Raw genomic sequence first — 144179 nt, 5'->3', positions numbered from 1 at the left:
CGTCTGTATTTTGACCGTCGGTTGATGGTTGTCGGGATTTTGACTGTCGGGATTTTGATTGTATGTAAATTGACTGTATCTCGGTTTTCCACCACTTGCTGTACAACATGGTTTAACATGGTCTAATTAACTGCAGATTCTCTGTGCACTAGTTGCACCTAAAGCTATTATTCAGCCTCATAGTAGATTTTTTACATCTTTAGGACACTTACAGTAGGGCAGTTGGTACTTATGTATTATCTGGACTCCCATGTTAAATGCACCCCATTTTTTTTATACCCCTACTATCCAACTACGCATGGAGTTGATTTTATATAGTGTGGCGAGCGCAGCGAGCCACCGTGCCCGAAGCGTGGCGAGCGCAGCGAGGCCCGCGAGGGGACACGGTCTCATAAGAAAACCGGGAGCCCAGATATTACATAAGTACCGGGCAGTTTATTTTCACATAGGCTAAGCATGTCATCATGACATCACATTTATGGAAGCAGGGTTATCACCAGGACAGCAAGTGCCCTGTTACTATATTAGGTCTAGGGATGGCCATCGTTGCCTTTGCCATCGATGGTTGCCATCAATGGCAAAAGTGCAACTGGCCATCGATGGTGTATAACTATAAAATGGATGACCATCAATGTTTTTTTTTTTTAACAACTTTTTTATTAAGTCAAAGCATCAAGTCAAAACATATAACATTGCTGTGCATTCAAGCATGTAAGTCAAGAATCACATATTTATATACATGGGGTAAGGTTACATAGCAATCATGGGTTTCCTTAACATTATTACATATCGATAGACAGTATATTTCCATGCTAAAAACACAACCAGCAATATGCTGTGCAACCATTGGTCAGTCACACTGTAATAACTTGCAACATGGGGTTGTGCAGCTATAATGTGAATTAGACTAGTTTATTCAACATGACCTCCAAAGGAAATGAATAGGCTCGCAAAGAAACATGGGAGCAACCCTTATGGGAAATCAGACCTATACAGATTGGCACTGGGGCATTGAGGGTTCTGCTAACATCATAATGTCAGTAAATAATTAGATTACACAATAATGAGTTTACACAGTATATGTTGCCCACAGTCATTAACTACGTAGACATGTCTCCACATGTAGAACTACAAATGCCAGGATACTCATGAGGGTCAGGGGTCAACCGAACACTAATACAGTCATTCACACACTGAACTAATAGTTAATAAGCATGTCATAGGACATCCCGGTCAGGCTGATACCGGATGATACTGCGCGTGTGCTGGACCCAGGAAATTCAATACACTTCTATGGGCTGCGTTGGGTGCAGTCCATAGAAGTGTAATGATTTTCCTGGGGGCCAGCGCATGCCCAGGAATCAGTGCCGTAACAATAGCCCCGCAGACCCCACAGTAGCGGGGAGGCGCTGAGTTAAGGGTGGGTGCCGGGGGTCTGCGAGGCTATTGTTATTCTGCACTGCTCAGAAGCAGCAGCCTGCCTTACCCCTCAAATGTGATGCCGCCGCCGGGACACACAAATCTTCTTGTCTGTAGTCTGGTTCCCAGCGCGCCTCCTGGCTGCTGCTTGACACATCAAAACTGTCTGCTGTTAGGGGGCAACCATTCTGTTATGGTCATTTTCAAGCAACAGCCAAGAGGAGCGCCAACTGGACTGCAGACAAGGAGATTTGCGGGTCCCGGTGGCGGTATCACATTTGAGAGGTAAAGCAGGGTTGGGGAGGATATTTATTTTACCGGGGGGGGGGGGACGACACAATGACACGCTTCTGTAATTTCCGGCGTATTTTAGTTACGCCACTGCCAGGAATGAGCATGATTTAATCCTTGAATCCCAGGAATTAAAAAAATGCCCCAGGATTGGCATCCTTAATTACACCCAAACTCTCCCCTTAGTCTATTCTTTGATTCTTTGCCACTTTTGTACTCCTCTGCATAATTGCCACCGAATTGGGGCTGTTAGGGAGTCCAAAGCTGGTTTTGTACAGTGAAAGTGAATGGAAATTTTATTTTTGGAACATAAGCCTTAAAAGGGAAACAAAATCCTACTGCATCAGTATAAATCCTTTTATTACGTTGGAACTTTGACATGCGTATTTCAAAATAATGTTATACATTTGAAATCTAATCTCAGATACCAATTGAATCAATCAATAAATCACTGAGGCATGCCTAGATAACTGGAAAGTGCTGACTACTAGTACTTTTGAATAGCTACCTTAATTAATTAAGACTTTTCCTATTTTATGTTAAAATGCTGCTCTTAGATTTATGATACAGTATTAATATGCCATCCTTATAAGAAGATATGGGGCCGTCACTATTGCTAGAATTGTAATGTTAAATACATCAAAATTAGCGTAACCTGATTTAGGGTTTTGTAATATTACGTAAACTCAACAAACAAGTTTATAGATTTAAAGTAGAATATTTTAAAAGGCAAAACCAGGTGAGTTTCATGGAACCCACACAACTTACTATAAACACCCATAGATTATAATAATATTATTATTATTATTATTACTATTATTATTATTATTATTATTATTATTATTATTATTATTATTATTACTACAGGTCGAGTATCTGTTATTCAGATATCTGAAAACTAAAATATTCCGGAAACCAGAGGTTTTCAGAATATTTTAGGGTTATTGTTTTGCGCCTCCCTCCCGCACTGCTTTTTATACACACCGGGTCCCCCGACAACCATGGAATCTACGGCAGACATTGGGTCATCTTTAGAGGCATCTCCGGTCCCAAGGATGCATTGTGCGGCTGCACCATGGTGACATCATTATGTACTTGTGAACGGGGATACCTCTGAAGACGAACACGATGGCCGCCGTGGATGCTGTGGACATTGGGGGACCGCCGGGGGACTGCCGGGGGACCCGTGAATATGTAAAAAAAAAAAAAAATATTCCAAAATCTGGAATAATCCCTTATACAAAATGCCTGAACCTTTATTATGAACTGGCATATACAGATTGAGCAGCTCTCAATGTCCTGGCGATAGAATCGGCAACCGCTGCTGTGCGTCATTCGAGAGAAGAGGCACGTGCACAAGAGATGCTTGCGCACCCCGTTCTGTCAAGCCCGATTCCCAGGACTAACTCAGCAGCTGTGACAGATACAGGCAGTTCACGGCCCGAGCTGCCATCACACAACATCCCTTCATATGCCGTATATTGAGCCAATTGAGCATTCACATATTCTCTCGTTGTAATCACAGAGAAGCTGCATCAGTTAAGATGCAGAAGTCCATTTAACTATTAGAAAAAGCTATTGTCCATTACCAAACTGCACCACATTAAAACTACAATTTTATGTATGCAACAGATGGAACACCTCTCAGCCAGCGCCGGTGCTCGCCAGAATGCCTTAGCTGGCGATCGCCGGCTGCTCAGGCGCTCCATTTGACTGGGAGACACGTGTTCAGTTTTCTGGCGGAGGGGGACAGGAACCCTGCCCATCTCTCTGAAGTGGAGAGGGGAGGGGATGTGGGGAGGCGGCGGGCACCGGCGCACAGAACGGGGAGGCGGTGGGGACCGACGGGGAGCTCCGTCGGAAGGGGACACGCAAGCATCTCGTGAGCGTCCTCTTCTGGCTACTGGTGGGGGCTGGCGGTTGGCGATCCGACAGCCAGAGACCCGCTGAATGACATCGGCTCCATCTTTTTGATCATTATATTCGTCATACAGTTACAGTCTCCCTGGACTCATATTCTTATCTTATACTTCTCTCCCTGTAATAAATCTACTTGATTACTTTATTTATCAAGGCTTTCAAATGATGTCATCTTGGAGTCATTGGTAGAGAAGAAGGAAGATCTGCTAGAGATGCCATTTGCCACAACCTACAGTACCTGTGCCCACACCAACACTCGAGGTGCCACGAAACAGAGCTGTAACTAGACATTTTAATGCTCTGCTCCAGGGGCATCTTAAGAGAAGAGGAGGCCCATGTGTAGTCTCTACAGCCGGGCCCCTACTCTCTGCCGGAAGCGGTACCGGGAGCAGTAGGGTCTGAGCGCTAGAGCGAACCTCCGCTGCATTGTGGGATCTGAGCACTAGAGCCCTCAGATTATACTGCGCGTGTGCTGATTGCTGGAAGAATGGCCACCACTCCATTTTTCCGGAGATTTCTCCAGCACTCTTATCACTGCACACTGTACCCATTATAGATATGCCACTGCTTGGGACAGAAAAACATTAGCGCCCCCTCTACTCCCATATATTTCTCTTGCCGAATCTTTCAGCATCTCCCCGTGTGTAGGCCCCATTAGTGTCACAACCTTCATTATTTAAACCACATTTTAAAATACTGTCAAGATTCGAGCCCATGATCCTTCCATATTGCGGTCAGACACCTTACTCATGTAGCTATTTTTTCCTGTATGGGAAGTGTGAGATCATTTTGAAATGTGTGCTGTAAATAAAGGAATGTATGACTGAAGGTGCTTAGGGACCCCATGCCATGCGGTGCCCTCTGTAGTCTAGTGGTCCTGCCACAAAATGTGCCCCATTAATTGTCAGAATTAGCCAAATAATTGGTTTTATACGTCCAAAGGGCTCTGTGGTGGCAGAAGTGTCATATCTATAATGGGTGCAGTGTGCTCGGTGTACATGCGAAAATGCCGCAGCAGCAGTGGAGTCTAAGTGCTCTAGTGCTCAGACGCAGCGGAGGTCCGCACATGCGCAGTAGGGTCTGAGCACTAGAGCGATTCTTCCCTAATGCTCCCAGCGCCACTTCTGGCAGAGAGGAGGGGGCCCGGACCATGAGGCTGAACACAGGCCTCCTCCTCTCTTAAAACGCCTCTGAGAAGACTACAGTATATTTCGTTTATAACTCTGCAACTTTCAGTATTTTAAAATAACTTCTTTCACCCAATGCACAGTGATTCGTTATAGATCTAAGGCGGGATGATGTAACATCCGCTCCCCTGGTCTGCCACACATTGCCGGCTACCACGGAGATAATTATCGCATACTGTATGCTGTAACATATGCGATAATTATGGCAAAGGACAGATCTTGCGTTAAGAGCTGTCTTTTGCGATCCAGCCGGTGATGTGCAGAGGGTCCCGGCGGCTCCCACCTCTTTACCTTACCTGGCCTGGATGCTGCTGCTGCCAGGCGGCCTCTCCTCCTCGTCCCTGCACCCAGAAGAGGATTACAGTGCAGGGAGGAGGAGGTCACAGGTCCGGGCAGCACAGCTCTGTGCTGCCCGGACACAGGTGAGGGGGGGGGGGGTTGTGCAGGGCGGCGGTGGGTCACGGTAGAAGCCCATAGGCTTCCATGGGGCACAATGCCCCCCGTTGCGGTAACCCGGCGGGGGGGGGGGGGGGGGGTTAGAGAATCCCACAACGCGGTAAAAGCCCAGATAACTGGGTTTTTACAGCATTTTTCCTTTAGAGAATCCCCCCCCTAGACTGAGCTAATGAGAATGGGTTAAGAAGAAATAAAATGTTTTCGCAATACAAATAAACTTGATAAGGATTGGCAAACTACGTAAATAAGAAAATGACTCGGCAACCTTCTTGATAGGAGCAATTAGGTTTATTTATGATGGAGAAACAAATATGTTGACTTACACTCCGAAACAAAAACAAAAAAAGTCTTCGAGATGCTCACTGACTGTGGACTTTGCAGGAAACATACTGTTTAAGAGTCCACTTGAGACAGTTTTAGGAGAGATAAATACTCTCATTACTTATTGTGTACAATATAACTCTGCCGATGACAGCTGTGTTAGAGAAGCATTTAGACACAAACCTTCTTCTGGGAGAGCCGGACAATAACCGCGTGAAGAAAAAGAACGCTCCGATTTTGGAAACTAATGATTTTGCTGCAAAGAGCTGATGTCACCTAAAGGGGTTTATTTACTAAGATGAGAGTTCTTTTGAGGATGGAATGTTGCTATAGGCAACCAGTCAGAATCTACTTATTATTTATTTAGTACCTTCTAGAGCAGGCATATCCAAACTGTGGCCCTACGACTGTTGTGAAACTACACATCCCAGCATGCCTTGCCATAGTTTTAGCATTCCCTAATAGCAAAACTGTGGCAAGGCATGATGTGACTTGTAGTTTTTTACAACAGCTGGAGGGCCAAAGTTTGGATATGCCTGTTCTAGAAGATAATAGCAGCTGATTGGTTGCCCACATCCTATCTGAAATAAAACTCCCATCTTAGCAAACAAACCCCAAAGATTCTTAAAATTGGACTATTCATTTTCATTATAACGGAAAGAAATTGTATCCGGAGTTTCTACAATTTCTACGGTAGTTTCGTCAATGAATCGGTCAAAACCAAAAGGTCGACTTGCAACATGTCGGCACACACAAGCTGAAGCTCTACATTCATTGATTGTGCACAGGTGTTGACATTGACATCACTTAACTGAAAAACGCAGGTCGACATTTTCACGTGTCGACATTTTGGTCATGTTCATCTTCTATCAATGCTGACCTATTGCATAATGCATTTTATTAAAGTCGATCAAGTGCCAAGTCAACCTTTGGGTGTCAACCAATTGAGTGTTGGTCTCAATAGGTCAATAGGTTGACACTATCAACTCTTTGATCCACTCTGGAAGGAAATACTGATCTGCAGTCTAGTAATGTGGATAGGGCCCTGAGTAAGGCTGACGCGAAGGGGCGCTCTTGTCCTAGAATCTGCGCTTTGACCAATTCTGGAAAATGTTCCAAATCTATAGGTGTAGGGTGCATGGTGCACCGGGGATTCCATCCACTGGCATTCTGCGGGCAGGGAAATGGTTTCCAACCCAACCTGGGGCCAAAGGTAATAGGGTATGAGAATCAGAAAGTGAGAAATGTTAGAAGAGTTTTCCTTTTTTTTTTTTTAAAGCAGCAATCATTTACACTGAAAACCAGGTTGATTTTGCCATGCAATTGATTGTCACTTTAAATAAATGGGAAGACTCTTCTAAAATCTCTCACTTTCTGATTCTCACACCCTATTATTTTTGGCCCCTGAGGTTTTGTACTTGAATAGACTACTGATATGTATTTTGCATAGGAGCACATGTTATCAGCAGTGTGACCGCTAGGAAGTTGTGACCAGTGGTGGCTGCTACTTATATTTGGCAGTGGGCTGCCACTTACCCCCTTCCTAAAAAGGAGTAAGCCAAAATCCTTGGATTTCAGCGGAATAAATCCAACAGGTGCCGTGACCGCAGCTGCCACTGCTGTGTGACTGGGCATGCACAGACCCCCAGCTTCTATGGACTGCAGCCCATAGAAGATGGTTAGGGCTGCACAATAAGGCAGGGAGTGGCTTTGTACAGGAAGCCAGCTCACTGCCTATTGCAGCCCGAACTGGCAGTCCCGGAAGGAGAGAAGTCCTCCCAATGATACTGCCTGTCCTGCGATTGAGTCACTGCCAGTCACAGTAAAGCCAGTGAAGTCTCACAAACTGCATCTGGCTTCACTGGCACTGAGCAGATCTAAGGGGATACGGTCATTGGGTAACCAGCATGTTAGTCGACAGTCATTAGGTCGACACCATTAGGTCAACATGCATTTATTGACATCAGTCTAGGTTGACATGCAGGAAGGTCAATATGAGTCTATGACGACATGAGTTAGGTCGACAGGGTCATTAGGTCAACATGGGTTAGGTCGACAGTCAAAAGGTCAACATGGGGTTTTTTACAATTTTTTTGAGGCGACATGTGCCGACAGGCAATATTTCATGCCCTAGTATCCACTAGGGCGTGGTGGGAGAATAAAATAGGGTGCCGAGCATAGTGAGGCACGGTGCCCAAAGCATGGGATGCGACACTACACTTCAGCGTCCATGTCGGCTGTGTCCACATTCAGGACAACATTTTTTGAAAAACCCAATGTCGACCTTTTGACTGTCGACTTACCCCCATGTCGATCGAATGACCCTGTCGACCTAATGACCCTGTTGACCTAGACTTATGTCGACTTTCCTGCATGTCAACCTAGACTCATGTCGACCTAAATGCATGTTGACCTAATGACATGCTTTTACCAGGTAGGGTGGGGGGATATCTGCAGTCCTGCAGCCCATAGATAATAATCACCACTGGCCATTTATTAAATAACTTCATGTCTTCATTCCAATAAGATGTTATGTACAAAACCCAGCATTTTGGCAATCATTGAGATATTTTGCATACAAAAATGGTTTGTGGTTGGTGTATTCAGTTTCTTCTCATTAATTCGCTTGTTAATCAAGCAGTACAATATATTCTCTCCTCCTCAAATCAGGTTTTATTATTACAACAGCTGTGATCAGAAGATTTAAGTTACACTTTATTGCCGCTGTCTGCGGTTTCTCCCATTTTTAGTGCGCATATAAATTAGATATGATTTGTAAACACCAATAGCCAATTTAATATCATTTTAAATATTTACAATTCTTTAATAAATTGACTGCTGTATTACTTTCATATTCTGTGTGAATCACCTCACGTAGAAAGAAATCAAAATAATAGCTCACCGTATCTAAAAGAGACTAGATTAACTCAATATACTCAGTGAGGCGGAGGATAGTAGAGGTGAGATCCGGAAAAGAAATAAAAGGTACAAATTAACGTTAAAAGACCTGATTTGGAATTTTGGGAATTATTCAGATCTGATCGTAGTGCGAAATTGTTCTCAAAATGGGCAAAATCGTGTGCACTGCAGGTGGGGCGGATGTAACATGTGCAGAGAGAGTTAGATTTGTGAGAGTTATTTTGTTTCTGTGCAGGGTAAATACTGGCTGCATTATTTTTAGACTGCAATTTAGATTTCAGTTTCAACACACCCCACCCAAATTTAGCTCTCTCTGCACATGTTACATTTGCCCCACCTGCAGTGCATATGGTTTTGCCCATTTTGAGAAAAAAATGAGGTACTTGTTTCCTCGCACGGCCACACCGATTTGCATCGGGGTGGTCGTGTCGGAAAAATTGCGTCGGTCGCATCGCATGTGACCAAATCGCATGCGATGCGACCGACGCGATTGACGCGATTTTTACATTGAATGAAATAAAACTAGGGTCCCTGGGACCCTATTTTACATTGGCTGCAATGTAAAATATTCCCCAGACCCCCAATTTTACCCCCTCAACGCCACCCCACGATTGACGCCAACCCAAAGCGTGGCGAGCGCAGGGAGCCCGTGAGGGGCGGCGGTGCGCGTTCTCCGACCTTTTCATACCCCTACTATCCACGTCGGCGTGGAGTTGAGAATATAAAGTGTGGCGAGCGCAGCGAGCCACCGAGCCCGAAGCGTGGCGAGCGCAGCGAGCCCCGCGAGGTATACGCGTCCCCTCGCGGGGCTCGCTGCGCTCGCCACGCTTCGGGCACGGTGGCTCGCTGCGCTCGCCACACTTTATATTCTCAACTCCACGCCGACGTGGATAGTAGGGGTATGAAAAGGTCGGAGGACACGCACCGTCGTCCCTCGCGGGCTCGCCACGCTTCGGGTTGGCGTCAATCGTGGGGTGACGACGGGGCCATATACAATGTGAAATGGGTCATATTTCACATTGTTTCCTATGTGAGATGGACTTAATCAAGTCCATCTCATCTTGTGCCATTATAATGGCACAAGACCGACGCGATGCTCCCGATTTCAATGTTAAAAAATATTTTAACATTGAAGCCTATGGCAAAATCGCGGGCATCGCGTCGGTCGCGTCCGGGGCAATGTTAATGGCCACGACCGACGCGATGCCCCCGATTTTGCCTTTGCCGGCAAAATGGACCTGATTTCAAAGGAAATCGGGTCCATCGCGGGCATCGTGTACCTTAACTTAAAGGTACACGATGCCTGCGATTGTGGCCGTGCCAGGAAACAAGTACCAAAAATTGTACTGCGACCAGGATTGAATTAGGCCCCATGAGGCCAATACAGACCTGTTCGTACGGGTCATAATTCATCCCCTGCCCAATATTTTGGCGACTGCGCATGCACCTTTTCCGCAATACACATGTGCAGGGCTCAGCTGTGAGCACCTTCGGCAAATAAGGTGGTCTCAGCCTCAGTGACAGGCCGTAGGCGTGCAGGGGTGGATCCCCAGCATTTCATGGGCATGCCCCTATAAAAATGGTGAGCGAGCCTAATGAAACAATGGGAGTGCCTGGCAAAACGCAGGTTTAAGTATATGTCTTGGTGTTGCAATCCCTGTAAAGGTGAAGCCGGTGGGAGGGAAAATTCTGTGCAGGGTAAATACCGTGACTTGTACAAATTAGCACAAAGGCGGGGCTAAAATCATGTGACCCGATCATGAGGCCCCTGCCCCTCCATCAGACTACAGTATAGCTTCCCATTTTGCCCACTTCACCAGGAAGTGGGCAGAATGCTGGAGTGGTGATTGCTCTTCCGGGGTTGGGGTGAGACTACCCCAAAAACTGGGAGGCCCTCTGCAGGATCCGGGAGAGTAAAGGTGCCCATACACTGATGCAATTTGGTCTGATTTCGGCTGATTGCGACCAATCAGCCCGTTAAATCAGACCAAAACATCCCTCCCTGACATGCCGTCGGGTCCGATGCGCGGTCCCGTGCGCATCGGACCCGACCAGGTGGTCGGACCGGCAGGCCCTCCGACCACCCGTTCTGGGACCTTCCTCCTGGCGGCGAAGCGGGCGGGAAGCAGGGACTCATGCGAACGGATCTCATGTGGTCGGGTGTCTGTACACTGCTGAAAGACATTGCAGCAGTGTATGGGCACCTTAAGCAAGTGTGAAACAACATGCAATTAACCTCAATAACCAGCTGATGAAATGATTCAAATAGGCAAGCCACACAAAGTGCCACCAACTGCCATTCCAAGCTGACTCACTGGCAGTTGGTGTTTCTCCTCTATTTGAATCTTTAATTGTGCTGCAGCCCACCCACCTCAATGCCCCCCACCTTGCAGCTGCCACTGGTAGTATTTGAGATAATTATTTTCAAGGATCGCAATCAGGACTGGCTGGCCTGCATTTGTACCACAGTCATAGTAGTTGAGGTTGAAAATAATAATTTTGTTTATCAAGTTCGACCTGTTGTCATTGGTGAGGTAACCCTAACATGGAAGATTTTCTGTTCTTTCTATTAAGTAAAGTAATGGTTATAGGTAATACCCCTGAATGTTTGTTTCCGATAAATACTTGTCCAACCTTATTTTACATGCATTCATTGGGTCTGCCAACACCACCTCCTCTGGCAGAGTGTAAGTACAGATGGAGCGCCTCTCATTTTTGCTGGCGATGCGCCAGAATCTGGCGGAGAGGCGACCCATCTGACTGAGACACGCGTGCGTCTCACACGCATGCGCGTCTCAGTTTCCCGTTGGCGGGGGGACAGGAACCCTGTCCGTCTCCACTTCAGGGAGACGGACAGGGTTAGGATGGGGTGCGACGAGGCGGCGGGGACCCAGGGCGACCGTCGGCGAGGCGGCGGGGACCCGGGGGGAGCCCCGTTGTAAGGCGACGCGCGCGCATCTCATGTGCGCGCGTCCCCTAACGGCGTCTGTATGATGATGAATCTTCCGCCATCCCCTGCAAGAGCGAGACCCGCTCTATCTGTAGCCTATAGTCTACAATGGGTAGTGCCATCTAAGCTGCTATTTCTGAGGTTTCCCAAGCGTCTGTGAAAACTACATTCCAAGGAAGTCATTCCAAGTATGCAGGGTTATAATTATAATTCTATTAAATTCTTCCTCACTCATGGATACCGTCTGTCACCTTGGTTATTATTTTGATGTCTCCATGTACTTCAGACACTGGTTTTCGGGGGCAGTCTTGTTCCGCATCCTACAGAGTACAGTACTTCATTATTTTTAGCTTTTTTGTTAACTTTACCATAGTTTTTATAGTGCTTCAGTAACCTATGTAGCCTAATTGGCTGCCCTTTCACGGGTAAATCGGTTTACATTACCGAAATGGCTGCTCCGTCTGGTACCTTTCATTGGTGGGTTATGTAAACTGTGGATTTTTTTACCAAAATGGCTGCACCAACCCTGTATTAAGTTTATTGTGTTCATTGTTATCAGTTTGTTTTCCTGTTGCTGTAATATTAAACCTCTGTGCTATGTTTTTGTTGCTTTTATAGTGACTTTGAGTGCTGCTGGAGAAAAGCGCTATACAGATGGAGTGCGACTCGTTTAGCGGGGGTCTGGCGGTCAGATCGCCAACCGCCAGCTGCCGGAAGGGGACGCGTGCACCTCTTCTTCCGACAGAGCTCCCCGTTGGCCCCCGCCTTCTCCTCGCCATTCCTTGATGGTCCCCGCTGCCTCCCCCCACCTCCCCCTAACCCTGCCCATCTCCCTGAAGCGGAGACGGGCCGGATTCCCGTTCTCTGCCGCCATGAAACTGGGACGTACATGCGTATGAGATGCTCTCGCGCCCCAGTCAGATGGAGCGCCTCTCCGCCGGCGATCGCCAGCGGGGACATTCTGGTGATCCCCAGCGCTGAACGGGAGGTGCTTCATCTGTATAAATAAAATTATTATTATTGTAGGTGTGTGGTGCCCATGTGAAGGCTCCATACGGGCTTCTCCTCTCTCTCAACGGAGGATCGTTCAGCAGACTCTGTCACATGGTCTGGTCATTCCTGGTGATATCTGTGGCTCCAACATAGTGTAAATGGGTGCAGGACCCCCTGGATCAAGGTGCCCATGTGCTCCACATACTCTGCACACCATTCTACATTTGCCCCGTTATCAGTCATATCTTAGACTGGATTGCAGATGCAGAGAGGTACAGTACATGATCCATCCAAGATGGTGCTCAGATCCATAGGGCGGAATGTACTACATTGTAAATGTGCAAAAAACTTGCAAACGTTGGCCACATTGTCCATATGTTCAAAGCTCTGCAACTGAACTTTGGCATTACACTATAGAAGGCTGTGTTCTTTTTTCCACATTATGCCGTGAGAGGGATCCAAACAGAACCGTACACATCCTCCTGCACATGGTGGAGATAGTGGTATCCATTAACATTAAGCCTAAGGGCAGCTTGTCCCCCTAAAACCCCTAATGAAAGAGGTAGGCATTTTTGACTATGGCTCTTCTAGCTCCATCCTGTGGTTGAGTCATAAGCACCCAACAATTAAATCATTAGTTTATCCTGTGGACATAATTACAAAACAGGATAGATGAGCACTTATAGCATAGCACTGCAGCTTGTACCTTAAACCACCCCTTGCAATATTTCTCCTAAATTCTGTTTGAAAATCCACTTTAAAATAATGTTGTGATGGATGAACATAAAGGGACAATCTCTAAATAACAATGAAAGTAAATAATACAGAAATACAATTGCTTTCAAGAGTAATGCGGAGAGATCAAAAGAATTGGTTGACAAGCCAAGTGAAAATCTAAAGGAACAGGCGGATTACCATTGAAATCAAAGAAAGATAAGAGTGTTAGCATTTTAATATTACATTCAGGGAGTTCAGCGAGCATCCAGCACTATGTGGAATTACTGTCTTCTCAGTCTATGCAGGATTTTAAAATAAGAGTGGTATAAAATTAGGGAGCATATGACAGTAAACTCTTATGTACATGTGTTACTGCATAGAACATTTTGAATAACTAACTGCAGAGTTAACAATTCAAGGCAGTTTATTGCAGAGAATAAGAGACTCTAGAACAGCGGTTCCCAACTTTTTTTCCTCTCCCATACCCCTTGTTAAGGCTTTTCATTTATGAGTACCACCTCCTCTCAATTTAAAATATCACAGTACTTATGACTGGAGTGGAAGTGAGCGCCGGTATGCGTGTCCTTAGATGTGTCCTTATATAAAGGAGTAATGGAGGTGTAGTGTGCGGTCAGGAATCAGGTCCCTCTGTGGTTGGCAGCTGGCATTGTTCTGTCTCTGGGGTTCCTGTTAACGCCTGTAGGATTAAAGCCACTGCTTCCTCCACCCAAGCCAGTGCGGGGCATATGAATGATGATGTCTGAGGGCAGCGCGGGTAGCTTCCAGTGGAGTGCTGATTGGGCAAATAGTTGAGGAGACGCTGATTACGCTGCAGACTGAACCGGAACTGACACAACATGGTTCATCTCCATGGCAATGGGAGACTTCTTCCGCCATCAGGATACTTCTTCCGCCATTACGAATTTTATTTATTATTATTATTTGAGTACCGTCACCTGGTCTGCAGAGTACCCCAGATTGGGAACCACTGGTCTAGAAAATACTGTACATCACCCATAGAAGCCAACTTACAAATTAAGCAGGGAAATCAATGCAACCCACTCACATTGATGTGTGAGGTGAACGTCGGCTACGAAGGTGCATGAGTGCCAACCAAAAAGTTACAGTGGAGTTGCTCATCAAAACTAACCTGGAGGCTGCAGGCGCGTGTCTAAAACAACAGTTCAGCGAACCCTGTTGCATATGGGGCTCTGAAGTAAACAGATCACATGGTCACTGCACCTATGTTCACGAAGGTTCAGCGGAAAAGCCTTAAATTTGCAGGGCAGTAACAGAATTGGACCTCTGTGGATTGGCAAAGGGTTCCCTTCCCCGATGAGTCATATTTCTACTTCATCAAATGGATAGCTATTAGCATGTCAGATGATAAACATAAAAAAAAACACGCTGCAACCATTTCTGGGAGAACACAAGATGGAGGTGGCCCCCGTTATGGCCTGGGGAATGTTTTTGTAGCATTCCCTGGGCGCATTTGGGGGGGGGGGGGTGTGCTGCTGGGGGTCCGTGCTGAAAGTCATTCCCGGGCCCCAACATTACTAGAGGCGGCCCTGATCCTGGTTTGCACATGTGAACAGCTTCAGTGATTTTCACACTTGCTGAACCGTTTCCTCAGTAAGGGGAGGGAAGGAGGAGGCCAGAGGGCAGAAGGAGGGGAACTCAAGCATGGCGATGCCTTCTTCGGACGGGCATCTAACGTCATATGATATCAGCTCCCAAATTCAGAGGACATCGGCCACCTGAAAATGATGTATAGACTTACATTTCAGACCGAAGGCTGGAAAAATCATTCAATGGTGAGCGACCATCAAATTTGTTCTTGCGTCCGCATGCGAGGGGATGGTACCATACACATCCACTGGCATTTTTTCCTTTGCAACAATTTATATCAACTTTAATCATTTTCTCTGTTTTCACTAGACACAAAATAAAAATGTATAAAAAAAGGTGACATGTAGAGAGCGAGCGAAAGACAGAGAAAGAGAGAGGGAGAGAGAGCGAGCGAAAGACAGAAAGAGAGAGGGAGAGAGAGAGAGAGAGAACGTTGGCTTGTCTACGTTGTCATGAATAATGGCATGACATTTTTATGCTTTGGGTTGTGATTATGTGAATCTTCCTAAAACAGCTGTCACAGTGACCCCCGCAGAGTCAGCCTTTGCAATGTCTCCTGTAGGTTACACAAAAAGGTTCAGTCGTATACTAAACAGTTCCGTGTTAGATACGTTAAATGTGACTAAACGATTCAACCTCATGTCACATCCAGTAGGTGTTACGGAAAGGCACAGGGGATTTAAGCATACCTGACAACCCTTTTAACCATGGAAGGGTGATTCCAAACCATGTGCACACCTACAAATGATTGCCTGTAACAGGAGAGGGATTATTAGCGCATGCCCTATAAATTCACAGTGATATTTAATAGCCACAGTTTATGACAAGCTTAATTGCTTAAGACACTTAATAATGTTACGAAGTTATACTCAGGATATAAAAATTGCAGACTGTGTATTTATGTCATGCTGAACCAGTAAACACCCCCTTCAAATCATGCATTAGCCCTTCTTCCATCTGTTTTTTTTTTTCCTGGTTTTATTTTTGCAGTCATAAGAAGAATAATGAAATCCTGGTTCTAGCAGGTTTATGGATTCTGACAAAATGCAGAGGATGCAGAAAAGAAGACCATGAATAATGTTTGAATGCTAGCTAGTCTACCATGCCCAACCTGGGAATACATGCAGCACTGGCAGTTTGCATTCTGCCAGCTACAGTAAGAAGAACAGAGTAATTAAGGTAATTGGAAGTGATGGATTCACGCCCATCACTTAGTTAGTCACGGAAAGAAAAAAAAACACAAAAACACACAAATAAGCTCATGGCATGGCTTGTGCAAAGGAAAAACACACTAAAGAATAATTGTGCATCAGAAGACACAGTGAGCAACTGGTCAGCGAAATCGAATGGAAATTTCTCTACGTTGTATGCTTTCCCCGTCCTGTTGTGTATAGAACTTTACAACTAACCCTGTCACTGGTGAGCTGTAGGGATCGAGGTGTGAAGAACAGCTGGTGGCCTTCAAGAGTTGACTGCTGCCTTGCTGAATTATTAATGCCGCACCAAATTAAATGGAATAATTTATTTGCTTTGGCTTCAAAAGGTCTTCAACAAAACTTTAAATAAAAGATTGTACCTCACAAAGTATCCGGTGTATCTTTTAAAATCAGTTGGGGATTATATACCTGGGATGACTATGCCGGGTGAGCAAAGGGAGTAGGCTTGAGATCTGACAGTGTTGTGCGTCTGAAAGTAGAAAGATGTTTAAAAACTGGAGAGGGTTTTTTTTTTCCCTGAATGCTCAGATTTTTTTCTCTTACCACCCACTGGCTCAAAAAAATATATTATACTGTATATATATACCATGCGAGGGCCTGCGGTGTCCATGTTGACTCACGGCACAATTCGGGACAAAAAAAACCCCCATGAAATACTCCTTCTCAACCTTCTCGCTGTCGACCTTTAGTGGTCAACCTAATGCATATTGCCCTTCATACAGTCGACCCAATGACCTATACCTGGTTTAAGTACTAGGGCCCTTATTCTGGTTCATTCGCAGTGGCCGGGCGAATTCGCACGGAGACCAATGTTTTGCGTATGCTGTATACGCTGGGTGCCTATGAAGGATTCGGTACTAAATGCCGGCGTTCAGAATCCCAACAGTCGAAATACAGACGCCGGAATCCAGACCGCCGAAATATCGACAAGGAGGGGCCATGGATCGCCCCCCCCCCCCCTTGCCGGCTCCCTGCACTCGCCACACAGCGGGCCTGGTGCTTTGCTACGCTCGGCACACTAATCTCCCTCTATGGGTGTTGTGGACACCCATAGAGGGACAAAGTGCCGGCATTGCGGCGGTCGGGATTCCAGCATCGGTATTTCGATGTCGGGATTCTGGCCACCAGCATATTGACCGCATCCACGTGTGAACTTGGCAAACAGTCTGTTCGCCGAGTGCACGCACCCAGCCTTGTGAGCGGGGGCTGGAGAGGGGCATGGGGTGCCGGCCTGGGCCATTGGCATATGTGAATGCCCAGCAGTTCATAGGCATTCCCGTAAAAACGATGTGCGTACACCCGCTAATTTGTCTGTCACATGCGGGGGGCAGCCAGCTGCCCGCCCAATTCCTTGCAATTCTAAACGCATATGTACGGGTGGTCTGGACCACTCATACATATGCGTGCGCCTTCACGATCATTAAATGGTCGGCGACCATCAAAACATGGGGGATGTTCCCACTGTTATGCGAATGGTTATTTATGTAAAACATCCGTTCGCAAGCCTTGCGAATGCATCCTGCGTGTGAATGGGTGGCGCCGGCTAACCATTCGCAAGGCGGGGTTAGAGTGACTTCCAAGGATGCAAATTCGCATCCGAGCGAGTCAACCAGAATAAGGACCTAGGAGGGGGGACGAAGGATAGAGTCGGGTTGCTGGGAAGGAGGGATAGGCACTTTAAAGGGGGTTAGGGTTAGACTGCGGGATGGTTTTGTTAGATTTAGGTGGTGTTGGATGGGAGTTAGAGTTGGGCACTAGTGAGGAGGGTTAGGCTGTGATAGATAGATAGATAGATAGATAGATAGATAGATAGATAGATAGATAGATAGTCAGTTGCAAAATAGGTTTTGGGAAATTTAAACACTGCTCACATTACCCTCCACTGGAAAAAAAAGGAGGCCTGACAGGAGCTGACCATGGTCCTGAAACAATCCAGCGATAAAGAATTGCATTCAGTGATAACAAATCTCTTGCTATCCAAGCCAGCGACTTGCTTTTTGTTCCATGTAATATGTTAGCTTACAATATTTCAGTTGGAAAATAGCATTCTGTTGAAAACACAGGAGCAGAGTCTGTTGCCAGCGCTGAATTAATTAATTGACGGGAGCAGAGAATTTTTTTGTTTTTACGTGGCGGAAGAGGTCATGTCCAATGATCTGGAAACATGCAGTGCAAAAATAGAACAATTCACATTGCAAAACACTCCTCTAAATGAAAAACAATACAGAACACACTCATGCCAAACACGTTTTTACGTGTCAAGCATTGTACATACACTCACCTTTCACTGTTGGAGAAGCAGCACCAGTCTCTTTCTCCCTCTCTCTCTTTTTATTTTGTAATGGGTAATTCATTCATTCGCTGCCCGTGTACGCCAAAATAACAGCCTGTACTGAGGATGTAGCATACCTGCAGACTCTTACTGGATAAAGTGCTATATTGCAAATCACAGCACTACTCATACCAGTGAAGGGACACTCTGCTAAATATTTTAGTATAAACCAAAAGTTTGACAATAAAGGGTGTTCAGATGAACAGTTTCAAAGGATTTGCTCATATTGAATTCCATATGTACTAAGGCACAGGGTGAGCACTTAAAATTCTGCAGACACAGGGACAACAGATTCCTATTACTGCAGCTGCTGCTGTTGACACCAGCTGTAGTGTAAAGTGTGGTTCTCACCACTCCCCCCAAAACTCCGGCGTGGAGTTGATTTTATATAGTGTGGTGAGCGCAGCGAGCTGCCGAGCCCGAAGCGTGGCGAGCATTACTTTACAGGTATACGCATAGGCGTGCGCACGGGGGGTGCCGGGGGTGCACAGGCACCTCCTAATGACTTTCACCCCCCCCCCCCCCGTGCTTGCACGCAGTGGAGTGCTGTTTTTACCAGCGAGCTGATCGCATGATCGCACCCGCCTGCTCGGGGCGTTTGATCAGCGAGGACATCGGCGGCTCTGCTCATCATGCCACTGAGCCAAGCCGCCTGCACGCAGTGGTATTGGCGGGAGCAAGTTTGAGCGGTGCTGCGGCACTGCCTCCCACACCTCTGGCCGCCCACACACTTTCTTCCTGTGTGGCGCACAGTTCTTGTCCCTACCGCGCTGTTATGACACAAGCACAGCACCGGTACCATTCATATGTAGCTTGTGCAGTCAGTGCGGCTTCACCACGGACAGCAGACCCTGGGAAGCAGCAGGACAAGACTGGGGCTGTGGAGGTTTAGCTGGAAGATGCCTGACTATACTCTTCTCACAGAGGTTAGTTTAACAAAAGCATGGGGGGTGGGGATATGCATATTAAATATATTTTCTAAGGTGGGGAAAAGTGAATTTGATATATATATATATATATATATATATATATATATATATATATATATATATATAGTGTGCAGAGCTCGGCAAATCCTGGGGGTTAGGTCGCCCAGATTTTTTTTACAGGGAATGAGGAAGCAGAATCAGGTTGTAGGCAGATCAATGGTGTCCCCCTCTCCCCCTACTGTCAGACCAGCGGCAGCACGGACAGCGGTGCCCAACCCTCCCTCAGTGATCGCAAAATACTGGCAGTGAGTGACCCCATTTTTTAAATTGAGTGGGTCCTGAAACAACCAATAAAAATCCGCAGTGCCACCCCAACCAATCACCGCAGGCAGTGACTTGTTCATTTATTCGCCGCCTGAGACCTCTGCCCTTCCTTCCCTGGCTGCAACATGCTGATGCAGATGCCATACACCAAGTCCCCGATGGACTGCCGCTCCTCCTGGCTCTCTGGATAGGACCGGAGTCTGTACAGCGGCTACCTACTTCTTATACAGGGGCTTAGCAAGCGCTCCCACCACCCCTTGCCAGAAGTGCCCCATCGGGATGGGGGCATCATGGTGTGAGGTGTAATGGGCATAACGGTCTAAGGTGTAACATGTAATCGGCATCACAGTGTGTGGCGTAATGTGCAGTATGGTGTAATGGGCATTACAGTGTGTGGCATAATGTGTAATGGGCATTACTGTATGTGGTATTATGTGTAATGGGCATTACTGTACATGGCATGTGTAATGGGCATTACTGTAGGTGGTATTATGTGTAATAGGCATTACTGTATGTGGCATTATGTGTAATGGGCTTTTACCGTGTACATTTTTGCAGCGCTTTCACCGCGCACTGTTCCTGTTTCTAGTATGTGCGTGGAGGGGAATGATTCATTCTGAAGCCCAAATACATAAATAAGTCACCTTCTATTTAGTTTGCATTGACGCCCAGTAGGCGGTGATGGACATGCCCCTCCAATGGTGCACCCCCTAAGAAAATGGGCTGCGCACGCCTATGGGTATACGCGTCCCCTCACGGGGCACGCTGCGCTCACCACGCTTCGGGCTCGGTGGCTCGCTGCGCTCGCCATACTATATAAAATCTACTCCACGCTGACGTGGATAGTGGGGGTATGAAAAGTTTGGAGGACGCGTACCGCCACCCCACGCGGGCTCGCTGCGCTCGCCACGCTTCGGGTTGGCGTTGGGGGCCATTAACCATACTTAATACCCATGAGGGGGCATATACAATGAGAATTTGGCCATATTGGCCCTTTACCCATTGTTCCCTATGTAAAATCGGGTTGATCGCGTCGATCGCATCGGATGCCATTATAATGGCATGCGCCCGACGCGATCAAGGCAATTTTAACTTTAAAACTAATTTAACATTGTTCTCGATGGGAAAATCGCGTTGATCGCGTCGGTCGCATCGCGGCCCTTTATAATGGGCCGCGATGGACGCGATCATCGCAATTTTGTGTTTACTGGCAAATAAAGCTGGTAATTGAAAGAAAATCGGGTCCCAGTCTGTAACATGGCAGATAGGAGCTGATTGGCTGGCTGTTTATCACTCTCCATTTTATCACTTTTTAAAGCTTGATACATCTGGCCCTTAGACTTTTGAATGTACTCCTCTAAATAATCTATAAGAAGGGAAGGTACCCCAGTAAAATTTATGATCTTCCTAATGGGATATGGTCCCTCGGTCGACGCTATGAAGGTTTCGGTTGACACCAGAAATGGGTTGACAAGGCTAAGGTGGACAGGGTCAGAAGGTCGACGCGACCTTTAGGACAAAAACAAGCGTTTTTTACTTACCCTGCCATCCACTAGTGCGTGATGAGCGCAGAATGTCATGCGAGGGGACATGGATACTGTGACCATGTCGACATACATCGAAATTCGGGACAAAACAATGTGAAAAATTCATGTTGACCTTTCGACTATGGACCTTCCCATTGTTGACCTAATGCTTGTATCAATCTTCCGTCCCTGCCCACCTTAGCCATGTGGACCTTTTTTCTGTGTTGACATAACTCCTGTCGACCTTTAGTGGTCAACCTAATGTGCCTCGACCTTCATAGTGTGGACCCTCTAACCCATACCCTTCCTAATATATTTTAGATTTCTAAAATATAAATGAGGAGGTGCAGGGTTAATCCAATAAGATGCACGTTACATGGCTGCAAATAATAACACTCCCTGGGAATTTAATTTAAGAATATTTTAAAGCTCGGCAAGGAGAAAACAACGGATGTGTTAATTCTCCGTGAGAACAAGCGGGATTCTGATGAAGAAGAATCTAAACCATCTGTGCAAGGTTGGTAGCGGAATACTCAGCATAAAGGAACAAAAGGGCGGAGAGCCGAGAGGAGACAGCTGCGAATCTCTAGGTCTGATAACCTTAAGCTGTCCTATACACAGATAAAAGCTCACAAAAGCTTAAATCCCATTCAAACTCCATTCAGATGTAAGTGACTCAAACATCCTTACATAAAAAGCCGTAAATGACCAACCTTTGGAAAATAGGTACTCGAAATACCATATTTTATCTAGTAATGTACGTCTGTAGATCTGTACTTATACAGTAAATGTTCCTTTGTAGTGTAGCGGGGATCAATGTAGTGCGGGTAAACTATAGACTATTAGAACACTTTGCAAACATAATAATGTATGGCAATGACTGAACAAACTCTTCTGTGGGTTTTTTGTTGCACGAGTTGAATTGAAATCTTAAAAATGTTCATCTAGTTGAAATAAACATGATTATATTGCACCAGCCTACAATTTACCAAAATGTTGGGAAAATGAGCAACAACAATTTATATTGAACATTTTTTGTATGTATCTGTTTTAAATGACAAATTGTAGTCAGGCCGACAAAGGAAGAGACGCTATCAGACTAATCGCTGATAACAGTGCGTTCAATGTACTCTGAAAACCAATGCTCAGATAATACAACATTTCAGCTTTAAACGTCTTCTCCAGGTTTCTTCTTAATGTTTCAGGTGTTCCATCGTACTGCATTATTACTTATCTACTGGTCCATTCCGAGTATGGGTCATAGGCTTGCCTCAATGATGGTCAACATACTTTACGACATCTGAAATAGGTCGACATGGATAAGGTCGGTAGGGTTGGAGGATCAACACAAGCCTTAGGTCGACAAAGGCATGGTTGACAGTCAAAAGGTAGACATGAGTGTTTCTAATTTTTTGACCATAACGTTGACATAGACACCATCTAAGTGCACCGTGTCCCCTAGCATGGCTCGCTGTGCTCAACATGCTTTGGTCATGATGCTTCGCTGTGCTTGGTACACTATTATATCCAACCTCCACGCCCTAGTGGATGGTAGGGTATGAAAATCCGCCTGTTGGCACAAGTCGGCTATTTTTTTTGTAATTTCATGTAGACCTTTTGACTGTTGACCCACTGTGGAACTAATGCTTGAGTTGAACTTCCGACCCTGTTGACTATGTTGACTTATTTCAGGTGTTGACCTAAGCTCTGTGGACCTTCGGTGGTTCACCTAATGTACAGATGGAGCAGCTGACAGCCAGCCTGCCCCATCGCCAGATCTCCTGAGCTGGAGCAGACTGACTGGCGGCAACTCCATCTGATGGGGACGCGCAAGCGTCTCACTCACTCGCACATCTCTGTCAGCAAGCGGTGGGAGCGGCTTCCCTGCCCATCTCCGCTTAAGGGAGACGGGCAGGGGATTGGTGGTAGCTGGGTCAGAGCGGGCGGAGGGTTAGAGTGGGTCGGAGGGCTGCTACAGCCTCCGATAGAACAGGGCGCTTGCGCGTCTCATGCGCATGCGCCCCATTCTGTCGGCTGATGGTGATCACCAAATGGTGATAGAGTCGCCAGGAGCAGCTCAAATGAGAGATGCTCAATATGATCAACCTTATGGCAGCGTCCCTCCATGCATACTTATCTATTGGTCCAAGGCCCAGATATAGACCTGGATGGTTTTGCACAGCAGAAGTTCTTTGTACGCAGAAGGCATCTGATCTGGGGGCTGCATCCCAAGATGCAGCATCGGGTCACCATTTAAGACCATCGGTCATGATGTTTACAGCTTCAGTCATCCGACTAACCCTAGAATGGTTCCTCCAGACAGCTTGCTAGGCCAGTAAATCTGCCGCAGAAGATGCAGAAACCAATGCTCCCATTTTCTGGGGGCAGCTTTTCCCCAAAACAGCAGCAGCAAGTCAATCATGCTGGGGCTTCTGGGCACTGAATGCGATCATACAGGACGCATTCTGTATATGTGCCCCTTATTAGCCATTGGAACTCGGGCACCGATCAGTGGCCTGATTATAACACTAGTTACAATTGCCATCAAACCATTGTGCAAACCCTGGGAGCAGATGGCTTTGGCAAGTAATCACACTCGCCAGGCTGTTCGATCCAGAGGAGGTGGCCGGGGGCGGACAGGGGGAAGGCCCAGAGTTTTATTGGAGTCCCTACAAAAACACTGGGAGTTCCCCTTTTAACGCATGCTTGGGACGGGAGGCGGACGTCATGTGTTTAGACTGACTTTTATTACTGATTTGGACCTTGTAGGGTGAATATGAACCCTGGTGCTTCAAGGGTGCAAAGCTGGGCATACAATTGTGCAACTTTTCTACAATCCCCCCTTTGAGCCACCCAAGTAGGAATGGCCATCCACCATCAATGATTCGAAATCATTGATGGTTTATGGCCGATGTCAAATACTTTTGCCATCGATGAGGGAGAACAAGGCGGTTTCCCTCCTTCGATGGCACAGCAAAACCAATGTTTTGATGTTCTTTTCTTTTCAAAGTGCTGGGACACTGAGCATAGCTCCGCCCCCTGACACCCGCAAAGTTTCTCCCATGTGTTTTGATTGGCCCACAGGCCAATCACTCAAACATAATGGAGGACTATCGATATGTAAAACTATCGCTGGTCATCCATTACATAGTATTACACTTTTGCCATCGATAGCAACCAACGATGGCAAAGGCAACAATGGCCATCGCTACACCCAAGAAGGTCCTGATACAATGCATGAGATCCCAGCCAAGCCCTGCTCGGAAGCAACCAAAGAGTTTGCTTGTGCAGCTGGTGCAACTCGCAGGCTCAGGTCCCATACGCACAGGACCGCACATCGCATCAGAGCTGCTGTCAATCACATGCAACGTGAAGGCTTTGATTGCAAGTGAATCGCCCTAGTGTATTAAGAAAGGAGGGAGCAAAGCAATGTATTCATGTTGTAGACAAATAGCCCCAATTATAACGCCACCAGTCCCTAGACAGTTACCAGAGCTGATTTATACTATAAGAAACAAACCTTCTGCAGTCCTCATGTGAGTTATGGAGGAGGGATCCCTGTCCCACCGCATTACAGGAGGAGGTACAGAGAAATGAGGAAATGTTTTGTTATTAATAATGACCTCCTTGCTGTATACTCATAATGTCACTGAGCAAAGCGTGTAGCTGCTGGTACATTACAGAGCCATCTGCGCACATTACTGCTGCACTAAGTGGTTATTTAGCCGAGGGGCGGCCCACCGGCACACATTCCGCAGCGGAACTCCTGGGGTTCACTGAATTGCTGTTTTCTAACAGCATTAAATAAACTGTACAACACTGGAAAAGGAGATACCCACATTGGGCCTGATTCAGGTCTGTGCGCTAGGCCGTGTATGTTCACAGCTAGAGAACAGGTAAATGCCGAAAGCCCTTTGGTTCCATGCGAGGGGATATGTACGGTAACCCATCCCCTCCTATGCGATCACAAGGTGGAGAAATCATTCGATGGTCCCTCACCATTCAATCATTTTTGTAGCCTTTGGTCTGAAAAGTAAGTCGATATTTACTTTTCAGATGGCCACTATGGTCCGATGCCAGGGCGGGTGCTGGCGTCATATGATGCCGGCCGTCCGTCCAAAGTAGGTATTGCGACACCTGCGTTAGCAGGGGGAACGCCAAGCATTTTTATGGACACACCCATAAAACACTGGGCCTGCCCCTACTGCTGCCCCCCCCCCCCACTTCCCTCCCCATACCATGCCGACAGTGATGAAATATCGACATGTTAGAATGTCGACTTTACATCATGATGGCTTATCTTCTGCTGGTAGCTTCAGCGCCGACATTTGGGTCTCAGAAGTCATGTCAAAGTCATTTGTAGATCCCAGCACTGAACCTCTGGTGCTCCAATAAGTATCTCACCACTATCCCTACTACTATTACCTACCTCTACTGTCCCTCTAGTGGCTAACTCCAACCCCGCCCCCAGAAACATAACGCTAGGCCTGCCCACAGCCTAGCCCCCCCCCCCCCTCCTGCAAGCTTAATCGTGACTTTCATCCCACATCCGAAACCTGATGCTGGCATTCTGACGTCGACTTTTTACGAGGGGATTTGTAGGTCAGCAAACGGATGTGTACGGGTACACACCCAATTGCAATCGCCCGCACACAGAACAAATCCTTCTATGTTTACTTACCAGCAAATGATTTTTTCCTCCTGTCCCTGCCTCTTGCAGCCATCAAGTAGCCCAGGAGTCAGCTGCGAGGAAAACAGGGACATCATGCGCCCGTCCCTCGCCGGCATAACCACACCTGCGTTTTGCCAGGCACTCCCATTGTTTCATTAGGCGCGTCCACCATTTTTGAAGGCACGCCCATGAAATGCTGGGGTTCCACCCCTCCATGCCTGCGACCTGTCACTCAGGCTGCGAGCACCTTGCAAACACTGAAATTTGCCGAAGACACTCACAGCCGGGACCTGCACATGTGCATTGTGGAAAAGGCCCAGGGAATAAATTCGGGCCTGTACAAACAGGTCTGAATCGGTCTCATAGGGCCTAATTCAATCCTGGTCGCAGGACAAATTTGTTCTCAAAATGGGCAAAACCATGCTGCACTGCAGGTGGGGCAGATGTAACAGGTGCAGAGACAGTTCAATTTGGGTGGGGTGCGTTGAAACTGAAATCCAAATTGCAGTGTAAAAATAGTGCAGACAGTGCTTACCCTGCACAGTAACAAAATAACTCAACCCAAATCTAAAGCTCTCTGCACATGTTACATCTGCCCTACCTGCAGTGCAGCATGGTTTTGCCCATTTTGAGAACAAATTTGTCCTGCTGCTGCGATCAGATCTGAATTAGGCCCATTATGACTGTTGACCTTGTTATTGTTGAGCTTTTGACTACACCTGTGCCACCAGAAATCAGGTCAAAAGGAGGATTTTTGAAATGTTACTATACAATGTTGGATGCCTGTCCGTCAGCAGCCAAGTGTCTTATACTGATGTCCTGAGCATACTGTACCTCAGTGGCGGATTCAGGGGGGGGGGCACCCAGGCACGTGCCCCCCCTGTCATTTATTTTGTAGTTGAGGACCAGGGCTTTCCAACGAGCCCAGCCCCGTGTCTCTAGCCCCCCGGGAACCGGAGATATCGCCTGGCAAACCTGTAACGTTTTTTCCCCATAGGATAATATGGGACCCGTCAATTCCGACCCCCACCCGGTTCCAACGGCTGCCAGTTTCTGCCCTGGCATCACAGAAGCTTGTGGTTGATATAATTCAATTCCAAATCGCTGGGCCTTCAATAGGATACCAGGCTGGTCCAAATCGGTCAACCGGTTCCAGAGATATTGCGTGTAAACCGATTTTTTTTATTTTTGAAATGTAATTTCATGGCTGTTTATGATTTTGAGGGCAGATTACTCTGGAACCAAATGTTCCAGTTTCACTGGACCAAAATCATTCAAAGCCCACTCAAAAGTTCTTCAATATAATACTTGTCTCATGTAAATGGGTCAGTTGGTTCCGAAGATATAGCCGGTTAAATGAGATAACTGGTTAAAGGGGGGTAGGGTGGTTTTCTCTCCCCCTCACACCAGAAAATGCAGGGACTAGGCTGGTGTAAAAGGGGCCAACCTGGGAATGCATTTTCAGGTGTGAAAGGGGTATTATTTCAAATAGCCGGGACCTGTAGTGCTCTGAATACAGCCAGGCTCTGCCACTGTCAGTGGCTATCACTTCTGCCTGGCGGCGGCTGTCCCCCATTTCCCACGAGCATGTATTCCCCCTTGGCAATGAGCATGTAATCCCACATGGCAACGAGCATGGAACCTCTGGCAATGAGCATGGAACCCTTGGCAATGAGCATGTAGAGAAGCAGCACTTATGTAGCATAATTTTTAATAGGCATTATGGTGTTTGGCATAACACATAATGGACATAATGGCGTGTAACTTAACGTGTAATGGACATTATGGTGTAAATGTTTAATGCGCGCCTTTGGTGGACAATGTCCCTGTCTATGAAGTGTATTGTGAATTTTGGCTTAATCTGTGTGGCATTATGTGAATTCTGGCTCAATCCATCTGGCATTATGTGAATTTTGTCTCAATCCGTGTGGCATTATGTGAATTTTGGCTCAATCCATGTGGCATTATGAGAATTTTGGCTCAATCCGTGTGGCATTATGTGAATTTTTTCCCAATCCGTGTAGCATTATGTCAATTTTGGCTCAATCCGTGTGGCATTATGTGAATTTTGGCTCAATCCATGTGGCATTATGTGAATTTTGGCTCAATCCGTATGGCATTTTATGCATTTGGCTCAATCCGTGTGGCATTATGTGAATTTTGACACAATCCATTTGGCATTATGTGAATTTTGGCTCAATCCGTGTGTGTTATTATGTAAATTTTGGCTCAATCCATGTGGCATTATGGGAATTTTGACACAATCCATGTGGCATTATTTGAATTTTGGCTCAATCCATGTGGCATTATGTCAATTTTGGCTCATTCCATTTGGCATCATGTGTAAGGGGCAAGTATAATGGGGTCTAGTATTTTGTTGCATAATGTGTAGAAGTTGTATATGGTGTTGACACGCCCCCTGTTGAGTGGTCACACACCCTTTTCTGGAGCGCGCCTTTGGCGCGCGCACAACTACATCCTTCACTTTTGTCGTCATGGTGGGCCTGCGTACTTTAAATGCCAGGGCCTATTTTTAATTCCATTCCCACCCTCTCCTGCCGCTCTCTTAGCATGTACACTGGCACCACTAACACCGCCCCTCCCCCACCCAAACCCTTTTTTATCATGGTGCCCCCCCTGTCATTTTATCCTGGATCCGCCCCTGCTGTACCTGCAGCCTGGGTGTCAAAGGTCCAGCATTTCCACCCAATACATGCAGCTGCAGTAGCACACGCAGGGGGGGGGGTTCTGAGTACCCAGAAACCCCCCAAGGAGTCTATGGACTCTAGGCTGAAAGCTGAGGGTCCCCTCTTTCCATGGGTACAATAATGTTAAAAATTGGCCTATGGGAACCGGAGATATCTGACTTCAAAACAGTGGTCCCCATCCAAGCCTGTTAATTGCTATTCCCAGTCAGATATTTCAGGTTCTGTCTGACTTGGTTTTGCTGAGGTTTTGCTGATGGTATATTCCAAAAGCTGGGACTCTCCCCCTTTGATGGACACTAGCAGCTTGTCTTTACTGTTCCCAGAACCAGAGATATCAGCCTTCCAGCAGCTGGTTACTGCTCCAGCTCCACACACCTGGAATGTAGTTTTATATACTCGTTGGCAGATTGCTCTGCCTCCTGAATCTGATCCCCTAGTGCCCAATACCATTTGGTAGGTGGGATTCTCTAGTTTTATTTCCATTAAAATCTAAGAAATCTATTTCTGGGAACTGGAGATATCTGCAGCCAAGCAAGCTATCCTCCCACCAGAAAATTATGAATAATAAGTCCACTCCACTATACACCCCTCCTCTGCATAATAAACATCCTGTACAACCCTGGAAGTTATGTATCAGGGCCCCTTCATTCAGCCCAATGCCCCCTTCTCCCACCTCATCTCCCACCTCATCTCCCACCCCATCTCCCACCATCTGTACAGTAAAGGGGTAATTAGTGGAAATTACTGATCCAGGCCCTACATGCTGAGCGGTTGATATAGTACCCCCTACCACCCGCGGGACATCAAAGATTCCCCCACCCCTACCGCTGGAGGATCGGTAGGGGCCCCAATACATTGCTATGCCCAGGGGTCTACACTGCTGTTATATTTATATATATATATATATATATATATATATATATATATATATATATATAATTTTATATATATATATATATATATATATATATATATATATATATATATATAAAATTAGGTGTCTGTGTGTGTGTGTGTGTGTGTGTGTGTGTGTATATATAATTATTATTATTATTTTTATACATTTGGTCTATCTATAATACTTTCACTGACCCGGCATATACTGGGTCACCTAAGTGTCCATCTCCGTGCTTTGCTCCGCCCCTCTGGAAACCCCCTTCTGAAAATCCTGCGTTTGCCCCTGAGCTGGTGAGGGAGGGTTACTCCCTGCACTTATCCATAAAAGTTGGTCATCGTGCTACACAACAGCTCTTCCTTATAATAAATGACAGGAATTACCAGCTTGCATCATGCCAATGTCCCTTATGTTCAGCTCCTTGCAGAAATGTAATTCATGGCATTCCTTTACAGCCACTGAAACCATATGTAAACATTTGCTGCAGGGGTAATAAGTAACTATTGCTACAGATGGTTTCTCTATTAAAAAAATGCGAACAGGCAGCTTATACAATGGGAAGCCGATCAATACATTTGAAGTAATGGGACAGAAGACATAAGCAATTGTCTTGAAACTGTAATTGATTTCCCTAGTTAACTGCTAAGAAGAATAACACTCCAGTTTGACATATCAATTTCATGTTTGTACCAGATTACATTTTCTTAACCTAGTCAACATGGCTCTTATGTCGAGAATTGATCAGATTGATGCTGTGCTCGCACAGACATTTTTCAGGAGTGACTGTATGGCCGCATGAAGACGAAATATAGTGGAGCTGTAAGTAAATGAATTATTTTCGAGAAACATGTAACATGCAGAATTACAATACAGCATGTGCATACCTCCCAACTTTGATGGACAAGGAGGCGGGACAATGTTGATGCGCGCCCCGGGTGCGCCGAAATTTTCGGGGGCTTGACCTAATTTAGGGGGCATGGCCTATACTCGCAGCCACGCCCCCATTTTGACGCTATGGGGGCATGACCCAGAGGCTCTGTGAGCCTCTAGCCTTGCCCCCAGCCCCCTGGCTGCGGGAATAGACGCTGTGCGCATGCACACACTGTTTATGGGTGGGACAGCGGGACAGGCCCTGATAATCGGGACTGTCCCGCTAAAATCGGGACTGTTGGGTGGTATGCATGAGCCATACACATACCTCCCAACTGTCCCAATTTTCGTGTCCCTCACGGAGCCAGCACTGTCCTGCGGTGGGGGGAGGGGGGGCAGTTGGGAGTACCTCCCGCTACCCGCTGCTCTCCTGGGCCATGCCACCCAAGGTGGTGAAAATGGGGGCGTGGCCTTGTGGGAGTACCAAGGTCATAGGACACTCCCCCTGACCACGCCCCCCCCCCCCAAAAAAAGGCATATCCCCCCCCTCCCCCCCAAAAAAAGGCATATCTCTTCGGCAGCCTCTAAATATGGGAGGTATGGCCATATCTGGTAGCATGCGAGTTTCAGGCATGGGTGCCATACTGGCGAGATTCTGTAGCCTGTACAGTGAGGTGAGCCAGCTATCCGGAGAATCGCACTGTCAGAGAGGTACAGAAGCTACTGATTGGCTGTAGGCATCTCCATGGAGAGTCCAAGGGGGCCCATTACTGCCCTGTATGCTGGGACTTGTGGTTCGCTAAGTCCCAGCATGCGGGGAGGCCTGCTGGGACTTGTAGTTCACCTGTATAAAGCTATATATTTTTTACACTTTAACATGTATCAGCCCGGCATCCACCACCCACAGACGCTGGGGACAGCCCCTGGCTTCTGGCCCACTCCCCCAGGTACCCTGTGGCTGACCAGCCACGGTGAGCATGATACAGATAGGGGACCTTATGTAAAATGTGTCCCCCAGCTGTGGCATGACACCGCAGGCTGTTAAAGCTTGGTGCTGGTTCCAAAATATGGGGGACCCCAGTTTATTTGTCCCCCATAATTTTGGAAACAGGTCCTGCTCAATGAGCCCGGGGCTGGTTATGCTCAGGAAGAGTGACCCCATGCCATTTAAAAAAAAAATAATTTAACACAAAATTGCACATGTCCTCAAATTCACACATTTTCATGACTAAAAATTGCTACATTTCGCACGATATTGCACCTTTTTTGCTGCAAATTCACATATCATTAAGGGCAGGATGTTCTAACCTCCACAGCCCCCCTCCACCGGGCTTCGCATACTTAATGATCGCATATGCTCTAACATGCAGTATGCGTTCATTCCTTCAAGGGACAGCTCATGCGATAAGAGCTGTCCCTTGCGATGCAGCCAAGGCGCTGGACTTCCGGGTCTGAGACCCCAGAGTCCGTCTGAGCATGCTGGGAGGGATCTGTGACGGATCCCTCACACAGCGCTGCGGTAAGAAGCCCATAGGCTACTGCAGGGAATTGCCAGCTTTTGCTGGCGATTCCCTCTGCAGAGCTGACACTGCGGAGAGGGGCTAGAGAGTATAGAAATGTGGTTAAAACACTGATAACAGGGTTTTTACCGCATTTCTTTGTTAGAGCATCCGGCCCTAAATATGCAAAAATCGGTCAAAAAATGCAATTAAAAAGTGCAATGTGGTGTGATTTAGGGAAATGCAATAAAATCGCATCCTATTAAATCTCGCACCTTTTTTCTCTTTTAAATTATGGCCACTTTTATCCCTCAATCTATAACATAAGAAAGTGAGGGCAGGATTGACTAAAGGAAAAATGTGGGCAAAAACAAGAAAAAATCTATTTTGTACTGTACCAAGCTCCATTTTGTTCCAAGTAGAATGCTATGCATTCTGGGGCTTGGATGTGGTGAGATTTGACAATTGAATTCTATGGGCTTCTCGTCGCTTTTTCCACTGGGAGGGAGCCAGTCAGATCCCTTTCAGCAACCCGGCAGTTGTCACATCGCTCTGCCCATGACTCCCACAGCCGAAGACCGGAAGTGGTGTCTTCCCAAAGGATAGCTCTTTGCTTTTATATTTGGTACTTGTTTCCTAGCACGGCGCCCGTTGGGGTTGATCGCATGCCTTAAGTTAAGGTACTTAAGGTATTCGATCGACACGATGGACGCGATTTTCTGTCAATTACCAGCTTTAATTGCCGGTAAAGAGAAAATCACGTTGATCGCGTCCCATTATAATGCACGCGATGCGACCGACGCGATCAACACGATTTTCCCATAGAGAACAATGTTAAATGAGTTTTAAAGTTAAAATCGCGTCGATCGCATGCCATTATAATGGCATGTGATGCGGTCGACGCGATCAACGCAATTTTACATAGGGAACAATGGGAAATGGGCCAATCTGGCCAATTTCTCATTGTATATGCCCCCTCATGGGTATTAAGTATGCTTAATGCCCCCCCATTGTTAACGCCACCCCACTATTGACGCCAACCTGAAGCGTAGCGAGCGCAGCGAGCCTGCGAGGGGCGGCGGTACGCGTCCTCCGATCTTTTCATACCCCCACTATCCACGTCGGCGTGAAGTTGATTTTATAAAGTGTTGGCGAGCGCAGCAAGCCACCGAGCCCGAAGCGTGGCGAGCGCAGCAAGCCACCGAGCCCGAAGCGTGGCGAGCGGACGCGTATACCTGTGAAGTTATGCGCGTCCCCTCGCGGGGCTCGCTGCGCTCGCCACACTTTATTAAATCAACTCCACGCCGACGTGGATAGTGGGGGTATGAAAAGATCGGAGGATGCGTACCGCCGCCCCTCGCGGGCTCTCTGCGCTTGCCACGCTTCGGGTTGGCGTCAATAGCGGGGTGGCGTTAACAATGGAGGTCCATTTCACCCATGAGGGGGGGTTTGCAATGAAAATGGGGGGTTTGGGGGCTTTTTACATTGAAATCAATGTAAAATTAGGTCTCAGGGACCATTTTACATTGATTCCAATGCAAAAATCGCATCAATCGCGTCGATGGCATCGCATGCGATTCGGTTGGCATGCTATGCGATCGACGCGATTTTTGCGGCAGCGATCAATACAATCAAAATCGCGGGCACCGTGCTAGGAAACAAGTACCAAATATTTATATTTATTTATAATTTTTATTTTTTACGCTTTTATTTTTTTTTACAGACTTTTTTTATTCAAAATAATTTCTGATTTTCTTATATAACAGCAATTTATATGAACAACAAATGATTTTAGTGTAATTTAGCAAAAAAAAAACTATTTTAGTATTTAAAAAAAAAAGCATAACAGTATAATTGATTTAAATGCACCAAAAGAACTAAAATGAGGAAGGAACAGAAGCTTTTACTGGGGTGAAGTGAACTACAGTTTTTTTTTAATGTCATTTTTTTAATTTGGATTATATTTAAGCATATATGCGATTAATATGTAGGCAGCGTAATGAACCACAGTGCGGATGCGATGCTTAAAACATCCCACCCCCACATGTACAGAAAAGGCCTACATGATTAATAACAATTAATATGCTAAGGCAAACACATTTTTCGAAAATACAGGTTGAGTATCCCTTATCCGAAATGCTCGGGACCACAAGCATTTTGGATAAGGGATTTTTTCTGATTTTGGAATATTTTTCTTTTCATAATTACCTGGTCTCCTGGTGGTGCCCTGATGGTTCCCCGACTTCCGCGGTGTCCCCTGGCATCCACGGCGGCCTTCAGTTTCCTCTACAGCAGCATCTCCGGTCCCAGGGGTGCATTGCGTGAGTGCGTGCCTCCGTTCATCTCCGGTACATTCGCGCAATGCACCCCTGGGACCGGAGATGCCGCTGAAAAGGATCCTGGAGGCCTCCGTGGATATCGGGGGATGAGGTAAGTGTGAAAGTCAGTGATGTCCCCGAGGCGCCCGCGCAATGCACCCCTGGGACCGGAGATGCCACTGAAGAGGATCCTGGAGGCGGACGTGGACATCGGGGGATGAGGTAAGTATGAAAGTCAGTGACGTCCCCGACGTGCCCGTGCAATGCACTCCTGGGACCGGAGATGCCACTGAAGAGGATCCTGGAGGCGGCCATGGACATTGGGGGACGAGGTATGTTTGAAAGTCAGTGATGGTCCCGACGCGCCCGCGCAATGTACCCCTGGGATCGGAGTTGCCACTGAAGAGGAAAAAAACAAAACAAAATAAAAACGAAATATCATGAAAAACCACGTTTTTCGAAATATTTCGGTTTTTGGAATACACGGATATAAGGGAGACCCGACATGTACAACTTTGTCATAAATGAGCTTAGTAAGTTATAAAACTCTTTGTGCAAGATAAACGGTTTTGCAGCCAATCAAGTCTTAAGCGTTATCATTCACAAATTGTATTGCTAGTAATGTAATGCTCCCCGATATACTGTGAGAACCATTCCATAACCACTGTCAAATATCACGTCAACATACTGTATATCAGACAGCAGATATGCCTAAATTATTATATAGCAATCAATAGCTAACATAATACAGGTTGAGTATCCCTTATCCAAAATACTCAGGACCACGAGCATTTTGCATAAGGGATTTTTCAGAATTTTGGAATATTTATTTTTTCTATACTTACCTGGTCCCCCCGACGTACATGGTTTCCCACGGTGGCCTTCAGGATCCTCTTCAGCGCCATCTCCGGTCCCAGGGGTGCATTGCGCGAGTGAGCGGGTGCGCCGGTGGTGTCACCGGTGCACGCGCGCAATGCACCCCTGGAACCGGAGATGCAGCTGAAAAGGATCCTGAATGCCGCCGTGGGCATCGGGATGAGAATGGTATAAAAAAAAGAAGAAAAACAAAAAAGCCCCATGCACACAGTTCAATATGGTCTACTCACAGGCAGGGCTGCCGAGAGGGGGGGTGAGCGTGTACTAATTACCCGTGCCCGGTCTTGCTGGAGGGGCCTAGCGGGGGCCCTGGTCCGACCCCCCCCCTTCGACCTCCATCCCTCCTGGGCAGCAGCACACACACCTACAGCTGTGGGCGTGTGCTGCTGCTGAGGGAGGAGGGACAATAACACTCCCCCCTCGACTTTAGAATGTTTTTTTCACACACACCCCAAACATGTTGGGGGTGTGGCCTAACTGTGGGAGGTGGCAACGCCCCCATAATTACCAGGGCCCGACATACCTCTTGGCTGCCCCGCTCACAGGCTAGGTATTAAATTTAGCCCCTGATATTTCACTAAGAATTTTTTTTTTACATTTGGTTCAGATACAGTCGCAACTTTGGTGGCATCACAACTGAGCAAATATCGTCCACTTGTGCATGCCTTGCAGTGACACCCACACCAAAGTGCCTTTACGATGTTGGCCATAGTAAGGAATCAGTTGCAGATTGACATGGTATCAGAGGAAACGGGGAGTGTTTAGCATTAAACGCAGGTGTGTTGTGCCCACTTTTGGGGCGGCCATTTTTGGAGCAGATTACAGGGGCAAACGCAGGATTTTCAGATGGGGGTTTCCAGACGGGCGGAGCAAAGCACAGAGATGGACACTTAGGTGACCCAGTATATGCCGGGTCAGTGAAAGTATTATAGATAGACGAAATTTATAAGAATAATAATAATAATTATACACATAGTTATATATATATATATATATATATATATATCAGCAGTGTAGACCCCTGGGCATAGCAATGTATTGGGGCCCCTACCGATCCTCCAGTGGTAGGGGTGGGGGAATCTTTGATGTCCCGCGGGTGGTATGGGGTACTATATCAACCGCTCAGCATGTAGGGCCTGGATCAGTAATTTCCACTAATTACCCCTTTACTGTACAGATGGTGGGAAATGAGGTGGGAGAAGGGGGCATTGGGCTGAATAAAGGGGCCCTGATACATAACTTCCAGGGTTGTACAGGATGTTTAATATGCAGAGGAGGGGTGTATAGTGGAGTGGACTTATTATTCATAATTTTCTGGTGGGAGGACAGCTTGCTTGACTGCAGATATCTCCAGTTCCCAGAAATAGATTTCTTAGATTTTAATGGAAATAAAACTAGAAAATCCCACCTACCAAATGGTATTGGGGACTAGGGGATCAGAGTTCAGAAGGCAGAGCAATCTGCCAACGAGTATATAAAACTACATACCAGGTGTGTGGAGCTGGAGCAGTAACCAGCTGCTGGTAGGCTGATATCTCTGGTTCTGGGCACAGTAAAGACAAGCTTCTAGTGTCCATCAAAGAGGGAGAGTCCCAGCTTTTGGAATATACCCTCAGCAAAACTCCAAGTTAGACAGAACCTGAAATATCTGACTGGGAATAGCAATTAAAAGGCTTGGATGGGGACCATTGCTTTGAAGTCAGATATCTCCGGTTCCCAAGGGCCGATTTTAAAAATTCTTGTACCCATGGAAAGAGGGGACCCTCAGCTTTCAGCCTAGAGTCCATAGACTCCTTGGGGGGTTTCTGGGTACTCCGAAACCCCCCCTGCGTGCGCTACTGGATTAGCAACTCCCACAGTTTTCTGCACAGCCTTGGAGGAGTCTATGTTCTACACATAGCAGTTGCTGAGTATGTTATTATAGATTCAGTGGGCGCCTGCAGTTCCATTGCTAAAAAATGTTTGCATCTGTGTCCGCATTGCAACATTATCTGAAACATGTCCATTGTGCTCAGTTTAATAAAGTGTGAAAAGATAAGCTGGCTTTCACTACTTGTGAGATAATGTATAAAAGCTTGGAGAGAGACAGAGGGGGTATTCAATGTGAGGGTCACGGCAGTCGAGCTTACTCGACCGCCGTGACCCACTCCCTATCTCGATCAGCTTGACCGAGAACATGCAGGCGGGATTCAATGTCCTGCCTGCCGGGGAGCGAGAAGGGGGTGTGACCGCGAGTTGCGGCCGGGAAGAGGCGAGCTGCAGCCGAAAGCTCATCACTTCCTGCCCGTTCTCGGCAGAACAAGCCCGACAGCTTGTGATGTCGGGCTCATTCTGCCGGAAAACCCTACTCAATGCTGTCGGGGAAGACAGTATTGAATAGGGCCCGGCGGCCATCTCCACGACGGGAGATGCTCGCCGGTGATTGATTGAATATCCCCACAGGTCTTGTGTGTCCCCTATCTTCAAGAAGAGGTACTACGTGCATTCACGCCATGTTTCTGATCAAGGCTATTAAATACATCACAGGGTGTCTGGCTTTTGCAAGTCATTGCAAGTAGAGACAAGTCTAAACTGCAGAAACACTTACTGAAGTGGTGAGAAATAAAGTACATATTTCTATAAATATTTTTTTTTTACGCTTTTATTTTTTTACAAACTTTTTTTATTCAAAATAATTTCTGATTTTCTTTTATAATAGCAATTCTATATGAACAACAAATGATTTTAGTGTAATTTAGCAAAAAAACAAAACTATTTTAGTATTTTAAAAAAACCCAGCATAACAGTATAATTAATATAAATGCACCAAAAAGAACTAAAATGAGGAAGGAACGGAAGCTTTTACTGGGGTGAAGTTAACTACAGTTTGTTTATTGTAATTGCTTAATTTGGATTAAAAGTAAAAAAAGAATAAGTGTTTTCTACCTTATGTCAATGACTAATGTTGTTGTGGTACGTAACAAAGGCCTACACGCAGAAGAAGAAGCCATTTTTTTGTGCTGTATGAGACATACTTTTGTACAATACATTCTATTTATTCTGAAGACCCCAGTGACATCACCACACAAAGGGCAGCCATTTTGTTCTCTTAACCAATGTTGACAAGTGTTGTATAAACACATTTATGAGGTACTGTATGAAGTAGTTACTTCACTATTGTATACATCCATGATGTATTTGTATAACTTCCTATTAAGTATGTGTTTTAGAGACAACTTTTATAGACCAATGCATTTACAGTGGCCAACAAAAAAAGCAGCAGCCATTTTCTGAGTTAGCCTCTATTCTTCTCCGATCAGCCTAACATTTTGCCTTTTTGAGGGATATGATGATTACTTGTCAGCTATACAGCCATTAATTGAATCTTGGGCCAAAACTGCATTAATTGCAGTTGCTGGATTGCAGTTGCTGGATTAATTGCAGTTGCTACCGATGATTATTGTATTGCATGTAGGGGCTACAGTTGGCTTTGGGGGCAGCTTTCTTGTCCTTGATGTGGCTGTTTACAAGGGTTTTTTTTTTTCATTCTAAAGGGTTTCCGTTGTTGGTGCATTACGCATTGTTTCATTTTGCGTGACTTACAGAATGTTGTGGGTGGGTTGGGATGCGTCCAGCATCCCGGCAGTTGAGATGGTGGCTTTCAGAATTCCAATGCCGGCATCCCGACTACCTCCAGGATCATTACTGCATGTATGTGGCACAGGTGGCGGTTGACAAACACGAGGTTAGGAGAATTTGCAGGCCTTGCAATTATCGATTATACGCATGCGTGAGGTAAAATAATGCTTCGTTTTTAATCACTGGCCGTTTGCAAGTTGATTGACATACTGTAAAGTCAGCATCTGAGGGTGGTAACCATCTGTTTTCTGGGCGTGTCAAGAAAAACATGCATTTCTCACACCATATTACATTTGGCCCCATGTGTTAAATACTTTATATGTTGATTTTAAATATGTTAATAGAAAAAAATCATCAACCGATAGATGGCTAATAGAATCAACAACACTGCATCACATTTCAAATCCCGGACATGGCGGATTTGAATTGCCATTAGAAAACATGTGAAACAAGATGCAGCTGGGGAAATAACCAGCCGCACTGAACCTGTATGTTTTTCGAGATTTTATTTTTTCAGGTGACCAAATTGGATAGCTTCCAAAAAAAAATCGGAGAAACTTTCGGAAAAACTTGCGAAAAACTGACATGTTTTTCACGAGTAACTGCATTCCCCCCCATAGACTTCTAAATGATTGTACATCAACCTGCACAGTAGAATAAATGTATATTGTTGCATCCTCAGCTCTGTTCCTACAGAATAAATGTCAAGGTTTTTTCCGGATATTGCCTCTGAAGCTCCACGTTTAGAAAATAGTGCAAGCTCTTAATTTGACTGGGCTAAAACCGGTCGCTAGTTGCGCAAATTTTTACAGCCCTGCAATCAGGTGTGATGCAGACCGTACATTTTAACCCTTGGAGTGCCAAGTGAATTTGTCAAAATAGGTGTGAAAATTGCCAAGCAGACATTTTTATTCATCATAATGTCCTGTGATGTTACCTTATATAGGATATATATATATATATATATTTTTTTGCACATTATTTATTTGAATTTATATAACAAATGTGAGCGACGCTGGCATTTTTAGCCGATGTTTTGAACATCTCTCACAAAGGGTTAACAGCATTCAAATAAAGAAAGCTCAGATATCATCAGCTACATCACTGACGTATTCGGAAACACGGACATCCACTGAGGTCCAGAGAGGCCACGAGTCTCACGTTTGCTCATTGCAGCTGATACAATATGTCTGTGCTAAATCATCAATACACTGGAGGCTGCCTCTGAGGGAGCCACAAAGGTTATGGCAAAACATCACTTTCCCTATCCGCTAGCCCCCCTTCCTCCTCGGCCCAGCAATGTTTGATGGGAATGATGATGCTTAACGGCAATGACACCAGGTCAGCTTTGTTAAGCCAAATGACAAATTCATGGCTCCTTTCAGTCTAGCGGCTGTCAAAGGAGACTACAAATGGAAATGATTGCAGAACGATTCCATTTATTGAAATAAGTCCCTTTCACCTCTTATTAATGAAACGCTTGATCTAAAAACTGCACAAGTGATAGGAAATGTCTTAATTATGTTTCTCTGATGTTTCCATACTTTGTAAACATTCGGGGGACCGAGTCTCTAGCATCAGCTGTGTTCATTTCTCCATTCACATTGTTTGTCTTGTAAGTTAATCTAAACCTATTTTCTATATTATCCCTAGTTGTTAATCCTCTCCCTGTAAAATAAGACGGTAGGGTCCCTTAAGCTACACACAAGCCTTAATGGTTTTTGTCCCTTTTATATTTGCAGCCCTTTGTTAGTTATCCAATCGCCTTTATTGTTATACAACTGTTGCTGCTGTCAGTTTGCCTTAGAGGATGCAAAGGAGAAAATGGTATTAATTTGTGTAAACTTCCCTCAATCCATCCTCTCCCAAATCCCCCCCTCCGGGCTTCTTCTTCCTCCACGCTGCTGCGCCGCTCGCCTAGTGCTCTGTGAAAATGGTAAATGTGTCGCAAGCGATAAGGCTTCAGCGCTCAGCTCTGCGAGATTCCTATTTGGATAGCAGAGCCGCAGCACAGTGCTGTCAGCCTGTCTCCCAGTGAATGAAAAAGTTTAACAAACTGGAAAATGGAAGATCACTGAGGCTTGTTCAGTAGGAAAGTGCTCTTCCCCGCGTCTCTGGGAATAGAGTTTTTTTTTTTTGTTCACCCGTTTTTTTTTTAAAATGTTTATAAGTAGTAAGATAAAGTTTGGAGTGTTTAAACGAAAATGAAATATATAGTCGTTTTGACAATCACGCCATTGTTAACACGAGTTTGTTTTAAATGCCAGATATGGTTTTCAGTTCATTGTGTTCGGTTTTAATTCATTTTAGACGTGGCTTTTTACCGGTTGCTATGGTAACACAGATGTATGACGACGCGTAGGGGGAAACTGGAATTGGAGGAAAAAAAAAAAGAATGAGTTAGCAAAAGAGGCGGTTGTTTTATTTTCGCTTTGCATACATTAGTATGAAATGATTGCTATGTTTTCCACTTGTGATATACTGTGATATGCCATTAATGGTGCCGTCTCCATTGCACCTATATTTGGCTTGCATAGTGCTTGAAATGCACCCTTCAATCTGGAGATCAGCTGCATAGGATGCACCTGGAGCTCAACTTCCTGGTTTCTTCCTTTGTGACATCATGAGATTTCATGTGTGGGGTCAGGGCTGGCACATGGCAAATTATCACCCTGCTACGACTCTAATAACAAAAAAAAAAGCGTGAAAATTCCAAGTTTTTACCTGAGGGTGTGTTACACTGAGCCTGCCAGTGCACCGGTTATGCAGGGGCGTGGCCTCACAGAGGTATGGCCACTCCCTCTTTAGAAAACATGAAAATACTATTGTTTATGCACCGCACAAGGGCCGCAACCCCAGCCAGGGACAGATTCGGGAGGCGACAAGATCAGTGCAATAACTAACTGATCCCACCCCAAAAAAAGACTGTTGCAAGCCTCCGCAGTCCAGCACACATCAGCATGTGCTTAGATGGGAAGAGATGCATTGGTGCCGCCTGACGCACAGTGATGGGAGCATGTGGCCACACCCCTACCTATTGAATATGCACATGGAGCAATGCTGGAATTGCATAACGACACCGGTCCTCTTCTACTTCTCACTCATTTGGGTTGAAGTTCTACGTCCATACAGTATGTCTCAGGTCCAATGCCCATCTGTATTGAGGATGTACACTGCTAAGAAACTTTTACTCAATTTAGTTATTCAGTAATTCTAATTGCACGTTCGCGACCGCCATATATCCAGCTATTAGATATCTTTCCAAATTCCTTCATGTCGTAGTCCCCAATATGAGTTGCTGATAGTGGCAACTCCAGAGGAGTGGCTACAGCACAGTTCAACATTCAAAGTGGAACCACACCAACTGCCATTCCAAACTGACTCACTGGCAGTAGGTAGGCGTGACCAGTGCTGTGTGGGTGTGGCTATACTATCTCTACTCATCCTTACACTATCAGCCAACTGTCTTCCTAAATACATAAACATAAAATTATTGTGATCTATCATGACACCAAAGTGATGAGTAGGGAGGGATTACAACCTCCCAGTATGGTCCAGAGATGTAGTAAAGACCATAACCCCCTGGACGGGACTATACAAGCTCTGGAATGAGTCGGGACCGGCGTTCCGGGGTCCGTTTCCGTTTTTTACCTAGTCCCGATGACTTGTAAGACTTCCCGGCCCTAGAGTCACAGCAGTTTTCCCTGATGTAACCATGTGTCGTCCATCAAATCTTGTAGGACACTTCGCAGTGTCGCCATCTATCCAAACTCTCCCTGTGTTTTGCAGCGTGATTCCAAGAGTCATTACCGACTCCACAGGCAGTATTTAAAGGGATGAAAGCCCTTGTTATCTAGACATACATGACTACTTTGATGAACTTCGACATGGTAATGAGTGCGATTATGTCATTTAAACCCATGTAAAAACACCATTTATATTTTTCCTTTGATGACATTATGCCCAATTAAAAAGAGAATAGCAAAGTGAAGATTCCGCATTAGATGTTTTTTACTCATTATAAACCTATTTACAGACAGATGCACTATTTGACACTGTGAGGAAAATGATATAAACTTGTCACTAATTAGTGTTAGACCTTGTAATGAGCACAGACATTTAAAAAAATAATAGTGCAAGTTCAGGATTTTTCTTGTGTTGCCTCAATGGCAGAGTAAATGGGTATTGGGTTCCTAAGAAGGATCAATGGTCCCACCTTAAAGTTTGATTTGAGCTGAATTCTGTGCATTTTATAGAGAGTATCTCAGGCTACAGAGCAATGTAGGCTAAACACCCGGAATTGATAAATTACAATAATAAGAATAATAATAATATGGTTATTAAATAGATGTGAAGTGACCTTATTGTGCCTTCTTTTGAGATGATTGAGCCCTGTTAGCTTGGCTGCGTATACTTGCAACTAGAGATGAGCGAGTCCGGATCTCCGGGATCCGGGAGATCCGAATATGGTGATCCGAGTTAGGATCCGAGCCGACTCGGGAGTTCCCGCCTGAATTCCGGACCGAAAACGAGGCAAAACGTCATCATCGCGCTGTCGGATTCTCGTTGGATCTGGAATCTATATAAGACGCAGGTGCGCCCCGCCATCTTCACTCCATTATAGGAGAGGGAAGAGGGTGGTTGGGATCTGTGCTCTGTGCCATGTGCCCTGATTTATTTAGTGACTGATTTTTTATTTTGTTGTAAACAAGGTGCTGCAGTGCTCACACGCAGGGGCTGCAGTGCTGCTGACTGTACACTCAGTATACAGGGTCTGCAGTGTCCATAATACAAGGGGCTGTGTCCAGTGTGTCAGCGGCTGTGTCCAGTGTACAGGGGCTGTGTACAGGGGCTGTGTCCAGTGTACAGGGGCTGTGTCCACTGTCCAGGGGCTGTGTCCAGGGGCAGTGTCCAGTGTCCAGGGGCTGTGTACATTGTCCAGGGACTGTGTCCAGGGTGACGGGCTGTATCCAGTGTCCAGTGGTGTAACGGGCTGTGTCCAGTGTCCAGTGTGACGGGCTGTGTCCAGTGTCCAGTGTGACGGACTATATCCAGTGTCCAGTGTGACAGACTATATCCAGTGTCCAGTGTGATGGACTATATGAAATGATCAAAATTGACTAGAAATGAGTGGAAATTAATGTTGTTGAGCTCAATAATACTTTAAGGGCAAAAACAGGCCCAAAATCTGTTATTTTAGCAATTTTTAGCATTTTTCCAAAAAAAAATCCAGATCCAAAACCAAAACCCGCAAGGGTGGTTTTGCCAAAACCAATCCAGATCCAAAACATGAAGGGAGATCCAGATCCAAAACCAAAACCATAAAAAGTGCCCGCCGCTCATCTCTACTTGTAACCAAGCAAACAGGTCAGCACCACCAGCCGCCCCATCAAACGCTCGCCCCATCCCCCTCACGCACGCACCGCCTACATGACCTTGCATGGCCTGTTGAAGGGGCAAGATCTTTCCTCATAAAGCCTGAGTCTGAATACCTTGTGTCTTTTTTCCTGCAGTTGTTACAATTCAAGTCCTTCCCTGGTGCCATGGGTAGATTGGGAATTTAACATTGCCCTGGAAAAACATCCATGGCCCCATTACATGCTCACATCTCCAGCCTGCCACGCTTTACCCCCTAACACACTTATACAATTAATTCTGTCACCTCTAACCTCCAGGAATCTTCCAAGTGGTTTCTATTGCCAATCTGACTGTACCTGTGCCCCAGCTCGGGGGTCTGGTAATGTGACAGTTAGTAATGACTGCACCTGTGCCCCAGCTTGGTGGTCTGGTAACGTGACAGTAATGACTGCACCTGTGCTTCAGCTCAGTGGTCTGGTAATGTGACAGTTAGTAATGACTGCACCTGTGCACCAGCTTGGTGGTCTGGTAATGTGACAATTAGCAATGACTGTACCTGTGCCCCAGCTCGGTGGCCTGAAAAACAGGAACTGTTGGTCGAGCACGAGGACCAATTTGACCACCCCTGTTCTAGATAATAACACAGACACTATAATGAGAATAACTTAAGCTCTTGTGTCAAAAATATTTAGGGTAGTTTGGTTGAGGGAAGAACCGGCCTCACCAATTCTGTTCTCTAGGTAAATTATAAGGTGGCGCCTCTTAATGTGCTGCCAATCCCACCGACATGCGTTCTAGTCATCCCATTGGAGCAATCATACCCAAAGCATTCCCAGGCCACTGTGTGTTGAGGAACCTATTTCTAGAACAATGTGCAGTACCCAAAACAGCCTACAGGTTCTAATAATTACATATAAGATCATTGGGACATTTTAAAGTAAATATATACAGTATGTAATGTTACATGACCTTTAGAGCGGGTCAAAGTGAAGACTTTTTTTACTTTCAAATTGTTGTGGGAGATGCACTAAGCATTGGAGGCTGATAAAGTGAAGAGAGATAAAGCACCATCCAATCAGCTCATAACTCATGTTACAGGCTGATTTCCCCAAAAATACCAGTTAGGAGCCTAGTGGTTGCTGCTTTGGGCCCAATTCATACCTGCTCACTAGGCTGCGTATATTCACTGCCTAGCGAGCAAGTTAATGCCGCCGCGCAGAACGCACGCCCCCTCCCCAGCCAGCTAGATCCCCTCTGTATGGCGTGAGCGGATGTGTGCACTCACACATCTGCTCGCATGCCCCCGCACACAGGAGAAACCGTTCCTCAGGGCTTACTTTTTAGATGAACCCTAATGGACGATTTGAAGGCGGGGCTGACGTCATGTGAAGTCATGTGACATCAGCCGCCTGCCCCTATCAGGCAGCGGCTGAGGCACGCCTGCATTCCAACAGGCCTGCCCGGGGGTTTCTATGGGCGCACCCACCATTTTTGTGGGCATGCCTATGAAATGCCCTCTGACTGTCAATGGAGCGCCACAGCGAATTAAATATTTGCCGCATGCGCAGACCCGAATTTGGACTTTTGTCAAGAGGTCTGAATCCGTTCCTTTATCTCTCTCTCCACTTTATCACTCTCCAAAGCTTAGTACATCTTTGTATTTTAAAAAGTTTTGATTTCTCCGGCCTTCGGAAATATAAGTCTCAACCGACTTTCATTTCCTTCGGTGTCTGCTGAGAAAGGGGCAGATGCTGTTGTCCTGTGACGTCAGCTGTCCACCGCAGAAAGGCATCGGCCCGCCTGCATTCCACATTTGCTCGCGTGCCGGACGGCTCCCCGACAGTCGGGATTCCGACAGTCATTCCTCCGACGTCGGAATCCTGACTGCTCCCTCGTGGGGGTCCTCGACCACCATGAGGGAGAATAAAATAGATGGCGAGCGCAGCTCACCACCACGCCGGCAGCGTGGCGAGCGCAGCGAGCCAGCAAAGGGGCTTAATTGCGCTCCCCACGCTGTGCAGTCGGGATTCTGATGTCTGACTAATGACTGTCGGAATCCCGACTGTCGGGCTAATATACCACCCCCATTTGCTTATCCTCCAGGAATGGCCAGAAAGCTCCTGAAAATTGGGTCACCGTCCCCCCCGTCCCCCACGGGATGGTGGACAAATCTTCATGCAGCCCTTCACCGCTGAAGCAAATAATGGATTCTCTGGGTCCGCGGCGAGGGGGCGGCGCTTAGTGAGGTCAGTCTCGTCCCTGCCCCCATGGTATGTAGTATCTGTTCTCCTTTCCAGGCTTCTCCCGGAGAGGATAAAACAAATCTAAGCAAGTTTGCTGCATTCCCATGTGTAACTCGCCGTTCCATGCCTGGGTATGCACATGAGCAGAAATGCGCAGGCTCCAACACTCCACCATCGGAACGGCAATGAATTTGCCCCATTCTGAATGTTATTGAATGAAGCCCAAACTGTAAAAAAGTTCTTTAGAAATGACACGATGGCATTAAAATCTTTTTAAAAAAAAAAAACATTCTTTAAATCAGAAATAAAAAATTTCCAATGCAATTCGCGAATGAACAGAAGCACAGTAGATTGGCTCAGTACATCCGTAATATTCCCACCTCCAATACAGGCTATGCTTGTATATGTTTGATTTTGCAACAGAGTCATTTCCTCAGGAATTATGCTGCTTGACAACAAATGTTGAACGTAAGGAACCAATGCATTTTACTTACTACAAACAATTACTGTGCTTTGATGTTGCTTTCTCACGTAATTCTGATCTTTAGCTTCAAAATGCTGTTCATCACTGCTAACTCGGAAACAAGCCCAGTGGGATTTGAATCCCTGAAACAGCTGGTGACCGACTCATAAGTAAGAGGCTGCCAGCATTATGGCCTGTAAAGGATTCTGAAGTGTACAGTATCTTATATCTCCGTGTAAATTATATCGCTGAGGAAATATTTCATAAACTGTTGTGACAGCTCAGCAAACAAGTCTGCGTGTGCGGGTTACCGTGGAGGAAAACCCAAATGTACACAGTTGGTTTTAAATTCCAGAGCATTCTACTTATACAGGTGAAAATTAAATATACTGTACTGTATCTGTATTCAGATGTGTCCACATACATCTATCCTTCGTGGGCTAAATGTCACATTATACATACAGATAGAGCACTGAATGCCCCCGCTGGCGAGCCAGTCATCTGACTGGGACGGGCAAGCATCCAACACGCACACGCTTCCCAGTTACCGTGCGGGCAAGGATGCGAACCCTGCCCGTCTCTGCTTCACTGAGATGGGCAGCGTTAGGGGGGGGGGAGCGGGGAGGTGGGCGACGGCATTGGGAACTGGTGACGAGGACCCGGTGGGAGCTCCGGTTGAAGGGGATGCGCGTGCGGGGACATTCGTATGCGAACGCCAGGCGTTTCCTGGGCATTCCCACAAAAATGGTGGGTGCGCCCAGAAAACCGCTGGGAGTCCCCATGCGAACGCAGGTGGACACCTGCCTTTCGGGATTAGGCGGTGACAGTATGTCAGCCGCCCGCCTCATTCTCCGCCCTGGATGATGCAAGTCTAGGTCAGTCCAGACTGACTTAGAATTGCAAGCAGGGGAAAAATCGCTCAATGGTTGGAGACCATCAAATGATTTTGCCCTCATCCGCTACCCTGCGATACATGCAATACATCCATTCGCAAAGCGGCGGGGATGTTAGGAGCGCTGTGGAATGCGCACCCGCCGGGTGGCATTAGAAGGCATTCAGAATCACCCCCATAGAAAGCCTGTACAATGTGTAAGTCGATATTACCATATTTCTGTCCAGAATTCCTAGGGTGGCATTTAGTCACATGATCTCTGCCTGCCGTGTGTGCTATAATGCTGGTTATTATACGCTTACTATTATAATGTAATGCCTTCGCTCAGTGCTGTATTATAAAATATTGACAATATAATATTCACTTTCTTGCTTTATTGAGGCTTCTGTATTTCTCAGAGTCCGGACATCAGAGCTCCTAAAAATTCCACGTGTAGCTGATTCAAGAGGCCGATATGACAGCACTACATGTTTTCTTTCTGCTCTGCCCCACAGCCATTTACTGACCTTGAACCCTGCTTTTATGTACTATTTTTATTATCTCGCGCACGGTTTCCCTGATCTTTTTTGCCGAAAGGATGTTACAACCTTAAATCTGGCAATAAAAACAAACTGTGATAACATTAACAGCTTCGTGTGTGTGAGTTATGGTTTCTGTTTAGTATATAAATAGACCAGCATGTCCCTCCTGTTCCGCCTAATCAATTTGCAACATTGTCGCATGATACTGTATCAGGCGGATCGCATCTGAAAGAGGGAAGGACCAGGAATTACTTGTAAGAAGAACCAAGCAACTGTTCTTGTTCTAGCACAGCCTGTACTTCGTTGCGTAGAAAGGGCCCAGATAAGACATGATCGGATGATTGCAGATTCACACAGAGGGCAGTTATCGATGAACTGTGCCTGCATATGGGCAATGCTGGCCAGCGATGAAGTCCTGATTTTTTTTATTCACAAGCCAATCGCAAGGTGATTGACAGGAAGTACAGTAGGCGTCTCGGGGAGGTAAACGCCCGTTTCAAGGGAGTGCCCACGAGCTGCAACTCTGTTCCCGCGAGCTGCAGCTCTGTCCCCGGAGTCCCTGGCAAGTCTAGTGAGCGCCTCTCACACAGCGCCGGTAACCGTCAGATCCCTTGTGCTGGTGGACACCAGCGCAGAGGAGATCATGCAGGCACCGGCGGAGAGGCACTCCATCTGCCCAAGACGCACGAGCATCTCATATGCTTGTGTGTCTCATGAATCTTGTGGCAGGGTACGGCAACCCTGCCATGTCCACTTCAGGGAGACGGACAGGGTTAGGAGTTCGGTTGTGCGTGCGTCTCGTGCGCAAAGGGGGGTGCGGTGCACAAGTGCTTCTCATGCACGATGAAGGACGCATGTGCCAGTTCTCCATGTTACATACGAGGGTACGCGTCCTACTGACCTGTTCATACCCCCACTATCCATGTAGAAACGGAGTTCATTTTATAAAGTGTGGCGAGCGCAGTGCACCACCGAGCCCGAAGCATGGCGAGCGCAACATGTGCAGAGAGAGTTAGATTTGGGTGGGGTTTTCCTTCAAAGTGAGATCTATATTGCAGTGTAGAAATAAAGCAGTCAGGGGTAGATTTATTATAGCGGCACTAAGAGCGCCGCTATAACAGTTCCTGCTTCACCTCATTAGCGAGGCGCAGCAGGAGGGAACACCGACAAGATCTACTAAGATCTTGCCGCCGAAGCGGGGGAGCGCTAACTCCCCCCTCCGGCGATGTCCCCTCCAGCTGACAACGCGTCAGTTAACACTGACGCGCTGTCTCCTTCCCACCGGCTGGCTGACTGAGCATGTTCGGGATCTCGTGAGATCCCCAGCGCAGCTCAGAGCTAGCAGCAGGGACAGCGCTGTCCCTGCTGTAGGCATAGGGTATCGCCGCCTGCAGCTGTCGAAGTCGATAGCTGCAGGCGGCGGAACGGTCAGCAATACTGACCGTTCATAAATTAGATATGCATGATGCGCCCTGTACTAAAACTAGTACATGCGCTATGACACCGTCCCCCCACCACCGCCGTTACAGCACCCGTACAGTGGGTGTGATCGATCAGGGGAAGCCCTATCCCCTGCCATAAGGCACGGGGATAGCGCATATTCCCCTGATCGTCAGATCATAAATCTACCCCTCAGTATTTACCCTGCACAGAAACAAAATAACTCACCCAAATCTAATTCTCTCTGCACATGTTACATCTGCCCCCCCTGCAGTGCACATGGTTTTGTCCATCTAAGAAGGATTTTGTCAGAAAGAGTGAACTAGAATAAGGCCCTTAGTCACAAGGCTGGGTATCCCTATGGCACGGTGGCAGCTACCTGATAGCTGGCTGCTGTCAATTCGCAGACGTGCGATCAGTTCTCGAATACACCCAAAGAGTTTGATTCAGCTTTGTTAACAAAGCAAAAAAGCAGACAAATGGGCAAAACCAAGTTGCACTGCAGGTGATCTAGAGGACAGGTTTGGGCACCTCTGCTCTAGATGAAGGAACACTTTCGCTATATGATGAGTGTGAAAAATACCCTCCAGCAATAGAAAAGATGCTGACTTTGCTACTGGAGTCAAGAGTGCAAAGGTCCTGGCACCTTTGCACTCTTGACTCCAGTAGCAAAGTCAGCATCTTTTCTATTGCTGGAGGGCCTGAATTGACTTGACAGTATGTTCAGATGACTCTTACGCATATATATCAATAGTCCAAAAGTTCCTTCTTGAAATGTCAATTGACATTATATTGTCGGGTTTCATTGCTTCACCAGTCCCTCGGCCTGCATTGTTATCATTATTTCCTTATTGGCGCTAGTGCTGCATGCGGTGATAACCACAAAGAACATACGGGTAAATTTACGAATTTTTCTATTGAAAATGGGATGTTTCCCATACCAACCAATCAGATTCTATCTATTATCTTCTAGAAGGTGCTAAATCAATAAGAAGTCAAATCTGATTGGTTGCTATGGGCAACATCACATCTTCAAAAGAACTCCCATCTTAGTAAATTTACCCAATAGAATTTCAGGGCTATGTTTTTGTAGCAAAACCGTGCCACATGTTATATGGAGGTGCTGCACTTAAGTCAGGACAGGGCTGACTTCAGTAGTGATAAGGAAGGGGTGAGAACGCCGCAATGATTGATCATGGTTAGTGCACCCCCCGCTTCTCCCTGACATTTCCTCCAGTGACATTTGCCATAGCTGTACAACACAAGGTGCCCGGACAAAGACTGGGAAAGCAGCATTCCGTAGTGGTATTGGGATCTCCAGCAACCGCCGGCTCCCCCATTGCTTCCAATACATAGCAGGGGCATGTACTATTATCCCAAGAGGGTGTCACCTTTCTCTGAGCAACCACTGCAATAGAACAATATGTCAGAATGCTCTAAATGTTTTGGTGACCACTGTAGGGTTAGGCACTAGGGGCGGAGGCTGCAGGAGGAAAAACCTATAATTTACCCTACATGCAAACCCAATATCTGATTTTGTATGGTATTTTTACTTTTGCTAGTCATAACCCTGAGAAAGATAACTCAGTGGTGGCTCCTAACCAGTGGCGTAACTATATTTTTTGCGCAGTTTTTAAGGATGCTAGAGGAGACCCGCGCCTCCTCTAGCATCCTAAAAAACTGTCTGCTGTATGGGAACTGCAGGAGGAGACGGAGCCAGGACAAGATCTGCGCTGCAGCCGGTCCCTGAATGCGGCGGCTCCGGCGGCGGCGTGCGGAGGGGTAAGGGGTGTGTGTAAGTTTACTTGGGTGGGTGGGAGGGCTAGGTAGTAAGTTGTAACTATAGCACCGCAGATCGTCGCCCACAGTCCCTCAGCGTCTCCCCGCCACTGCGGGGGCTGCGGGGCTATAGTTACGCCACTGCTCCTAACTGGGCATAAGCGGGGTGCTGCCACTGTCCCTGCCATCCAGGGTTCACGCCCTGCTACCAGACTCTGCCATCCATGGTGCTGGCACCTATACTATGCAGTTGACAGGTGCCATACCAGGCACATGCACAGCACCGGCTGCAGTCCATAGAAGTCGGCTAGGGCTGCATGGCAAGGCAGGTAGTGGCTTTCTACAGGAAGCCAGCTCTCTGCATATCGCAGCCTGGACTGACAGTCCAGGAGGGAGGAAACACCTACCAATGGGACTGCCTACTGGAATAGGTAGTCACTGCCAGACACAGTCTTACAGACTGCATCTGGATTTAATAATGCCCAGCAGGGTGGCCGATTTTACATGGGGGGGCAGCAGTCCTGCACCCCATAAGTAAAATCTGCCACTGGATATTATCTAGATCACACCTCCGAAATGTCCCTATTTTCGCGGGACAGTCTAATTTTTTTGGGACTATTCCACCTCTCACCAGCATTTTACCTGTGTGCATGTAATTATTCAGGGAGACAGAGGGGCTACAAGGATGGCCAGCAGCTCACAGAGCACAGGCTCTGCCCCCACAGCGGTGACAACTGGTTGTGGCCTCGCAGGAGCACTGTGGCAAAAGGTCATGCCCTCTGGTCGCGAGGTCATGCCCCCAAATGTCATAATAACTCACCGTCTAATCTAACCTGATTTTCCGCGGCACTCCCAGAAAACATCAGGGTCCCGCAATCTTCTTGCGAACAGCCAGCTGTCCTTGCTCGCAGGAAGAACTCGCACATGCGCACTGCGAAATTTGCGCATGTTTAATCTCCTGACAATCACTTGGACTGCGATTTCGCAGTCCAGGGAATGGGGCCCAAATTTGGGAGTTATGTCTATAATGAAAACACATCTAGGCCCTTATTCAGATTGCTTGCCTCGGACATGAATTCGGGCAGCATATCGATGTTGTGCGTATACGCATGCGCAGAACCATTTCTATGCAAGTCTGTACGCAGGGAGCGTGTGAACTCGGAGAGAAGTCCGGGGCTGAGTGCTCGCTTCTGGCCTTCCGAGCAAGGGGTGGAGAGGGGCGTTGCGGCCTGATCAGGGTCATTACCATATGCGCGCGCCCTGCGTTTCATGGGCATTCCCATGAAAACACAGGGCGTGCATATGGAAATGCGGTCCTGACGTGGGGCGGACAGCTGTCTTAACCGGATGTCAGCTGCCCACCCATATCTCTGCTTTTCTTTGCTCATCTGTACGAGTGGTCTAGACCACTTATGCATGGGCGAGCGTTTTCCACATCTTTCCATGTTTGGCGACCATCGAATGATGGGGGAGGTTCCCACATGCATGCAAATGGATGTTCACATAAAACATCCATTTGCAAGCCGAGTGGCCAAATTCAGCGTGCAAATGGGTGGCGCGGGCAATCTATTCGCTAGGCGTGGTTTGGTACATTCCCTTCGGCCCGTGCACGCGTCCAAGCAAAGCGATCTGAATAAGGGCCCTACTTTGTTGCTCAACTACAAGAAAGCAGAGGAAGATGCAATTAAGACTTTCTTTGTAATAAAGTTATACTCAGCCATCACAATTTGGCAGCTGCCTAACTCAGGAGAAGTCTGATCAGATATCCAAAAGATTTCATCCTAAACTTTCTTTAAAGACTATACAGTAGAATTTCCTTTTTGAATAGCTTTAGGCAGTGTGACAAAAAATGACAAAGCTAGCATTTTAGTGAAATAACAGTGCTATGAACCCCTACTGATTTATAGTACAGAGAACACCTACAAGCACATTTATATTTCGGATAACTTAAATTAGTTTAAAAAAAAAAAACACTGCGTTGCATCACTCTACGCTACATCGAGAAATATTTAAATTAGGAGCATCTATAATGTATTAAAAATGGGTCAAAGGATGAAAAATAGAACAAATCTGCGGAAATACTTAGAAAATGCCCAATGTATCTGAATATTGTATGAAAGTGCTTATTATTTGTGCACGTTGTGGATAACATAAGTCGTGCTGGTATGGATTCATCTTAGGCCAGTGTTTTTTAGCATTGTTCGGGTGGATAGTTGTGTTCATCTAGCAAAATATTTCTCAAAATGGTGCCAATAACACCATTGGTCTAGAAGCTTTTGAGAGTTGAACCCTTTGAGCGACAACATCTCTCTGAGAGATGTGCAAAATATCCACTAAAAATGGCGAATGGCGATAGAATCACCAGTAGAAGATCCAATGTGAGCTGCTCCATCTGTATATTGCATAATGGTTCCATGATCCAGATTCATACAGTAACTTTTATCTAGTGTTCTCTTAATACATCACTTTACAAAGCAGCTGTGACGGCAATAAATAGCTACTTACAGTACCTTGGGTCAATTCAGACGACCTACAGATATGAAGACAGTGGCATGCACACATGGGGTACACTGAATTGCAATGGTGCATCATATCTATATAGTTATGCGGCTATTTTTTATTTACTTTTATATGTGAGTTTAACAACACACAACAACGTCTGTATTGCAGTGTTTCCAGCCACGAGTAAACCAAAAAAGGTTTTGACATAGCATTTTTTTAAGAATAATACAAAGTACTGTACTCAAAGCACAATTGTTTGCAATGTCCCCATACCGCCTCACAATAAGCCGGCAGATTTCTTCTTGTTGGAAAACCTAGGGGGTGTAGTCTGACACTAAGCTTGCTGTCCTCTGCGAGTGCATCGCAGCTGCTATCTTAGCCAGCGAAAATGTAATCAGCGAGGAGTATTGGAAAAACAATAACGTCTACTTTATCTTCAAAGTAAGCGCACACACATATAAGAAAACTCTTCAGATGAGGTGTCAATCTGCCAGGTCTGAAATCAAAGTGACTTTGGGGTTCTCAGCTAAAATGTGGTATTGTGATGGAAAAACAAACTTCAAATCCAAATGGAAATTTGTGGCGCTGCTAACACAAAACTGTGTACACCCGCTAAACTTATAATAACTGTATCTTAATGATATTCGCGGATAGACATCAAAGAAAATCTAGATATTATTATTGTTTATTTATATGGCGCAGTACAAGACAATATAGGATAAGTACATGGTGAGACAGTTCCATTAGTGGACAGAGCGCTGAAACAATTATTAGGGTGGCAGAGATATATCTTTTCCCTTTCCTGTTTTATACAGTTCAATTACCTTTTCCCACAGATCCTTGACAATTCTTTTGCTTTCCCCATGACTCAGAATCCAGACACATTAGTGCAGCAAGGGTCTTTCAGGAGACCAGAAACTCACTGACCTTTTATACACACACACTGATTACAAGCAAACAGATCACAGGTGAGGATGGTTACCATTCAAACCCGTTTGTGTCAACTTGTGTGCATGTTGTCAGGCCAAAATCTCCAGGGTATGACCAGGGTAAATTGGGTAGTTTCTGTTGTCATTATAATTTAGAAAGGGTAAACACAGTTGTTTGACAATAAATGGCTTCACCCAACCACTAACCATGAGTGAAAGAAAAGTCTGTGAGTTATCATTCATATTCTCTGACAAATGGTCAGAAAATCACAAATTCTGCTAGGGTATGTAAACTTATGAGCACAACTGTGTATAACGTTAGGTGCCCACATGGATAGATATCGTATCCTAACCGATATCTATCCAATTTCCCTTTAAATCCAGAACAATCCTGATCATGGCCACACAGAACAATAATATAAACAATCACAACCTTTCTGTGTGGCCATAACCAGGGGATGTTCGTGCTCCCCTCTTTGGTCGCACATCCGTCTCAAAAGACAGAGAGGGCCGGCGACGGGCAGGATATTTGAAAACTCTTATTCATTTGAAAAGAGCGGCCATTGATTGGTTGAGAGAACTCTCTCAGGATAACCTTACCGGAATAAACGGAATATGACAAAGGGGATTAAGCAAAATTTAAAAAGAGAAAACATTTATTACCCTGATTATTGTACATATCAGTAAAACAAATACAGTAAAAATATCACACAATGGTGAATGAAAGTGGGGTATTCACTCTGCCTCTCACCCATTGTGGTGTTACTGTGGAATATTTTAGAGCAGGATGAACAGTTCAGCACTACTGCAGTTGACATAAGAGTTGGGTCTGGAAATCAAGTGGTTCCCTTAAGTCGCCAGCATGATGATGTCATATCCTGTTTATTCAGGTAAGGGGTATTATATCAACTGGAATGTAGAAGTACTTAGTTTATTATGTGTACAGTGTATGCTTGGAAATTGAGGCCTCTTCCTCTTTAGTTTGGTGGCCAATCTCGGGATCGGGATTAGAGGGATTTGGCCTCAAAATGTCCAGGATTTCAATCCCGCCTCCATTCAGCTGCCACCAGCCCCACTCCACTGCAGTATAGCATCACTCAAGTAAGGGGGACAGGGGCTGTTTTCTTTAAGGGATGCCAATCTTAGGTTCCCGGACTCCCGGGACTGAGCATTTTTCAATCCCTGATTCCCAGGATAGAAAAAATGCCCTGAGATTGGCTTCCCTACTCCCCAGTGTATTGACCTAACGTCTTCTCACCACATTTTAAGGAACATTTTGAAGATATTGATGCAAGTCAAAAATTTAATGTATAACCCTTCCAGGGCCAGAGTAATAATGTGGCGGATGGAGCTGCAACTCCAGGGTGCCACATAAATATAGGCCCAGTAATCATGACAGCATGAAGATCGCCAGTCACCAGGTGGCCATAAATTATGAGTATTACAATGTATTTCTATTTTCCATACAAAATTATGAAATTTTTGTACTTTTACTGGCTGATAGTGTACAGGGTCTACATGGCACTGGCCACGCCCACACAGCACTGGCCATATCCCCTCTGATTCTCATAATAGGCCCTTGAACATTTTCCTCCACAGGTCTGTGAGACCCTTAGGGCTATTTCACATGCTCTGGCTCCTGCCGGGCAGCGAAAACTCTGCATGGCCAGGAAGCCGTGCCGCACACCGTAGTTATGAATGGACACAAATGTGTCCATTCACACATGACGGCTGTGGCCATCCCCACCATTGCAAACTGCTGTGTGCGGCATGGCTTCCTGGCCGTGCGGGGTTTCGCTGCCCCGTAGGGGCCGGAGCGTGTGAAATAGCCCTTAATCCAGCCCTGAATCTGTCACTATACCTAGAGCTGATGTCAGACAATTGAACTCAACAGGCAGCATTGGGTTTTGTTACAGTATGATTTTCATCCTTTAGGGTCAGTATAAATATTTGTGAAGGTTGTGAGTTGCATTTTGCTGTGGCATTTCAATGCTAGCAACAGCACCGAAAACTCGCAGCCATCGCAGTCTGATATATGGCTGAATTCGCTATGAGGCAGGGATCACTTTGTGTGTTTTCAGGCCGTTGTAAAGTGTGTCTGCCGCCACAATGACTCGCAGGTACATGACATCATTGCATTGTTCTCTTAGGCTATTCAATCTGTGCTAATGTTTCTGACAGTTGGCACTTTTTGAAAAATTTTGGTCAAATTTACTTTCGACCCATTAAATCCCATGCTGATTTTTCAACTGTTGGAAAAATCGGCACGGTCATACAAAACATGCGAATCTGCGAATGAATTGCTGATCCAGGTGTCTTAGTCAAAACTGGGGCCTTTTTTGATTATTTCCCACAGATGCAGATTCGACATTAAACAAAATTGAATCTGCATCAGCAGAAAATACGTCCGAAAACGAGCACATTGAATAGACATGTCCAGATTTTTCAGCCATCTTAAAAATCCAGACGAGATTGAATACCCCCCTAAATGTAGACTTCGCATTTATTTAAAGTGATTGAATACATTCATGGGAATTAGATTTGTCCTTTAAATAGTGATAAATAAAGCACTTTTTTTTCTACCAAACCAGTAGAATTCTGGGAAGTACGCGACAGCTGGCGACTTAGGCGCTGTTATAAAAAAAAAAAATCAATGCTATGCACAGCAGTTGCTCCAGAACATCTATTACCAGGCAACTTACTGTACAATACTGAGTTAACAATTTATCAAACATGCACAAAGCAAAGCAGATTTTTAGTCTATTTCCTTCAAGGTTATTTGCAGATCACTGAAAACAATACGCAGTAGGGTATATTTTTGTTCCGCGGCTATTGACAGGAAAGTTGTAAGTCATAAAAGAGGTAGAATGTCACCGACATTTCTGTAGTTAGTGTTAAGCACATACAGAATATGCAAGTGTATTCATGAACAATCATGTACTATAGCATTACCTCACTGCAGTGGTTCTCAAACTCGGTCCTCAGGGCCACACATAGATCACGTTTTCCAGGTCACCCGGCAAGTCCCAAAAAAAAGTAGAGGAAAAAGTAGCGCTAAACCAATGAGGAGTTTTAGATTAAAAATAACATTTAATGGTACACATACAAAAACATTTAATAAAAACATATAAACATATATGTGTTGCCCTCAAAAAGCCACTATTAATGTTGATTAAATTAGGATCAGTTCCTATAATTACCGCCAAGATTATATAAAGTGAAGGAGGACCAATTCAGGTCACCAGGGTTGATGCATTTTCCGTATAGGTTCAAGTTGTTATGGTAGGTATATTTACCGATGCAGTTCACCAGGGGATTTTTATATCCTCTTAGGATTACATTTGCAGCGATATCCTCCTGCGGTCGTAAAGGTGAAGCACAGAGTCCACTGTAGATCTGAATGCTGTAAAGGAGTCCTCCAAAGATGAGCGGCTGGTTGGATCCCAATAAAGTGCAAGTGCATAAAGTGGCAGTTATGGCAAATAGGTGTGCAGCTCTTGACAGCTTTTTCAAAGGTGTGCATTCATTACTGACTGACACATTTTAAAAGATCCACAGGTGGAACTAATTATTTCACTTGATTCTGTCAGGAGTCCTGCAAAGCATGCACTGTGTGGGGTCCTGAGGACCGACTTTAAGAACCTGTGTTGTATTGTACACCAATCACACAGGCGTGTGATATCATATCACCAAACCTGTATTCTTGTTTGTATTGCTCCCAGCAGTTTCCTTTAATTGGAGTTTCAAAGTTATTGAAACATAAGAACCAATTTACCTAATTCTGTGCTCTTATGAGCTAAATTAATGATAATCCTCTCAGCCTAAATAAATTTGTTTACTGAATACTGAGTATCACGACGCATCTGAACTATGGAAATATCAGAAATCATTGTAATATTATAGATGAGACCAGAATCCTGCTACCCATGATTGCTAATAATTGTGAGTCATTTGCCATGAGTACGAGGCCCATGAATCTGTGCAAGAATTGTGTATGCACCAGTAATCCATAGAACTGCATGGTGTATGCTCCCATGAATGAGTTGCACTTGGGAGTGGGTAGTCATAATAGCGCTGCCTACACACTTGTGGCTCATTCACTGCAAAAAACAAGGCTGGACACATCTGTCAGTTTGTGTTGTCCTTCCACTATAATTGCTCATTGCAATGGTGGGAATTTATTTGTAACCTTACGGCTGGGCAGCCAGCTTCGAGAAGCATGGGAGTGGGGGGGGGGGGGGTGTCTGTCGTCGGAACGTAAAATACTGTATTGGGAGCGTGGCTAATGAGATGAAAGGACATGATTGCTTGGCATTTCATGTTTTAAAACTGTTAGGAGGCTGGCTGTGGAAACCAAGTTGCAGCTGCCCAGCGATCCTCCTGCAGGCTAGGGCATTACCTTTAACAGCCATGCTTGTGGGTCAGATTAGGTCTGGCCCCACTCTAGTGTGGCCAGGTCTTACATAGGACAAGGAGGCAGAGCACCACAAGGAGTGGGTAAAAGCAAGCCGCACGCCAACCCCTAAGCTGCGCGGGAGATCTGAGCCCACGGGAGCAACAATGCAGAGTGATGGTACCAAAATATAAAAACAGTACCGTGGAAGTATTTTAACAATGCACAAGATATTACCCGGGATAAATCCCCCTAATATACAGCAATGATGCAACAATGCACTAAGAAACCCACATGCAGGGAATGCAGCAATGCATACAGATGAAATAAACAGAGAAAATAGAAACAAGCACTGCGGAGAGTACTCCTAACTTATCTGGTCCAAGATGGAGGCAGCAGCAGCTGTGGCAAGGTGGTAACTGCAGACAGGCTGAATAAGGCTAACACTCCAAATGATGCTGTGGCAGGCAGACCAAGCAGGAACCAGGAACAAGCTGACAAATACAGAGACTAGACACTATTACTAGCGTCTGTGAGCCTGGAGAGCTAGGCTTTATTTCAAAAAGCCCACCCATGTGTGACGTCCACCGGCATCCCCCCGCCCGTGCCTATGCCGCCATGCGGAAGCCAGCAACTCAGACCGTGGCCTAGCAATGCATCTGCCGCTTCTGCCCAGTGGCCAGAAGAAGAGCTCCGGGCACTCGCTAGCAGCGAGGGAGGACCTCGCTGCCTTCTAATAAAAACTTTCATGTAATAGCTGAAAATAACCGCAGCACCCTTGATCTTAAAGCCGGCTAGGTTATCAGAAGCCGGAGATCCCGGGAGAGATACTACAGTGCGGCGGGGCTGACTGTACTATAAGCGCATTGGTCCCTATAAGTACAGTGGTCCCCACAAGTATGCACAATAAATGATTCCTGTCAATGGTGCTAAAAATAAGTAGGCACCTTACATTAAGCTATAGCAGCGTCTAATACAATTTATATAAAGATGACAGCCACAGAGAATTAATGATAGTAGCTATTACTGAGGACAGTGGCATTGTATAGTGTGTATCCAACAGTACAGAGACTGCTGATACAAAGGAAGCAATTAACTAATCTCTCTAAGAACTCATATCACACAGATACAAAACTGAGCTTTATTAGCAAAGAGATTACAACAAAGTAACCTTTATGAACATAGAGTGTAAATAAATTGATACATGTTTTCTCTTGATTGAAATAATAAAGAGATACAAAAGCAAAACAAATCAATTCACTCTACTTGAATTAGTGGTAGAGCTAAGAGACATAAAAAGAAGTCTCACAAATATATGGATTTTAAACCTATTCAGATAACAGTTGCTTTATTTAAAGCCTTTACAGCCACTTTCCAAGAATATAAGGAACGTATAGGAACACACAGGGACACATTACCCCTGTAAATAAAGGATTTAAAGTGACAATGGCCCCTCTTTTTTAATACACTTATTATTTCGTTGTTCACACTTGTCTACTATATTTTAATATTTCACCAACGTTTATCTAGAAATTAATAAAAGTTATATTTTATAACAGTTTAATAGGATGTCCAGTGCACCCTACAGTACTTTCTTTTCTTGTGTAGCAGTGGATCATATTTAAAGTAAAGGGTAGCACCAGTGTTCCCTCTAAGCTGTGCGCGTGTGCGCTACACACAACTTCCCAAGTGCGCACAGACATTACAATAGAGCGCACAAAGGCTGCCCGCCCACCTTGATAAAGGCTAATATAGCAAAAACCTGCCAGAGTGACGGACCATGGTAATTAAGACTCTTACAGCAAATCTGGAGAGACTGTTAAAAGCAGTGGTCTCCTTTTTGCAGTTGTGGACTCAAGTTAATGTGTGTTTCACCCATTAACTACATGGTGTGCTGTGTTTTGAATGTTTAAATGTTTTGAATTTTTAATATCAGTTTAAAGTGAAGTTAACACAAATGCTGAACGTCGTTTTCCAGTTATATATATAAGCGATGCACAAAAATTTAAATTTCCGGTACTTGTATACTATCACGGCTCCCATCGCATGCCATCGCATGCCATATGTAATGGCATGCGATGCAATGCGATTTTACCGGGGTTTTAATGCATTTGTGAAAAAATCGCATTTTTCACAGAAATCATGGACATATGTTCAAATCATGTAAAATGCACCCCAAATGTCATTTTTCACACTGTATCACCCCCACTATCAACGCCAACCCGAAGCGTGGCGAGCGCAGCGAGCCCGCGAGGGGCGGCGGTATGCGTCCTACGACCTTTTCATACCCCCACTATCCACGTCAGCGTGGAGTTGAGAATAGAAAGTGTGGCGAGCGCAGCGAGCCACCGAGCCCGAAGTGGGGCGAGCGCAGCGGATACCTTCACAGCTATCCGTGTCCCCTCGCGGGCTTCACAGGTATCAGCGTCCCCTCGCGGGACTCGCTGCGCTCGCCACGCTTCGGGCTCGGTGGCTCGCCACACTTTCTATTCTCAACTCCACGCCAACGTGGATAGTGGGGGTATGAAAAGGTCGTAGGATGCGTACCGCCGCCCCTTGCGGGCTCGCTGCGCTCGCGAGGATTGGCGTTGACAGTGGGGGTGATACAGTGTGAAAAATGACATTTGGGGTGCATTTCACATGATTTGAACACATGTCCATGATTTCTGTGAAAAATGACATCGCATGCGATCACATGCGATCGCATGCGATCGCATGGGATTTTTCACTGTGCGATGCCCATCGTGGGAGCCGTGATAATATACAAGTACCAAATTTCCTTCCAAAGTTGCACAGCCTTCGTAAAATTAGAGGGAACATTGGGTAGCACCTCCATTTTTTCTATAAAATACATTAATTCTATACATCATAATATTGGAGTTAGGGTAGTCCAAAAGACAGTAACATATTCTGGTGCGTGAATCCTCCATGTATGTCAACAATAAGACTCTCGTCCAGTCTCCATACCTACAAGCGTTCCCTGAAAACGCACCTCTTTAGGCAAGCTTATCAATTTCCAGAACCAGCCACTTAACCTTCATATACTGTACCGTTCCTATCCAATCACATCCCCACTGTACAGGCCACACATATCCACTCTCTTTCTTTTTCACTTTTTCCATCCTCATAACCCCTGGCCAACTTCTGGGTCACCGTATCATTCAGCACACCAGGAACCTTTGCATTCTGGTGGACTTTATGCAATAAAGAATATCTATCCTTGTGTATCAATGCCTATTTCCCTATAGATTGTAAGATTGCGAGCAGGACCCTCATACCTTTGTCTGTCTGTAAATACCCAGTTTGTTGTATCACTGTCTCCTATTGTAAAGCGTAACAGAATACGCTGTGCTATATAGGAAACTGTTAATAAATAAAATACATTGCACCAATTAAACAACACTTTTTCCCTGCCTGTTCGTTGATCTGGTTAATAATGTTTCAACACAAACTAATTGTTCCTGAAATTTTTACACTTGTATCCAACTCGACAACGTCCTGGACATCTGTGTCAGGTGCCTGATAACTATTAACTGTTGTGAGTATTCAGCATTATGAGGCAAAATTGCTTAGATAACTGTTTTTTAATTCAGGAAAACATTAATTACTTACGCATTATTTTGCCCATCACCACTTAAAAGATAATTGAACATCTTGCTCATTGTCCATTAGTTAAGAATATTATTAAGTCTTTTAGTGTTTGAATTAGAATTGCAAGTGTGAGGCTGCCATGTGTTTTCCTCACAGTACTTACCAGTGTTACACATTTTGTGCCAATGTTTTCAATGCTGAAAGAACTACGGGTGGATTCTCTATTTACTAAATAGTTCAACCTTTGGTTAGAGAGTGTGATCAATCTGTAATATTCCTATTTGAAAAATGTGTGTTTTGGTTTTACTTTGGACAAATTATGATTGTTGGTTGTAACCCTGGATGTTTTTAACTAATAAATGTTTGTCCAACCTTATTTTAAATGTATTTATCATGTCTTCCGACACCACCTCTCCAGGAAGAGAGTTCCATAATTTAGCTGCCCTGACCGTAAAAAAGTTTTACCTTTTAAGATTATTTATTATTTATTTATTAACAGTTTCTTATATAGCGCACACATATTCCGCAGCGCTTTACAGAGTATAGTTGAACATTCACACCGGTCCCTGTCCCAGTGGAGCTTACAATCCATATTCCCTACCAGATGTACATGCACACACAGACATTCTAGGGGGTTAATTTGTTGGGAGCCAATTATCCTACCATTATATTTTTGTGGGAGGAAACCGGAGGACCCGGATCAAACCCACGCAAGTACAGGGAGAATATACAAACTCTGCACAGATAGGGCCATGGTGGGAATAGAAACCAAGACCTCAGTGCTGCTAACCATTACACCAGCGGTTCTCAAATTGTGGTTCCTGACCAAAAAGTGGATCCTGACCTTCTTAGCATGGGGTCGCGACTCCATGTTGCTGACCATCAGGCTGATGACTTTTCTAATCTCAGTCAGTGATTCAAAGAGTTTGAAAAATCTGTTGAATTATCTGTTATTTTAGACTCCTCCCATCATTTTGTGCCTCCACAATGCTGCCATGTATCTGCTTTCTGCTGACGACACATGTGATGTGATGACTTTCTGCAGTAACTTGCTGGGGTCCTGTAATTATTTTTATTGTCTGATGGGTTCCCAGAGCAAAATAGTTTGAGGACCCCTGCATTACACCATCTGTACTGTCCCAGGTTACGGAATCTTCTTACCTCTAGTATAAACTCATGCCCATGTGTCCTAGACTCCTTCCTCAGAGTAAATAGGTTGCCTAACAGTTCATAATATTGGCCCCTGACATATTTGTACATGTCTCCCCTTAAACGTCCCTTTTCAAGCATAAACTATCCCAGTTTGTCTAGTCTGTCTACATAGCGTAAAGTCTATCCCCATTTTATTAACTTGGTTGGTCTTCTCTGGACTTTTTCCAGTTCTATAATGTCCTAAAATATTAATAGCTTACATAGGTTGTTTAATAAAAATCAAGTAAGCTTAAAAGAGGAATAAAATATAGCTACCTATTAAAGAATTTGTGAACTATGGGACAAACCCCAAATTTTGAACCTGTTTCTTACATAGTGAACAAGTTACATCTTTCCTAGTGTTACTAGCCACCAGGCATAGTATTGAGCAGCTTACAGTGGAGGAGAACTCAATACAGCCAGTCATCTTAAGTGGATGCATTTTTATTTTTTTCATTGTGATGTCTAACTCTTGACCACTGTTTAGTCTTGGAAGAGGTTTGCTTTTTTTGGTACTTGTGTATTATCACGGCGCCCACTTTCCCTACGTACGTTAACTTAGTGAAATCGCATCGCACAACGTTCTATTACCATGCAATGTGATTTTACCCTTCCCGCCCCGTGATATTCCCGCCCCCTGGCACATCTGGCAGAATTTCACTCTAAGGTGATTTTGTGAGGAGATTAGATGTGTGTTATAGAGCTAAAGAGATTTATAGTAGTTTCAGTGCATTTTTCAGTGAATATTGCTTCATTTCTACTAATTCCTGTGCAATGGCAGCATCTTCATCTGTGAGCCTGTTCACCCTGCCGCAGAATGAGGAGGACGCCGTTCGTTTCTTACAGGAGTGTCACCTGCTGCCAGTGATGGCGATGTGCACTAATGGGCACCTGATGAGGTTGTCTGTTAAGGAGTGCATGTGGAGGTGCCACATGCAATCAACTCCATCAAAAGGTGAGCCTGAGAGTGGCCCATTTCTTCCCGGGGTGCCGCTTGCCTTTTGTGAAGCTGGTGAGATTCATTTACGCATGGTCAGAGGAGATGACCTCTATTGACTTTTGCCAGCATGAGCTAAACCTGTGGTCTACTACAACAACTGGATGCGCGAGGCATGCACAGTGGACTTGCTGGCACAGCCGCAGCACCGCATTGGGGCCCTGGACAGATCGTAGAGGTAGATAAAAGCCTCTTTGGCAAAAGTAAGAGTAATGTGGGCAGAGTTTTACCTCAGCAATGGGTGTTTGGGGGGAAATCCCGCAAAATGGGATAGTGTTTTATAACCGCAGTGCCACAACGGGATGCCAGCACCCTCATGGCCGCTATTAACACCCACATAGAGCCGGGGACCACTATGTATAGTGATTGCAGGCGTGCTTACAGCACAGCCGAATTGGAACGGGCAGGATACCACCATGCCCATGTTAATCACAAGTACAATTTTGTGGATCTGGAAAGTGGTGTCCACACCCAAACAATTGAGAGACTTTGGGGTTCAGCTAAATGGAGGAACAAGCGGCAACGTGGGACAGCTCGCCACCATTTAGACTCATATTTGCAAGTTTATTTGGAGAAAATGTTTGGCAGGAGATCACCCATTTGACAGAATCATGCATGCGCTGACTTTGCTCCCAAAAGCTGATTGACTTTTTAATTAATCTTATTGTTACTATAATTGTAGATTGAATCATTGTCACTTTTATTTTTGATTAATATTGCTATGAATTTTTATATGTTCTTGAATCATTATTTATTAACTAAATTCGACCAGTTACTCGTTAACACACATTGTCATTACTGTGTCAGATGAATGATATTGCTGGTGTGAATGTGTCTCCATAACACACCCCCATTATCCACGTCAGCACGAAGCGCGGCAAGTGCAGCGAGCCCCGCGAGGGGCAGCGGAACGCATCCTCCGACCTTTTCATACCCCCACTATCCACGTCGGTGTGCAGTTGAATTTATATAGTGTGGCCAGTGCAGCGAGCCACCGAGCCCGAAGCGTGGCGATCGCAGTGAGCCCCGCGAGGGGACATGGTTACATGTTAAGTACTCCATGTTCCCATGCGGGGCTCGCTGCGCTTGCCACACTATATAAAATCAACTCCACACCGACGTGGATAGTGGGGGTATGAAAAGGTCGGAGGACGCGTTCGGGCTGACGTGGATACTGGGGGTTACGCAAACCAATGGCAGAGGTCATTGCATCCCATGTTATACTAAGCACCCATCACATCTCATTCCATGGGTGCTCCATGGGTGCTTATACAATGAAATATCACATCGATCTCATCTCATTTGGTGCCATGCGATCCTATGCGATGTTTCATTGTATACGCACTCCTGTGAACCATGGCTGCTTATACAATGAAATATTGCATCGCATTTCATTTAGTGACATGTCGGGAATTGTAGTTTGTAGTATTAAACGGATACAAGTTTCATGCTATTTAAAGAGTGGAAGTCACAGAGACTACAACTCCCAGCAGCTTCCCTGGTACTAAGCCACATGGATCCAAGCTGTAATAGCAGCTGTGCTGCAGTAGTGGGCAAGGTTGTTATGGCATTATTAGTGATAAGCTATAAACATATATAAAAACAGGAGTAAATTTAGATGTTTCATGTTAAAATGCACAAGGAATACAAGTAATGATTCTATCACTAAAATAACCTTATTTTAATAGCTTTAAAAATTCAATATGTTTTGTTGAAAAATTCACTCAAAAATGTGAGTGAATTTTTGGGATTAGGGGCCCTGAAGCTAACCTTCATTAGTTTCACAGTAGATCCACCCACAGTGGCAAACGCAAGATTTTTAGAGGGAGGGGAGGGGTTCCAAATGTAATCCAAAACCTCCCACTCTGCAGGGCATTGGAGTAAGTATGTGAATCTGGGAGAGCGGTAACAGCCCCGAAATGTAATGGATACTGTATGGAATACTGCATTCATATTTAACAGTACAGATGGTCTACAGCAGGCATGTCCAACGTTGGCCCTCCAGATGTTGTGAAACTACACATCCCAGCATGCTTTGCCATAGTTTTGCTATTAGAGAATGCTAAAACGGTACTTGTGGAGTATCACAGCTCCCACGACCTTGATCGTATGCTGATCGTATGTTAAAAAATCACATTGCATCGCATACGATCAAATCGCATGCAATGCGATCGCACCCGATTTTGCACTGAAATGCATCAAAATGCATTGAAATGTGTAGTAAACATGTGAAATGCCCCTAAATGCCATTTTTCATAGTGTACCACCCCCACTATCAAAGTCAACCCGAAGCGTGGCGAGCGGCGGCGGTACGCGTCCTACGACCTTTTCATACCCCCACTATCCACGTCGGCGGGGAGTTGAGAATAGAAAGTGTGGCGAGCGCAGCGAGCCACAAGCGTGGCGAGCGGACGCGGATACCTTCACAGCTATACGCGACCCCTTGCGGGCTTCACAGGTATCCGCGTCCGCTCGCCACGCCACGCTTCGGGCTCGGTGGCTCGCTGCGCTCGCCACACTTTCTATTCTCAACTCCACGCCGACGTGGATAGTGGGGGTATGAAAAGGTCGTAGGGCGCGTACCGCCGCCGCTCGCCACACTTCGGGTTGGGGTTGATATTGGGGGTGGTACACAGTGAAAAATGACAGTTGGGGGCCAATTAACATCGCATCGCATCGGATGCCATCGTATGGCATCCGATGCGATCGCATACGATTTTTGACCAAAAATGCTGAAAAATCTGTAAAAATCGCATCGCATCGTATACCATCGTATGCCACTACATATGGCATACGATGCCATATGATGGGAGCCGTGATACTCCTCAAGTACCGCTAAAACTATTGCAAAGCATGCTGGGATGTGTAGTTTCACAACATCTGGAGGGCCAACATTGGACATGCCTGGTCTATAGTATAGGGTCTTTAAAAGATTTAAATAAGATAAATGGTCAGGAAAAGGTTAAACATATAATGATTAAATGGTACTTATGTATTATCTGGGCTCCCATGTTAAATGCACCCCATTTTTTCATACCCCTACTATCCAACTATGCATAGAGTTGATTTTATATAGTGTGGCGAGCGCAGCGAGCCACCGTGCCCGAAGCGTGGTGAGCGCAGCGAGCCCCGCGAGGGGACACGGTCTCATAAGAAAAACGGGAGCCCAGATATAACATAAGTACCGATTAAATACACAAACATAATAGAACCAGTACTGCACTTTCTAAGCTCCCAATCTCCCACTTCATGGTACGGCGCCTGTCTCTTCCTCCTGGCAGCTACTCTCTGGTTCATTGCGATGTTTGAGGGCTCAGATCCACACATACAGACATACAGTAAATGTGGTAGAAGAAGCTGGTACATTGGGCATGTGCAGCAGCTCTGCTCTATCCCTATAACTGTATGATGTGGTGGCAGCTCTATTTATCATATTATATACCATTGCTCCTGTTGTCACAATTAAAGCACTTGCCAAGAGGAGGGTGGTTTCTGGGTAATCAGAAATCCCTCCCCCCTTGTGTTTGCCTATGACCCCTGGTGTATGTATATATATATATATATAGAGAGAGAGAGAGAGAGAGAGAGAGAGAGAGAGATCCGTTTGTTCGGCACTCAAGACGATGGGACAGCTTGCCGGGGTGCCTTCTTAAATGGTTGATATATATCAGTTACCCCCTGGTCTAGATAGATCCAGCAAGTAGAAGCGGCACTACACGGGCTTATAGTAAAAGGTGACTTTATTCCATCAGGTGAAACATGTACATTGCAGTCGACGTTTCAAGACCAACTGGTCTTTTTTTCAAGACTTGTACAGTAATGTGCAAATAGTGCTGTGCAAAGTGACCAAAAGAGCTGGTATGTATTCTTACCTTAAATAGCAGAAATTCGTGAAGTGCAGCGCGCTCTACACCCGGCGGCGTCCTGCGGTCGCGTGTTCCGGAAGTTCCGGTGACGTCATCCCGCTTGTGTGTATTCGTCTCCTAGCAACTACACACAAGCGGGATGACATCACCGGCACTTCCGGAACACACGACCGTAGGACGCCGCCGGGTGTGGAGCGTGCTGCACTTCACGAATTTCTGCTATTTAAGGTAAGAACGCATACCAGCTCTTTTGGTCACTTTGCACAGCACTATTTGCACCTTACTGTACAAGTCTTGAAGAAAAGACCAGTGGATCTTGAAACGTCGACTGCAATGTACATGTTTCACCTGATGGAATAAAGTCACCTTTTACTATAAGCCCGTGGAGTGCCGCTTCTACTTGCTGGATCTATCTAGACCAGGGGGTAACTGATATATATCAACCATTTAAGAAGGCACCCCGGCAAGCTGTCCCATCGTCTTGAGTGCTGAACAAACGGATCTCTACATATGAGAGGACTTAGGGCATTCATTTGCTTCATGACCTCTTGAAGTGTTAAGGCATCAGAATTATTGCTACAATAGAACAACATTTCCCAGATTGCCTTTGTTTGTAAGCTTTCCAAAAGACTGTAAGCACTCTTACATTGAGCACTTTTTATTTAAAAGCACGCCGCACCTTACCATGGAAGTACAACAGAATGAAGAAATTACCTTTCCGGAGCTGCAGAAGCACTTGGACAAAACCTTTTCATACACACAAGAGCATGTTCAATCTATTCTATTCAAGGAAGATATTAACCCTATACTGAGCACTAAAACATCAGAGGACATCTATAACATCCTCCTCAAACTGCAGAAAAAAAGAAGTAGATTTCTTACTCCGCGGTTCCACACTCTCGGACTATTACAGGGCACATAGAATCCCCCGTGGGTTCAGAATCTCAAATATCCCTACCATAGGGAGAAATAATCCCAAGTTTTGCCTGAAGTGGATCTCAATCCTCAATAAATGCAGCCAAGACCTGATGGTCTTGGTTATCGAGGAATCGGGCCAAATACTGCACAATATGAGAACAAAAATTGCAGATTTGAAAGAAGAACAGGAACATCTAAGACTAAGACAAAAAGTCACACTCCCTATGGGAAAAGTTGGAAACTCAAGTAGCCCAATATAGGAAAGAGGTGGAACAATTCAAAAAGAGAAAGTGGGGTACTGTTGAAACAGATTATGAGGATGGAAGAGTTTACCGTTGGCTCAGTGGAAACACACCACCTAAATACGGAGGCAGACAACAACAGCGTACATCCTGGAAGGACCGTCGTACCAGGGATAATTCAAGGTATACAAGTGACAGTGACTTCCAAGTGGACGACTCCTCCAACACAGCGCTCCCTTTAGGACGGGCAACCCGGGCAAAAACCGGGGGAAAGCTCGCAGCCGAACCAGGCTCGGGGCCCAATCGATCCGACTCCAGAAAACCGCCGACAAACAAAAAGAAAACTCCAAACTGATATTCAACTTGTCCTCCCACCTACTAACAGCAACTGAAGAAAAAGTTTTAAATCGAGGATTGCCGTTTGTCCCTACCACCCACCACAACGAGTTTAGATGGAATGTTGATTTACATAAATTTGGACGATCATTGAGAGTCAAAGAATTTTTTCAAAACACAGCCAAACCTAAACCTGACATACACGAAAGCTTCCTGTCAAAACATGGACACTCATCCTTTGACCCACAATCTCATAACCCCTCAATAAAAACGTTCACCCGGTTGATCGATGAAACCATCAACAGATTTGATCAAACTACCAATAAACATTGGTCAAACCTGAGTAGAAATGAAGCCAGAGAATTGAGTGAGCTTGCGAATAACCCTAATGTAACCATACGCCCCGCCGATAAAGGTGGGGGCATTGTACTCTTGGACACCACCAAATACATTGAACAACTTGATATATTATTATCCGATGAGAAAACGTACAAAAAACTACAAGGTGATCCAACCGTGGCTTTTAAAAAAGAGTTAGATACAGTTTTGCAAGCAGCGCACCAACAAGGACTTTTCAGCAAAAAGACACTCAACACTCTCACACAGGAAGCCCCGGTATGTCCAGTAATTTATATGTTGCCCAAAATTCATAAGGACCTCAATAACCCTCCAGCAAGACCGATAATATCGGCACAACAATCACTCCTCCAACCGATCTCTCAGTTCCTGGATACATTGGTGCAGCCATATATCACAACCCAAAGAGCATACTTAACCCCTTCAGTGGTGTGGGTTTTTTTTGGGAGCGCTCCCCACTGGGCGAGTTTTTTATGGGGAGCGCTCCCTTTAAAAAAAAAACACCACTACCCCCCTGGATCCGGGCAGCGCCACTGAACTGTCAATCAGCGGCTGCCCGGACCTGCGCCCCCCCCCCCCACCACATCGCAGTCCCCGGCAGCCAGCTTGTCATAAGCCGGTGCCGGGGACTTCTATTGAAAACCCAGAGGGTAGGGGAGAGGAGGAGGCGACGCCGCAGAGGGGAGGGAGCCGGGCAGCGCGACGCTGCCTGAGATCAGAGTGAACTCAGCAGCGCTGCCCGACTCCAAACAGTGGCAATCCAGAGAATTTTCCGGGCTTGCCAGACTGGGCACTGAGGCACAGCCCGGAAAATTCTCGGGATTGCCACTGAAGAGGTTAAAGGACACCACGCAACTATTAATACAACTACAACAGCTTGGACCGATACCACCACATGCAGTACTCTGCACGATGGACGTAAAGAATCTATATACTGTAATACCCCATGCCCAAGCCATTTCGGCTGTGAGAGCTTTCTTATACAGAGTGAATTTTTCCACACTGGACATTCCCCTGTTTTTGGAATTGTTACATCTTACACTAATTAAAAATTACTTTTTGCACAATGGGTGTTATTATTTACAGCTTACGGGTTGCTCTATGGGATGAAATGTGTCACCTTCATTAGCCAACAATTTTATGTTTGAGAAGGAAAATGAATTTTTCTTTACAGATTCCACCATTAGCCGTCATCTGATGATGTACACACGTTACATCGATGACCTGCTGCTAATTTGGTCAGGCCCCGAAAGTGATCTAATTGGAATAATAGACAGCATCAACCAACAAGAGGGCCCCATAAAATGTACATACTGCATTAACAAGAAACAAGTAAGCTACTTAGATGTAACCATATCCATCAAAGGGGGCAAAATAAATACCACAGTCCATCATAAAATGACAGATAGAAACACCCTACTGGATTTCAGTAGTCATCATGCTCCCACCCTGAAACGTGGACTTCCTAAGTCTCAAATGATCAGGGTGGCGAGAATAACCAGTGATTCCACTGAGTTGGAACCTAATCTGAATGATATGATAGAAAAATTTGCTAGCAGAGGGTACCAACGGTGGGTGCTCCTGAAACAAAAGGAAGAGGTCCTGAGAATCCCTAGAGATCAGTTGCTTAAAAAGAAACAGAAAAAAACGGATTCCAATAAAATTCCTTTTGTCACCACCTATACATCTGCCACCCAAGGGCTATCAAGAGCCTCAAGAGCACTGTGGCCAATAGTCTCTGGTGATAAGAATGTACCGATATTTAAACAAAAATCGATCATGCCTAGCTTTAAAAGAGGTAGAAATCTAAAAGATATCCTGATGAAAAACAACATTACCCCGAAGGACCAGCCCACTTTATTTAACGTCCAAACCAAAAGACCAGGATGCTACAGGTGCCCGTCATGCACTATGTGCAACTCGATGACACCAGGTAGTGATTTCAAGTATCCCCAAACCGGAAAAAAATTCAAAATCAAACACGTACTGGGTGGTAAATACCAATTTATTGTATATATAATCATCTGTCCCTGTGGGAAATATTATGTTGGGCAAACCATCAGAACATTTCGTGAGCGAATGGCCTTACATCGCTCGGCCATCAATGCCTGTTTAAAAGGGGAAAGTATAGATCAACCTGTGGCCCGACATTTTAAGGAATGTGGCCATTCTTTGGCCAGTCTGAGAAGTAAAATCATAGACCACATCCCCCCACTGAGCCGAGGTGGCAACAGGCGCAAATTACTAACCCAGAGAGAATCTGAATGGATATTCAGATTAAACACTCTGAAACCAGCCGGCATGAATGACAAAATAGATTGGAACATATTTATATAACAGCAGAAAAATTGTCCGTATATATGCTCTTTTGTTTGTTTATATTCGTAATAGATACGTGCCCAGCTTGTGAATGATTAGGGCCCAAATAATTCTGTGCATAATCGACTATAGTTCTAAATTAAATAGTTGACTTATATCATAAAAAAATCCTTTTTTACTAAACCAGGTTGCAGCTAACTTTTTATCCATATTTTTTTGACACAGGTTAGCCCATTTTGAGCTAACATATAATCAATACACACTTGCTCACCACACTTAACAATTGTCTCTTTATAAACAGCAGAATACTATTTATTAGTTGGCACTTTAATGTTTTTAAGCACATATCCAACTGCATTCTTTGTTGGTCTTATTTTATTACAGCGCTACACACTGCCGGGTCCAGGGGGGAAGCGTCTGGGAGTTGCTAGGAGACGAATACACACAAGCGGGATGACGTCACCGGCACTTCCGGAACACGTGACCGCTGGACGCCGCCGGGTGTGGAGCACGCTGCACTTCACGAATTTCTGCTATTTAAGGTAAGAACGCATACCAGCTCTTTTGGTCACTTTGCACAGCACTATTTGCACCTTACTGTACAAGTTTTGAAGAAAAGACCAGTGGGTCTTGAACCGTCGACTGCAATGTACATGTTTCACCTGATGGAATAAAGTCACCTTTTACTATAAGCCCGTGGAGTGCCGCTTCTACTTGCTGGATCTATCTTGACCAGGGGGTAACTGATATATATATGGATATATATATATATATGGAAAAAAAAGAACGGGGTTTCAGAGGGAACTGAGACAGTGAAACAAATTCATTTCACGTGTTATATTTAATACATAAAATGGGTAAAATGTACATAAAAACACCTTTCAAGGTGTGACAGTATACACAAATTGTTTTTTCCAAGTGATTACAAAAAAAAATCCTGGTAGATTGATAGATTTGTTCTGAAGAGAAATACCAACGCATTTCATCATGACAATGACTTCATCAGGGGCAACAATATGACCGAAAAAGCTGTGGGTATATCCAATATTGAGAACCAAAAACGTATGTGGCATCCAAAAAAAGCACAATTGTGTATTTCTTCAAACAAAATCTTGTTTAGGCACAGCAGTGTAAGGCCCTCCAAATTAAAGCTTCAGAAGGAAGGTGCATACTGCATGACTCCACAACAGAGATATACTGTATGTATATATATATATATATATATATATATATATATATATATATATAGCTTAATTCATGTTTTACTAAAAATACTTTTGAAGAATATAAATATAATGTAGAATTTTAATTTGTAGCAGTATTCCTAAAAATAATTAATTAATTAATTTAGAAATACCTATATAAAGGTTAAATAAATATTATATCACTTTTACCTTAGTTCCTGTATTGAAATTTTTAATTTTCATTTGCATTAACACTACAGTACTGTACAGTATGTACTTTTTGGTGTATTTTAAAAAAAAGTTTTATAAAGGTTCTTTTCACCTAGGGTTGACACAGACGACAACAAAATATTTTAAAGTCTACTGTAAAAGAATGTATACTATACATTTTTCTATGGGCAAATATAAAAATCACACTCAGTTATTGCAAATTTGCATTTTTCAATGTCAAAAACTGGGAATAAAAATCTGTTTTATAATAAATATTGTATTGCTTTATGTAAAGTAAATAACGTACTGTCTTGGTAAGTAAATAAAATACTGTTACCGGTAGAGTGCTGCATATACTGTATTGTAAAGTTGTAAAGTAAATAAAATACCGGTAGAGAGCTGTAACAACAGTACTGTATTGTAAAGATGTAAAGTAAATAAAATACCGGTAGAGTGCTGTAACAACAGTACTGTATTGTAAAGATGTAAAGTAAATAAAATACGGTTTCATATCAACTAAATAAGTACTATTTCATGTAAACCCAATTAATTTATACGTAGCAAAAAAGTACAAATATACTATTTAATGTAAATAAAATACTCTTTAATGTAACGTAAATAAAATATTGTTTTATGTCAAGTAAAAAGAAAACAGATTAATCTCATTCCTTTCTATTGACTTTTGTATATAGGACTTTTACGGATACTTAATAAGGGCAACCTAAGAAAAGACTCAGTTTAGTGTGTTAATCTAGTTGTTCACATATTTTATGCATTTCTGATTTTATCATGAATATCATGTGTTTACCTTTTACATTTTTTTATTTTTATTTAAGTGCATTATTGTAAAGATCATCCAATTATTGGGAGAAATATCTTTAGCGCTGCCACCCTTGTGGGTTTCTTTGAGTTCTGAGTACAGGAGTGATTCTCTTGGTTTCTGACAGCAGCATGGTGCAGCATCACGTATCAAGTGCCCCCTTCCTACCCACTAGGGTGGTTCCATATTTATTCCTTTCATGTAAAGAAAGAATTATCTATGTTATTGTAATTACCATATTTATTCATGTAATTTAAATTAAATACTATTTCATGTAAAGTAAATAAAATACTGTTTAATGCAAATAAAGTACAGTTTCATGTAAACTAAATAAACTACCAATTCATGTAAATAACAAATGATTTAGATGTAACATAAAATACTGTTTTATGTAAAGTAAAAAAAATATTGTTTTAATACAGTAAAGTTTAAATAAAATTCTGTTTAACCTAAGGTAAATTAGTTTTTTATTAATGAAAAGTAAATAAAGTAATATTTCATGTGAACCAAATAAGGTATTTATGTTTAATGTAAATAAAGCCATTTTCTATGTAAACTAAATAACAAAGTAGAGATTGAGGTTCCCATTTACAAAATGCTTGGGAGCAGAAGTTTTTGTAGTTTTCTGTATTTTGGAACATTTTCATATCATTATCTTCAGGATGAGACGAAAGTACTAAACATGAAATGCATTTATGTTTCATATACACCAAATACACAATTTAATACATTTAAAAAAAAAATTGTTCATTGTCAGATCCCCTCAGTACCATGTGAGGGGACGTGGACAAGAATACATCCCCTTGCGTGCAACCATAGGGGAGAGAAATCGTTCGATGGTCGGCGTAAAGCAAATAAAGTACTAATTCATGTCGTGTAGACACATTCCTGTTTAATTTTTGCAACCAATTAAAATGAATGTTAACTTTATAATACAATTACTAAATAATATTGCTCTCGTAACCACTTAACTGGTGAATGTTTTTCCAAAAACTGCTCAGAAATTAATAATGTTTTTTTATTATTGAATTAGGTTAAGAACAATTTAAAATACATCCAAATCATTTTAATAAAACATTTTTTTTTCATGAAACATTCTCACAAACATCAATGGCAGGACCATCAGACCATTGATGGTTGGTAAAGTAGATCATCAATGTTCAGAATATCGAAACCATCCCGACTTCACATTTACAGAGCCTGCTACACACTGCAGCCTCTGAGGAAAAAAGTGATTTCACCTAGGTGAAAGAATAGGCATTATGTGATGGAGTGTTGAGCCAGCTGCTCACTACTAGGGGAGGGTCAGTCCCCAGAAAAAGGGAGGTAACAAGAGAAAAACAATTGGTGGAGCGCTAGATTATATTAATTATTCAGACTATTGTTAAAAAACTTTAGAACTGATCAGTTGGGTAGTATAAGTAAAAAAAAGTTTTTTTTTATTTAATTTAGACTAAAACATAGTAACATTAAATAATAACATATATATGGACACAATGTATAATATGAATCATATAAAACACAATATAAAAAAATGGGGGTGCACTTAATAGTAGGGGTTGGATGGACCATATAATACTTATGGTACAGTACAGTATGTCCCGCTTGTTCCTATGGATGCTCTCTTCAAAGTTTAAGCGTAGTCTCCCAAATAGAAGATGGTAGGAAAACTGGTATGGTGGGTGTCCATAGACCTGTCTGGATGCCTTGACCTTGATTCTGGTGGTATGAAGTGACCAAGTTTGAGTAAACAGGATAGGCTCCAAGTAGTTAGCAGGTGGTGGTGTCCCAAAAGTGAGTTTCCAGTATGGTGGATCCTATGGGAGATATTAAGTAGAGAGCTGGTCCAAGTGGGATATTTAAAGCAGGGTCAAATGTCCAACAGGGAAATGATCCCTTCTGATTGGTTACATAAATGCTACTAGTTTACAGTAGTGTTGTTGTGGTTTATTACAATTTAAAAAATCACATTAAACTGCTGAATAGAAATGTACCCCCTGTCACACTCTACCTCCCACTGCCTCTACCAGTCACTCTCTGCCTCCCCCTGTAACCCACTGCCGTTTGCATATTGTGAACTTGGGTTTGGGTGGAGGAGGGTGCCCAACTGATAATTTTGCACTAGGGCTCATCAACAACAATATCCGCCACTGGCTCTGCACATACACATTAGAGTTTGCGCAATCTAGTGCTCATATTCTTTAGTGCTGTGTGGCTGCTGGTAGAAAGAAGGGGGCTCGGATGGAGGAGGCTGCACATGGGCCTTTTCCTCAGTTAAAACATCTGTGAGAACATACAGCAAAATATGATGAGTTCAGCAAAATATGATAAATTAAACTCTAACAGCATCTTTCTGTGTTGTTGATATTAATGTGAAAATTGATATGTGCAGTGAAATACCATTAAAACACATACTTTATGGCTACTGTACAGGCACGCGTTCTCTTTTATCTCCACGTAATGTTGCACAAAGAAACTTTATCTTGAGTGTAGTCCGCCTTCCCATCCTAAAGCAACATATCTAGTTAAGTTTAACTATAGCTCCATTGTTTAAAATGCTTATCTTTTCTCAGCTCCCAACGAAAGCTCGATTTAACCATAGAATGTATCTTTGCCTTCTCTCGGGTGATAAAGCTTTGTACACCTATTTACTGTAAATCAGTGTATGGATGAAAGAAAAATAGTCTCAGACCAATTAACTGTTTAATAGTCTCAGACCAATAAACTATTTATTTCTCATAAATAGTTTAAAAATAGTAATGTTGTGCTTGGACAAAACATTCTGTAACAGTTCTAAAATTAAGTCAGGTAAATGCCTTGGTTGCCTAGGGTACTAAGGGGACACTCCCGGGAAAATGCTGGCATTGCGCCCCTGAATGCCCGGCACCTGTCAATCACCTTGCAGGCCGCAAGCGAGGACTAGCCTTTGCTTGGTCCATTTGCAAGGGGACCCTGCACATGCGCACAGCACACTGCACATAGGCACGGTCTTTCAATCATTGCCAGGGCTAAATCAGGCCGTTTATTTCTCCAAGCAGAAACAAATAGTGAACCATGCCTGTCTCTGCTTCGGGAAGATGGGCAGGGTTAGGGGGAGGTGGGGGCGATCGTTGGGAACCAGCGAGGAGCTCCGTTTGAAGGGGAAGCACGCGCGTCCCCTTCCGGCAGCTGCCAGGGGCTGGTGGTTAGCGATCCGACCGCTAGCCCCCAGATGGAAGAGGGCACCATCTGTAAATACATATTCCAGGAGGTAGGGTTCTTGATGTATGTGTGCCACTGGACAGCTGTCCAGGACCCTACAATTCTGGGGGCCTTTGGGTGCGGGCAGGCTAGGCCAGGGGGAAACTGCCAGATAGTGAATAGCTGTCAGCGTGCTGATTGGTGGATTGCAAAAGCGATCCACCAATGAGAGTGCTGAAAGCCATTCACTGTATAGAATGGAAGAAACTGGAGACACAGTACAGGACCACAGGAGGGATAAGTCATGATTTTGAAAAAAAAAACTTTTATACAGTAACTGTAAAAGGGTCAATAGGGTCTCCCATTGCATTACTGTGCCCAGAACCTACAATATTGTTTAGATAGCCCTGCTAGCTACAATTGAAGGAAAAGCAGAGGTGTAATCCATAGCAAACAATTATAGCCTTGCTATCAATGCTATATGAATTTAATTTGCATAATGCACTGCACTGGATATAAATTGCACCTGAATTGAACTCAACAAAATGCAAAACCGATGAGCAAACCAAAATGGACGATCAATCATTGGGTCCGCTCCAACTGCAGGACATTTACTGTAATAAAACCTAATCCTGAACCACAGACATCATTTGTGTTTCAGCTATTGTTAGCGAGCCATTCATTATAGAAATTGCCATCTTGATCAGCCATAGAGCTTTTTTTTATTCTTTAGGAAATGTTACAGTCATAATCTATATTTGTCACATCACATGTTCTAAAATGGAGCCCTTGAATCATCAACTAATGGAAAGACACAAGCTTAACACGTCAGGCAAAAAATTCATTTGTTTCAGCTATTACTTCCTTGCTGTCGAATTTTGCCATCTCAGCCTTCCTTGCTTGGTATTGTTAATTGCCATAGCTAAGCAGGGTAAAAAAAAAAGTCTTTAAATCTGCTACTGTCACCATTTAACAAAGAGAGCCTAGGGACTTCAGAACAGGAAACAAAACTGACAAAAAGTTCTGATGCGCAAGAGGAGAACAAATTCAAAGTTGGGGCCAGGCAAATCATTAAGGATAAGAATAATAGGGTATTGAAATGCTGACGATGCGAATGGACTCCCTGGACTAGAGATTCCTTTGTCTTCCCTTCTCCATAAAGCTTTCACCTCTCGCCGGGATAGTAAGTTGACAAAAGTGACCCGACAGAGTCAGAGGCGGTGGAACTGGAAAATGTATCTTTATGATACACATCAAGAGAAATTTATTATCCAAAGGTTTCGTACCATGCAATATATATTTTTTTAAAGCTGATATTAAAATAAGAACAAAATATGTTTGAAATTTTGTATTAGGTAATGAATGAAGCGATCGTTATGCTAAAGAGATAAGTTAATCATTGACCTAAGAAAGGCTGGCACCTTGATATATTTGAATACATAATAACATAATCATTATCTTACCTCTTGGTCTAAAAGTGATGAAAGTGATAAATCTGTTACATTATAATAGTAACATTGTGACACTCGATAATGACTTGACAGTAATGTCACTAAACATAAAAAGGGGAAAGTGAAATTCTTTTCATGCCAGGAAGGAAAATCTCTCCTTACCAAGAACATTCTCATAACAGTTCCACCAGGTCCTCTACTATATCTCGCCAGTACATCCAAAACTCCCAAATCTACCACTTTATCTCTGTAGCACTTCCAAATCTCCCACTGTATCTCTATAGTACCTCCAAATCTCACAAATCTCCCACTTTATCTCTATAGTACCTCCAAATCTCCCACTGTATCTCTATAGTACCTCCAAATCTCACAAATCTCCCACTTTATCTCTATAGTATCTCCAAATCTCACAAATTTACCACTTTGGCCCAGATGTATCAAGCTTGATAAAATGGAGAGTGATAAACAGCCAGCCAATCAGCTCCTACCTGTCATGTTACAGGCTGGGTTTGAAAAATAACAGGTAGGAGCTGATTGGCTGGTTGTTTATCACTCTCCATTTAATCACTTTTGAAGGTTGATACATCTTGCTGTTTATTCATAGTACCTCAAAATCTCACAAATCTACCACTTTACAGTATCTCTACAGTATCTCCAAATCTCACTAATCTACCACTTTATCTCACCAGTACAGTACCTCAAAATCTCCCAAATCTCCCACTTTATCTCTATAGTACCTCAAAATCTCCCACTTTATCTCTATAGTACCTCCAAATCTCATAATTCTACCAATTTATCTCTATAGTACCTCCATATCTACCACTTTATATCTGTAGCACCTCCAAATCTCACATATTTACCACTTTATCTCTATAGTACAACAAAATCTTACATATTTACCACTTTATCTCTATAGTACAACAACATCTTACAAATCTACCACTTTATCTCTATAGTACCACCAAATCTCACAAATCTACCACTTTATCTCTATAGTACCTCAAAATCTTACAAATTTACCACTTTATCTCTATAGTACCTCCATATATCCCACTTTACCTCTATAGTACCTCCAAATCTACCACTTTATATCACCAATATGTCCAATGCACCATTTTCTCAATGTTTCATTCAAATCATCTACTTTATCTCCCCAAAACCTCAAAATCTACTATGATATCTCAACAGTACAGTACTTCCAAATGCACAACTAACCAATACCACAAAATTCACAATTGTATCTTGTCAATCCAGTCATTCTCCACGGCATGATGTGCAGGATGATTCACTGGGGCCTTGGCGGCGTCCCACAGTGATCACAAGCTGGTCCTATACTGCATGAGCGCCGCCATAACACTTGCAGTCACATGTCAGATTCCTCTAATGAATTCCCTGTGATGTTGTTACTCTGACCTGTGCACTTGATCATGTGATCAAGGTGTGCACAATTACTTCCCGGGGTTAATTGATGCTGTGACTTGCAACCAATCACCAATCACAGACAGGCAAGGGGGATATAGGTTAGGCCTCTGGCACTTCCTTCTTGCATTGAACAACTTGTCTGATCCCTGAGTACTCCCCAGAAGAATTGAAGGCTCCAGGTTACCTGTTGTGAGTCCACCAAACCCTGTCTTGTGAATGGTGGCCTGGTTGCCACCCATTCAACAAGGGCAATTCCCTCGGAGGGCCTGCAAATGGATTTTACACATCCATTCGCAACCTAGGATCAACCCACATCATTCGATGGTCGACGACCATCGAATGATGGTGAAGGTGCCACTTACATATGCATGGACACTCAGGAGGAAGTGGACGGGCAGCTGACAACCAGCACTTGCTTCATCAAGGCTTTTGCATGAGAATGCCCAGCGTTCTCATGGGAATGCCCATGAAACGCTGGGAGTTTCCATCTGCAAATGACCTGGGCCACTCCCCCATGCCCCCATCCGCACACTTGAGTGCGTGCGCCCAGCGGACACCCTGTTCACCGTGGCGACACGCACCTGGCATATGCACATGTGCAGAAATGACCATGCGAATGAATGGACCTGAACAAGGTCCATAGTTACAGTAGGTTGCAGTGCAGGAGCCGGAGTTGCCTAATGTGTGATTTGCAATCATTTGTTACTGTACCTCCCCAGCCCTGAGTACTATGTCTAGAAAGGTGTGTTGCAGTAATGCAGTGTGTTGGATTATCCAGGTACAGTATGTCAAAAGAGGATGATGTCTGTACTTATTGTGTGTGCAGTGCTGCCACCTATTGACAATTAATGGTACAACAATGATGCATTGTCTATTGACGTTCAACTAATTCATTGATTGAAACAGAAATAGGCTGCAACAAGCTACATTTGAACAAGGCACATGCTGTATAGGGGGTTGTGGAAGTATATCTCCCTCTCGCTAGGTCCCCCCTCAGGTTGTGACACCAGCCTAACCCATGTCAATGACCCACAGCCAACCCCTGTGCCACATGCATTCGCTGTTGGTAAAAAATTTTAAGTCTAGTAAGCAACACAATCAAACCAGCCAAAAAACAAGTAAACAACAGTAATGGTGGGTGGAAAATAAAAGTGCAAGAAGAAGCTGAACCTTCCAAACATCCAATATATACCGTAAGTCACTTTAAAGGGGGAATTTACTAAAGATGGGAGTTCTATTTCACATGGGATGTCTATGGGCAACCAATCAGAATATACTTATTATTTATCTAGCACCTTTTAAAAGATAATAGATAGTATCTGATTGGTTCTTATTTCTTGTAAAATTTGCTGCTTGAACAGCTTTCAAAATACATGTTTTCAGGTGAAATACAGTGGTCAGTGGTATATCTAGACATTTTGCACCCCCCTTCCCTATTATAATATATTTGTTTTACCTAAATGCTCATTTTCAAGGGTTTCATGTTAATTGACAGTAGTTGCATGCTCATTGCTAGGGGTTTCATGCTTTTTGCCAGGGGGTTACATGCTCATTGTTAGGGGTTTCATGCTCCTTACCAGGGATTACACGCTCATAGCCATGGGTTTCCTGTTCTTTTCCAGGGGTTTATTATTCATTGCCAGTGTTTTTTTTTGCTTGTTACCAGTGGGTTAAGTGGTCCATTGCCAGTGACTTACATGCTCATTGCCAGGGAGTTACATGCCCATTGCTAAGGAGTTACATGCTCATTGCCAGGGATTGACACGCTCATTTCCAGGGAGTTACATACCCATTGCCAGGGAGGTACATGCTTATTGCCAGAGGCAATCTATATATATATATATATATATATATATAATACACGACGGGCCCTTCAGGGTCCAATCAGGGCACTCACCAACAAAATATAGCAAAAGGCAAATTTATTAATACATCACCAAAGTGGGGACCGTAGTCCTAGTCGACGTTTCGGCCGATACCCGGCCTTTGTCAAGAAGACAGCCTCACAACCACACAGAAGCAGTGTTTGAAGATCACTGAGTTAGCCTTGGGCGCCCCCCTAAATAGTATAACATAACGCCAATTGATATCAGGTGTACATTAACTCACCCCCGTCCACGCCGTCTATCGTGTGCATTCATTATGGGACTTCCGCATCCAGACGCCGGATCCAATATGGCCGTGCGTTTCATTAGACCGGAAGTGTCGCGTTTATGCGTTCCACTTGCCGGAAAGCCAGTACTGTGGCTAGCGGAGCGTCCTGTTAATGGGAGTAGTTATGGCAACATATGCTGACGTCTGAGTTGTAGCTGAACTCAGGCGCTGGGCATGGTAAACGTAAGGTGGCATATAAACAAAACCAGTGCAAGCGGGCATCGTTTTACAAAGCGGAACAGTGTCCACTATTAGTATTTGTTTTTGGAGCTATTTAGAGGAGCGCCAGGCAAAACTGACAATATACAACTACATTTTCATATCACCATATGTGAATCATATTCAGGTGATATTTACAGCACATCTATATACAATAACATTATAATGATAAATGTATAAATAATATGAAGAAAAAGAAAATAATAATAATACCAGAAGAACCAAGAAATAAATAAAATAAAATAAACATTATTGTTCATACGCAGAATTATCTGAGTATGTGTCAATATACACATATCACATTCTCATATATTCAAAAAGCAGAGATGTGGGACGGGAACCTACGGTAACCATCAACCATGTGAACAGCGAACAGCCCAATATTCATAAAAAACAAGAAAATGAATTATTCTCATTTAACCCACGAGGGGCAATGGTGTCCAATTTGTATATCCATCGCGCCTCACATCTTTTGAGTGCAAGGATCCGGTCTCCTCCTCGTATTGGTTTGGTGATGTGGTCGATTAATATACATCGAATGGATGCTACTTGGTGTCCAAGCTGTATACAATGTCGTGCCACTGGTTTATCTGTAGTGCCAGAGGAAAGAGCCTGTCTTATATCGGTCCTGTGGTTCGCCATTCTTTCACGAAAGGGCCTAGATGTTAGGCCAACATAATATTTACCACAGGGACAGATAAGGGCATAGATGACGAAGGCACTGGTACATGTTAATCTGTGGTGTATTTTGATCCGTTGTCCACTGTGCGGGTGTGCGATGGAATCACCCGTCATCATCGAGTTACACGTGGTGCAACCCTTTGGGCACTTATAGCAGCCCATTTTATTAGACCTCAACCATTAGGTACCCTTAGTTGATGGGTGTAGGGTTGGTCTCATGAGAAGTTGGCGAAGGTTTGGGCAGCGGCGATAGGCGTTCATCGGTGCACTGTATTTGGATAGTTTCAATGTGTCATCGCTCCCAATAATCGGCCAGTACTGCTTCTGTAAGGCTTGGGTCGTGTTGGACATGTGATCAAAGGTCCCCACATGAACCATTCTGGGTTTTTGTGCTTCCTGAGTGTCCTCAGTCTGTGGCCTCTGATGTTTTAGTTTGGCCTTCCGTAGACATCTCGAGATTACGTTATCTGAGTAACCTCTGGCTCGAAATCTGTCACTCATTTCCTCTAGCTGTTTCTCTGCTGTCAGTTCACATGAGTTTGTTCTCAGAACTCTTAGAAACTGAGAAATTGGTAAATTTTCTTTAAGGTGAGTCGGATGTTGACTCCCTGCCTGTAGCAACGTGTTCCGATCTGTTTCCTTACGAAACAATGTATATCCCAGCTTATTACCATTGCGGGACACACAGACATCCAAAAATGTCACTGTTCGCTGATCCATAGAATAGGTAAACCGTATTGGTTCTGGTTCCGAATTTAGTCCCCTTATCATCTCCAAAAAATCATCTTGTGTTCCCGACCAGACGATAAAAACGTCATCAATAAATCTGACGTAGCACAGTAACTGTGCTGCGTATTTGGTGGTAATGTATTTGGACTCATATGATGCCATATACAAGTTTGCGTATGCGGGCGCTACGTTTGAGCCCATAGCGGTCCCGTTCACTTGTATATAGTAATTAGTACCATACATAAAGAAGTTCTTTTTTAAGACCAACTCAAGTAACATGATCAGAAATTCAGTAGGTGGGTTATTCTGACCACTTTCAACCAGATGTTCTTTTACTGCCTCGATACCCCCTGTATGCGGTATCACAGTATATAGAGATTGTATATCTAGGGACGCCAGCCAGATCTCCGAGTCAGGTAGTGTGAGATCTCTAATTCTGGTAAGAAAATCGGCCGTGTCCCTGATATAACTCCTTGTTGACTTCATCAATGGTTGCAGGTACTGATCCACATACATGGCTAACGGCTGTAACAATGACCCCCTGGCAGATATTATAGGGCGGCCAGGGGGATTGTCCAGCCGTTTGTGGACCTTAGGTAAAGTGTACATTATAGGTGTGATAGGATGTTCCGCAACCAAACAATCCACCATTTTAGCATCAACCCATCCAGCATTAAAGCCCAAGGTAATAGCTGCATCAATTTCTTTCTTTATGGTAATTGTAGGGTTTGAATCTAAACATCTGTACACATTTATATCCGCTAATTGGTTGCGGATTTCTGCATCATATTTGGTCCAATCTTGTACCACCACCGCCCCGCCCTTATCCGCGGGGCGAATCACTATGGTGTCATTACTTCTCAGATTGGATAACGCTTGTCGTTGTGCCATGGTCAAATTCTGATAAGTAGGCCAACTTGTAGTGGCCTTGTTTTTATCAAACTTGACCATCCTCATAAAAGTGTTGATACTCTGATTTGTAGCAGGTGGATCAAATTTACTGCTCTTAAGGCTCTTAAGTTGACTCGTATTGATAAATGTTTCAGTATCCCCAAAGTGATCTTTTAATCTAAGCTTCCTCCCAAATTTTTAGTGATCTACTTCCCAATTGAATGGGTCGTGTATGGAGGTGGGTATGTAAGATAAGCCAAGTGCAAGGGTAGAGTTTTCAGCCTCACTCAGTACATATGAGGACAGATTAAATACTGTCTCTAAGTTCTGGCTCTTCTCCCAGAGCCAGAACTTAGAGACAGTATTTAATCTGTCCTCATATGTACTGAGTGAGGCTGAAAACTCTACCCTTGCACTTGGCTTATCTTACATACCCACCTCCATACACGACCCATTCAATTGGGAAGTAGATCACTACAAATTTGGGAGGAAGCTTAGATTAAAAGATCACTTTGGGGATACTGAAACATTTATCAATACGAGTCAACTTAAGAGCCTTAAGAGCAGTAAATTTGATCCACCTGCTACAAATCAGAGTATCAACACTTTTATGAGGATGGTCAAGTTTGATAAAAACAAGGCCACTACAAGTTGGCCTACTTATCAGAATTTGACCATGGCACAACGACAAGCGTTATCCAATCTGAGAAGTAATGACACCATAGTGATTCGCCCCGCGGATAAGGGCGGGGCGGTGGTGGTACAAGATTGGACCAAATATGATGCAGAAATCCGCAACCAATTAGCGGATATAAATGTGTACAGATGTTTAGATTCAAACCCTACAATTACCATAAAGAAAGAAATTGATGCAGCTATTACCTTGGGCTTTAATGCTGGATGGGTTGATGCTAAAATGGTGGATTGTTTGGTTGTGGAACATCCTATCACACCTATAATGTACACTTTACCTAAGGTCCACAAACGGCTGGACAATCCCCCTGGCCGCCCTATAATATCTGCCAGGGGGTCATTGTTACAGCCGTTAGCCATGTATGTGGATCAGTACCTGCAACCATTGATGAAGTCAACAAGGAGTTATATCAGGGACACGGCCGATTTTCTTACCAGAATTAGAGATCTCACACTACCTGACTCGGAGATCTGGCTGGCGTCCCTAGATATACAATCTCTATATACTGTGATACCGCATACAGGGGGTATCGAGGCAGTAAAAGAACATCTGGTTGAAAGTGGTCAGAATAACCCACCTACTGAATTTCTGATCATGTTACTTGAGTTGGTCTTAAAAAAGAACTTCTTTATGTATGGTACTAATTACTATATACAAGTGAACGGGACCGCTATGGGCTCAAACGTAGCGCCCGCATACGCAAACTTGTATATGGCATCATATGAGTCCAAATACATTACCACCAAATACGCAGCACAGTTACTGTGCTACGTCAGATTTATTGATGACGTTTTTATCGTCTGGTCGGGAACACAAGATGATTTTTTGGAGATGATAAGGGGACTAAATTCGGAACCAGAACCAATACGGTTTACCTATTCTATGGATCAGCGAACAGTGACATTTTTGGATGTCTGTGTGTCCCGCAATGGTAATAAGCTGGGATATACATTGTTTCGTAAGGAAACAGATCGGAACACGTTGCTACAGGCAGGGAGTCAACATCCGACTCACCTTAAAGAAAATTTACCAATTTCTCAGTTTCTAAGAGTTCTGAGAACAAACTCATGTGAACTGACAGCAGAGAAACAGCTAGAGGAAATGAGTGACAGATTTCGAGCCAGAGGTTACTCAGATAACGTAATCTCGAGATGTCTACGGAAGGCCAAACTAAAACATCAGAGGCCACAGACTGAGGACACTCAGGAAGCACAAAAACCCAGAATGGTTCATGTGGGGACCTTTGATCACATGTCCAACACGACCCAAGCCTTACAGAAGCAGTACTGGCCGATTATTGGGAGCGATGACACATTGAAACTATCCAAATACAGTGCACCGATGAACGCCTATCGCCGCTGCCCAAACCTTCGCCAACTTCTCATGAGACCAACCCTACACCCATCAACTAAGGGTACCCAATGGTTGAGGTCTAATAAAATGGGCTGCTATAAGTGCCCAAAGGGTTGCACCACGTGTAACTCGATGATGACGGGTGATTCCATCGCACACCCGCACAGTGGACAACGGATCAAAATACACCACAGATTAACATGTACCAGTGCCTTCGTCATCTATGCCCTTATCTGTCCCTGTGGTAAATATTATGTTGGCCTAACATCTAGGCCCTTTCGTGAAAGAATGGCGAACCACAGGACCGATATAAGACAGGCTCTTTCCTCTGGCACTACAGATAAACCAGTGGCACGACATTGTATACAGCTTGGACACCAAGTAGCATCCATTCGATGTATATTAATCGACCACATCACCAAACCAATACGAGGAGGAGACCGGATCCTTGCACTCAAAAGATGTGAGGCGCGATGGATATACAAATTGGACACCATTGCCCCTCGTGGGTTAAATGAGAATAATTCATTTTCTTGTTTTTTATGAATATTGGGCTGTTCGCTGTTCACATGGTTGATGGTTACCGTAGGTTCCCGTCCCACATCTCTGCTTTTTGAATATATGAGAATGTGATATGTGTATATTGACACATACTCAGATAATTCTGCGTATGAACAATAATGTTTATTTTATTTTATTTATTTCTTGGTTCTTCTGGTATTATTATTATTTTCTTTTTCTTCATATTATTTATACATTTATCATTATAATGTTATTGTATATAGATGTGCTGTAAATATCACCTGAATATGATTCACATATGGTGATATGAAAATGTAGTTGTATATTGTCAGTTTTGCCTGGCGCTCCTCTAAATAGCTCCAAAAACAAATACTAATAGTGGACACTGTTCCGCTTTGTAAAACGATGCCCGCTTGCACTGGTTTTGTTTATATGCCACCTTACGTTTACCATGCCCAGCGCCTGAGTTCAGCTACAACTCAGACGTCAGCATATGTTGCCATAACTACTCCCATTAACAGGACGCTCCGCTAGCCACAGTACTGGCTTTCCGGCAAGTGGAACGCATAAACGCGACACTTCCGGTCTAATGAAACGCACGGCCATATTGGATCCGGCGTCTGGATGCGGAAGTCCCATAATGAATGCACACGATAGACGGCGTGGACGGGGGTGAGTTAATGTACACCTGATATCAATTGGCGTTATGTTATACTATTTAGGGGGGCGCCCAAGGCTAACTCAGTGATCTTCAAACACTGCTTCTGTGTGGTTGTGAGGCTGTCTTCTTGACAAAGGCCGGGTATCGGCCGAAACGTCGACTAGGACTACGGTCCCCACTTTGGTGATGTATTAATAAATTTGCCTTTTGCTATATTTTGTTGGTGAGTGCCCTGATTGGACCCTGAAGGGCCCGTCGTGTATTATAATAGGAGCATACGTTGCTGCCATAAAGGTGCACCCCGTTTGGACATTGATGGCTTGGAGTGCGCTTATACTGAGACTATATATATATATATATATATAAAAATAAATAACTACCCAGAATTTATACCTTCTGAGTAGCGATATACACTACCCAGTAGGACCTCTAGCATCTATCCATCTGTCCAGAAGGACTTCTGGCATATGTCTCCTCCAAGGCAGTGGACATTTTTGGAGGGACATTTTCAGCAGATTGCGTAGGTAACACTAGACGAATTGTAATCTGTTTAGACCATGTTACTACTTGGGCTGCAGAGCCATTGTTACACCACTGTGAAAATAGTTGGCACCACACTTATATAACATATACTGTACATTGAGTCAGGGCATTGTGGGCCCTAGGCAAAGCAATGCACTGGGGCCCCTACTTAAGTAAAAAATCATAAATTCCCATGGTTTCTCTCCACCTGCTATCAGCGATCCAGCAATTAGCATTATCTTAAAGCCAATAACTGTTTGGCTTGTGGCAGGTAGAGAACGTTTCTGATTTTGTGTAATACATAATAAACAATCACTATTAGCCTCACAAGAAACTCCGGAGGCCCCAGCAAACCCCTGCGCGAAGGCCCCTAGATTTGGGAGGTTCTAGAGCAGCTGCCCAGTAAGCCCATGCATTAAGAGAGCCCTGCATTGAGTATTGCCTGTAATACCAGGGCCGTTGTTCAAGAACAAAATAGCATTTCTGCACATTTTGCAATTTCTCTATATTCTTAAGTGACCTTTAAAGAAAGCAGATGTTTGATTGGTGGTATTTAAACTTTATGAGTAAATTACCCTCAGTGTCTCAATGGAACCTCTATATACCACCGAGCCCGTAATTTATGTAAAAATCACATATTTCATAGGAAAGATACAGGCTGCATGATAAGTACATTCCTGTGTTAATAATTCCTAACAATAGCTGAATATACAACATTGGCTTTGTAAGCCACAATATTTCTTCGTACGTTATGCAAGCTGTTGGTGAAATAATATTGCTTTGTACTTTGTACCAGATTAAATAATAAAACTTTCACGTAAAAATATTCAGAGCTGCCAAATCTTCTTGAGCGGGGCCTGTGAGATGTACAAGGCCGGTATGAGGTTTCTCACCGCGTCCAGTGATGTCTTTATATAAATATATATATTTTTTAAATTATTAGTGACATTATTATTTTTTTTTACAGCACTGGTAAAAGACTGAAATATTGTAATTAAGACTTTTTTTTTTTTTAAATGTGACAATGGAGAGATGTGTCTCAGGGTCCCATAGCTAAATTATTTGGAGAGAGGCGAGCAAAAGGGTCGTAAGGTCACCGGCTGGTGGGTCAATGTTAGACTCTTACGATTCAGGTACATTAATCACTGTCCAGCAGCAGCGAGAGCACCGTGACTTTCTGCATTACAGGCTGAGTGGTACCAGGCTGGAGCTGTTCTGCCACCTATTGCAGGTGTTTGTACAAATTCCGGGTTAGCGCTGACTTAACTCTGCAGCGGGTGCTCCTCTGAGCTTCATTGGAAGATCAGCAGTCACATGACGTCAGCGCCCCGAATTCCGCCATGTCTGTGGTAAATAAAAGACAGCTCATACTAAATTTTCTTTGCGAACAGGTAAGAAATCATTTGATAGTTGGCGGCGAAGGGGGGAGGGCTTTCACTTGCCCGGCGGGCAGCGTTTACCCGCTCGCTTAGCAGCGAATTTAGGCTGCTTAGTGAGCCATCCTGAATCAGGCTCAATATGCTCGGAGAGGGGACTTTCAGCAAGAGTTCGGGGGCGGGGCTTGAGCGTGATGTCATTAAATCCCGTCCCCAAGCTGGAAAATTACCCTCGTTGTCCTATCTCCGTGGAGGGGGTGGGGCTAAATGGTGTGATTATGACACTTTCGCCCCGCCCCCTCCGGAGATCGGCAATCAGGTTAGCTAAACGCCGCGGTCAGGGGGGGGAAGCCACGAGCGGGTGTCCCCCAGAATCCACCTTTCCGGGGCAACCCTGATGTATACTGTACTGCTGGCTGAATAGGCTTTCCTAAAGCTCTGTTGATATTGTAAAAAAATAAAAATAACAAATTTATTTCTGCTATTTTGGACTGGCAAATCTCAATAGTATTAAGGTAACCTTTTACTATCCAGCTGTCGTAGAACTACAACTCACAGCAAGCTCAAGGGTTGCCTGAGTAGCTGTCCTCCTACCCCATATCACGATTCTGCTACACAGGAGCCAGTGAACGGCTTCTGCACAAAAGAATCACTCTATCAGCATAAGTACTTGCCTGCCGGGATATTGACAACCTGTCCTGCAAGATCCCGGCATGTACTAATGCTGAAAGTAAGGTTTTATTATGCAGCAGCCAGTGATCGGCGAACCAAACTCATGTCAATGAGAAGTGACGTGTGGAGCCAATAAGGAGCCCAGGACAGTCAATGCTGAGAGTAACCGTTTAATAAATTGTTAGAGCAACTTGCCATTTATGTATATGACTATACTACATTAATTTGCCCAAAATTCAAGATCTTTAAGATTAATGCAAGAAAAGGGTGTAGTCGACAATAACCATAAAAATGTAGATATTATGAAACCTCAACTATTAGCCACAATGAAATGTCCATTCTATAATCTGAGGAAGATAGCCAGATTCAAGTAATTGCTTCCCTCTGAAGATCTTCCAAAAGTCATACATGCATTTGTATCATCGTGCCTAGGCTAATATTATGTCGTCCACCTTGGTCTCTCCGAAAAACTATTTCACAACTTAAAGCTACCAGGCTGTTAACCATCTAGCCTGGTTTTTGCCACATAATACCCATTGGGGGTATTTTTAAATGAATGAATACAATTGCCATCGGTCGTATCCTTGCCGAAATACTATTTGTAAATAGGGCCGATTTACTAATCTGCCGTATTTACGGATTCATATTTGGCCGATGGCGTATTCTGCCGGATTTGTATTTAGCGGCCGTATATACGTTGGCAGCCTGCACGGATCAGTCAGATCTGCAGTGCAGGCTGCAATGTAAAAAATGATCAGCATCAGGGGCTCAGGGTGCTGCCTCTGTTGTGTACTGACATCGCTTGACTCCTGCCATCTACAAATATGTATGTATTATTATACGTGGAGGGGTACAGAAATTTTAATTAGAGGACAGGGGGTTGTTAATATTAATAATACTGGAGGGGCTGTTATGTGGGCAATGTGTAAGGTGCACTACTTGGGGGAATTATGTGTAAGGGACATTACTGGGGGCATAATATTGGCATTACTTGTGTGTCATAATATGTAATGGGCAATTCAGTGTGCGGCAATGTGTAATGGGCATAACGGTATGTTCCATAATGTGTAAGGCCTTTTATTGATGCCACGCCTTCTTTCCATGAGGCCATGCCCCCTTTTCGCTGCATGGCGTAGCTGCACAAGGTTCCCGCCTGCTACAGGTGAGCCTGTGTGCTCAAAATGCCAGGGACAATTTCTGGTCCCAGTCTGGCCCTGTGGATAAGTCACTGCCTTAAATGAACTAAAACTTGACCATTCTGCCACAAGTCAATGGGTTAAGCATCCCTTATCCAAATATCCGTTATCCAAATTATTCCAAAAACCATAGTCTCCAAAATGTATTTTTCTTTTTTGCTAAAAACCTACTGGGTACATCTATAACTGGCACTACTGGGGAAATGATATGTAAGTGGCAATAAATATGTGCAAGACCATAATTGATTGGCATTCAAAGTCAGTGCCTGAGATACTATAGTACACAAACTATGAGGAAGATGTATTAAGCCTTAACAAGAGATAAATGCAAGGGTGAAAAAGAGAGATAAACAGCCAGCCAATCAGCTCCTTACTGACGTTTTTCAAACACAACCTGTAACATGGTAGTTAGCAGGTGATTGGCTGGACATTTATCTCTCCTTATCACTCTTGCATTTATCTCTTGTTAAGGCTTAATACATCTGCCCCTTTGTTTCATGTTTTAAAACCTTGTTTCATGCACAAATAAAATATATTTGTATGCATTTCATGTGTTTGGCATGTTTATACTACATAAATGCCAGATACCTCAAGAGACCTCATTCAAATATAAAAATATTCCAAAATACGGAATAATCCGTTATCCAAAATTCTTCTGGTCCCGAGCATTTCGGATAAGGGATACTCAACCTGTTTTTCAATTATTAAACAAAAATTAATTAAAATAATGGGTACTCTTTACCTAGAAGGGCGCCCACGATTTTGATCGTGGGCATCGTTAGGAAAAAAAAATCGCGTCGGTCGCATCGCATGCGATGCGATCGACGCGATGACCGCGATTTCCCATAGGGAACAATGTTAAATGTCCCAATTGACCCGATTTTCCTGTTCAATGTCCCAATTGACCCGATTTTCCATAGGAAACAATGTCAAATGGCCCACAGAGGCCAAATAGGCACCCTGAAGTGTGAAATGGCCCCCCAATTGTTAACGCCACCCCACGATCAACGTCAACCCGAAGCGTGGCGAGCGCAGCGAGCCCACGAGGGGCGGCGGTATGCGTCCTACGACCTGTGAAAGTGTGGCGAGCGCAGCGAGCCACCGAGCCTGAAGCGTGGCGAGCGCAGCGAGCCCCGCGAGGGGACGCGGACAGCTGTGAAGCCCGCGTATACCTGTGAAGGTGTCCGCGTCCCCTCGCGGGGCTCGCTGCGCTCGCCACGCTTCGGGCTCAGTGGCTCGCTGCGCTCGCCACACTTTCTATTCTCAACTCCACGCCGACGTGGATAGTGGGGGTATGAAAAGGTTGTAGGACGCGTACCGCCGCCCCTCGCGGGCTCGCTACGCTCGCCACGCTTCGGGTTGACGTTGATCGTGGGGTGGCGTTAACAATTGGGGGGCCATTTCACACTTCAGGGTGCCTATTTGGCCTCTGTGGGCCATTTAACAATGTTCCCTATGGAAAATCGGGTCAATTGGGACATTGAACAGGAAAATCGGGTCAATTGGGACATTTAACATTGTTCCCTATGGGAAATCACGGTCATCGCGTCGGTCGCATCGCATGCGATTTTTTAGTACATGCGATGCCCGCGATGGGCGCCCTTCTAGGTAAAGAGTACCAAATAATGATTTCACCATCATTAATCTATTGTTTCAATGCATTTCTTATTAATTAAAACATTAAATATTTATTTTAGAACAGACAATATATTGGTGCCTGCATCTTTCCCCTACAAATGGGTTAATAGGCATTGGTACATGGAACATATGGAGATTACAACACTTTAAACGGTTTGGCTGTCTACGTGGAAAATGTCATGCTGTGTTTGCTTACAGTGTGCTACCCCGCTTCACCTGAAGTATTGTTACACACAGCTACAAGCTTTAAACTGACAGGACCTATTGCAGCACGATGCTGAGATCTGACAGGACCTGATGGAACTTACTTACAGCCTTTTCTCTTTTTTATATACTAATATTTTTTGCGTGGCATATTTTTTGTGTATGTCAACCTTGTTTCGGCATTGATGAAACTTATCTGAGGGTACATTTTATTTTCTTTTTTTTTCATTTTGCACAGTTCAGCCACTAACATCTGAAATAATGGGTGAAATGTAATAGGATGAGAAAATCAGAAAGTGAGAGATTTGGTAAGAAATCTCCAGGTTTTTTTAAAGCGGCAATCATTTGCACTGCAAAACCAGTGTAAATGATTGCCGCTTTAAAAAAAATATGGAGATTTCTTACCAAATCTCTCACTTTCTGATTCTCTCATCCTATTACATTTCCCCTAATATGTCCACTGTTTAATAATATTGTATAGATCACATAATAATTATGCCAAAGGACAAAGCACACTTTTAAACCCAATTTGGGACTACCATATATACTTGAGTATAAATCGACCCGAATATAATCCGAGGCACCTAATTTTACAACAAAAAACTGGGAAAACTTATTGACTCAAGTGGGACCTTCACTTGAGTATAAGCCTAGGGGGGCTGTTTCAGCATAAAAAATGTTCTGAAAAAGTAGGCTTATACTTGAGTATATATGGTATATACCACGGGGTCAGGGGTAGATTTTTGGGGTGAGACATACTTCCATGACCACAGATCCTGGAAAGATTAAGCACCATCTAGCAAACTATTGTGTGGATCATGGGTATGTACGTGCATCATGTAGGGATGTAAGGTCCTGGCATGGGTGCAGCATAGCCACTGCACACACCCAGTGCCCACAGCTACCCAGTGCCTCCAAGCTACCATGGGGTCTGGGGGGGGGGGGGGTCTATTAATACTCCATTGCTTGTTGTTCTTTACAAAACAGTGATTCATTTGAGACTGGTGGGGGGTAGATTTAAGCTCGTGAAGTGATAAACTGTCTGGGTTGTATCACCGGCCAATCAGCTCCTACCTGTTATTTTTCAAAACAAGCCTGTAACTTCACAGGTAGGAGCTGGTTGGCCGATGATAAAACCCAGAGAGTTTATCACTTCACCGACTTAATAAATCTGCCCCCCCCCCCCGTGAGTCATGTGTATGAAGCAGTGATAAGAGAGGACAAGTGATAAAGTGCCTAGTACTTTATCACCGGCCAATCAGCTCCTGACTGTTCCTTTTTAAACGCAGCCTGGAGCTGATTGGCCGGTGATAAAGTACCAGGAACTTTATCACTTCTCCTCCGTTATCACTGCTTCATACACATGCCCCTGGGTAACATCAGACAATTAGGTAAGAGTGCCCTGCTTGCAAGCCTGAGAGACTTAGACTCGTATGTGGATATATATTGTTCACATGTAAGCATTTTGTGTTTTTCAATATAGTAATGCACCTGATACAGTATCTTCAACAGATGAATCTCCACTTACCAGATGTCTATTCTTCAGGGTACAATTAAAATATTTTGTAAGTTGAAGATGATATTGACCTCTATAGATTGCTTACACTCTTTCACACACGTACCGGTATGTATTGACATTGTTTTGTATCCAACACTGTTTTCTTTTCATTTCTTCTTTGGCATTGTTTTCCAGTCTCCAGGAAAATGGAGCATTTCATTACGCAGTCCCCGAAGTGAAGAATTTTCTGTCGGGAGTCCAGCATTCATGATTACCTAAGCCAATGATGCAAATCTGTAAAGCTAATGGCATAGCCTTCCAAATAACTTCCTCTGGAACACAACACAAGCCTCACCAGTCAATAGGGGCTAGATTTATCAACGAGCTCTGAGAAAATTCTCTGCATCTGGATGTCCATAAAACAATTCACTCATGGAACCGTTTAGATGAAAGCAATACTATATTCACAAATAAAACACCATGATAGAAGTGCTTTCATTCCAAAACCTACCATTAAAAGAAAAATATTAGGTAACCGATTACCGCAGTGACCACATATAGGAAATGAATCCCTTTATTCTGCACTGTTCAGTCCCGTACACACGGGGCAATTCTAGACTATATCGACGGGGACATGGTCGCTAAGCAACCATATCCCTGTGTGTACGGAGCTTTAGTTCTGATGTCTATAGTCAATAGCCCAACGAAGTTTGCATGGTGTTTCCATTCAGTGCACGTTCAGGGTGATGTCCACCATATGCTCTTAAGCTGTGGACACATGGTGCGATACTGGCTATCGATTTTGACTATAGTCAAAATCAGATAGTTAGTCAGTATCACAAGTCTTTCTTGTCCATCTCCTATGTAGAATGTACTTGGCCTTTGGCCAAATTGCACTATAGATCCACAGGTTGCCTGAATATCATGAACTGTTGGTAGATCTTGAGGACAGGGTTGGCCACCGCTGCTCTAAGGTCACCAAAAATCTAGACGTCCAGAACCATCAAACTAGAGCCACCCATTACATTAAAATAAGCATATCAAAATTCCACCTCAAATAGTGCTTTGATGAGCCTCATGTAAATGCCGTAATTTGGGGCATATTTATCCATAATTGGCAATTTGTTTCATTCCAGTACTGTAATTATAATTTCTTGTTTCCGCTTCGATAAGGAATGTCAAGAAATTAATTATATCAAATTAGAGATTAAGGATTGCCAGACAGGACACATGCCGTTATTCTCACCTATTCCTTCGCTGCTTATGTTCACAGCCTAGTAAATAAGTAACCGCCTCCCACTGCCCGGCTGATCATCTGCCCCAAATCCGATGCTAGCATGCGTTCCCTAACACATCCCCACACATGCGGCCGAACATGAGAATCATTCTTTCACGTTCTCCAGAGGGACTCATTCCAGTTGAGCCATGATAAGGAGAAATGTTTTTTTTTTGTCAGCGATTTACCACCTGTTATTTTTATCTAGAACTTTTATGTTTGATTTTATTGGAGCGGTGTGTTTGTACAAATAAATTCCTGTAGGAGTATCATCTGCCTGGGATGATTATTGAGGACCCCGATTGAAAGATACCTTTATGGGAACAAAGGGACCCCCTTTTGGGCGTGTGTCACTCTTACATTTGACGTTTGTTGGAGGTTTGGTATATACATCCATCCAAGGTGCAACACACAAAGAAACCTTTATGGGAACATCGCCCTCCTTTGTGAGGTCAGTGTCTATGGGTCTATCTCATTGAAATGGTTATTTAATACCACGCATTAATCTGAACCCTTCCTTTCTTGGTGGCCTCCCTGTTTGGTGAGGAAAGGATCATTAAATCCGATCCGAAAGAATAGAAAAGACACATCTTCTGATGTGACAGTGCTGAGGGGAATATTTATTTAGTTTTTTGTGTTGGTGAAAGGGCTGGCATCCCCAAGTGTTCCCCAGCTGCAGTCTGGGGTGCAATAGGTCATTGTAATTTTGCTATATTCTAGCTGACATCCCCTGACGACAGCTGCCTGCCCCCAGCACCCGCATCACCAGACGATAACCATGGGAACGCCCAGCAATTTCATGGGAAAACCGGCGAAATGCTGGGCGTTCCCATGGGCCAATCCCCTGGCCCGCTGCCCCACATCCCCAGCCTGCACTGTTGTGTACGAGCGCCCCGGAGAAAAATCTATTCACTGATGCCGCTCGCACACAGCAGCAGCACATATATAAATATGTGCATGAGCAGTCGCAAAAAGTTAGACCCCTGTGCGAAAGCGCGGGGGTCCGATTAAACCAGAATAAGGTCCCTATTCTGTGCAGGATAAATATTAGCTGCTTTTACATATAGCCCACAAATGTTAGATAGTTTTATATTTACAGTGCAATTTATATTTTAGTTTGAACACACCCCACCCAATTCTAATGCTGGGGACACACTTGACGATTCCCGCAGAAAAATGACCGTATACACCCCCCCCCCCCCACTCCATACATGCAGTCGCTGATGATAATGTCAGATTGAGCTGCATGTACAGAGGACAGAGGGATTTGTCAACCTCCGGCGCCACGCACATCATTAACGTAATAAACTGGACTCCATATACACGATATGGTCAGCGATAAAGATGTCCTTGATGATATATTGCCCAGTGTGTACCCAGCTTAACTCTCTGCACAACTCATCTGCCCCACCTGCACGTTACATCTGCCCCACCTCCAGTTGCTTGCTGTCTTTCCGTTATTTACAAACGTGAATCAGGCCCTTAGAGTGTAAGCTTCAATAGAGCAGGGACTTTGTAATTTGCTGGAGCTATATGCATAAAATAAAATAATAATTTCAAGTACCATTTTTTTTTAATTACCTTATATTTAATTTCTCAGCGGATTCTTTCAAATACAACATGGAGTAATACAGTAACACGGGTCCCACAAAGGATAGAACTACAGTAGTAATACTACAGATGCATATTTGACAAGCTCTTGCAAAATCGCACCATAAGGGGATACGATTGTTAGTTGCATTTACCCGTAAAGCCTGCAGCTCCCACTTTAAATGCAGTGACATTTCAGCAGCTCAAAAGAAATGTCACCTTTTCTTAGGTGAGAAGGAAAACCATAGTCATTAGTTAACTTTACAAATCTGAAAGGCTAAACCTTGTCTGGTCTGTTTACTGTGACATCAGGTGTATACAGGAGGACAGACGGAAAGGTTGCAGAGTAAACAGAGACGCCTCTCTTCCGTCCAGGAAGACAGGTAAATGTTTATGGAAATAACCGCAGTAAGAAAGCCCAACAGCTGCAAACACTCTTATCGGTCTGACCTTCATACACGTCATGGGCTTACAGTCGGGTGTTCCTGCAACACATCAACTTTTTTGATAGTTACCAAACGAGCAGGATATTGTGAATATGTATTACTTCAGGACTTTCTGTATTGTTGTAATATAAATAGCTGGCTGACACGGTCACTATTTTTGAAATATACATAAATTGGGGGGGGGGGGGGGGGGGGGCTGTTTTATTATAAAGGGTATGGATCATAGGATAGACAAGCATTAGGTCTACAAACATTATCTCGACCACTGAAGGTCGACATGCATGAAGGTTGTCGTGGGGTTTGGTCAACAGGGTCATTACATCAACACAAGCATTATGTCGACATGGGGAAGGTTGACAGTCAAAAGGTCGACATGGGTTTTTTTCCAAAAGATTTTACCCGAATGTCGACCATAAAAAAAGTGCACAGCGTCCCCTGGCACAGCTCGCCACATTTTGGGCACGGTGCCTCGATCTGCTCAACACAGTATTTTATTCTCCCACCGTGCCCTAGTGGATGGTAGGGCATGAAATACCGCCCCATGTCGACCTTCGGTCATGTTGACCTTCATGCTTGTCGATCTAGTGGCTGTGTCCCATTATAAAATCTCACAGTGCAGTGCTAAGTGGATGACGGGAATACTGGGGGGAGCTAAATGGTTCATGATATACTGAGTGCTCTCTACCTAAAGCAAATGTAGGCAACTTGTAGCTGCTGTGGAACTACAAGTCTTAGAATGCATTAGTACCCAGAGGCTTTGGAAGGATTACTAAAACTTGTGAAAACCTAGTGAGCACTGGATTGCCTCTATCTACTAATGGGGAACAGCGGAATGCAAGGAAATGCTAGAGGTCAATTTATTGAATTCAATTTGATTGGAGATGAGAGGTTGCTCAGTGCAACCAATCAGATTCTACTTCTTACTTATATACTTACCTATTTAGCACCTTCTGGGGGTTTCGTATGTCTCCTTGAACATAAGTGATATTGGTGGGCACATATATTTCTTTGCCCGTTAAGGGCTATTTAATCAAAATAGATTCTGATTGGTTGCTATGGGCAACATCCTATCTTATCTTCGTAAATTTATCCTGTTGTTTCATGGCGACTGGAAAGCCAGAGCGTCCATGCTGAGTTATAATGCTATGTGCATGTTCCTATTACGGATATGATGGGGGGGTGTATTTTGGTTCATGCTCTAAGGGCTCAAATCAGACCTGAGTGCTGGGATGTGAGTATTCGGATAAATGCCACCCCGCCAAACGCACTCCAGCCGCCCCTGTGCACGGCTGCGAACCCGTACACGGCCGTGCACACAGGGGGGAAATCATTCACCATCAAATGATTTTTCCCCTGCTCGCAGCGCTAAGTCTAGACTCACTTGGCTCTTGGCTCTGATGATGTCAGCGGCCCTCCCTCCCAACGGCCGTGGAATGCCTGCATTTCCCGGGGCACTCACGGAAAATGCTGCGTTTTAACCCCCAAATGCTCGCATGGTGTCAATCACTAGTGAGCGAAGACTAGCTGCATTCTGTTGGACGGATCGCGCATGCGCCCTGCGTACCATGCGCATACACGGTCATTCGATAATAATCAAAAATATGCAACCCAGCAAACGGTCCTGAATCAGGCCTTAAGACCTAATGGGGCCCTAGGCAACAAGATACTGGTTTGGGGTATTAGGAGTGTCAGACAGTCCAACATCAGCATCAGTTATTAATTATGCAAGATGCACCAAATATTTTTTTCCAGTAGAGTTTCCAAAAATAATAGCAGTTAACCTACAGTATCTTCCCATTTCCCAAATTCCTTGGATTTTTATATTTTTGGTACTTGTGTAGTTTCACGGCGCCACTTATGTAGTCAGCATAGTGTCCCTGTCAGCATCGTGTTCCCGCAGCTAGCGTACTCCCAACCTGTTCATACACCCACTATCCAGGTCGGCGTGGACATTATTTTATAAAGTGATTCGAGCACAGCGAGACCGAAGCGTGGCAAGCGGACGTGGAAAACGAGCCCGAAGCGTGTCGGGCGCAGCGAGCCTCGCGAAGAGATGTGGATTACTTTACGTGTATTCCGCGTACCCTCACAGGGCTTGCTTTATAAAGTCAACTCCATGCTGACGTGGATAGTGGGGGTATGAACAGGTCTGGAGGACACGTACCGTGTCCCCTCGGAGGGCTCGCTGCACTCGCCACGCTTCGGGCTGATGTTAATAGTGGGGGTTTTAAATGGAGGCATCTCCTAGTATGTACCATGGAGCACTGGCAAATGCATCCTTTATTATGCATGAGTCGCACTTGCACCCACCCTTTGTGCACGAAAAGCAAGCGCGACCGAACCCCTAACCCTGACCATCTCCCTGAAGCGGACACGGGCATTGCCGTACCCTGCTGCACGAATTACCGAGACGCACTTGTGTATGAGATGCTCGTCCATCCCAGGCAGATGGAGCGCCTCTCCGCCGGGAATCTGGTGGTTACCGGCACTGTATGAGAGGCGCTCCCTAGGCTTGCCAGGGACAGAGCTGCAGCTCATAGGGACAGTATGGTGACTACGCTACCTGACACGGACACTATGCTGACAGCGTAGCGTAAGGTGGCCTATGCTGACAGCGTAATGTAAGGTGGCGCTGTGAAACTAAACAAGTACCATATTTTTTTCAGACATGGTATGTAGACCCCCAAGTTTTGATTCTAATTCATCATGTTTTCGTTTTGTCAAAACTAACATCCTGATAAAAAAAATTATAAAAAGATAAAATCAATAAAAACAGCTAAAATTTAATTTTTGCCATACAAAACCTGACATTTGGATGTAAAATTTAATTTACAAACCACTGGAATACAAAATGAGATTTAGTTTGGGTTGCAATACCGGACCAAATTTTGGTTTATTTCAGATCCACAAAAATCGGGTTGATTTGGATTTTTGGAAAACCGTACAACATTTCTCATTTATTTTATTAGCTACCAACAAAAAGTGTACGGTTCTTTCTTCGCTTTTAACTTACCTTTCTAAAACAGCAAATAGCTGAATTGACCACATAGGCTTTCACTGTATCCTAAAATTGGCATTTTAAGTGGGATATTCAATCTTGGCCGTGTTTTTTACCAGGTAAAAAAAAAAACAGCATTTTTTAGCAAAAAATTTTAGTCCATTTTTGCTCATTTCACCTTTGTTATTTGGTGATGGGCGAAAATGGCAGAAAAAAAAACATGAAAACGGCTGCGATTTCGCCAGATTAATGTGGTTTTCACCCATGCTAGATTATTCAAGCAGGTGAAAAATCGGCACGGGGGTTGAATGGGGCTAATCGAATTCACCCAAAAAACTAGATTTTTGTATATTGTCAGTCAGGAGCCTGGAGCCACAAGTCAGATCACTCTGTGAGTACAAAAAGTTGCTTATACAGCATGAAAGCAGCATGGGTCATATTTGAATTCAGTGGAAAATGCAGGTTTCCCCCCAAAAATGGTTGCAAACCAGAAAAAAACTCCAAAATACACCATCGTCACCCCTTCTCACCCCCAAAGATAGCAAGTGCACCATTACACCCCCCCCCCAACAGACAGTTTAGCCACCCTTAGCCCCAAAGACACCATTAGCACCACACCCACGGACACCATCTCCCCCCTCTCACCCCCACACACAGCAAAGGCACCATCTCCCCCCTCTCACCCCCACACACAGCAAAGGCACCATTACCAACACACCCAGACAGCATACACCATCAGTCCCCTCTCACCCTCACACATAGGAAATGCCCCATTACGACCACAGACAGCAGATCATCACCCCCTCTCACACAGCAAAGGCACCATTTCAACCACAGCCAGCATCACCACCGCCACACCTAGCAAAGGCACCATTACCTCCACACCCATAGACAGCATAGACACCATCACCCCCACACGCAGCAAAGGCACCATCATCCCCACACGCAGCAAAGGCACCATTACCACCAGACCCACAGACAGCAGACACCAACACTCCCCTCTAACCCCCATATACAGCAAAGGCACCATTACCACCACACCCGCATACAGCAGACACCATCACTCCCCTCTCAACCCCACACACAGCAAAGGCACCACTACCACCACACCCACAGACAGCACAGACAACATAACCCCCCTCTCACCCCCACACACAGCAAAGGCACCATTACCCCCCTCCCCCCTGCCAGTCTGCCCCTTCACGTTGCTGCTGCACAGGAGTGCCATGCACAAAAGTCTACTACCATCATGAGTGCTCACCCGATCCAAGCAGAAGTTATTACATCCCCTGGCACACACCTGCAACGTTTCTCTCCCTGCCTCATCCAACCGATTAGCCAATAGGGATGGGTCGTTCGCGAACGAAGCAGATCTTTTTTTGACGGATCCCATACTAGAGTGAGTGAGCCGCCGATCCCAAAAAGGTGAACCGTCGTTCTTTTACTTTCAGTTTCGTTTTTAATTACAATGCATTTGCCTGAGCTCAGCACTGCCGCCTGTGGCAGCTGAGATGTACTAACTCTGGAGACTGAGTTCAGTGCTGCGACTGCAAATAAAATAAAGAATAACAAGTCTGCTGCTGCTAGGGATGGCCATCCGTGCAGACGCCAATCGATGGCAATTCTGCACCCACCCATCGATCAGTGTTTTACTCGGTCATGTATGTTCTTATTTGTTCAGCCTACTGTTTTAATGAAAAAAAGTTTTTAAAAAATGGCAATGAATGATTGTAAAACAAATTATTCTTCTTTTTTACCAAATTAGCCCTTTTATCAAAGTGAGCCAAGGACCCGTCTAAAAGACCTGGATCTTTTCATGGAGTGGTCCACTGGATCCCGGCTTGTCTTAGTGACCCATTTTGCCCATCTCTACTAGCCAAGGCTCAGACAAGTGAGAGAAGCCATGCTCTTCAGCTCCCCTTACAGGCCGCTCACTGCAGAGCAGCTTCTCAGCAACAGTAAAAGGACACAGCTGCCGTAGCTCTGCTGGGTTTTGACTGTGGGAGGGCGGACACCCTGCTCTCACTTGCACTGATTGCTTGGCCGGCTGGGTGGGTTTGCAGATACCCAGAAACCCCCCTGCGAGCGAGCCTGGAACTGAGTCAGTTATGAGAGGGAAATCTTTCAAGCAAGGGTTCAAATACATTTGTTAAACATAATACACAGAAGTTCTCAGGGATCACATAATTTGAACTTATTTGAACCCCACTTTCAAACAAGATTGTAAGGATTGGAGAGATAGTCTCTGGGTACCAGTATAGAGGAGATAGAGCACCTTTAATGATTTCTCCATTAAAGGTGGAGCCTAAATCCCAGCCGACATTTCCACCAGGCAAAAATATTGTCCATTTCAGACAAGATTAGGCCAAATTGACATTTGACCTATTAAATCTTGGGTCCATTTTTCTGAATTTTGGAATAGTCAATTGGAAAGTCTGTGAATCTGAGACTGATAGTTGAAAACTTGATTTTAAACAAACTCGATCTGCACAAGCGAGTTCCGACTGGGATTGAATATTGATGGGCGGTATTTCCACTGGTTGGAAATATTGGCCAAGATTGAATATACACCATAGCCTGGCTTGCAAAAATGTATACAGGGCTTTGCCTGGATGGAGTGGCTCATTGTATTATCAGAACAATGGTGTCTTTAAGCCCTACAACTTCCTGTGCTAGAGGAGCAGTGAATACAAAGGTAAGGGTGGTGGTGGGGATTTAAATTCACTTCCTCTATATCTGAACCCCCTTCTGTTATAATAGTCCTTCTGGAACCTGGGTGTTCGGGTAACAAAATGCAGAATCTAGAGAGGGACTGTACCCCTGTGGCCCTGGATGGTGAGAGCCCACAGCATCCCCTACTCAAATCACTGACTCTGTTGGTTTCCCCAGTGTCCGTCAAGTACCTGCAGTGCTAGGTTTCACCTTTAACAGTCACATTTGAAGCCAACTTAAGTCTGCCCCAACTCCGGTGCTACCAGGTCTTAAACAGGGACAAGGCACCAGCAGGACTCAGGAAAATAAAAGGCATGCTAACTAAGGCTAAAGGACCAAAGGAACTAAAGAACAGAAACAAAATATGTGGTACCACCACACAATGGAAGGTAAAGACAGATGCAGGGGCAACCTACAGCAGTGACTCTACCAGTGACTCTACCAGTAGCGTCTGTGATTGTGAGGCCAGTGGCCAAGTCCGAACTACTGGGAGCAGAAGAGAAATGCCGATCCTGTTGCCTGGCGACTGACGGGAGCCGATGCGTCTTATTCCTTACACCTTCATTGCATAGAACTACGCGCCAGTAGGTTAAATCATTAATTTGTACATCCCAATTTGCAACATTTTAAAATAAATGTTATCTTCCTAGCTTGTAGTTCCCTGTTATTGTGATTTGTGTAGAGTTGCTTTTATTGTTTTTTTATTTTTATTACTATTGTATAAAACACATGATCTGCTTTGGTGATACAATTGTACAGTATGCACTGTATAGACTGACAGCAACATAAGTAGACAACTGTGACCTGATTATATAAAGAAATTGATGAAACTCATACAGAATCAATCACTGATGGACAACACTTCAGAGGCTGAATGAGTGGCCCTCTACCATTCATTAGGGAAACAAATTACCATTAACCTCAGCAATAATTTAAACAATAATTTAAACAGTTGTTTCCAGCCTCGACCCTCAGGTTTTTCCAACATACAATGCTATGTAATTTCTGTCTGCATAAGCAGGTGGGATAATTACTGACCCAGCAATATTGATTATCTCATGATTAACGAAGTCTACAAAACATGACCTGATGGTGGTTCTTGAGGTCTGGCGTTGAGAACCATTGAGTTAAAACTGTACATTGTAACATATCAGCAGTTATTTTGATGTAAGACAAATAAGAGTAAAAAACCAATAACAGATAAATGATCCAATAAATCAAGTAGGAGTAAGGGCCAAAGGTGTTACCCATCACTAGAAGAGAAAAAACAATGATGACGTAGAGTAATATATTTTCTCTCCTTCATCTATTACTTCCCTTAACCCACTTCTGTCATCTCTCTTTTTTGTTGGTCACATGGATTATCCAAATGTGTGTGTGTGTGTGTGTATATATATATATATATATATATATATATATATATATGTTTATGTGTTTACTCCCTGTAACATTGCATATGCAATTCACATACTGTACATCTACACTAATCTGCTGCTTATGCTTGTGTGCTAGTCTACAGTATATATTTATTTATTAATTAACAGTTTCTTATATAGCGCACACATATTCTGCACCTCGGTACAGAGAATATTTGAACATTCCCATCAGTCCCTGCCCCAGTGGAGCTAACAATCTATATTCCCTACCACATGTACATGCACACACAGACATTCTAGGGTTAATTTTGTTGGGAGCCAATTAACCTACCAGTATATTTTTGGATTGTGGGAGGAAACCCACGCAAGTACGGGGAGAATATACAAACTCTGCACAGTTAGGGCCACGGTGGGAATCGAACCCATGACCACAATGCTAACCATTACACCATCCGTACTTCCCTATATATGGCGGAAATGCAGAGTATTTTTGTTTGCAATTTTTTAAGCTTCAATTGCATCTATTTTGCAAACAATTCTAAATCAACACTATAGTGGGCCAGAAACACTGCTTACTTTTTGCCGGGAGGTTTTGTGAGTCATGACTCCCTCTTCCATCCCCGTTACCTTCATCCATCGACCTAACTACTGTTGACCTGACGACAGCATACCAATGCAAACGGCAGGTGTTGAACTTCTAAGACGCCACCTTCACACTTTCACCTGAGGTTCTGGAAAGTCGGTATTGGTGTGTGCGTGCTGGTGCGAGCAGAAAGCTGACATTTTGCCTGGGGTGCCGAAATACCTTGCACCAGCTCTGTGTAAACGAACAAGAGCAGAGCAGGTTTAAATAGTTTTTTATATATACATTTATCCTGTTTTGTAATTGCGTGAATGGGACTAGTGTAGGGATTTCTGATCCTTATTTGAACGCTCTGCTACAGTTACGGTCTCTTTAACCAATACAAGTTTAAAAGAATGCAGTTCAAAAGCAGGGGATGTTTGGGCCCTTATTCTGGTCAGATGTCGAGCGACTACGTATGAGCATAAGCATTATTGTGCATGTGCAGCGGCTTGGGGTGGGTGGGCACGGCGAACTGCGAGGGGAGGCGGGCTGCACCTATGGGAATTCCTAGCGTTTCATGGGCGTTCCCATGTAAACGGGCCAGAGATGTGGGTGCAGGGGGCGGCCAGCTGACGTCAGAGAGGTGTCTTACACCTGCATGTGCCTACAAAATCATTGATGGTTGGCGAACAACCAATGATTTTGTCCCTGCACACAAGCTGCGAAACATACATTTACATGAGTGCGGGGAAACTCGGTGTGTGTGTGTGGGGGGGCGCGTTCCTGCAGGCGGCATTTAAACAACATGCAAAGCTGCGAAGTGTGGACCAGAATAAGGTCCTGGGTGTAAATGCAGTGTGCATGCACCCTAATAGGTTGTCACCAATAACTGACTTAGCGCCGAAATCAGCTTGGCTCGGTAAGCAGTGAAAAACGCCAAATGCCTCCCCCCCCCATGCAAGGGGATGTACGCAAACACATCGCATGCAGCCGAAGAGAAATCGTTTGATGGTCGCCAACTGAACTGACTTTTATTTCCTTCAGTGTCCCACATGAGTTTCCAGCGTTTTAATGGGGACGCCAATAAAATGCTGGGTGTTCCCACAATGCTGCCCCCTGCACGTCCCACTCCCTCCCCTACCCGTACAAACGCCTCGGCAACTGTGATAGTCCCCAAAGACATTTGTGCAGCAGAGCAACACCATTGGTCCCTAGTGCGAACACGGAACTAAGGGCCTTATTCTAGTTCACTCTTTCTGACAAAATTCTTCTTAGATGGACAAAACCATGCGCACTGCAGGGGGGCAGATGTAAAATGTGCAGAGAGAATTAGATTTGGGTGAGTTATTTTGTTTCTGTGCAGGGTAAATACTGGCTGCTTTATTTTTACACTGTAATATAGATCTCACTTTGAAGTAAAATCCCACCCAAATCTAATTCTCTCAGCATGGGTTATATCTGCCCCACCTGCAGTGCACATGGTTTTGTCCATCTAAGGGGCGATTTTTGCTAGTATCGCATGCAATATGGTCGCTAAGCGACCATATTGCCCGCGATGGGAGTGTGCACCGGTGATATATCGCCGGGTGCGTGCTCCCGTTTTTTCCCCCGTAGTGATCGCTGGTCGCAGGAACATGCTCCTACGACCAGCTGATTTCCACTGCCAGGCTCCCCCGGCAGTTCCTTTTTCATCAGCGGCCATCTCTGGTCGCTGATGCAAACGGGATACTGAGCTTAAGTACACAGCTTAAAAAGGATTTTGTCAGAAAGAGTGAACTAGAATAAGGCCCTAAATAACTGAACATTTCCTGCCTGCTACCATAAGGTTCTGCACTTCTATATAGAATGCAAATGTTCTATTAGAAATTCTCCTCCGTTAGAAGGGTATTTTACATATTTTTTATTTCCTTTTCCTTTCTGTATTGTCTTGTTTTAGGTTTGCAGCCCTACATTATGCCGAGAAACTTTCTCATTCAAAGCACCTAAGAAATATTCTTGTAATTAATTAAAAAATGAAACCAGCCAAATACTTCCTATTAGCATTGCTAATTTTGTTGAGAAGTCAATTAGACTGTTACATTTTTCACAAAAGGTTGCCTGCATAGCTCAAAATACTTTTTTTGTGTATCATTTACTCTAATGTAGCAGAAGATTATATTAAAGATCGGAAACTTGGAAAGGAACCCAAATATGAACTGTTTGAGGGAAAAAAGCAACTTTCAATTAAATTACGGAGAAAGCGAGGAAATGCGGCGCTTACATGCTGCCATATGTTGAGCCAAATTTAGATTCGCTCGCTAAGCGGCAATCGTTCGCTGCTTAACACTGCCCGCCACCCGGGTGAACGCCCCCCTCCCTCTGTACCATGCGAGGGGATGTACGCAAACACATGCCCTTGCATTCGGCCGAAGGGGAGAGAAATCATTCGATGGTGATCGACCATCAAATGACTTCTCTCTTGCTCATCCGCATGCGAGCGGATGGGTACACGTAACATATCTGCTCGCATTCTAGGGAACTGAAGCGGACGCCGCCCCAACTGCTATTTCAAACTGACTACTGGCAGTTGGTGTTTCTCCCCTATTTGAATTTTGAACTGTGCTGCATACCCGCCTCTGGAGATGCCACTGGATATTGGAAACGTCTCCACCGGTCTAAACGTCTCCACTTTTTTCTCTGCTTGATACATCTAACCCGAATTAGGAACATTCTCAAAACTACAGCTGGACTTTTTTATTATTATTGATTTGGTACTCTTTACCTAGTACGGCGCCCACGATGTCCATCGCGGTCATCGGGGGTAAAAAATCGCGGGCATCGCGGCCATCGCATGCACTAAAAAACGGGTGCGATGCGATGCCCGCGATTTCCCATAGGGATCAATGTTAAAAGTGTGATTGGACGCGATTTTACTGTTCAATGCCCGAGATTTTTCCATAGGAAACTATGTTAAATGGGCCACAGAGCCCTAATAGTCCCCCTGAAGTCTGAAATGGCCCCCACAATTGTTAACGCCACCCCACGATCAACGTGAACCCGAAGCGTGGCGAGCGCAGCGAGCCCGCGAGGGGCGGCGGTACGCGTCCTCCGACCTTTTCATACCCCCACTATCCACGTCGGCGTGGAGTTGAGAATAGAATAGTGTAGCGAGTGCAGCGAGCCACCGAGCCCGAAGCGTGGCGAGCGCAGCGAGCCCCGCGAGGGGACGCGGATACCTGTGAAGCCCGCGAAGGGACGCGTTTACATGTGAAGGTATCCGCGTCCCCTCGCGGGGCTCGCTGCGCTCGCCACGCTTCGGGCTCGGTGGCTCGCCACACTATTCTATTCTCGACTCCACGCCGACGTGGATAGTGGGGGCATGAAAAGGTCGGAGAACGCATACCGCCGCCGCTCGCCACGCTTCGGGTTCACGTTGATCGTGGGGTGGCGTTAACAATTGTGGGGGCCATTTCAGACTTCAGGGGGGGTATTTGGGCTCTGTGGCCCATTTAACATTGTTTTCTATGGAAAAATCGCGGGCATTGAGGCATTGAACAGTAAAATCGCGTCCAATCACACTTTTAACATTGTTCCCTATGGGAAATCGCGGGCATCGCATCGCACCCGTTTTTTAGTGCATTTGATGGCCGCGATGCCCGCCGTGCTAGGTAAAGAGTACCATTGATTTTTATATGGCTCAATCAAATCTCTCAAAAAAGCTCAGTGACATTACCCTGCAATACTTGCCTTGTGAAAGTCCAGTGACTTGAGAAAGTCTGATGTCCAGTCAGAAGACAATAGATACAGACCATTGACTACTGCACTTTGGCTTCAACTGGCCTTCATACTGCTGCTTACTTCCAGGACCCCTGAAATGCTCATGCATTCCACACATTCTGGTTGCATGAGAAGAGTGGGGTAACAACAGAGTAAGAGAAGTGTAAGAAAGCCTGTATCCTTCCACCTACAAGGGTAAGAAAGCCTGTCTCCTTCCACCGCCAAGGGTAAGAAAGCCTGTCTCCTTCGACCGCCAAGGGTAAAAAAACCTTTATCCTTTCACCTCCAAGGGTAAGAAAGCCTGTATCCTTCCTCCTCCAAGGGTAAGAAAGCCTGTATCCTTCCACCTCCAAGGATAAGAAAGCCTGTCTCCTTCCACCTCAAAGAGTAAAAAACCCTGTATCCTTTCACCTCCAAGGGTAAGAAAGCCTATCTCCTTCCACCTCCAAGGGTAAGAAAGTCTGTATCCTTCCACCTCCAAGGGTAAGAAAGTCTGTATCCTTCCACCTCCAAGGGTAAGAAAGCCTGACTCCTTCCACCTCCAAGTGTAAGAAAGCCTGTCTCCTTCCACCTCAAAGAGTAAAAAAACCTGTATCCTTCCACCTCCAAGGGTAAGAAAGTCTGTAGCCTTCCTCCTCCAAGGGTAAGAAAGCCTGTCTCCGACCACCTCCAAGGGTAAGAAAGTCTGTCTCCTTCCACCTCGAAGGGTAAGAAAGCCTGTCTCCTTCCACCTCCAAGGGTAAGAAAGCCTGTATCCTTCCACCTCCAAGGGTAAGAAAGCCTGTCTCCTTCCACCTCCAAGGGTAAGAAAGTCGGTATCCTTCCACCTCCAAGGGTAAGGAAGCCTGTTCCTTCCACCTCCATTCTATCTCCAGCAGAGCTACAATTACCATTGTCATGTTTGAGTCTTTATATTATTGTGTTTTTAATTAGATAACATTCACTTTCTAACCTTTACCTAATACCACTGTATTTATTACAGTATATAATTATTTTACTTTACATTGTCATATTTATTTTTATGGCCAGAACTTTTTTCTATGACTGAAGCTGCCGGTATTATACACATCTAAAGTTACTAGCTGATATACATATTTTCAGATATTTATATATACAGGTTCAGTATCCCCTATCCAAAATGCTCGGGACCACAAGCATTCCGGATAGGGGAATTTTTCGGTTTTTGGAATATTTTTTTTTGGCATACTTACCTGTCCCCTGATGGTGTCCGGTGGTCCCTCGGTGTCCACGCAGTCCCCGGGTGTCCACAGCAGGCCTCCGGCATCTTCTCTGGGTCTCCAGCGGTCCCAGGAATGCATTGCGCGGGTGTGCGCGCGCACCGGTGACATCACCGGCGCGCGCGAACACCCGCGCAATGCATTCCTGGGACCGCTGGAGACCCTGGAGAAGATGCCGGAGGCCTGCTGTGGATGCCCTGGGACTTGGTAAGTATGAAAAGAGGGTTAGGGGGGGGAAATAAATAAATAAAAATTATTCGAATGATTCCAAAAACCACGGTTTTTGGAATAATTCGGATAATGGATGTCCGGATACAGGATACTCAACCTGTATATATTTTAACTAATATTAATTAAACACTTTTTTGCAGCATGAAACCGATCACAGTACCAGAAACACCAGGCTGCGAATTTAACAGCACAGTAATTGGTTTGACACATGTAAAAAAGTCACAGGTGAACCACAACAGAACTTGGCATGAGGTAAAGTACGGCTGTTGCGTCAGTACACAATTTACAAAGATTCAGACTCAGTCGCACACCGAGGTACAATGTTGCAATGGTGCATGCTAGCGACACAGTTTGTCTTTTCCAGCTTGTTTTACCGTAATTGTGCGAATAAGCCACACATTTCCTCAGTGATGCCAAGCTACATACTGTAGGACCTGATGCGCTGAGAGAGGCTATTTGGCATGACTGAAGCCACTGTATAGCTTTGCATTGCGATAATTGATACATCGCACGGATTTATTAATTATCACATGCAAGTACAGAGCTTGCAATAAAGCTCTTTCCCTGCAGTGGCTCTCCTAAAGGTGCCCATACACAGTACAATTGTTGGGTGCGATGAGATGCGAGCTCCCGCACACATCTCATCAAGTATGTGCTGCACATACTTTTTGTACTAGATCTCATCTCATTGCAAAACCGATGCGATATTGTACAGTATATAATAATTGTACCGTGTATGGGCACTTTAAGCCACACTCCAACACCACAGATTATACTCACCTACAGTGGGAATCAGTGATCAAAGCTCCTGGAGGGCTGCCGGTCATAATGGCTTCCTGCTTCTGTGACCTCCGGTGATGTAAATTGTGCTGCCACTTTGCAGTGTCACTTTACTGCACCAAGAGTCACATGAGCAGAGCATAGCCTCAATGACCAGCAGTCTTCACCAGAGTACCAATCAGCCGACCCTGTGTAGGTGAGTATAATTTTTTTTTTTTTAACACTATGATCAACTGATCACACTAACCCGTCCCTGCTCTGTTTTCTCTGCCTAAGCTATGCAGAAGCCAGGATTCTTAGTGAGCCTTGTGTATTAGCCAGCTGAAGCTGGCATTATTATCACCCGGACAGGTGAAGCCTGGGGAAAGGGACCCCTTCGGGGCTGCCACTAGGAATTTAGGGGCCCGGGACGGTTTTTCCAGCAGTGGCTGGTAAACCAATCAGAGCTCCTGTACCGACAGCCGCTCTGATTTGCTAATGGTACACAAGCTCTGATTGGCTCAAAAGCCGATGCAGCATGTTAATTGGCCACCGGCATCCTGCATTGTAGAAGCCTGTGCTTCGTTCAGTGCACTGAGCGCAGCGCAGGCAGCACAGAAGAGGCAGTCGGGAAAAAAAGGGGGGGGGGTTGCGATGGGCAAAATGGGAGGACATGTGCCACGCTCCGGGCTGGATAGTGGGGGTGTTTCAGGAACACATTCACACCTGTCATGTCTGGCAGGATAAAATGGTCAATGGTTCCCACACAATGTAATAAGCCATGATTCCCATAATATGTAATACCGCAAACTTCCATGTCTAAAAAAAATCCTTACTAAAACCCGCACATGTCTTAAAAATTGCCTATTACATTTGCGATTTTTGTACGAAAATCATAAATGTGACCTGTGCGATATAGTGTGATTTTTTTTTACATATCCTATTACATTTCACCCTATATTTCCTATATAAGGCAAACATTATGATGAATACCAATTTTTGACAAATTTACTTGGCACTCAAAGGGTTAACTCACTATAGCGTAGAACATGGTTCACGCACAGCAGTGTTTACAGTATTATCATATATGCAAGTGATGGAACCATCATTCCGGTTTCCCCTTGACAGATTATAAAAAAAAAAAAAAACTTGTACGAGAATAAACTGAATTTTCCTCTATTCCCGGCACATCTCCTCTCCTGTATTTTGGGACACCAGATGTTCTCGTTCTTTCATCTTCCCCTGTCATGTCCTTGTTTAGAATGCTGCTCAGTAGGTTTGATGCACAAAGTGTTTTCTATCATTTGAGCGGAGCTGCTGTCCTGCTATTTTCATGTGTTTTCTAAGAGAGAAATTCTCCTGTGTGCTTGAGACACATTCGTTCAGCCTGCTGTATATTATCAGTGCTCTGGCATACTCCTCCCCTGTCATACAAGTGAAAAGATTAGCTTCTTTTAGACTGACAGATCTTTAAATGCTAGAAAGAAACACGCTTCTAAAGTCCTTTGTCTGAGTCCTTCTGGGGATAAGGCCTTGGCTATATTTTCGGAATGAACTTCAGGAAAGTTAGGCCAATTTCAAACCTTATTTTCTGCATTTGAAGAATTTGTGGAACAACAGAACATAAAACCGTTTCTTTTATTTCATAAAGGGATCATTAGTTAACAAATAAAAGTGGCACTTAAACATACTTGCCTACCCTTCTGAAACTTCCAGGAGACTCCAGGAAATCAGGTGGCCCTCCCTGTCTTCTGGAAAGGATGGCATGTCTCCCACCTGCCACAGATCCTACCCGCCACCGATCAAATACCAGCAATCACAGCTCTTCTGGGACAGGGCTTAAATGACTCAAATGGTGTCATTTGAGCCCCGCCCCCTCCTTATAGACCTGCAAATCAGGGCATGTGGCTGTAATGGGGGTGAGGCTTATTACATCACACTCCGCCCCCGCCCCTCAGCGTCTTTTGTCCGGGCTTCTCCTGGTGAGGAGTACAAGTAGGTAAGTATGCACTTATATTAAATTTAAACAGCTTCTATTTACAAATGTTGTTTGTTCCAAGTCCAATATATGGTACCGTAACTTAATGTAGCAGTGGCGCACACAAGGGGGGGGGGGGGGGGGGTTCTCAGTACCTAAAAGCCCCACTGACTGACCCGGGCAGAGCCAATGCTGTGATTTGTGGGTGTTATTTTGGGCTCCACTAAATAATAGTAATATTATACTATTACCCCCCCCCCCCCCCCCCAACACACATACAAACTACCTTTGCCCCTTTGTCCAGTAGATTTTATTATGCACAGGAACTCATTGATGAGCATCTAAAAGGCTTCACTGAGAATCTGCTGTTCAGCACAACCCTAACAAGTTCTTTTTCCGTTTGTTTCCATATCATGCGGTCTAGGGAGACAAGTGTCATAGGTTACAGAAAAAGACTTGCAGAGATTTTTTTTTTCATTTGCATCTCATTAAAACCCATTTGAATATTAGTATACTATATTAATATTAAAATAAAGCTCAATCGATTAAATGTAATAAACTATACAATCAAGTTTGATGCATTTGACACAAGATCACGCAGTAAACTATGTTACTATGTCTCCGTTTCTGGTGTCAGTGATGCAAGTAGTTATGCAAATGAAGACAGTTATCAATTATCATTGTCATCCAAGTGGAAGGAATTATTTTCTTACTCCTCCTGCTGCCAGTTACAGCCACTCTTTGCATACAGTCTTGATGCAAATGATGTTAAAACAATGAGTGGAGCCGCTGGTGCTTAGCATATTACCATAAAGTTATGTGTTATCCATATGGAGTGTATGGGATGCACGAAAGTCACATGTGCATATGTTAAATGAGGCATAAGTTCTACAGCACATTCGTTGTCAGTTTTTAAGTTGTGTTTCTATATTAAATCTGGTACTTACAACCTACTTTATTAAGTAGTGGAGAAAGACGCACCTTATTGCATGCTTAATGGCCAGGAAAATACCAGATTTGTTTGCAAACTTTTAACAAATATGGATCTGTAGCCTTAAGCAGGTAGAGAACGAGAAATGTATCTTACTTCTCGGTTATAGATTACGTAAATATTCGTTTTTCCTACATCATTTATGTCTAAGATAATAAAATATACAGTACTGTATGTCTGTTGTTTTGAAAATGTAAGTAATGGTAGTTAAGGTTTTCCTTGTATTTTTGAAGCACGATGTACAAGTACAGACGTTTCTCACTGACCAGATACAAGGGCTGTAACAGAGTTGGGATCAAAGCATGTTTAAACTCCCGCAATGAGTGGGAGGCTCCCGTAAATTAGATGGCAATCCTGGCTTCTTGGAAGAGTGGGCAAGCCTCCCAGATCCTGTCCCAGCATCAGCATATTCCCCTACCCTCGTACCCACCTTGCAGCCACGAAAAAGCGAGAGGCTTGGGGGTGCTGATGATGTGATTCAGGGTAAATCGGGTCATCGTAGCCTTGCCTCCCATACTACAATTCCAGTAATTTCGGAGGAGGCAGCCAGAGAGTTGGCAACTTGGGATTTGTAATACAGGTGAGGTACTTGTGTATTTTCACGGCGCCCCCGATATGAAGTCGCACGACTTTTAATCGCATCGCATGCCATACACCGGGTGCACACCGATGCGATTTAAAATTGTATAAGCCCCCTATACAATGTTAAATTGTATAAGCACCCTAATGGGTGCTTACAATGTTAAATGCACTCCCACGCCACCCCCAGTATGAACGCGAAGCGTGGCGAGCCCGTGAGGGGCAGCAGTACGCATCCTCCGACCTTTTCATACCCCCACTATCCACGTTGGCATGGAGTTAATTTTATATAGTGTGGCGAGCGTAGAGAGCCAACGAGCACGAAGCGTGGCGAGCGCAGCGAGCCCCGCGAGGGGACGCGTATTACTTTACATGTATTCCGCGTCCCCTCGCCACGCTTCGGGCTCGGTGGCTCGCCACACTATATAAAATCAGATCCACGCCGACGTGGATAGTGGGGGTATGAAAAGGTCGGAGGACGCGTACCGCCGCCCCTCGCGGGCTTGCTGCGCTCGCCACGCTTCGGGTTCACGTTCATAGTGGGGGTGGTGTGGGGGTGCATTTAACATTGTAAGCCCCCATTAGGGTGCTTATACAATTTAAAATCGCATCACATTGTATGGCATTGTATGCCATATACAATGCTATACAATTTTTACATTGTATGACTTCGGGGGAAATCTCGTTGCATCGCATCGCATACCATCGCATGCCTTATGGTCTGCGACGCGATGGGCTGTGTAATAGAGAACAGAGAGTGGTTGTGAACAGTGCCGTATCAGATACAATACCAGTACTAAGTGGAGTGCCTCAGGGTTCGGTTTTGGGGCCCATTTTGTTTAACATTTTTATTAATGATATTGGGATGGGGTTACTCAGCAATGTATCCATCTTTGCGGACGATACAAAATTGAGCAGAGTTATTAAATCATCAGAAGATGTCACCACGCTTTAAAATGATCTTGACAATCTAGATGAGTGGGCAAAAAAGTGGAAGATTAGGTTCAATGTGGATAAATGTAAGGTTATGCACCTTGGGAGACATAACCAGTGTGCTAGTTATAACCTAAGCGGGGATGAATTGGGTAATTCAATACTCAAAAAGGATCTAGGAGTCCTAATAAACAGTAAACTGGGGTGTAGTGCCCAATGTAATGTAGCAGCAAAAAAGGCCAACAGAATTTTGGCATGCATTAAAAGGGGCATGGAATCTAGAGACTCAAGGGTAATTATGCCATTGTATAAAGCATTGGTGAGACCTCACCTTGAGTACGGAGTACAGTTCTGGGCCCCACACTATAGAGGGGACATCATAGAATTGGAAAAAATCCAAAGACGAGCAACAAAGCTTATTAGGGGAATGGAGAACTTAAGCTACGAGGAGAGATTAAGCAAATTGGGTCTATTTACATTAGAAAAGAGACGTCTAAGGGGGGACATGCTCAACATGTACAAGTATATCAGGGGCCAATATAAGGAACTGTCATACACCCTTTTTTCTACTAGAAAGGAATCTAGGACATGAGGGCATGAGTATAGATTAGAAGAAAAAAGATTTTGTTCAGCTAGAAAAAAAATTGTCTTTTAATTTTAATTGTTGGTTAGAGCAGTCAAACTCTCGAACTCTCTTCCTGGTGATGTTGTGTCGGCCTACACAATGCATGCGTTCAAAATAAGGTTGGACAAACACTTACTGGTTAAAAACATCCATGGGTACAAATAAGAATTATAATATGTCTCTAAAATATCAGTACATAATATACAGCATTGGATAATCTATTATAGCAACCTAGGTTGAACTAGATGGACGCAAGTCTTTTTTCAGCCTTACCTACTATGTAACTATATATAAGTAGGTCAAGCAGCCATTATCTGGATAACCGAAAACAACATATTTCAAATTCCGTAGGTTTTTATATTGGAGGTTTTCTTTTCGCTTTCCCCACACCATTTTTCATACTCAGCGAGTCCCCGATTTCCACCAGGTTTGTTTTTCGATTCATCCCCGGTCCCAAAAATGCATTGTGCGGGTCCACCGGTGGCATCATGATGTCACCGGTTCACCACGCAATGCATCCTTGGAACCACGGATACCTCTGAAGATTAACCCGATGGCTGCCGTGGAAGCCTTGGACGCCGGGGGGACCGCCGCGGAACCAGGTAAGTATGTATAAAAAAAAAAGATTCAAAAATCCAGAAAAAATCCCTTGGTCCTGAGAATTTCGGATAAGGGATACTCATCCTGTACAATATTGCAATACAGATGGAGCAGACTTAAAACTTGTCCACCATCTGTGGGCTACATGCAAAAGCAGCCAATATTTACCCTGCATGCATAAAAACAAATAACAGGGACTGGGCTGAGAGGATGCGGGACTGAGGGACGGGCGGTTATACATGGTGATATGTGGGTGGGGCGACTGGCGGCATTGGACTTAATGGGGGTGGGGCATTATAGAGCAGTCTAGTAGATAGACGGATAGATAGATACTGTAGATAGCGCTATTTCCATTTAATTTCTTTGAACGCGTTGGGATGCTGTAGAGACACGGACCGCGGAGAGCACGGGAACAGTTGCCTTAGCTTGCAGAAATGTAAATCCAGGCCGGCAAGCTATAACTCTTCTAAATCACAGCCACTAAAAGGGAACAGAGCTTTCAGCTCATCCTGCAAGAATTGCCGGGCCCACACATCTCACTAAGAAATTGTAAGCCGTGCCTAGTTGGGATTTTACATTATCCGGAACCATATTTTCTCACATTGTGTTTTTACAGCTCCTGCCATTGTAAGACAGAAACAGCAGTAAAAATAGGAGAGCACTATATATTTTATTGATCTATCACATTTTGAATGTCCCCACTAATACAGTGTAAGGCTGTAGCGAAAGCTTTTCTAAGCAGACATAAATCCCTGCTGCGAGATTTTTTTTCTTTTCTTTTTAAAACATTTTTTTAACTTATCTCAGTGACGAGTTCATTATCTTCAAAGTATATTAAAGGCTCAGTGGGCTGACATAAAAATGTTAGACCTGTCGTCAGCTCAAGAACTCTCAAGTCTGGTCTTAAACACCAGAACCGGAAAAGTCCTAAGTTATGTTCCAGCGCGAGGCCGGTGATTAGAAAGAAGTAAAACATTTCTGTGGGCACGAGGGCGCGTGTTTTGTCCATTTGTTCCTGCATTGATTTGCCAAGTTTGCTTAATATGGGCCCATAAAGCTGGCAGCAGCGGCAGGGTTAGATTTACTTGTGGATACACAATATTAGGCACACTCACCCGCAATACACCCTCTAGCTGCAGTTCTTGTATACAGAATATCACGTAGCCTTGCTTTTTTGCCTGCTCAATTAATTTCTACTTCATTTAAATCATGTTCCTAAGATATATTTATTCCCCATCTGGTTCATTTCTTCACTTCATTTAAATTCATTTCGGTTGACTTGTCTCTATTCCTGAATAAAAAAAAGAGTAAATAACAAACAAAAATTTAAAAAATACATACAGATTGCACAAAGGCAGTCATCTCTCAACTAGAAGTTCCAACATAGGGCATAATTCAGACCTGACCGCTAATGTGAGAATTTCAAGGTGGACCGTGAGGAGATTTCCGCCGCCCAGACAGAGGGCCTTATTTTGGTTCATTCTTTCTGACAAAATCCTTCTTAGATGGACAAAACCATGAGCACTGCAGGGGGGGCAGATGTAACATGTGTAGAGAGAATTAGATTTGGGTGAGTAATTTTGTTTCTGTGCAGGGAAAATACTGACTGCTTTATTTTTACACTGCAATATAGATCTCACTTTGAAGTAAAACCCCACCCAAATCTAATTCTCTCTGCACAAGTTACACCTGCCCCACCTGCAGTGCACATGGTTTTGCCCATCTAAGAAGGATTTTGTCAGAAAGAATGAACCAAAATAAGGCCCTGAAAGAGAAAACGCCCATTGGTATATTGCCAGAGAATTGCGAATGAATTGCTAATCGCTATAAATCCATATGCAATTCCAGTTTTTGCATTCTGTGTTAATGGGTGAGATGTACTAAGCCTTGAAAAGTGATAAAATGGAAAGTGATAAACCACCAACCAATGAGCACTTAACAAACCCAGCCTGTGACATGGCAGGTAGGAGCTGATTGGCTGGACATTTATCACTCTCCATTTTATCACTTTTCAAGCTTCGTACATCTGGGCCCAATGTGAGTAACTCTGAGGCTTCCACTAAACTATGACGTAGACGCCCGCCTCCTGTCTGTTAAAGTCCAGCCACATTGAGGGGCGGATACAGGATCCTCCTTATGGTCGGGTTTGCGCACGTGCATTTCCCAGCAGCGAAGGGTTTCAGTAGGTTACATACTCAGTGGGTCGTTTGTTGCCGGGAGGGAGGCCTGGGGGCGGAAATGCTGGCCATTCCCCTGGGAACGCAGGCGGGCCAATGTCTGCCGGTGCGGGTGGCTGATGTCACATGACGTTGGCCCCCTCTTTGGCAGACTCCGACAGAAATAAGTCAGTTTGGACTGACCTTTAAAGGGTCCATCGAATAATTTCTCTCCCCAACGAACATTGCTTAGCATGCGGTCCTGAATGACGGCATGAGTTTACAATCCATATGCATTTTCTGTCACCCTCAAGCATGCGCTATGCGAATGGTACGAATGCTCAGCCATTTTGATAAATTGTTCGATTTGCAAATTCTCTAATTACCGGTCAGGTCTGAACCAGGCCCAAAATACAATGATTGTTTATTAATAAACAAAAATGTGCCCAATATGATTCTAAAGCCTGGTCCACCACGCACATGGAAGACGAGATAGTCTAGCGACACTCCGATATGATACAATGATGGGTTGGAGCAGTGGGTTACTGGTGGAGATATATTATTTATTGGCTATTTATTAACTAAACCCACCAGAAACTCATCTTTGTACCGGAGAATGTTGGAGGAAAATATAAAGTCATCTCTCCAACAACTGAAGCTTTGTGGAAACGAAATAATGCAACAGGACATTGGTCTTAAGCACAGCAGCAAATCTACAACTGCTTCGCTGATAAAAGAATAAAGATTTTGGAATTGCCAGACCTGATCGCACAGCTGCGATTTCCCAGGCAATAATCGATAAGCCGCACATGTGTGCAGCTTGTAGTACGCATGCGCAAGGCCGTCCTGCGATAAAGTCACGCTGCTTTTTCTAATCGCTGCTTGTATGCAGGTTTATTGACATATTGCCGGCATTTGGTGATGTTAAAAATCATTCAATGGTGAGCAGCTTGCAAATGGATTTGCAGCTCATTTTCGCAAGCCGTGATAAGCAATCTGTTGACTTGCACAGGGTGGGATTTCAGTCTGGCAGTGCGGCGTGTACATGACCAGGTCTGAATAACCCCCAAAGTCCAGATCTAAACCTCATTGAGATACTGTAATAGGACCTGTACAGTATGTAGCCGATAAGTGGCAGGATGTACAGGATCCAAATGTGATGTACACAGAGCCATCTCTTACAATGGACTTAATGGGAACCCAGGGGCCCTAGTGTCCAACGGGGCTGGTGCAGATAAACCTTCCTGTAACTACCCAGCTGGGCTGACAGTTTATAGGTTGCCTTACTGAGGCATCATTTGAATTGGGGGTACTATAGTATGACTACATCCCTTCTCATTGAGACCACACTCCTGTCCATATTCCAGATCTTCAGAAAAATGAAGCGGCGGACATTTTCCTGAGGTTCCACAGTGCTGCTGCCATCATTGTGAGACTCCAGTGGGGTTTTAAATTAAAGTATTAAAAAATGGGTGAAGCACGTAGACTCAGGGGCCTGTGGGCACTGCACACATTACATATATACGCCATTGCGGTTCTGCCGTTCACATTAATATTCCCATGAATGGGTATGTAGGGAGCCCAGTGCATTGCTTTGCCCACAATAATGTACATGGGTTAGGGCAGTGGTTCCCAAACTGTGCGCCTAGGCTCCCTGGGGTGCCTCGGAGCACTTGCAGGGGTGCCTCAGGTTGTTGGTCCAGAACCAATTCAAATTATTTATGGTCAATGTAATTGGTAAAATCAGTGCTTGTGGCTTTCAATTATAAAATATGTGGATAAACAGAAGTGAATCATTTTCTTCACCATATAACTGGACCTAAGGATGACATTTAAGCACAACTTTAATAATTTTTTTTATTTTTGGTAACAAACTTTTAGCCTAGGGGTGCCCTGAAAAATATTCTGATACACTAGGGTGCCGTGATTCAAAAATTTTTGGGAACCACTGGGTTAGGGAATGTAGATTGCGAGCTCAACCATTCTTATTAATAATTTGCAGCCCTCCGTTGATGTCAGATCTTTAAGCTTTACAGGTATTATTGACTGTAGAAGGTAACAGATTGGACACTGGACAGTCGTGTAAGAAAATAAACGGAAAATCTAGAAGTATTCGCAAACACGCCGGAGGATTCTTCTAAGTTCTGACCTGGAAATCTTTACTGAGTTTTACTTTGTTTCAATTTTAAGAATCCCTTACCCATCAAAATCCATTAACCAAAGTGCTCACTTAATTGCAGATGGCTATTGATTGTCATGCCTGGATTAGTAATGCTCTAGAACACCTTCAAGAAACTACATTAAACATTGTTTAGTCCCTAGCGATGCATGTTTATTTGTGTCCAGACAATTTATGGTAAAAGGCTTCAAAACATCTTACAGATCTAGCAGTGCCGGTTGCAATACATAAACACTGAGACGATGGTAACGGTAGTATATTAAAAAAGCAAATGTAAATGTGACACATTTGCGCATAGTGCAGACCAAAGCATATGGGGGGGGGGGGGGGTTATTCAGACTTGATCGCTTCTCTGCTAATTTGCAGAGCCCTGCGGTCAGATAGACACCACCCGCCATAGTGAAATCTTGTCCAGTGCAAGGCTATGAAAGCCGCTGAAAATATCTCAGATCCTCAAATATCATACTTCCCAACTTTTGAATCACAGCAGACGGGACCCTCGCGTGTGTGAAATTTTGGGGCGTGTTCTGGTGGCAAGAGGGCGAGCCCTACTAATTGCGTCACTCCCACGAGGCCACGCCCCATTGTGTCGCTGTGGAGGCATGGCCAGCGGCTCTGTGAGCTTCTGGCCATGCCCTCAGCCCCTCTGCCTGCGGGAAAAGTCACTGAGCCCTCCGTGAAAATGCCTGGGCACGCCTGTGTTTTCCCTGACGCGGCTGGTTGCCACCCCTGAATGCCAGCCTTCTGTCAGTCAACTTACGAATGGCCAGTGATCAAAGAAGATGCTGGATTTTATCACAGGATGGCTTGCGCAGTCAATCGATAATCAGGACCCAGTGATCAGGACTGCATAACTCCTACTGTCATTGGCACATGCAACAGATTTCTGATAAAAGCATTAACAAATAATTAGAAATACAGGTTGAGTATCCCCTATCCGAAATGCTCGGGACCACGAGCATTCCGGATAGGGGAATTTTTCGGTTTTTAGAATAGTTTTTTTAGGCTTACTTACCTGTCCCCCGATGGTGTCCGGTGGTCCCTCGGCATCCACGCAGTCCCCGGGCGTCCACAGCAGGCCTCCGGCATCTTCTCTGGGTCTCCAGCGGTCCCAGGAATGCATTGCGCGGGTGTGCATTCCTGGGACCGCTGGAGGCCCTGGAGAAGATGCTGGAGGCCTGCTGTGGACGCCCTGGGACTTGGTAAGTATGAAAAGAGGGTTAGGGGGGGTAAAAAAAAAAATATAAATTCGAATGATTCCAAAAACCACGTTTTTTGGAATAATTCGGATAATGGATGCACGGATACAGGATACTCAACCTGTATGCTGATAATTCAATAAAAACACATCAAATCAGATATGCTGCAAGTATTTAATTTGTGTGGTATGACACTGTAGGCCAGGGTTGCCTACTCTCCCGGAATGGCCGGTAGGTTCACGAAAATCAGGTCCCACTCCCGGCCTCCCAGAAAGGTGGGCAACCCTCCCGGATTCTAACCCCCCCCCTCAATCTGCCCCCCCCCCCGATGGCAGTGACCTCCCCCGACCGTGGCGTCTCTGGGGGGGGGGGGGGGGGCTAATGTCATAATTGTGTCATTTTAGCCCCGCCCCCTCCAGGGAGATCTGCGAATCGGGTTATTTTTAGGTCCACTCCCCAAAATGCTGTAGAAAGCCTCCTCTCCAGACTTCCCCAAGAAGACAACCCTGCTGTAGGCGGACATTCAGATGGCGGCATTTATTAAGTTGACATCATAATGAATTTCAACAATAGGATGAGCACATGTTCAGAATGCTCACAGATGACATGTTGACATCTACAATGTCAGCAATAACATGTCAACGATTCAAACAGTTCCAGAAATGGGGGTGTGTCACCACCTGTTTTCCAGAAGCGGCTGAGCATAGGACTGCACCCAGAGGTGACGTTTCCTTGGCCTTGCAAGCCGGGCTGCAACAGGCAGCCTTATTCTGATTTATTCGGTTCTCTGTGCGTTTACAGGGAGGACCGATGGTGTGCGCCTGCGCATTTCTGTGCACGTGCAGACGCAAGGTGCCCATATCTACACCCTATACAGCGGGCGGGGGGCACTGGCCAGCCCCATTAGCATATGGGAACACCTAGCATTTAATGGGCGTTCCCATGAGAATGCTGGGCGTTCTCATGCTAATGAGGCCTTGACCAGGATGTCTCTGAACTGCAAGCGCTGGAGAAATTATTCGATGGTCGCCGACCATTGAATAATTTCTCACCGCATGAGAATGGATGAGTATGTAAATCATCCATTCACAGCTAAAGTCTCATGACACCTGCTGGCCAGGCGAGAGGAGTAAATAGGGATGACAATCCCGGAGGATTTTTTCAATCCAGGGAATCAGGATTGAAAATTGCTCAATCCCGGGATTGGCATCCCTAAAAGAAAATTGCCGCTGTACCCCCACATAGCTTACTTTTTGGGAGCTGTGGAGGGGGGCAGGCGGCAGTGGTGCGAGGGCAGACGGCAGAGGTGCGGGGTCAGGAGGCGGGAATGACACGGACGGCTGGGAGGCGCGGCGGGTATGACGTGTGAGGCTGGTATAGGCCCGCCGGCGAGCGTCTTCCGGGTGCTGGGGATGCCATGCTGCGCAGCCCACACACCGAATCACGCTGCGCAGGCCACACACCGGGTCAGGAACAGCCGGGCAGCGTCTGCTCAGACATTGCCCGTCATTAGACTGCGCATGCGCAGTCTAATCCCGAAATCCCGGGATTGGATACTCCAATCCCGGACATTTTGGGGCCAAATCCCGGGATCCCGCCGATCCCGGGATTGGCCACCCTAGGCGTAAAATTCACATCAGTCACCCGGAGATGAATCAGTCAATGGTGCTGCGTACATGTCACTTTCACCACCAACACACACAGCTACATAAACACACACAAACATACACACACACTCACAGATATGCACACACAGCCATATGTGTATATACCATTGAAATATAATATACATACTGAATGTGCAGTGCTACTACCTGACCTCCTGGGAGATGGGTGAGTGCTCCCCCGTGCAGCCTGCACTGTGCCCCGTCACTCCTCCTGTATAAGCTGTGGTATTAGTGGTAGAGATGCAGTGCTGCACTACATCGCCCGGTTATTGTAGCGCGCCCCGCAGACCCCGCCGGCGCTACCTCCAAGGGCCATAACTAGGGGAGAGGGAGGGGCTAGGGGGTCACGCGCCACGGGCGCTGGGTTGGCGGGAGCGGCAGATCCGGATCGGCGCTACTTCCGCTCGGCAACACTGAGGCTGTGTGAGGGCTCCGCAGCAGGCGTCAGAGCGGACAGAGGAGACCCCGCCACAGTAAGAGGGAATGGAGGCAGCCTGGGCTGCCGGGGGCTGTGCAGTGGTACGGCACGGGAGGGTGGCAGGAGGGAGAGCGGCCTGGGCGGACGGTTTCCATGTGCATGTCTAAATGCCAGCGGCGGGTGGGGGAGGGGTGTGTGGTGCTGTGTGAGGTGTAGTTGTCATTATAGCAAGTAATGGGGGGTCGCAAAGATGAGGAAGTACCTTTTGCTGTATATATAGTGTGTTATGTATGACCCTCCATAGTAATGTGTTATTGTATATGTATGTGGCCCCAATGCTCCCTACTGTCTTGAAATGCCAGTGATATGGACAGCGACAGTGGCACAGCAGTTGGCAGCTAAGCAGGTAAGTAGCGGCTGTCTATAACTCCTCCATATTGGCAGTTGGCCGGGAAATATCATAGCCCCTCTAGTGGAGAGATGCCAGATTAGGGGAGGGTGTAGTAGTACACACAGGAGGGAGTTCTGTGTGCCCAGAATCCACCCGGACATTGAAAAATGACCGGTCATGATATTACTGAGCCACGCCCCCTCCTAGCAAATTACCACGTGTCAATGGGGAGTAGGCGGAGATGATTTTTTTGCGTAATAGACCAGTTGCTTTATTTTGTCATGAGTGGGCGGGGCTTAGTAATATCAGGCCTGGAAGTGTGTGTGTGTGTACACAGTATATGTGTATATGTCTGTATGTGTGTGTAACGTATTGTTGTATGTGAAGAGGCCGGGCAGCTGACAGCCGGTGACGTCAGCTGCCTGCACCCGCGTCTTACCTTACTGTATCTCCATTTTTACAAATAGCCTTGGAGTGCCGCCCACCCATCTGTAGTATTCATCTCCCTGCTTACCAGCAGGATAATTTTGGGAGGTACCAGGCTATCCCAGCAGTGGATTGCTGGCCTGAGACTACTTTATATATATATATATATATAATTTTTTTTTTTAGACCGCCCGCCCCTGGAAATATCCTGCTTTTGCCCCTGGGGTGAATATCACTGGGGAAGTTTGGGGAGCCAAGGCAGCCGTCCAGCATTCCTAGTAGTGGGTGGTCAGGTAGCATTTTGAACTTACCAATGGTTTACCTTAATTTCCTTCTGCCTTCATACTACTGTATATAAATAACTATATTTACCATTGCTGATGACTATATACATTATGAAATGGAACATTTTAAAAAAACTCACTTGGCCGGGCAAAGATGACAATAACAGGTGCTTCTGTCCTTATGAAAAATTGTTGTGTTGCAGTCGATTATAAATATATATTAGTATTTGGTATATAAAGTATTTGGACAGCCACCGATTGTGCAAGTTGACCCACTTAAAAATTGAGAGAGGTCTGTAATTTCCATCATAGGTACACTTCAACTGTGAGAGACTGAATGTGGGAAATAAAAGCAGGAAATCACATTGTAAGATTTCTGAACAATTTATTTGTATATTCTTGTGGAAAATAAATATTTGGACAATCAAAAAATTTTATTTCAATACTTTGTAAAAAACCTCGGTCGGCAATTACAGAAGTCAAACGTTTCCTGTAGTTCTTGACCAGGTTTGCCCACACTGTAACATGTATTTTTACCCACTCTTCCAGTCAGATCTTGCCGGTGATCTTAATGTATTTTATAATCACGTGGTACTCAAGCCCACACTGATGAACAGTGGGGTATGAGACATGTTCAATCATTTTGATACACTTTTTGTTGGCAAAAGTCTTTTTATTAAAAACGATATTGCATCATGAAATGCTTCCTTCTGTTTCTATTTTCAGATGCACTTTAATCCGGTTTGGATCCCAGGATTCCTCTTTCAGTTGGAAGCTGCGGTCTTAAGGCCCCCATACATAGAACCGACTTGTCCTAAGGACAAGTCGGACCCAATTCTCCTCCGAGCCGCCCGGCAGCTCCCCGGGAGGCTCACATACAATTTAGGACTTGATGTGCCTTTTTTTATATGTGATAAATCGCATGCGATTTATCACATGTAAAAAAAAAATAACAGGGAGCTGCAGGGCGGTGAGGAGCAGTGGTGGCGGGCGGCGGCTCTCAAATGAGTGGCCGACTGGGGAGGAAGCAGTGGGGCAGCAGCGTTAATCAGATCAGTGCTGGTGCGGGCGGCGGTAACCAGATCATCAGTGTCCACTCACTGTCCAGCACCGTGGCGGGCAGCGGCAGCTATTACATCTTTAAAATAATGTGTCAAATGACTCTCCGGCTTTTGATTGGCTGAGAGAGAGCACTCTCAACCAATCAGCGGCCGCAGAGGGAGGCCACTGATTGGCTGAGAGTGCTCTCTCTCAGCCAATCATTAGCCGGGCAGTCATTTGACATGTTATTTTAAAGTTGTAATTGTCGCGGCTGCTGTCCGCCCGCTACGGTGCTGGACAGTGGACACGATGATCTGGTCACCGCCACCTGCCCCAGCACTGATCTGATTACCACCACCGATTGCGACGTATCTTATGTCCCGCCGCAAAGAATGCCATGTCTATCCCCTGCATCCATACATGAAATTATCCTTTCAGCCCGAAACCGGTTCATGTTCTCAGAACTAAAAAAAAAAAAAGAAATCACGACAACTTATAGCCGGCTCTGTACAGAGAAATATGCCAGCAGTCATATTTGCATCCAGTCTCAAAGATTCATCAAAACCGTTTGTGATATGTATTTATGTAGCTAGAAAAAAAGGTTCTGCCTGCATTTAGCTCCAGTTGTGACAAGAAAAGTGTTTCTTCAGATCAGGGGTATGAGAAATCACTGCATGGTCCTGTCAGATATATTTTGCATCTGTTTAGAAAGAACAAATTGCCTTGATTGAAATTCTATAACAGTCACAAAAGTAGGTAGAGTATAATTTTTATTACTTGTCTTACGGCTATTTACTATTTTAAAGCTGATATTGTGATTTTTTTTTTTTTTTTACCTCACTTTTTTTCGGAAAATGACGGAGCCGCACTTAAGGAAAATACAAGAGGAGTTATTTAAATTCCGCCCGTTATCTAGTCTCTAGATCCGTTCTGTTGATAGAGCCTCTAGCCACATCTTTGCTAATTGCAATGCTTTTGTAATTTGAAATAAGACTTGTGTCCCTTGATTTCTTTATGGATCGGTGTTAATAAAGATGTGTTCCTCTGAATAGGGAATTCAGGCTTGTGCAAAATGAGGTTAAATAAATAGCTTATAGGATCACTTAATAATTCACAGCAAGGGATGTATCCCATTAAGCAGAGAAACCCCAGATCACAATGCAATGTGTATTATATCATAGACTGTAATTAAGTAATATTCACTCTGGAATAAATGATGAATTTTAATGCTGTTCAATGTCTCTCTCTCTCTCTATGTGCAGCTCTGCAAAGCGAATGGGATGACGTTTATGACATCACTGTTGCAGCCGAGAGGAACTAGACGGAGGATAATTGAATAGAGAGGCATTTGCTAGGGCTTAGTGAATTATAATAGAGTTACATTGAATTATCTGAATGAGCAATCCAATGTTCTTGGTGAATTATAACAATGTTAATGATGAACACAGGGAAAAAAAATCTACACAAAGGAAAGGAAAACACAGTAATATTTAAAAAAAAATAAAGCTGTGTTTTGAATGGAGACGCCGCTGTGTGACATTAACTGTTGAAAGCGGATCGCGCGGGTGGAACCACGTGATCTCCTACAGGATAGTGGATACCAGCTGAAGACGCTGATCATTTTCTTCAGAGGTTCCCCATCACAGAGAAACCACCATATACTGTAGGTAAGGTGTATTTTAATTTAGTGCTCACACAACTGTTTATTCTATTTGCCGGGATTACTTTAGCAGGTTGAAATACAATTAGGCCACGATGTCCAAGTTTGATACTTCCCCTAATTTTTTTTTTATTTCCCTTCAATTTAATACCCTAGGCTGGACACACCTCCTCCCTGACACACTTGGAAAGGGGGGCGGGGGAGCGCCGCAACCCACTGGGGCTCCAGGTGCCATGGATACACGGTACACCTCTGATTATCAGTAGTATATTCATATTATTACTGTTTAATAATAAAGTGCCGCAGTACTTTTCCACAATGAACAGTGCTTACAGATGGGGGCGCGCGCATGTCGACACGCTCGCGCCCCATTCTCGGCAATGGGCGAGCAAGCCTATGAGATGCTCACGCGTCCATTTGCGGTCCCCGTCCACCAGAAACCTGCGGATGGCTCTCTGGTGGAAACAATGCGAGTGGCCCCATCTGTACTTTGAGATACATACCATATGTGAGGAGAGTTTTTCCATTGTTTTATAAAGCGGCAACCTGGATTTCCAGATGAAGTGATTGCCTCTTTAAAAAACTGGGGAAACTCTCCCAAAATCTCTCCCTTTCTGATTCTCACACCCTATTACATTTGACCACGTATTTGAGTTTAACAGTCACTTGGCACACAGAATGCCAACTCCAGTGTCCCGACAGGGGGGCAATGCTACTTAATGTCTTTTAACCATGCAAGCTTTCTCACATTAAACATGCCATATGCCAGCCTGTTTCTTATTGTAATTCCCGCACTCTTCCAATGCTTTGTATTGCACTGACCACCATATTTTAGTTTGAATCTTGTAAAAAAAAAAATTAAATTCGCTAAATACAGTTGAAATCATTTAATGTTGGACCATTACTGTTACTACAGTATTATTCACTTCAATACCATTCATTTCCAGCCTACTGTATGTTGTCACAGCTAACAGTATTATATTTACCAATATTGCCCAAAGACTGCAACAATATGACTGGCTACTAAGCAACAGAGAAGCAGCACAAACACACGGCAGTAGTCCATAGTACAGTGCCTATACTGCCTCTAGTACAATGCCCCATATCTTATTTTTTTCATTAGTGATAGAAAGTGACTTTACATTGCCTGATGCAGCCCATTCGCCAGAAACTGTCTCCTGCCGCAGTCATCCCACAGGGCAATGCCTGTAGTACAGCGCTGTTAACATTTGTTTAAATTGACAACAAAGTGCCCCTACAGTATAGCGCTAGACGCCATCTCTAAATGCACAGTGTCTATTCACTGCTGCTCTGCTGGGCAGGGCAGCAGAAGGCAGGGGGGACTCCCAACTGCCCCCCCCCCCCCCCCCCCACACACACACACACACACTGCAGTACACTCCTAACTGCCCCCCATCCCCAAAAAACAGGATGGTCCAGCGAAAATCAGGACAGTTGGGAGGTATGTTACCGGCCGGGGAAGCGGAGTAGCATGCTACACCGGGCTGTGACTATTTGCACTGCAGCCAGTGATCCTTCCACTAGGAATTAATGGAGCAATCACCAGCTGCGAAAAGTCACAACCTGGTGCTTCATGCCGCATCACAGGGGACATTTACATGGCTACCTCCCCATAGGTTAGAAACATATATAAAAAAAAAAAAAAAAAATAACATGGCAAATATTCAATAAATACAAGATATATGACATGTATTTAAGATGTCTTGTAAAAGGAATAGCACCAATTATTACCTCCAGTTATTTTATATAGCGCACACTTACTGTATTGCCGGAACACTTTAACAAGAATATTTGGCCATACATAGAGTATCAGTCCCTGCCCTGGTGGAGCTCACACTCTAAGGAGCTTTCAGCATGGATCGCAAAGTCGCAAATCGAGCGATGATCAGATTATTGCGCGTGAGTACCGTACGCACTGCTCATGTGCAAGGGGAATTACAGACTGAATATGCGAATTGACAGGAAGCCGGCGTTTGGGGATGGAAATCCTAAACCCCCTGCTAAGTGCCTAACCCTAAACCCCTCTCCCTGCAGCCCAAACCCCCTGCCCCCCGGTACCCTGTTCTCACAGAGTGCAGGGGGGCCCTTTCAAAATGTTGCTACGGGGCCTGCAAAGGTCTAGTTACACCCGAGTCGCTAAGAGTAACGCCCCTGCTCAGAAGCTTACAAGAGGCTTTACCATTTCAAAGGAATAGAATTTACCTATAGTATACTAATACCCAGCGGACATGGCATCATACACAAAGGGATCTTAATATAATATTGGTACTTGTTTCCTAGCACGGCCACAAATCTTATGGATCGTGTACCTTTAGTTAAGGTACACGATCCATAAGATGGACCCGATTTCCTTTGAAATCAGGTCCATTTGGCCGGCTAGGATAAAATATCGGGGGCATCGCGTCGGTCGGGACCGTTAACAATGGTCCCGACGCGATGCCCGCGATTTCCCCATAGGCTTCAATGTTAAAAAATATTTTAACATTGAAATCGTGTCGGGAAAGGTAAAATATCGGGGGCATCGCGTCGGTCGGGACCATTAACAATGGTCACGACGCGATGCCCCCGATTTTTCCATCGGGTTCAATGTTAAAATATTTTTTGACATTGAAATAGTGAAAAAATGTGAAAAATGTGAAATGGGCCAATATGACCCATTTCACATTATAGATGTCCCCGTCGTCACCCCACGATAGACGCCAACCCGAAGCGTGGCGAGCGCAGCGAGCCCGCGAGGGGCGGCGGTGCGCGTCCTCCGACCTTTTCATTCCCCTACTATCCACGTCGGCGTGGAGTTGAGAATAGAATAGTGTGGCGAGCGCAGCGAGCCCGAAGCGTGGCGAGCCCCGCGAGGGGACGTGGATACCTTCACAGTTATACGCGTCCCCTCGCGGGCTTCACAGGTGTCCGTGGCGACGCGGACACCTGTGAAGTCCGCGAAGGGACGCGTTTACCTGTGAAGGTATCCACGTCCCCTCGCGGGGCTCGCTGCGCTCGCCACGCTTCGGGCTCGGTGGCTCGCTGCGCTCGCCACACTATTCTATTCTCAACTCCACGCCGACGTGGATAGTAGGGGAATGAAAAGGTCGGAGGACGCGCACCGCCGCCCCTCGCGGGCTCGCTGCGCTCGCCACGCTTCGGGTTGGCGTCTATCGTGGGGTGCGGTGTACGCCGTTAAATTTGGGGGGGTTGGGAATATTTTTACATTGAATACAATGTAAAATCGGGTCCCAGGGACCCGATTTACATTTCATTAAAAAAAAAAAAAAATCGGGTCCGAAATCGGTCGGTCGCGACGATCGCATCGCATGCGATGCGATCGACCCAATTTTTCCGACACGACCACCCCGATGTAAATCGGTGTGGCCGTGCTAGGAAACAAGTACCATAATATTAATATTATTAGATTTTTCATATGGCACCTAGGGGTAAATGTAACATTTTGTAGCAGGAGCTGCAGCGCCAACCATGTAGTGGAGGGGGGATCGCTTGGAATATTATCATATATGTAATACTAGTAAGCCTTCTCAAAGCCAAAGCTTCGAAAGCTAGTCTGCTACCTTGTGCATTTGCGAGAGAAAAAGATGTACCGTAGATTTACTCGCTGCCAACAGATGGCAGTGTTTCAGAGCCACACAGACACTAGACCTACAGTATATATATATATATATATATATATATATATATATATATATATATATATATATATATATATAGATGATATATGCTGGATCAATCTCTAGAGGATCTCCAGTGCTGAGGACATCGGGTGACGCAAGATCCCCAGAAATCAGCATAAGCTATAGCACACTGTTGGTGTTGCCTATACTTGTGGCGCTCCCCTGAGGCACCGGGACACTCCTGCAAAAATTAGGCCAGTTAGGAGGTATGGGCTAGCCCACCCCCAGACTCCTTTGAAGCTAGCCAATCAGAGTCCAGGGGGCGGGCTTAACAGTATGCAATAGTTTATGCACATTTGTAATATACATAATAATATGTTACAGCGATCCCCCCTCTACTGCTTGGTCGGTGCTGCAACTGCCGCTGGAAGTGAGAGATGTTGCCATAGCAACCAGTCAGATTCACTTATATGTATTTGAACTTCTAGAGCAGGCATGTCCAAACTATGGCCCTCCAGCTGTTGTGAAACTACAAGACCCATCATGCATTGCCACAGTTTTGCTATTAGGGAATGCAAAAACTATGGCAAGGCATTCTGGGATGTGAGAGCATCGGCGGCGCACTATGCGGCGCGGTGTGAGAGCGTTTGGCGGCGCACTATGTTGCTGCGGCTGTGGAAGGAGGAGGAGGAGGGAACTTACCCGTGTGTGCGTCTGTGTGTGCGAGGCTCCGTGCTGCCGGGCTCCGTGCTGCCGGGCTGGCGACTGCGATGGTGGATGGTCCTGGTCCTCCTCGTCGGGGTCCGGGGGTGCCTCGGACGGGTCCTCTACTCCCGGCGTGATCTCCTGCAGCTGCGCTGGAGCCTTGTGTCGGGCGGTCCGGCGGGCTTCTCCGGCGGCTCCTCTGGCGGCTTTCCTGTGGGGCCCTTGTGTGGTGACGTCGGGACTGATGCGGCCATCGATGACGCCGGGACCCACACTGCTTCCGGGTTGGAGGAAGCTGGAGCCGGCTCACTGCTTCTGGCATCGGGCAGGGGGTCAAAAACTGCTGGAGAAAACGACGGCAGCAGAAGCCGTTATGGACATAGCAGGAGGCAGAGATCTCCATTTGGAGGCAGAACCTGGGCCCATAGAGGGCAGCTGTTCCATCTGTACTGCCCACGGCATCCACGGAAGCTGAGGAAGCAGAAGAGGGGTAAGAGGTCTGGCACTGTGGCTAGATTGCGGTGTCAGCCATTTAAACCCTCTCTGCCTAGCATGTTCTTAGCTAATGTTAGATCGCTTTCTAACAAATTGGATGAGATCAGGCTAAGGATTGACTGTTATCAGCCGTTAAGTAACTGCTCCTTGCTGATTTTCACTGAGACTTGGTTGGGCACTGGTGATCCTGTTGGCCCATTCGAATTACCTGGGAGGACTTTGTTTAGAGCCGATAGAACATCTGAATCGGGCAAAAAGAAAGGAGGTGGCCTTTGTATATACACCCATAATGACTGGTGCTCGGATGTGAGCTTGATTAAGTCCTATTGTTCAGAGGATTTGGAACTCATTGTGTTAAGGTGCAGACCATTCTACCTGCCCCGGGAATTTTCTGTGGTCTTTGTGGCTGCAGTATATATTCCACCCCAGGCCAGTGTGTCTATAGCACTAGATTACCTTTTCAATGTTTTTTCCAAATTGCTGTCTACCCATCCGGAGTGTGCCTTTATTGTTGCCGGTGATTTTAATCAGGCTAATTTAAAATCGGTACTCCCTAAATTTGTCCAAAATGTGCACGTCCCAACGCGTGGTAATAACACCTTGGACCATGTGTATACTAACATCAGGGACGCTTACAAGACCATCCTGTGTCCTCATATTGGGCAATCAGATCATTCTTCACTATTTCTAGTCCCTAAGTATTTACCAGTGTTTAGGAAGTCTAGTCCAGTTACTAAGTATGTTACGGTCTGGCCGGAGGGGGCTTTGTTGGGTTTGCAGGGGTGTCTGGAATGCACGGATTGGGACCTATTTATTGAGGAGGCAACCCGTGGTTCTAGCATCGATGTAGACTCACTGGCTTCCATGGTTCTGATGTACCTTAAATTTTGTATAGAAGGTGCTACTAAGGAGAAGAGAATACGTATATTCCCAAACGAGAAGCCTTGGATGAACAGTGAGGTTCGTTCCCTGCTAAGATTAAGAGATAGGGCTTTTAAATCCAAAGACACAGTTGCATATACAGTTGCCCGTTCTAATTTGAAGAGGGGCATTCTGTCAGCAAAAAAGGCTTACTTGGCAAAAATTGAAGGTCACTTTAAGGAATCCGGGGATACAAGATCTATGTGGCAGGGGATTAAACATATCACGAACCGTAGCGGTGCCAATTCTAGTCTATGTAAATCTAATGGGCCTTCTGCGGATGAGTTTAATCAATTCTATGCCAGGTTTGAGGGGGAGAATTTGAATTCTGTAGTTAAAATCCATGAGTGGTCAGAGTCCCCATTGGAATTAACAGAGTTAGAAGTCCGCCTGTGTCTGCGGCAAACCAAAGTTAGGAAAGCCCCTGGCCCAGATAGCATTCCAGGCCGGGTCCTACGTGTTTGTGCTGACCAATTAGCAGGAATTTTTACTAAGATTTTTAATTTATCTTTAGCGTCTTGTATCGTTCCACAATGTTTTAAAGTCACAAATATTATCCCAGTTCCTAAGTTGGCGGGAGCATCTTGTTTAAACGATTACCGTCCGATTGCTCTCACTTCTCTAGTCATGAAGTGCTTTGAGAGAGTGGTCTTGAATCACTTAAAGAGCGTCATCCCGGTGGATTTTGACCGTTATCAGTTTGCGTATAGGTCAAACCGATCCACCGAGGATGCTGCTCTTACTGCCCTCCATAGGATTCTCTGTCATTTGGAGACAAGGGACTCCTATGTTAGATTGTTATTTGTGGATTATAGCTCCGCCTTTAATACGGTTGTGCCTGCGGTGTTGATTGCGAAGCTTCGGAAGATAGGTTATAGTTCTCCCATCTGTGACTGGCTGTTGGACTTTTTGACAAATCGTCCTCAGTCAGTTAGGGTGGGTTCCTCTTCCTCGTCAGAGCTTGTCCTGAACATAGGTGTCCCTCAAGGGTGTGTCTTAAGTCCCTTTTTGTACTCCTTGTACACTTCAGACTGTTTTTCAAATTCAGAGACTAACCTCATTGTCAAATTTGCTGACGATACTACAGTGGTCGGTTTGATTAATGGGGGCAAGGAGGAAAGCTATAGGTCAGAGGTGCAGCATTTGATTGAGTGGGGAGAGGCTAACAATCTTCTCCTGAATAGTAAAAAGACTAAGGAGGTGGTTATTGATTTTAGAAGATCTAGAGGTACTATTACCAGTCCCTTGTTCTTAAATGGTGAAGAGGTGGAAAGGGTTACAGACACTAAATTTTTGGGTATTACATTTTCGGAAGATCTGTCCTGGTCCACACATACCGCAGTGGCAGTTGGGAAGGCTCAGCAACGCCTTTTCTTCCTGAGAAGATTACGTGCAGCTGGTCTATCTAGGCCCATGCTCATGAATTTTTACAGTTGTGTAATTGAGAGTCTGTTGACTTATGCCATTACGGTATGGTATGGGAATTCCAGGAGCTCTGATCGAAGTTCTTTAGATAGGATTGTCAAGGCTGCTGAAAAGGTCATTGGCCAACCCCTACCTAGGATGGCTGAAATCTTTTTAAAGAGAGGGAAAGCCAAGGCTACAAAAATTATCTCAGACCCTAGTCACCCATGCTATTCTCTTTTCTCCATGTTGCCTTCTGGGAAACGTTATAGGTGCTTGAGCTGCCGTACTAGTCGGTTGCGGAACAGTTTTTTCCCATCTGTTGTATTGTGTTTGAATTGTAGTATGTGATATGTTGAGTATTTCCTTATCTCTTGTCTCCTTTCATTTTGAATTTCACTTATGCATTTTTAATGTTTTAAGTGACAATAAATTATTATTATTATTATTATTATGTGTAGATTCACAACAGCTGGAGGGCCATAGTTTGGACATGCCTGTTCTAGAGGATAATAACTAGAACCTGGTTGATTGCTATGGGCACCATCTCGCCCTTCTCAAAACTCATCCCGACCTCTGTCTTCGCAGCTCGATCTTTCCATATCCAGCCCGAAAACTGACACGCGTGCGTGTGAGTCCCAGTCAGATGGAGCACCTCTCCACCGGCGATCGCCAGCGGGGACATTTGGTTATCCCCGGCGCTAGCTGAGAGGCGCTCTATCTGTGTGTATATATATATATATATTTCTCATCTACATCCTTTATACTTGATACAAGACGCACCGTCACACACAACATAAACAATATGTGATAAACCTGTATGCATTACTGCTAATTCATGGATTTTTTTTCTGGGTAATACATTATCGCAAATTAAAAAAAATTAGATTTCTTCCTCCAGAGGAGTCCAGATAGCGTAACCTTTGCAAAATGTCCCAATTAACTTCCTATTGTTGAATAAATTCCTTGCACAAAGGCCTCTTGCCAGCAAAGGCCATGTATTATCGCAAAACGGCGGATTACTTGACGGATTTCAAAACACAACAGGGCTATTAAAATGTCCTTTGAGTAAGGTACCACATGACGAAAGCTCTAGAAGGTTCACATTAAAATCTGATTATAATCACCCATATAGCATACACACGCTGAAAAGCTCCGTTCTTCCTTTCAACACTTTAAAATGTCTCGTTCCCACTGGGAGACATTAATAAGGATGTAATATTTTGTATTAGTGTAGCGCAGTAATGCAGTGTACCTGTCTGACCTCTTTTTTTTTTAATCCTGTTACTTGCAAGCAAAAGCAGTAAAATTATTTCACTCAATCTCCAGACATACAGATGAAAGGGGGGAAAACACAAAATGGCTTAATCTGGATGCTGAACAAAAAGGAGACTACTGCGAAATCAGCTTTGAGCGTCTGATTCTTGTACATCTGACAGGTAAAAGAACCTTCGTGAAATAAAGAGGCTTTTATTTTGTACACTTATATGTTCAGCTGCCAGTTCTTATTTGTATGCCTTTCTTACGGTCGCATTTAATTACTTTTTTGTGAATTAGTGAATATGAGACTACCATGATGAGGTACAAACTATTAGGTTGCAAAGACGTACTCTGAGCATAAAGTACCTCACAATGGGCCTCATTCAGAGATGATGAGCGGCATAGGAAAACATAGGGGGGTATCGGTTGCCCGTAAACCACCCTCCTGTTGATGGGCGTTTCCATGAAAACGCTGGGTGTTCCCATGGTACTGGCCCAGTGATGAGGGTGTGTGGGGGGGGGCGCGCAGCTGATGTCAGCGGATGTCATCTGCCCACCCGCTTTCCGCATAGCACGCACGGAGATCGGAGACACCACAATCTCAGATCTGCGAGCGCTAGAGAAATCATTTGATGGTCGTCGAAACTGAACCTGAGAGCAGCTGTGAGGCAGAAGAGACAGGAGCTTTAAGATGAGGGGGGATAATGTGAGCTTAGCAAGTGCGGTTCTGGTCCTATTATGTCCATTTATTTATTTTATTTTAATGTTTGAGACAGCCTATACTATAGACCAGTGATGACTAACTTTGACACTTCAGCTGTTGTTAAACTACACATCCCAGCATGCCCTTCATCAGTTTTACTATTTGGCCACTCTAAAACTGATGCAGGGCACGCAGGGATGTGTAGTTCAACAAAAGCTGGAGTGTCAAAGTTAGCCATCACTGCTATAGACCATCTATAGTGTTAGATATTAATACAGTATACCATACAGTATCCAGTGTATAAAAAGTCCACTATATACACTAATGTCAGGGTCGTTGCTAGGTTCTTTTACCGCTCCTCAAGGCTCCCGCTCTAGTTTAGCTCCAATGTTGTGCAGATTGGGAGATTGTGGACTGCATTTAGAAAGCCCCCTATACACATCCTGCATTGCCAGTGCAGGTGCCATTGATATAGGAGGAGCGATAATATGCAAATGCTAATCCCAGTTCTTCCTGTTGAGTGCAACGGGGGTAACTAGCACTGAGGCATCGATATTTAGTGTCTGTGGTGAGTGCAACTGCGTCGGTAGTTCTGAGCAGTTCACCACTGGCGCACCATTGTGCACACTTGGTCCGATTCCATCTCAAATAGGCATCGACAAAATTAGGAATTGACCTGATCAGGTGGCTGGAGATAAAATAATAGTGAACAGTGCACAAATTTCGAATATTATTATTGGATCACTAATCCCCACTTTAACCCTCTTTTTTAGATTCGCATACATCTTCAATCACTGGATGGAAAAAAGATCTGATTCAATTGGCTGGACAACACGAATACTTACTTCATCACAGGACACTCAAGCACCTCATCCCCATCACAGAACAATCACCGTGGACAATCCAATGGACGTATTTTCATATTTTGTACTTATTTGTTTCACTACACTAATTTGTGCACCATTCACTATTATTTTATCTTGCGCCACCTGATCACGTCAATTCCTAATTTTGTCGATACTGTTTGTCGAACCTAGAATTCAGCCTATACATTTACTTATGACATCACTGAAGAATGAGGAACCCAATCAGAGCAGGTGTAGCCGTCCGAGATCAGCATTCCATTGAAACCATTTCAACGTCATGGTTTTAAGCATAAGACATTTACCCCTTTCACATCGCACCACAACCATCAATGGGTTTAACCCATTAATGGTCAATGAAATCCCTGCCTAGTCTTTGGCAGTTTGACTCCAACAGTCTGAAGGTGGCTGCTCCTTGTTCCTCCTGTCAAGCCAGTGTCTATGGCCACCTGGACGTTACGCCACTGGGTAAAATGTTTGCTCAATGTTTAGTAAAACCAGGTCAGATTCTGAGTCGTGAGCATCTGTGGACACATTTCTGTCTGGTACCAGTCTACCACCTAATGCTTATATGAGTATCCATATGTCTATGGCTTCTTCTACGCCCTATTTACACAAAACTAAAATGCCCCAGAGTTTCTTTAGATGCACTATTGGATGCACCATCGAAACTGGCACCAGTGACCGGGGGGGTGTGGATCATCGGATAGCCAAGCATTAGGTCGACACGACTGAAGGTTGACATGGTTTAGGTTGACAGGGTCATTAGGTTGACACTGTACCTTACTAACCCCCTATACCCACACACACACAGCTACCCCTGTACCTTACTAACCCGTATACCCCCACACAGCTGCCCCTGTACCTTACTAACCCCCTATACCCACACACACAGCTACCCCTGTACCTTACTTACCCCCTATACCCACACACACACAGTTACCCCTGTACCCACTCACACAGCTACCCCCTGTACCTTACTAACCCCTAAACCCACACACACAGCTACCCCTGTACCTTACTAACCCTATACCCACAGACACAGCTACCCCTGTACCTTACTCACCCCTATACCCACACACACAGCTATCCCTGTACCTTACTAACCCCCTATACCCACACACACAGCTACCCCTGTACCTTACTAACCTCCTATACCCACACACACAGCTATCCCTGTACCTTACTAACCTCCTATACCCACACACACAGCTACACCTGTACCTTACTAACCCCTATACCCCCACACACAGCTACACCTGTACCTTACTAACCCCCTATACCCACACACACAGCTACCCCTGTACCTTACTAACCCCTATACCCCCACACAGCTACACTTGTACCTTACTAACCCCCTATACCCACATATACAGCTACCCCTGTACCTAACTAACACCTATACCCACACACACACAGCTACCCCTGTACCTTACTAACCCCCTATACCCACACACAGCTACCCCTGTACCTTACTAACCCCTATACCCACATACTCAGCTACCCCTGTACCTTAGTAACCCCTATACCCCCACACAGCTACACCTGTACCTTACCAACCCCCTATACCCACACACACAGCTACCCCTGTACCTTACTAACCCCTATACCCCAACACAGCTACCCCTGTACCTTACTAACCCCTAGACCCACATACACAGCTATCCCTGTACCTTACTAACCCCCTATACCCACATACACAGCTACCCCTGTACCTTACTAACCCCATATACCCACATACAAAGCTACCCCTGTACCTTACTAACCCCATATACCCACATACAAAGCTACCCCTGTACCTTACTAACCCCCTATATCCACACACACACACAGCTACCCCTGTACCTTACTAACCCCCTATATCCACACACACAGCTACCCCTGTACCTTACTAACCCCCTATATCCACACACACAGCTACACCTGTACCTTACTAACCCCCTATACCCACACACACACAGCTACACCTGTACCTTACTAACCCCTATACCCACACAGTTACCCCTGTACCTTGCTAACCCCTATACCCCCACATACACAGCTACACCTGTACCTTACTTACCCCCTATACCCACACACACAGCTACACCTGTACCTTACTAACCCCCTATACCCACACACACACAGCTACCCCTGTAACTTACTAACCCCCTATACCCACACACACAGCTACCCCTGTACCTTACTAACCCCCTATACCCACACACACACAGCTACCCCTGTACCTTACTAACCCCCTATACCCACACACACACAGCTACCCCTGTACCTTACTAACCCCCTATACCCACACACACACAGCTACCCCTGTACCTTACTAACCCCCTATACCCACACACAGCTACCCCTGTACCTTACTAACCCCCTATACCCACACACACAGCTACACCTGTGCCTTACTAACCCCCTATACCCACACATACAGCTATCCCTGTACCTTACTAACCCCCTATACCCTCATACACCGCTATCCCCGTACCTTACTAACCCCCTATACCCACATACACAGCTATCCCTGTACCTTACTAACCCCCTATACCCACACACACACAGCTACCCCTGTACCTTACTAACCCCCTATACCCACACAGCTACCCTTTTACCTTACTAACCCCTATACCCACACACACAGCTACCCCTGTACCTTATGTTACGGCCAGACAGTACTGAGAGCAAATATATCAATAAATTCGCACCACCTGCAGTAATGGATCTCCTACTAGGTATATTTGGCAAGTGCATAGGGGTGACACATTGTCTGTATGCAGGGGGAGGGAGGGGGGGGGGGGGGGCGGTGCAGTACATCCAACCTGATGACATTGAATACGACCTGTTTAAAGAAATGTTTATACTTCAAGTTATTAAGTTATCAATTAGTTGTATGTAAATGTCAACCTTTAAAAATAATTTGCAGCTTAGCAGCTCTTCCAACACACCCATGAGGTGGCTGCCCGGTGTCGTTTTTTTTATTGGGGTATCGCCTGTAGCCCTAATCCCCATTTTACACTGGCCATCAAGTCTCTTGAGTGGGCTGGAGGCAGAGCCCTGGTCTTTGGTGAGAGTTGATAGATGACCAGTGGTTTGTGAAGATGGTTGAAGGCAGGAGTGTGTTCTTTAGTGCGTTGTCTGGTGCAGGCTTATCCTGGCATGGGATCTCTGGAGCTAAAAGCCAGGAATCATGGGAATGGGCCGGTGAAGAAATCTTTTTTTGCGCCTCGCCCCAAAAAAGGCATCCCTCAGAGAGTCTGTCTCACCTTCCTCAATATCTCCCTTTCTACATAGGTTCACACACCAACGTAGTGTTAGATAAATCCTGACTACCGCTACGGCTATAACGACGGCAAACACCAGCATGATCAGCATTCTTGCTTCAAATGGCACTAGTTTTTTCTTTCGACGCTCTGGAACTAGCCCCTGCGGTATGGCACCAATCACCAGCTTGCTTTTAGCGACCAGCTTCTCCGTATTGAGACCGACAAACAAAGAGTTTTGTACCTTTAATCCAAAATCCAGGCGTTTAAGCATCTTCCCGCCATTTTTGCTGTACATTTCACAGCGGTACGTTCCAGCATGCTTCTCCCCAACGAATGGAAATATTATACTGTAACCCTCTATATTCAAAGGTTTGAAGACCTCGGTCTCCGTTGTCATTAGTGACCTTGCTTTACTCCAGTAAAAATTGATGGTCTCTGGATCTCTGTAAGCCTCCTTTGGGTCAATACAGGTTACATTGAAGGACTCCCCAATAGCCCGGGTGTATGTCTTCATTCCGCACATCCAGCTGACCACACACTCAACTGCCACCTTCTCACAGTCGTTATGCATGCCTTGTTTGTCCACTATGCATCGGCTCTCTATTCTTTTTCCTACACCGCAGCTTACACTGCATGCAGTGCTCTCCAAAACCACCTTA

The 144179-nt window shown here is 44.8% G+C and overlaps 2 long non-coding RNA genes across 3 annotated transcripts; one reads left to right on the top strand and one right to left on the bottom strand.

Moving 5' to 3' along the window:
- Window positions 1-76259: 76259 nt before the first annotated feature.
- Window positions 76260-126980, bottom strand: LOC146073917 (uncharacterized). Of its 2 annotated transcripts, none has more exons than XR_014473336.1 (4): window positions 126202-126980; window positions 119969-120144; window positions 115412-115545; window positions 76260-76954 (listed from the first exon to the last, which is right to left on the bottom strand). It is a non-coding gene; the product is annotated as an uncharacterized LOC146073917 (long non-coding RNA). The 2 variants fall into 2 exon arrangements; XR_014473335.1 differs by having other exon boundaries at window positions 76261-76954; window positions 126207-126976.
- LOC146073918 (uncharacterized) lies at window positions 126409-143011 on the top strand. Its single transcript, XR_014473337.1, has 5 exons — window positions 126409-126527; window positions 129877-130281; window positions 130431-130518; window positions 138770-138879; window positions 140177-143011. It is a non-coding gene; the product is annotated as an uncharacterized LOC146073918 (long non-coding RNA).
- The last annotated feature ends 1168 nt before the right edge of the window (window positions 143012-144179 follow it).

The sequence above is a fragment of the Crinia signifera genome, chromosome 4 (genome assembly GCF_055691185.1).
Source record: "Crinia signifera chromosome 4, ASM5569118v1, whole genome shotgun sequence".
NCBI lineage: Eukaryota > Metazoa > Chordata > Amphibia > Anura > Myobatrachidae > Crinia > Crinia signifera.
The sequence above is the reverse complement of the archived record's forward strand: the minus strand, read 5'-3'. Positions and strand labels throughout refer to the sequence as shown.